This window comes from Miniopterus schreibersii (assembly GCF_964146895.1).
Source record: "Miniopterus schreibersii genome assembly, chromosome: 5".
In the NCBI taxonomy this organism is placed as follows: Eukaryota; Metazoa; Chordata; class Mammalia; order Chiroptera; family Miniopteridae; genus Miniopterus; species Miniopterus schreibersii.
In genome coordinates, this window is record NC_138106.1 from 71,012,344 (window position 1) to 71,156,522 (window position 144,179).

The 144,179-nt window shown below is 38.3% G+C and overlaps 1 protein-coding gene and 1 pseudogene across 4 annotated transcripts; both read left to right on the forward strand.

The window, feature by feature from the left end:
- Positions 1 to 18,886: 18,886 nt before the first annotated feature.
- On the forward strand, positions 18,887 to 68,615 carry VGLL3 (vestigial like family member 3). 3 transcript variants are annotated; one of them, XM_081138783.1, is made up of 4 exons: positions 18,887 to 19,546; positions 31,992 to 32,301; positions 40,802 to 41,329; positions 60,912 to 68,615. In XM_081138783.1, exons 1-4 carry the CDS (start codon positions 19,421 to 19,423, stop codon positions 60,953 to 60,955), a joined length of 1,008 nt encoding a protein of 335 aa, XP_080994909.1. In that variant the 5' UTR covers positions 18,887 to 19,420; the 3' UTR covers positions 60,956 to 68,615. The 3 variants fall into 3 exon arrangements, with proteins under 3 accessions (XP_080994909.1, XP_080994911.1, XP_080994910.1); XM_081138785.1 differs by having other exon boundaries at positions 18,917 to 19,546; positions 32,184 to 32,301; XM_081138784.1 differs by having other exon boundaries at positions 18,919 to 19,546; positions 31,995 to 32,301.
- Positions 68,616 to 92,888: 24,273 nt separating this feature from the next.
- On the forward strand, positions 92,889 to 103,705 carry LOC308557904 (large ribosomal subunit protein mL39-like; annotated as a pseudogene). Its single transcript has 4 exons — positions 92,889 to 93,061; positions 97,162 to 97,334; positions 100,010 to 100,069; positions 103,166 to 103,705. The product of its transcript is annotated as a large ribosomal subunit protein mL39-like (transcript).
- Positions 103,706 to 144,179: the final 40,474 nt, after the last annotated feature.

Genomic DNA, 144,179 nt, shown 5'->3' on the forward strand with positions numbered 1-144,179 from the left:
TAAGTGCCTCTGAAGTAATCCAAGGACAGTTCTGCTGGCAGAAAATTCAATGTCTTAAATGTGACTCTTGCACAAAACAAGGAAGCAGAGTGTCCAAAGGCTGCATGCACGAGACCAGGGAAAACATAAGCTGAAAAGATATATTCGTATAAAATATGAAGGAGAAATTGATCTGTCGAGATGTTCGTTGTGGGGTTATTTGCTTAAAAAAATAAAATATACTGACTACAGAAAAGTTGTTTAAATAATTAGCTATGCAGGTAAGAGAATTCAATTCAGACCTTAAAAATGATGGATATAAAAACCAAAGGCTAACAAGGGAAAATGTTTATAACATATTTAAAATGCAGTTTTCAAAATTTGACATATACTATCTAAAAAGCCATCTCTAGAATGCACAGCAGTAATATCTGACTGTCTCATTCTGTACACCCTTTATCCCCAGCATCTTAAGGTGTCTGGCATATAGTAGATACTCAATAAATATGTGTTTTGTGAGCTTACTGATGAATCATTTAAAGTAAAAATTGGAAGAAAATATACAAATTAATGTGATAATGGCTCTATGTTATTTTTTTTTCTGAAGTTTCTTTCCCTTCTTCCACCTTCATACATATTCTATTGATAATTCAGGAATGCATATTTCTTGGTCTCTTTCTACCCCAGTTCATGTTTGTGTGTGCCACCTGGACAAAAGAGTTAATTCTATGAGGAGGGAAATTAAAAACAAATACACAGATTGCATTTTTTGAAAAACAAAGACAGTGTGGTATGTACTTTGTGCAACTCCAGCCCTGTCTACATCTAGGGACAGCTACATAGCACAGAAATGACTTCTCTCCATTTCAGTCATGAGCTAATTTTTCCATTGTACATTTATTCCACAGCTAATAAAACAGAGCAATTCTGCTTGTTTTTAATGTCCTGCCAATGAACATACTGCTAAGAACAATAAGTATGAAATAAATTCTCATATTTTTTCCAGAGAGAATTCGTTTTTAACCATGAAGTTTGGCCAAGTCAAGCAAATTAAACGTAGGCAGTAAAGCTTCAATTAGACATGTTACAGCACAGACGTCTATATAGAGTCCCCGAGCACATTGCAGTTACTGAAATAAACAGATACTATAACAATCTGCATTAGCCTCTGATTTTTGTCTGGTTTTGGTGGTATGTGAGGTCTGGGACAGAACTGCCCTGTGTTCAAACTCAAAATTGCAACCTGGTCCATAGCTTGATGCATATCATTGCATTTGCTTATGTTCTGTTTCAAAGTTATTCATCCATCCACTCAGTCCACTTCTTCATGAAATGCATAGTTAAGTTCCACGACTTGTGTGTTGTGTGACCTTGGATGAGTTGCTAAAATCTTTTGGCTTTAATTTCCTCTTATGCAAAGGGCAGTTAATATTTGTCGCTATTTTATAGCACTTGCTGGAATTCAGCTGGTTAATGCATGCAGTGTTGGAAAAGCTCTGACATATGATGAGACCTCAGTAAAAGTGAGATCCATTGACTGCGTCCCAGGCACGTGCCGGGAATGGAAGGCGTGGTGATGACAGGATGGGCTCAGCTCTGGTTCGTGGTAGCTTGTGATCTAGGGTGTCGTTATTGCGAGGCAGCTCTCCATGGATCTCTAGGGTTTCAGGGCATCTTGCGAGAGAAGCGCTGACCGCCTTTGTTCTGGTATCTTCTCAAGGCACGTTTAATAGAGACAACGCTGGAAGGTAGAGACAGGGACAAGGTCTCCCTGCGAGCAGAGAGCAGGCTCCATCTGTGACGAGACGTGGGAGGCTTGCTCGCAGCCGCTCCCGGGAGGCTGAGGTCTCCCAAACTTGGGGTTCCCTTTCTGCGGTGCGACCCACTGCCTGCGCTCGGGTCACCTGGACCTCACCGTTCCTCCCTGTGGAAACCGGCCTTAAGCCATCAGTGCAAATGCCGATATTTTGGCTATAGCCCTTGCTGTGAAAAATAAACTGCGCTTTGTTTCTGATCCAGGAGTCTTTTGCCTTCTGCTAGCATCCAAGCTAACTTGTTCACTTCCAAGCTGAATAAAATCTCAGATTCTTCCCAATTTCTGGCAATCATTATGTGAATTATCAGAAATATAAGGAGTGTCTGTATGAATACAAAAATGCATATGTGCACATATTCTCATGCATATAAAAAGATGACTATGGCTAAACGTTACAGGAACGTTATCCAGTAGAATGTGGCAGTAGCGACCGTCTATTAATTTATTGACTTGACACTAGAAACCTTAGAATTGGGAGCAAACATGAGAATCACCTCATTGAAACTACTGCTTAGTGCTGAGAGGTCATGCTGATCTCACCTACCACTTTTTCTCCAACAAATGAGAAAAATTGGCCCATAGTATGTACTCAATGAACACATAGGTTAATGAACGTATAAATAATTTATGAATACATTTATTAATAAATGTATTGTCTTTGCTGCTTCACAAGTTCCGCAATAGGATAGTGTGGATGAAAAAATGGTTCTCTGGCAAGTAACCTCACAGGGTGATCTGATCGTAAATTCCTCACCGGGCGAGTCACGGTGGGCAGTCACGCCTCAGGCCTATAACCTTGCTGGTGAAAGATGTTAAGCCAGCCCTGTCCGTTGTTCTTGCGCCTCTAGGTTAAAACACCTTTGAAATACCAGAAGTAATATTCCTCCAAGGGGATATTAACACTCGAGAGAGCACATAATCCTGTTAATTATTCTCTAATTCGATCCCCGCCTTGCTCTCTCCAATCTTCGGCAGCCTCTCATTAATTTCAAATGAAGAAAAGAAGCTAAAAAACTATTATTTTTTTGGGGGGGAGAGGGCGTCTGAGATCTGCTCCCTGGCATGTGTCATCAGTTTGTTTCAAATAAACTCATAAAAATTCTCTACAGGTTTGGACTTTTCTAGGCACTTCTGCATGAAAATCTAGGCCGTGGCTGAGCTGCTCCCTTTGGAAGTTCTTCGCTGTATGTTGTGCTCGCAGGGAACATGCTGTGGTAACATACATGTCACAAAATGTTAGTGAATGACCTTACATGACAGAAACGTTCATTTTTCTCTCACATTAGCACTGAATAGGGGTTAGGAACCTCACCTTCCTGGTGGCTTTCCCTTTCAAGTGATGGCTTAGAAACTGAGGCCCTTCTATAATGTTGCTCTTTCCAGGAGTAAAACAGAAATGGCATTGTTGTCTCCGCCATATTTACTTTGAATTAACATTTGATTTCTTCAATTTAACTCATTGATTCTAATTCTTTCTTTGATCCAAACAACAACTAAAGTTTACTCTTTTTCACATGATATGACAGACATTCCTATATTTATTTCCCCTTAGCCTTGTCGGTGTAAGAATGTCCAAACTTGTAGAGAATTTTTAGAAAAATTTATTTGAGCCAAATAGAGGATATGACTAGAAGTAAGTCTCGGCAGACAAAGATAGATGCTTCCAAGGAATGGCAGGTTGCATTTGGAACTAGGGAAGATTGCATGAAGGTGGGAGAAAGCAAGGCCGGGATCAGATTATGGGACAGTTTAGATTATGTGCTGTCTTGAGAGTGGTTTCTTTGAAAAAGATGCATTTCAAAGCTGTGTTCACCTGGATGCACAGAGCAATGGACAGGGCTTGCTTAAGGTAAAGATATCCTTTCACGCAAAACTTTATATGCCTGGGGTATGACTACCCACCATGACCTCCCAAGTTAGGAATTTATGGTCAGATCACCATGTGAGATTTCTTTCCATTGAAATCCTTTTTCATTTACAGTTTTGACTTTGTCTAGGCTAAACCAAAACAATTCCTCTAGCTAGGCCTCACTGAAAATTATTCTCAGACACCTCACCATTTTGAATGTTTTCCTATGGCCATCCCTTAGGGTGCCAATAACATTTAAAGAGTACCCCTGAGACCTGAGGATAGCACTTCAGATATTGTCGGACAACAGATAAGAGTGAGCCTAAATTCCCGTGATTTGAACTCTAGAGAGTCCAATGTCTCGAGTTCAATGTCTCTGGTCTGTCCTATTATCTCACAAGAATTACAAGACATCGGGGACAATGTTTTTAGTATTGATTGATGTTTGCCATACCTCATTTCATTTTACCTTGTCACCCCTGCTCCACTTAGGCCACCAGACGCAGGCAGGCATTGCCTCAAGGGGGAGTGGCAACAAGGGAAACCGGAGAACAAAAATATCAAATTCATGACTTTTAAGCTTGAAAAAAAAAAGCCACATGAGAATACTTGAAGATCAAGTTTTTCCTGCCTTTGGAGAGATAAGACCTCTGTGGGCTAGAGGAAACAGGGACCAGTTACAGGAGCTAGAGAGTTAGACACGGGCGAAGGCCTATGGGAGCACGTATGTGTGTCCTGCCCACTCACCTCCCACCCTCGCCTTTGGAATAAGTTCCTGAAGAAGAGGGAGGAACAACAGAAGTGAGGCATGAGCAGAATTTTCAAAGGACAGAGTCCCTGCGCCGTTGCCCTCTGGCATGCTGAAGGCAGAAGTCTCCAGGAATGTCACCTGGAAATGGGTACAAATGGCTACGCAAGGTGTCAGGACTAAGAATCTGGGGCCACCACGGCAGAGGGACACACAGGCACTGCCCAGTGGCCTAATATTATCTCAGGCAGGAGAAAAAGGGAGAAATTTGAAATGTTCAGTTTAATATGAAGTCCCTGAGTGTACCCAGAAAAAGTTGAGAAAATCTTGAAGTCCCCAAGTTCACTTGTACTTGATTAAGTTGACCTTCTCTGCGTTCAGGAAGACCAAACGCTCTACTAGGGAATAAACTGTGTCTTAGAAAAACTCGTCAACTCTTTTGCGTTTCCAAGGACACAGCTTAAAAATATTCTCACAACTGCAGATGATTCGCTTGTGAATGGGAAAGGTGCTAGATTTGGATTGAGAAGATCAAGGTTTAAATTACCTCCTCTACGGATTTGGCCCCATGACAGTTTCTCTCTTAGCAACAGTTTTATCACAAAAAAACACTCACATATTCTGACTTTCTCATAGGCAGAATGAGGATATTAAATGAGGCAAATACCTGGGAAACAGTTTTGTAATATTTAAATGACCATAAATATATTACCATTAGTCTGTTTCTACCCGGTGTCTGTGGTCTTAGAATTAGGCTTGATTTAACGGAAGTCATTTGATATTGGGTATAGAGAGACACCCTAGTTTAGTGCTTCTCAAGTTTTAACGAGTATAGGAATCACCTGGAAAATCTTATCAAAATTCAGATTCTGAGTCAGCAGGTCTGGGCTGGGGCCTGAGATTCTCCACTTCTAATAAGGTCCTAGATGATAACCATCCTGCTGAACCATAGACCACACTTTGAGGAGCAATGCTCCAGCTGACGACTGATTTTTTGCACATTTTCTGAGCTTAAAATAACAATTAACATCCAATATTGCCTTTCACATTGCCAGAGAGTATCTCCCACATTTCTTTATCTTTCCCATCTGCTGATACAAAGTTCCTCATATTCTCAGCATATCTGAAGTAGGTGATGTCATGGACCTGATTATCAAATGCTCTCAAATTACTTTTTGTTTTTAAAAATGTTTGTTATTTCCCGTAAAGAACATAGTGTGCTTTCAGAGAAAGTATACACCGCTCAGTCCTTGAGAATTTATGAGATTTAGCCCCACAAAATTGGCAGCTACATGCCATTATTTCAGTTATAGAACAGCATTTATGTTTGGCTATTGTAAGTAAGAAACTGGGTAGGAATGAAAGCAGTAGAGGTGCTCTTTTATTTTAGTTGGTTTGTTTGATCTTTACTGTCTCTATCTCCTTGAGGTTCCAGGAGGGTGGTGTATGTAGGACAGGGTGTTACCTCTCACCTGTCCCTCAGGTGAAGACCACTGCCATCTAGAGTATAGAACATCACCGCAGACATGAGACATGGCCTTGTCTGTTAGCTACTAAGAAAATTTTGTAGACAAGAGACTGTGGCTTCCTCTGACAGAATGGGTAAAATTATCCAGAACTGCCAAAATTACCCATCCACCCCGTTTGAGACATACTATGCACACCAGTTAAAAGCTGGACTATGGAAACAGATGGCCTGGGTGGATAATGTTGAGAAGATCAGTTCACTCCCTGATGACTTGATTTCCGAATCTGTATAATGGAAGTAATTATTATACTTACCTCATGTGGCTTTTGTAAAGAATACATGAGTTAGTATATGTAAAGTGCTAAGACCTGCCAGGCACATAGCAAGCATGATACAAAGGCTAACTATGATTGTTATTATTGTTACTATTATTATTACTCTTACTGTATTTCCTTACTTTGATCAAGTTTCTGTTACAGTTAGATAATTTCAAGAAGCCTATCCCTCATGATATCATCATGGGTTTGGTTTTGCAATCCCTTTGGACACTAACATACGAAGGATGATCTGCTATAATTTGTAGTTACTGGAGATGATCTGTATCTTTTGAAATCTCAATGGGTTCTTTGTTTTTTAGCTGTACTACAGTTGTACTAAAGAGACTGCTCATGCTAAAATCTTTAGAAAATGGAAAAAAAATCATCAAATATTTTCAATATTACTCATCACATCCGACATTTTGACATTATTTTATAGATCATAATGAAAAGAGACATGTATTTGAAGACAAGAAGGGACTGAAACTTGGGCCAAAAAATTATGACGGGATAAATTCTGTGTAAAGTTCACATAAAAATTCCTTAGCATCTATGTTCTTCCTATTTGGTACTGAAAGAGACCAAAGCAAGAACATTAAGATTAATAATCTTACAACATTCATGGATCACAGAATTGTTCAATTCAAATTAACGTCTGCAGGTTTACACTGCGCCCCCTTTTCTGCCGAGCCGCTGAAGAAATATCCAACTCCACCTTTTCCCTCATGGAATTTGTGTGGCTTTTTTTCCCATAGGGAGGCAATTATGATAATTAAAATAATCAGAGCAACACTGTTCCTGATTTATGAAGTTTTGTTTTACCGTATTTCGATTTCATGATGGTGTGAAAACAGTGTGATTCAAATGTACATTGAATTTGGAATTTCGGTATTTTCCTGGGCGAGTGGTATCCTCCTGTACAATACTCTCTTGTGAGGCTGGACAGCAGCTGCCCAGTGATTTTGCCCAACTGTGGGCTATGTAAGTGTTCTAAGCACGTTTAAGGTAGGCTGGGCTGAACTATGATGTTTGGTAGGTTAGGTGTATTTTTTACATACAGTAGTTTTAGTTTATGATGGGTTAGTCTGGATGTAACCCCACTGTAAGTCGAGGAGCACCTGTAATCGCACACAAACTAGTCACCAAATATAAGGTGCGGGCAATACAAATGGTGACGGTATGAAGGAAGTGAATTTTCAAATGTGAAGGCATGCTTCCTAGAAGAGGTGCTACTTGGAATAGGCCTTGGAAGTAGGTGGCTTTTCCAATATATTCCAGGCATCCAAAGCCACACGGACAATAATGTTAAGACATCTTCTCTCCAGTGACCTATTTACACAATAAGAATGAAGTGGCAGCTGGGATGCAACTAAATTACTTTTAGGTAAAGTAAAAGATACATGCATACCTCATTTAAAAATACATGCATACCTCATTTAAAGATACATGCATACCTCATTTAAAGATACACGCATACCTCATTTAAAGATATATGCATACCTCATTTAAAGATACATGCATACCTCATTTAAAGATACATGCATACCTCATTTAAAGATACATGCATACCTCATTTTTTGATAAAACACAGCGCATGAAAATCTGGCAAAAACGAACCAAAAACAGTACTAATTTTTTTCTGTTTTATACAAGTTATTAGTCTTTAAAATGGTTCCAAAAGTTTTTCTTAAATACAAAGTTTCTTTTGTGCTTATTAATTATAAGTTACTTGTAAAAACTGCGGCTTACTCTCAGTCTTGCATGTTGACACCTTCTGTAGAGAGTGAGAGCACAGCCCTTTCCGTCAGTTGGGGAAGCTGTGTAGGGTAGCTTTCTTTCTCTGCTTTCTTTCTTCTGAATGACAGCAACATGAGTCTTTGGCTTCATTTATCCTAAAATATTTAAATCAAATTATAAAACTAATATATTAAAAATGAGAAATAAACTCAAACCAGATTGTTCTGGCTGCTGCGATTTATTAGTCCAGTTGGTCTTTGTCTGTGGCTAGTTAGCTGGTGGGTTAGAACACAGTGCTAATGATGCCAAGATCAAGGGCTTAATCCCCCCTGGCCTACTTCGCTTTGTTCCATTCCACGGACAGAGCTGTACCCATACTAAGGCCAGACTTTATGTGAATGTATTCCACTTGTCAGAGCTGACAGAGAGAATGTGGTTAAATTAGTCCAGATCTGCCATTACCACCAGGAAAACTAGCAAAGAAACAAACAGCGAACTCAAGGTACACATTGAACTAATGGTCTGTCATTATCTTCCGTGGGGACAAATGACCTTATTTCATGGGTAAGTACATTGCTGATTTTTTAATACAGGCTAAGAAGTGTCTTGACATCTCTTCATCTCACTTTTCCAACTTGGATTCTTCTATTATTAAATCTCTATAAAATATATTAGGTGAGGAGTACTATGAAATCCTATAATTCCAGCCAAAATTACTCAAGGGAAAAAAAAAAAAGACAAAATAAGCTCTGCAGAGAGCATGCTGACTGTTTCAGGAGTACGTGGTAATGGTAAGGAGAGGCACTAGGAGAGGTCGGCCGCAAACGGCCCGTGCCTGAGGAACTTAGGAAGCAGGGGCTGCCGGTGCCGTGTGTCTTTACTGGGCCCACTGGGGATATTCACAATCTCACTTTAGATTGAACAAGCCAAACTTTGAGAGTTAAAAAAACACACTCATCCTCAAAGTCTTTAAATAAGGTCTGAAGCCTTTAACTAGCACTGCATGCTCTCATCTAAATATGAGAGCCTGGCCAGGCGTGGCTCAGCGGTTGAGCATCGACCTGGGATCCAGGAGATCGGGGTTCGATTCCTGGTCAGGGCACATGCCCGGGTTGCGGGCTAGGCAGCCGGTCAATGACTTTGTCATCATTGATGTTTCTATCTCTTTCTCTCCCCCTCCTTTTCTCTCTCTGAAATCAATAAAGATATGTTTTTTGTTTTTTTTTAAAAAAAATCATTATGAAAGGGGTAAATTTATCAGGTGTTAAAAGTTATGAGGAAAAAAAATAATATCAGAGTACAAATCATATCTCTATAAGAAGCACTGCTCAAGAAATTCTTGCATAGATGTTTTTAAATCACTCTACAGAGAGAATATGCTGATGGCTCTGAGCTTACCCATTACACCTTCCCAGGCAGAAGATAATCAAATAATGGGAAATATAACAGGCACGTGCCATGCATATCTCTCCCGCGCCTCACACCCCGGATTGTCCTTGAACTCACAGGACTGGATGGTTGGCTTGTGCATTTAAAAAGATCCCCCAAGTTATGTTTTTTTAAAAGTTTTTAGTTGCTCAATGATAGGCCTTATTCCGGATTTTTGTCTATCCCACAATTTACCTAGGGAGGTTTGTGGCAGGCCAACACACTGACATTTTAAAGTTCAGCATGGGTCAGGTCCCCCCATGAGCTCACTATGCACGATTTAATCACCCTCCCAGAAGCCCTGGGGACATGACTATCTCCACGTGGATATGAAGATCAGAGTTTTGTCCGAAGCTACTGTTCATGCTCTTCTCAGTCTTCAAGTGAGAATCTGAGGGCCCAAGTGTGACCCTGATTTTACTAATCACCGCACAGCATGGGCAGCCTCTGCAGCCCTGGCAAGGGGGTCTGCCACCCGGTGACCTCCCCGGTCACCCCCACCGGCACAGCGTGCTGTCCTGCCCAGCAGCCTAAGCGGCCGCTCTTCTCTATTCCATTCGGAGCCTCTGTTTCCTGAAGCCAAGGCCCTGTTCCTGGTACTATAGAATGCTTTTTTATTTATTTATTTTTTTAAATTTATTTTTTATTTTTTTAATATATCTTTATTGATTTCAGAGAGAGGGCAGCAGAGGGAGAGAGAGAGATAGAAACACCAGTGATGAGAGTCATTGGGGCTCGAACCCGCAACCCGGGCATGTGCCCTGACCTGGAATCAAACCTTGATCTCCTGGATCCTAGGTCGATGCTCAACCACTGAGCCACACCTGGCCGGGCTGCTTTTTTAGTTTTAATAGGTCATGAAAGAAACCAAAAGGAAGAGAAAAATTTAAATAGAAAAGTGCTTTGGAGATAAAAGTTTTCAATTCTACCCAAAAAGAAAGTTTTGAATGTGCTTTTATAATCCCTTGTGATTAATTTTCCCACTGAACTTGGGAATTTTCAGGAGTCTCCTACTCACTCCATCCAAACCAGTTCTTAAAGCTAGAAACTTGGGCTCAACGGGAATTTTAATTAAATTGACCCATTAGACAAATCATTGACCTAGGAAGTTTCCTCTGAGCTTGCCAATCCTTTGATGAATCTATTTTCTTACCTCCTTTATACAAATATGTGAAGTTAAATATGTACATAGGCCATCTTATTAGAATTAGTGCCCACTTACTATTAGATAATATGGTATCATTATAATTTTTTTAATAAAACAAGTGTTTTGGAATCCAACCTATGGTCAAATCCAAAATTTAGTTTCTTTAACCTTCAGCTTTTTTATATCTAAAATGGCAATAATAACTACTTTATAGGATTATTGCAAGAATTAGCTGAATGAGAGAAAGCAATCTTAACATAAGTGCCTGGTCCATTGCAGAGCCTCATAAAATGTGAGTTCCCTTTGTCATCATTTTCCCCAGAAAAGCACAAAAAATCATAAACACCTGATCTTTATAAACCCCCTTTATTATTCTTCATTCTCTCATAAAAGCACATGCTTTAAATTATCTAACAAGTCTATAACCTACATTTGGGGTAGTAAAAGCCTACTTTTAAACAAAGCCTATCCCTACCACTGTGACTATGTTGAATCCCAAAGGAAATTATTCCTTAATAAAGCATAAAATCATTACCTCATTCAATAAGTATTTAATGGATACCCATTAGGTGCTATGATGCTGTAGTAAATAAAACGTACATGATTTATGCCTTTATGGGCATAATGGGGAGACCAAAAAAAAAAGTTGAGAAAAAGCTTGTATTTCTAAATATGGTAAACACTAGGGAGGGAAGTGAGCAGGCTATAAATGGAGAGAACGGTGGGCGTGGGACAGGGTGTACTTTAAATCTGGGAATGTCTTTGAGGAAGCGTGTTTAAGCTAAGACCTAGGTGGCCTTAGAGGATGGTGAGGGGGAGAATTATCCAAGTAAACAATGGGTGCAAAGACCAAGGGAGAGAGGTCATTGTACTTGTCGACATAAAAATCATCTAAACCTATAGCTAATTCTTATGACTTAATTTGAGCCAAACTGATGACGTATGCCAGGAAGCAAGATCTCAAATGCTCCAGATAATAATAGTTTTGAAGCTTCTTTTATGCATTTGAATTTATGGATGGGATATAAAGAAGACTGGAGAAAGCCTGGCAAGAATTAGATTTCAGGACAGTTAACGAGATTACGTGCTCTCTTGAGGACTTATACCCCCTTGGGGAGGAATATTTCTGATATTTTATAGGTGTGTTAACCTAGGTGCACAAGAACAATGGATAAGGTTAGCTTAAAAAGAAGTTATGGGCTGCCCTGGCTGGGTTGCTCAGTTGGTTGGAGAGTCATGCCTGATGCACCAAGGTTTCGAGTTTGATCCCCAGTTGGGATACATACAGGAATCAACCAATGGATGCATGGAAAAGTGGAACAATGAATCAATGTCTCTCTCTCTTTCTCTCTCTCTCTCCTTCATCTCTCTCTACAATCAATCAATCAACACAAATTAAAACAAAAAGAAGTTATGGGCCTGGGGCATGACTACCCACCATGAACTAGTTAGGAATTTATGACCAAATCACCCTGTGAGGTTATGAGGTTGCTTTCCACAGAACTTCCCCTCTCCCCTTTTTTTTTCATCCACACACTGAAGCAAAAGAAAGTATGACATATTCAAGAAGAAAGTTGTGGAGTGGACAGGGAAGAATTGGATAGGATGTGAAGGTAAGTTGGCAGAGGTAGACAGAGAGAGAGAGAATTTATGATAAAGAAGCACTAGAATCATCATTCAATGCCTTCAAGTCCATGGACATTGAGCTAGCCCAGGGTAAGTGTAAGATGGAAGACATGAATCTATTACTTCTTTATTTGGTTTAAATCCCACATGTGTCTCTTATATTATGTTCACAGCTTGCCAATGTATGATTTTAGCATTTAAAGATTGGCATTTTTAAAAAAGACATGGCTCATAAACATGAACTGATATTTCATTTGATGGTCAATCTAACAAAAGGTAGCCTTTTCAATGCTGGAGATCAAATTGTCTGTCAAACTTACTGTATATATATATATATATATATATATATATATATATATATATATATATAGAGAGAGAGAGAGAGAGAGAGAGAGAGAGAGAGAGAGAGAGAAAATGTTCAATACTAACCTGGGCTACATATGTTTTCATTTGCTTTATTTATTGACTTCAGAATTCCATATAAGATATATCTCCACCCTAGAAATCTTCGGCTAATTTTTGTAACTTATTTGCATATGGAGGTGATTTGGAAATGGATGAGATTTCTTTTTTTATCACTTTTTATTTTCAATTACAGTTGACATACCTTATTAAATTAGTTTCATGGGTACACCCCAGTGATGAGACATTGCATAACTTACTAAGTGAGCACCCTGATAAATCTCGCACCATCTGACACCATACATAGCTATTACACTATTATTGACTATAGTCCCTACTCTGTACTTTACATCCCATGACTGTTCCATAACAATCAATGTGTACTCCTTAATGCCTTCACCTTTTTCATGCATCCCCAACCCCCGGAAGAAGAAAAAAAGATAGAAAATGTAAACACTAAAATGACAATAAACACATATTTATCAACAACTGAATCAAAAAAACAAAATAAATGAACAAGCAGAACAGAAACAGACTCACAGATACAGAGACCATTTTATTTTTCCATCACTATTTATCCCTCTATGCCCTTCCACCTCCACCCCACCACCGTAATCTCTACTGTAGTCTTTTTCTATGAGGTCTCACCCTCTTTTTTTCCCTGTTTTGCCCAACCCTTCCATCCCCCCCAATACCAGCACCCTCCAGCCCGAGCTGTCTGCCTGATACAGAGAACATTTTGCCTGTTGCCAGATGCGAGGGGGGTTGGAGAGATGAAATTTCTTAGGGTGAGAGAATAGAGTCAGATGAGAAAAAGACCCAGGATTAAGCAACTAAGAAACTCAATATTTAAAGTTTAAGTAGAGAAGCACTTGGCAAAGAGAACTGAGAAAGAAGAGCCAAAGTGCAAAGAAACTGATCAAGATGGGGGATGTCAGGGAAGAATGTCATGAGAAGAGAGAATTTTAGGGAGAGGCTGATCCATAGTGTCAAAAGGTAAGAAGAAGCATCAATTGGTTCATTTTTTGAAGTTCAAAAAATGAACTTCAAACTCATTAACATGTCCATTACTGGCGACCCTAATAAATGTTGGTGGGGTAGTGGGCCGGAAGTCTGATTGTCAGTGGCCCCAATAGTAAACGGGAAGGAAGAAAGTAGGGAAAGTGAATTTGAGGGATTTGAGAATGGTAATGACAGGCGGCAACAGCAGCAGGACATGAGTAGCTATTCCAGAGAAACACAGTTTAAGGCAGGGGATTCTGAAGGACAAATGAATAAAGAGATTTTATTGCCTAATATGTCAGTTGACCTGTTTTCACATCTATTCCATTGGTTTATTGACACCACCCTTAGTTGCCAGCAACCAGAGTCCATCCCCGGCCTTGAGCTTTAGAATATTCCTCACTGGCCCTTGTCCTGTTGTGCCTCTCCTCATAGGAATCTGTAGCGAAAAGCGGACAAGCTCACCCCAGTCCCTCCTTTCCTTTCGAGTGCCCCTGCCCCCATTAAACGATTGTGTTAGTTTCCTTTTGCTGCTCCAACAAATTACCAAAACTTTAGTGACTTAAAACAGAGCAAATTTATGACCTTACAGCCCTGCAGTTCAGAAGTCCAAAATGGTGTTGGCAGTGCTGTGTTACTTCTGGAAGCTCTAGGGGAGCCCCCATTTTCTTGCCTTTTCCAGCTACTAGAGGCTGCTATGTTCCTCGGTTCATGGCTGCCTTCCACCCTCGGTCACCTATGGACTGTAGGGACTGTAGCGTCTTCTCATTTTAAGTCAGTATGACAGGCTCTTATGCCTCCTGCCTCCCTCTTAAAAAGATCCTTGTAATTACACTGGGCTCACCCAGAAAATCCAGGATAATTTTACCTTAAAATCCACTTATTAGTAGCCTTAATTCCATCTGCAATCTTAACTCCCATTTGGTATGTAAAAATAAACATATTCATAGGTTCCAGAGATTAGAACAGGACATCTTTTTTTTGGGAGGGGGGCCGGAGTGGCATTTTTCTGCCTAGAACAACCATCTATCTGTACGTAAGACCTGGGAATGCCCTGTGCAGATGACCCAAGCCCACTTCCTCAGAACCCTGATTTCTAGAGCAGGCTGCGTTATCAGTGGGTTCAGCCTGGCCAGAGGGCTGGCCAAGAATCAGGGGTTTGTTTGGTGGCCTGGGAGGAGGGTTTGTATACATAGGTTAATACATCCACACATGCCCACTACAGGCCTCATATGCTCTCCTGCACTGAGAGCCAAGTGAAAGACAAGCTTGATTGTCAAAAACAACAAAAACTGCCCTCAAACGAACAAAAAACTGCCCTCTTCCCCCCCCCCCCCATCTTCTTTTAAGAGATATTGGGAAAATCCACTTCAACTTACCCCTGTAAATAATCCTGGGTTGGGGGGCTCACTTCATTCAATTCCAGCTGAAAAACTTGGGAGCATTCTGGGAAATTTGGTGAGAGGGGCCAAAAATGTAGTGACTGTGAAGCCCTGACTCAGAGGGGTTGGAATCATTTAAGGACATTTGGGTGTTAGGTTCAAGTTGTGGTGGCTGGACCAGGAAAGGGGAGGTGGGTAACCGCAGATGGGTAGGCTCGGGCTCCACATCGGCACTGAACCAGGAGAGGCGGGATAGCGTGCGAGGAGGGAGAGAAAAGTTAAAAGAGTAAGTTTTGAGGAACTTAAGCTCAGAAGTGCAAATAATCAGGTTTCATCCCATTGCTATTTTATTCCGAGTAATTGTGACACCTCTCCATGAGCAACATGACCATGACTACACCAGTGGTCAGACCGCATTCCCTGATTTGGATGACTCACTATTGTTACATGCGATCTTAAATGAATGTGTATAACTAGGTACACATGTGCATACATACGCACGCTTAACTTATGCATGCGCATGAATATACGTGTGTGTTTATTTACATGCCCTTATCACGGGGCGATAGAAAAATAACTGAACCAAGAGTCGAGAGACCTGAGGCTTTGGTTTTAGTTCTGCTTCCTGTTCCCTAGAATTTAATCCGACTGCATGTTTGCTTATCTTTGAAAGAAGACTTTTAGACTAGATGACCATTATGATTCTTTTCTATTCTAAAATCCTTAAACATCCCCCTGGGGGAAGTCAGGTACATCTGCTCTTCTACCAGAAGTCCAGCTTAGTTCTTCTTAATGGGAATTATCCTGCATTTTATTAATGAGCAAACACTTGAGTCTTTGGCAGCTTCTTTTTCTCCCTCTGCTTTTTCTAGATTTTAATTTGGGGCTGAATTTATCATTATCGTCTCATTTTCTTCCATCCTTACAATATAGAAATGAGGGAAGTAACAAAGAGTGATATTGCATTATAGGAAGATTTTGCCAAATACCTCCAGACTTTTGAGTGCACAAGTTATTAGTACCCAAGAATTATATCTTTGTCATATAAAAATTTTGAAGCATACTGGAGGCCATGTGGGGTGCAAGCGAGATGCAGAAATGGGGTGTGTGTACATGTTGGATCTAGTTCTGGCTTATTTTCGAGGTCAACAAATACATACTGAATATCTTCTACATTAGCTATACAAGAGGTAAATGGTCTTGGCAATGGTCTAGCTGAGGAGAGAGATGCTGAACACAGAATTATACCAAAAAATAATCTACTACAGATATGTAAAGTTATTTAAGGATAAAGTGGAAATTGTTAAGTACATAAAATAGGAGGTCTGGGTTTTGAGGAAGGGCTGCCCTCACAAGCTAATTGTGTGGCCTAATCCACTCACTTGGCACGGTGGGTCCTAATTTCTCCTATTGCACGGTCCTTCTCATTCTAACATAGGGGAAAAGCCTGAAAGAGAGTCTGAAACCACGCCCCATGTTTCAACCTTCACTGCTTTCATGTATGTTTGGATCCTTCACAGGTTTGTAGGGTTTTTCTCCCCCTTTTATGCTCTCTTTATCCAGTGGATGTTCACTAAGGTGGCTATTACACGACTGAGGTTCAGAGATAAAGGTCACAGTCCCTGCTCTCAAGCAGGCACCTTCGGTCATGTGGAGGAAACAAACAAATGAGCAATTTCAAATCAGGTAGTTGGTTCTTACTACGGCGGGAGCAGTATTCATGGGGTGCTGGGGTTGCCACGAGCGAGGGGCCTTGAAGCTGGTCTTCGGCAGATGCGTTGGAAGATAACTCCTTGAAGAACAAACAGTTAGCAAGTGAAAAAATGATGGGGGCGGGTATGGGGGCAGATGTTCTGGTCACGTGTATAAAAGCCTGGTAGGAGCAGGTACCATGCTCGTCCTTGGAAAGGGAGGTCTCCGTTCAGGTGGCTGAGAGGACAGTTGAGGGAGACAGGGACATAAGCAGGGGCCAGAATTTGAAGGTTGGGACTGCAGACTGTGGGGAGCCACTGTGAAAAACTTTAAGAGTGATGAAACATTACTCTGTTGGATTTGCAGTGGCTAGGACAGAAAAGAGTGGGAAGATAAGTTGTGAAGCATGGATCAGAGGAGGGTTCAAGCTGGGGTCTGGAAATTGGGGAGAGGCCTAGGGGAGAGATGCTGAGTGAACTAAGGACTACAGCTGCAGAGATAAAGAGGTGAGGGGGGAGAATCAGTAGAAAGGCCAAGGCTGGGATCAAGCAGACTCTAAAATCTTAAGTAGGGACTGTGGGGTTGAGGAAGGAGTGTTGGAGGATTCTCAGAATTCTAGCTCAGCAACCGGTGGGTGAGAGTTTCAATACCTGAGATGTAGGTTAAAAGAAGAGGGTCACTTTGGGTTGTGGGGAAAATGCTAGTGCTGCTATGATTGAGGTTCCTGTGGAATATCTATGTGGAGCCATCCAGACAGAAGCTGAATGGATGAATCTGGAACTCAGGAAAGGGGTCTAAACAGGGAATGTCAATTTGGGAAAAGGCAGTAATAAACATTGTAAAGAAATTCTTATATATCTTATTGATAGGAAAACTGCTCTACTACAAAGGACACATTTAATGCCCAAACTGTTTAAGCCCTGAATAAATACATTTTTAATATTCAGTGGATGAAAGAATGGGTGAGTGAATCGGGGCTGTTAGGAGTAGCAAAGTGTTCCTATCCAATTATTATAGTTTGTGTGTTTAAGTGTATGAAGTTTGTGTATGTGTAAGTGTATATGTATTTGTGTATGTGTCTGTGTTGTTATACACACACTTTTACAAAAATTAATAATGCATATTGGTACTATATATCCGCATTAGTCTGATAGGCCTGACATAACAAATACCAAGACAGGGAGGCCTAAACAACAGAAAGTTATATTCTCATAGTTTTGGAGGCTAAAGGTCCAAGGTCAAGGTGCTCTGGGGATTACTTTGTGGCAGACCTCTCTTCCTGGCTGGTGATCTGTGCCTTCTCACTGGGTCCTCACAAGACGCATCCTCTGTGCCAGCACAGAGAGAGATCCCTGGTGTCTTTTTTTAATAAGGTCACCAGTCCTAGATTAGGACCCCACCCTATGATCTCATTTAACCTTCATTTTCTCCTTCCAGGCCCTGTTTCTAAATAGTCCCTCGGGGGTTAGGGCTTCAACATGCCCCCCTTGGGGGCGGGGCACAGTTCAGTCCACAACAACATCAGTTTATTTGACACCTAGACGGACTCTTCCTCTACAAAGGATAGTCTCCGTGAAAATAAAGAGCTTGTTATGTCATGGTAGGATACCTATGTGTAATGGGAAAAATATATTTGTTAAAGGTCAGAGCTAGAGTTTACTTATTTATAAAACAAACACAATTCTTTTCTGCTTTACCTGACTGTATAGCAATTCCTGCAACAGATTTTCTTTTTCTCCTTGGGGGAAGGTTGTAAGCCACTTGCAAATAGATAAACCTTTAAATAGCAGCTGAATGGGCTTCATGGATTGTTACTATATGTTACTCTATGGAAACCAGGCTGGAAAAGTCAGAAAAGATTGACGTCCCACAAGAATGTGATACCACGAAGGTTACTGAGAGCGGAGATTACTTGTTGAAAACTGTTGCATTCCTGGCGTGCGCGCACTTGCAATCAAGTTAACTTTCACTTATGTTACAGTGAGTGGAGGGGAGAGCCCCGCTGATTTCGAGCCTGCTCTGTTTTACCCCGGTACCCCGGGCGTCCCTTTGGCCCCGGCCTCTGTGCTGCTCCCCGTGGAGCTCCCCGGGTTGGGGCGCCCTCGCCCTGGCAGCCAGGTGACGGAGACTGGGTGGGAACCGGGCTCCGAGGGCGCGGAGCCTCTCGCATACCATTCCCCTCCCACCACCGTCCCACGGCCGGGAGGCGGAGAGGGCTGCAAACTTCGCTCCAATCCGCGGCCGGCCCTTCCCGGGTCCCCCTGCTGGGTGACCCGCGCGCCGCCGACGGACTCGGAGGGACTTCGCGGCGCTCGGCGTCCGAGCCCGGGGTGGCGAGCGCTCCCTCCTCCCCGGCCGACCCCTCCCTCTGCCCCAGCCTCCGGCCCTCGCCCAGCCGCGAGCGGCGGCGATAGGACGAGCCCGGGGCGCGCATTGTGTGCATGCAAACCGGAGCTGCGGGAGCCCGCGGGGCCGCGGCGGCGGCCGAGGCTGGAGCTGCCCTGGGCGCAGCTGCGCGCGCGGGACCGGCCCCTGTCATGCCCCCGCCGCGCGGCGGGCCGTCCCGTGCCCAAGCCGCTATATAAGCGCGGGCAAGGGGACCTCCGGAGGGGCTGAAGATGAAGGTGCCCGCGCACGGGCTCCCGCCGACTGCCAACCCCTCCCGAGCCCGCGCCCCGCACGGAGCCCGCGGCCGCCGAGGACCCGCCTTCGCCGCAGTAGCAGCTGGAGCAGCGACAGGAGCGGCAGCTGCGGCGGCGGCGGCGCCGGGGGCGCGAGCGCGCGGAAGGGCGGCGGCAGCTCCGGGGCCGCCGCTGCCCCGGCTGCCATGAGTTGTGCGGAGGTGATGTATCACCCCCCGCCGTATGGAGCGCCCCAGTATCTGCCCAACCCCGTGGCAGCTGCAACCTGCCCCACAGCCTACTACCACCCGTCGCCCCAACCTGGCCAGCAGGTGAGTCACCGGCCGGGCAGCCAGCCGGGGGCGGGGGCGGGGGCCGGGGGCGCCGGGAGTATCGGTCTGGGGCTTCGCGACGCCCCGCCGCGCGGGGACCTGCGGCGCCCAGGATGCTCCGGGACCCGCGGCAGCGCCCTTGAGCCCAGAGCCGTCGGAAGAGAGGAGAGGCTTCGGGGAGGGACCGCGGCCGGGTGGCCGGGCGGGGACCCGGAGCGAGGCGGCACCGGCGGGGGCTTCACCGAGAGCTGTCGCCCGAGCTCGGAGGCTGCCCCCGGGGCCAGCCTAGCTCTTAGGCTCAGTTCTCTGAAGCTCACCAAGGGCGCCTGTCTTAGGAGTATGTGAGTAAACTTCCCTTAAACCGGATATTTTGTTTCCTTTGGCAAGGTAGAGCGTTGCAGGATTTTCTTGATTAAGGGCATGAACTGTGTCCCAGGCATGGGAGCGGCTCCCTGGACCCTGAGCTCGGGGAATAAACGGCCTTTTGGTGATTTTTAGGGTGGGTTGCTCTCCATGGGTGCAGAGGAACGTCTAGCAAACGTTACCGGGACTTCTTTGCAGAGTGTGTCCTCTTGTGACTGCGACTTAGGGGACAGGGATTGATGCCCAAGTTCCCCATTCGCTTTTCAAAAATTACATTTATCGGGGTAACGCTGGTTAATAACGTTAAATGTTTCAGGTGTACAGTCCTCCGATACATCATCTGTCTAATGCAGTGTGCGCTTACCACCCAAAGTCTAGCCTCCTTCTGCCACCATATGTTTGGCCCTGTTTATCCCAACCCCACCCTCACTCACCTTGCATTTCCCCCAAGCACAGAGGTGTTATAGGGCAGCTTGTGGGATGTGGGGTGTGTGTGTGTGTGTGTGTGTGTGTGTGTGTGTGTGTGTGTGTGACTGCTGGCCAAGAGGTAACCTTGGATAACCAGTTCTGTACCACACCAAGAGTGACCGAGAATGCTGTTGATGAAAGGGGTTCGGGAACCAGGGAGATGACATAGTTCCTTCAGAGGAGGGGAATTTGGCACTAGGTACCCCTGGTGTCCTCTCCGGACACCAGCAGACTGCGTGTCCAGGCTTAGTTAGTGCTGCCTGAAACACATGTGAGTATGTGGCACTCGGCTATACTGAAATAGGGTCCTCAGACCCCTGGAATTAGAGTGGGTTGATTCGGTGAGACTTAAAAAATACACATGTGAGGGAACTAGGTAACGTTAGAAAATTACAATCCACACAATCTGGTAATTTATTTTTTAGTTTCTTAGGAACCATATGTTTTATGATGGTCTTAAGGGTTTGGCTCTTTAGTTAATTTTGCCTTTTAATTTCTATATTTTCTTTTCCTCTGTCTCTTTGCTGGATTTGTAGCGCTACTCTTTGGAAAGGAATCATAACTTCTGTTTAGAATTTAGGGACTGTGCAATTCATCTGATCTGGAAAGGGTACATGCCTCAGATTTCTCTGCCACACAGTACGAGGTTCACAAGGACCAACTAAGACAAAAGAGGAAGGAACCCCACTTTCTTGCTGTCATTTTTATTATTTAATACTCAGCAGGTTCAGCATTTCAGAGAAGATTACTTTTGGGGAGGAGAATGGGAGAACATTTTGTAATTTGTGGCCAAGGGTGACAGAGTAAAACACTTTGGTTATGCTGTTTGTCTTTCTTTGGCTTTAAATATAAAAGATATAAATAATGGAGAAAACCATTTAGTACAAGTTAGGCAAGTGAGGCAAAGAGGTGCTGGAAATCAGTTTATGTGTTTTATAAACACTCTGTCCCAGATGAACCACCCTTTCCTTGCTTCCATCTCAGAGACTGTAGAGGCCTTCAATTATCGACTGGAATGTGGATGTGTAACAGACTCAGGCTGGACTGAACATTCAGGGAAGCATTTTTTCCCTTAAGAAAATAACTTGAACTAGCAGATGTCATGAACAAGGTTTTATTTTCTAGAGCTGTGAAAATAATTCCATTAAAATATGACTCTCTGATGGGGGTTAGAATTGTAATACTTTTTTTGAGCTAGAAAATAAAATTCAATGTCAGAAAAATTATAAATTAGAAGTCAAGACATTTAGTTTTCAATAAGAAACAACTCCAGTCCTTTATCTAGCATTTGCAGTAGCCCTGAGAACTCAGTCCCCAAATTTCGTTATTTTGCTAAGACCGTCAATAAACTGAAGAATGAGCTTTCTCTGTCAACATTGACGAGTGGCACATATTAGTAAATAATGGTCATCTTCCACTGTACTTCGGAATTCCGTAGATCTTGTTTGAATAGATGTGTGCCTGAGTTGACCTAAATAACTTCGTTGAGAGATGTGCTTGGAAATTTTCATGTTGCTTTTACCAAAATGGCTTGTTCAAGATTACATTTTTTTAATCATATGGAGAAACTATTTGCCTACGACTGGCTAACAAATTAAAAAGAGACTTGATAGTATAAATACTGTTCTTTTACTGTCAGGAGTTTATTTTGATGACCTATATTTTCTATTGGAAAAAAGAGTAAATCAGGAAATTCTTATCAGGCTGACAGCATTTTTAGACTGTGTGGTGCGTGGGTGAAGTGGGACTAATATTGACTTGGCCCTAATGCAGTCATCTGAGAATACATATTTTGGTTGTTTTTGCATTCCATAAGGTTTTATCATTATTATCCATGAAGATTGTTTTCTCCGTACATGGGAAGTGACCCCTAATAGCATCGTGCCTGGGAGACAAAAATAAGGGCTACGACTTCTACTGCATTTAAACATTTGATTTGCTGAGGAGAAAAAGGGAAAAGAGAGAAAATGACAAAGTTACAAAGAAAGTTTAATGATCATTTATAAAATGTTAGAAAACGGCATTGAAGTTTTATATTACTTCTGTGTTCAGTTGTAGTAGTGTATCTTTGAACTGATCCCCCCCCCCCCCCAAATCTGTATAGCTCTGAAGTCCTTGTAAATTGGTAATGGTTCATTATGATAGATTTTAAACAAGTATATTTTTCCTCTTAATGTATGATCATATAGCTGAAAATTCTTTTTGAAACAGTAGAACTTCATACTCCAGGCATGTGTACTTTCAGCTTTTTCCAACAGCACAAATGTACGCTTGAAATTTTAAGCTCAGTTTTTTATTGAACATATGCATTATAGGTATGTAATAGGTCAGTATCTTAAAGCCATGCTAACTGCATATAAATCAGCTGCACTGCAAAGTGTTACTCAGACATACAGTAGGCTTAATGAATCAAAGTAATATGTAAATATGTCTGAAGGGTGAATTTTATAGGCCCTGATGTTAATTCCTAGAAATTGTGTGGCTGTGCATAAATCTTTCAGTGTGCTCTGCAGAGTCAGGATTTGCTGAGGGATGCTAAGCTCCCTGGTCCCTGTGCTCACCATCTTTTTACATTTTTTATTATTAATAATTTTTAGAGAGAGAGGAAGGGAGAGAGATAGAAACATCAATGAGAGAGAGACAACATCAATCGACTGCCTCCTGCACACCCCCAACTGGGGATCAAGGATGCAACCCAGGCATGTGCCCTGACCGGGAACGGAACCGGTGACCTCTTGGTTCATGGGTCAATGCTCAACCACTGAGCCACACCGGCAGGGCCCACCATCTTTTTAAAGTCTTAATACATCAGCCCCTAACACGTCGAGAGAACTCTGGACTCAGTGTCTCGGCACATCTCTGAAGGCACGATGACACTCGGAGCGTATGCAGAGAGGAATGCACTTGTCTCCTAACAGGGACAGTAGGAACCAAGAAAAAAATTCAAAGTATGTGTCAGGAAAAAGTGAGGGAAATGCTATGAAATCACAGATTCTCTTCATACCCAGTGGATTTCTCATCTTAAATGCAGACAGTCTGTTGTTCTCAGCCCCGCCCCACCCCCTCTAATCATAACGTTAACATCAGGAAGGTGCTTACAGCAAAGCTTTCAGAATTGTATAGTTCGTGGATGGGGCAGTGAAAGCTGAGAACAATCGCTGGTTTTCTTATTAGGCATAGGAATTTTGAACAAGTGTATTTTGGGCTTCAAATAAGTTAGAGCACATTTACTCTGTCGTCTTTAAGGGTGGCAGTTACTACATATGAGCTTTCACTTGAAAGAGTTAAACGCCCTTGGCAAGCAGAACTCCAGATATAAGGAGTTTTTTCAACTCTTTCTCTGGACTCTGCCACCTCGTTAGGTCATAAAACCTCTCTGAGATTCTGTTTGTCAGGGAAAAACTGGAAAAACATGCCTCAAGCCCTCCTTTTACAAACTGGGGCAAGGATAGTCATAGGACTGAGATGCCTAGCTACACACCTCAAAGCTAACTGGTGACAAAATTAGGACCATCAGAATCCTTCACGCCCCAATGTAGCATCTTCCCACCATGCCATGCAGTATCCCAAGCTTTTTTTTTTTTTTGCTATTGCACAATAAGCTTATTCTTGTCTTTCGCACTCCAAATCAACTTCTTGATAAAGAAGATTAATATGCAGTAGATTCTTTGGCCTTGGAGCTTGAAATTCTTTCCAAGTCCTTGGTAGTGTACTTTTTTAGTTTAGGCATTCCAAAGTCCTTTTGCAAGCATTTGTGTTATGCTAATGACTTATGCTATCCATGTTGTATCCTTTGTTGATGAGGTAGAATATCCATTTAACAAATGAACATTTATTTATGTAAAGTAGTATGCAGGAAGTGGTATTAACAATTAGCTTTAAGTGCCTCATATGTCATTACTATTCCAACATAAGTTTGAATTCACTAAGAAGAAAGAATACAATTGTATCTTAGGTAGTTTCAACACACAGTCAACTTATTTAAGGTGCGGGATCTAATTTTTTTGCAACCGTAAACAAGGACTTAAGTTGGTTTAGAAGAATTCATCCAGGACTTCTTTGAGGAAAAACAGTCCCTATAATTCCACTCTGCACAAATTCACTTGATTGTAGAGACTTAGAAGCTTAGTGTACCCCACAGGGTTTTTCTCCCATTAACTTTCCAGCCAGAAGATTCAAAGCTAGAGAAGAAAATTAAACTTTAAAATAACTTACCTGCCCTATTGCCTCTGGCAGTCAACCAGAATGAAGATTACAATAATGATAATAAAGGCAGGCTTGAGGTCTATGAAATCATGTGGAGTGAGGATATGCTCACCAGGAAACCAAATGCCAAGAGAAGGTAACACTCTTTTAACTTAAGTGCAGGGTGCTTTGGATAAATGCAAGGAAGCCCTACTTCACCTAACACTTATTAAGCATGCTTAGGGCAGATCCTAAAACAAATTTGTGAGTTAGATGACTATCATTCTAAAACCTGGGCACTTAACCTGGGTCCTACTCCCATAGTTCCTGTTTCAGTTAGCATAAAAAAAATTCAAAATTAATGCATCTAGTAATGGAGACTAACTTAAGGTGTTATTTCCAGAAAAATATTGTCTTATGACCCAGTGATTCCACTTCTAGGAATGTATTCAAAGAAACCCAAAACACTAATTTGAAAGAATATATGCACCTCTATGTTCACTGGAGTATTATTTACAATAGCCAAGATTTGGAAGCAGCCCAAGTGCCCATCAGTAGGTGAGTGGATAAAAAAGCTGGGGGACATTTACACCATGGAATATTATGCAGCTGTAAAAAGGAAGGATCTTGTACCCTTTGGGACAACATGCATGGAACTGGAGAATATTATGCTAAGTGAAATAAGCCAGTCAGAGAACGAGAAATACTATAATGAAGAAAATAAACAAAATAGAAACAGACTCAAAGGTACAGAGAACAGACTGACAGCTCTCAGAGAGGAAGGGGGTTAGGGGGCTGAAGAGATTAAACAGTACAAATTAGTAGTTGCAGAACAGCCACAGAAATGTGGATTGCAGCACAGAGAATATAGTCAATAATGTTGAAATAACTGGGTATGGGGCCAGGTGGGTGCTTGGGGCAGCAAAGGGCGACCACTCAGTAGAGTGCATGGTTTTTTGGCCACTTTGCTGCACATCTGAAACTGGTGCAGAATGGTATTGAATGTAAACTGGGGTTGAAAAATAATAAAAAATTAGTTTAAAGAGAAAAAAGAAAGAAAGAAAAGCTGTCTAGTACTTGAATACCAGTCTCTGGCAGAGACAAGTGAAGGAAATAATTTGGGGCAAAACGGTGCCCTGAATCTTTCAAAAAGCATGTCTGTAAGCAGCTGGTTTCTGCTTTAACTGTTCACTTAGGAAGACCCTAACAGTGCCTTGAACCATTAGAGCCAACATCTGCTGCTAGGAATAAATGCCATATTTATAGATATTTCAGTGGATACCAGATTTATGCCAGTAATTTACAAGTGTGGTCTGAACTGGGGTAGCTGAACTATTTTTCACTTATCTCGTACTTTAATATAGGAAAAAAAGAAATGAATGACCTAAAGTAAACAGGTGCCTTTTGCTCTGAAAAGTGTATTATTTTAGTATGCCAAAACACTTGTCCATGTGGGATTTAGTGGAGGGCCTCAAAGGATACATTCTTTCTTGTTACTGTGAAGACGGATAAAAGAAGTACCCAAACTAATTCCTAGGAATTGGGTTAGATGACCCATGTCTGGAAATGAATTAGTCTTCAATGGTCTGTGGGGTGTTTTTGGCTAGTGTCCTGCAAAATCAGATGAGGCAGCCAATGGAAGAAACAAAATTAAGTGTGAATTTTTCTAGAGCTCCAGCATGTTGCTTATTAGGATATAGAATTGGACCAGACCTCTAATATAATCAAGTCAAAATATCTCATTTTCAGAAGAGGAAGCTGAGGGCTATGCAGATTCATGGACTAGTTTTGGTTCAATCCTCCCTCCCATTTCAGTCCTTTCTATTGTGCCTCTTTCCCAAGTAGGTTTCCTTAGAAATAAGAAAACAATTAGTAACTTACCTAATGCTATCTTCTTACTTTTTTTTTATTTTTAAGTTTTGAGTGTTAGCTACTTGGAGAAATAATACAATTAGCCATATGGATAAACCCCGAGATTCCCTTTATTTTCTATTGCCCTTACAATGTTTCCCAACTATGAGTTTAGAGACAGGCTATGACTTTCATCTTGTGGCTCCCAACTCTTTGCACAATTAGTGACACAAGATAGGAATTAATTGACAATTCAGTGAATAACAGGTATATTTTTTAAAGATGAAATAATACCCTAAGTCTTGTAATAGACTTATACAAATGTACCAGAAAGATTGTTTCATTCATAGTAGTCGTTTTGAGAGAGAACACATACCCTTAGTTTGTGATCATTCCTTAAAACATTTTGGGAATGAAAATTTTGAAATTCTCTCTAAGCCTGTGGCATATTTTTTTCGAACATCATCAAAACTGGAAATTTTTCAGCCTTGGAGGAGATGGGTTCGACTTTTGATAATGACCAGAATCATTGCGAGGCAAGTATGCTAAAAAATAGCTGATCATGTTTAATATTATTTTTGGTTTGCTCCTTCCAACTGTTAAGAACAAAACAAATTTTTTTAAAAAGTAAACAAACTCTCAAGGTGTGACTGTGCCTCATACACTGGCTGTGCTCACTGTCCCAAAATAAGATTTCCAGAGAAATGGTAAGCAATTGCATTCCGTATCTCACTTGTCAAGGGGACAATTCATGTTTAGATACGGGAGTTCAGTTTGATCGAGAGATACATAGATTTGGAAGAGTACGGCCTTTCTTAATAGCCATACTTCTAATATATGCTTACTAATTGTTTTAATGTTATAGATAACTTTAGACTCTCCTTAGCATGTGGTGCCACCACACTGACACTGGGCGTTCGGTCTGGATATTCAATTAAAATAAATATCCTATAGAGACTCATTTCCTTCAGTCTATTTTTTTGGTACATGCTTTATAGTCAGACAGAAATAGGTTCTAATTCCATCTCTGCCATTTACCAGTTAGATGATCCTAGCCAAGTAATTCAGTTTTTGCATATGTAAATTGAGAGCAATTATTCAGACAAAATGTGACTTAATAAAAAAATAAAATAAAAATTTGTGGCATATCTTCCCTCTCCTGACCCACCCTCCCCTGACCTGATTCTTACTCTTTTAAGTAGACTGAGGATCCAAAGTTCATGTCTCTCTGACATATTTTAAAAAATCTGTTATTCAAGGGAATTCAGAAAAATATGATCAAAGAGCAATGTGCTCTTTTTATGAATGTTACGATTTTGAAACAGTTACTCCTGGCTAGTGTTATAGGCTACCCTTATAGACTCCAAACATGTTTTGGACATAACAACAACAACAAAAAATGTTGCATTTAGAGAAGACAGCCAGTAGAAAGTAAAAAAAAAATAAGCAAAAAGCTGTTTCCAAATATCCAATGATTCATTAAAATACTTTTGTTTCCTTAGGAAAAAAGTTTCCACATATGCACAGTAATCATTTGGCATTTCGTAGGCCTAAGCCTTGGGGAGTTAGTGGTATTTGGCTCCTGACATGGAAGTCTTTCTCTTGTCAGACAAACCCTTTCCCCTGCACATTCCTGTGCGAGTTCGTTTCTGCTGTGCCTGGTGGCAGGCGCGAGGTGGCCGGGTCCTGCCTGCACCGCCCCGGCCGCGCTCGGCCCCTTTGGCCTTTCCTGAGTTAGTTTTAACTCGGTGGCTACTAACTCATTCATTGTCTCTCTTAACTGGAGTGTCATTTTACCTGGACGACGGTTGTCATTGCTCTGAGATGGGGATGAGCCAGTTTAAGTGCATTAAATAAACCAGCTTGTAGTGTTTGAAGTCACTTAGGATGGTTTCTTTATTTTTGTTATCAAGTCTTCAGGGTCTCATAAGAAAAGCAGGGTCTCATATTTCTGAGAGCTGTGGATCTTTTTAGGAAGTGATTGTGCGCTTTGAGAAAAATATGGACTAGGTTGCCTTTCGATGTTGATTCAGGAAATCTAGGTTTTGAATATTTGAGATTTATCGTTCTCAAGAAAGACAATAACACTAGGGACGTTTCATTCCAGGGAGCCCGCACTAAGGCAGTACAGAAGAGCACACATGAGTAACATAGTTTAAAAAAAAGGCAAAGAATTGATTCATAGTCACCGAAGCGCACAGGGCACGGAAGGAGCTGGGGCTTGAGTCCATGGAGAAGAGTATTAGGATGTTGTGAGTGTCAGCATATCAACCAGTTGCTGTTTAAATTCTGTGTTCTGTTTTTTTCATGCTTACACTCAATGTTTGAAAAATTATGCAAATAAAATGTTCACATTGTAGGTAGCTCTCAGGCCATTTGGGTACTTTAGAATTCTCACTTTAAACATTTGTGGTGGTGAGGCTGCAGGTGTGTGTGTGTGTGTGTGTTGTGCTATGTGTTGTAAATGTAAATATTTAAATTGATTCACTGTAATCTGTGAAAATTGACCCAACTTTATCTGAAAAAAACTACAAGAGGGAATGAATGATAGGTATGCCCTTTTCCCTGCCTATTGGTAAATATATCATAGGCTTCCTTTTCATTTTATTTGTTTGATAGTCTCCAAGGAAATTTATTTTTAGTGTACCTGCCTTAAAGAGTTGGGAGAGCAATAAAAGGAAGTATATTTTATAATAATTCTAAACATTTGTACTTCACTCGAGAAATACTATATTACATATTACATATGTATGAAATATAAAGAATATAGGGAATCAATGCCTCCATCAACAAAAGAATGATTTTTAGAAAATAGATTAATGAAATGTATTATGATACAATAGCAGAGTTTGCTCAGTTTTCCCCATTTTATGTTGAAACGTATGAACCTTTTAGATTATTTTGCTTGTATCTGGCCATTCAACAATGGTTTAAAGAGAATAAAATAAAATAATTTGGCATTTAGCAAATTGTATAATCTTAAATAGATAAAAAAGCTATACATTAAATTCATCTGCCATCAATTAAAAATTAAAATATTTTATTATTGGCATAGGTCATAATACTCTGCTACATTTATATCAGGATTTGGAGTTTACGCATTTTTACATATATATAAAACTTTAATTTTATTTCATTTAATAATTGGTTGCTAATTGGGACAAAATAAAACACTGCCTTTCTTAGGATAAATAACACAACCAGGGCTTTTTTATTTAAAAAAAAAATAAATGTTAAAAGTAAACAAGAGAAACAATAGCCGTGAAATGCGATTCTGACAAACTGATGCTGAGCTGAACATTAACAAGAAAATGAAATCAGCTACATAGATGATAACGAATGAATGTGGACAGTGAAGCTACTCTGTAGATTGGTTTAAATTTCCTTCCCATATAAAACCAGGGCTTCTTTCTAATATGCCAGAGTACTCGGCGAAGAGTGTGTGGATATGCTTAACATTTATGACTTCAAGTAAATACACATGTGCCCAGAGAAACAGTACTGTGATCTGACTAATAAATCATAATATTTGTTTAGTTTTATAATGGAATTTAAAGCCAAGAGTAAACTTTAGAGGCTTTAGAGGTCACTTAGACCAATCCCCTCATTTAAAATTTGTTTTTAATTTATTCATTTTAGAGAAAGAGGAAGGGAGAGAAAGAAACCTCAATTTGTTGTTCCACCCATTTATACATTCATTGGTTGCTGCTTGTATGTGCCCTGACTGGGATCAATGCCTCACCGTTGGCATACTGGGACCATCAAACCCCCTGAGTTGATATGTAACTTATGTTATTGTGGGTTTTTTTTACTGTTGAAGTTAAATGCAAACATGTTCAAATTAGTGCAAAACAGACTGTAAGAAATATAACCACAGTCATTACAATCATCTATTCATCAGCAAGACATATGCACTCATGAGGAATGAATTATCTATTCATCTACAAGTGATAATTATATTGATATACATTTTAAAATAAAGAATCAATACACACATTTATAAATAGCAGCCCCTAAATAATAACCAGCAGCTCATAATATACCTGAACGTTTCAGAACTCACCTCACCCAAGAACAACATAATCGTTGCTAGGAGAAAGAGTTTAATTTACTGAATGATGCATTTATAATTTGGGCTATAGATTTCGAAGCTAGTAATTAGCTTAGAAACATAAGGGTCTGGATTATGTGTTTTGATAACATCTGCAAAATTATGTGCTTCCTGAGTATTCTAGAATGATTTATTTTTTCTACTCACGTTCGTTTTCAGCGTGCATTTTTTTCTGAAATTAAAAACATGGTATCACAAAGGGCCAGGTTTTGCAGGCATATAGATGATAAAAAGCTCATTTTGTTATTAGGCTAGTGGATGTTATTATCTTTAGCATTACCTCCTTATGCCTACTTCACATTGAAATTGTTGATAATAAGAGTAGTATGTGTTCAGTGAAATATGTTTGAAGTCCTAAAAAAGCAGGAATAAGAAAGTAACTAAAAACAGACCAGCCAGAAAAATGATACGAAATATAACATTTTGGCAATTTTTATTTCCGCACTTAGAAACCCCTCTCCTGCTGTCCTCCATCACATACATGCACACACGTATGTACACCTGCACACTTTTATTAGACACCCTGGCTCCACCACGTACATGCTTGTGAGCTCTGGCAGGTTACTTCACTTCTCTGTGCCTTAGTTTCTTCAAGTTTAAAATACTGATAGGAACAATATCCACGTGATAAAATCGTAAGGATTGCGTGGGGCAATTAATAAATATAAAGTTTTGTAAGTGCCTGGCATAATATATGAACTCTTATAATCACCATTATAATGTTTAAAAATGTGTTAAAATCATCAGATCTGCCTCCTTTGTACCTGAAAGGCACACTGGCCGCCGTCAGCACCTTGCGTTGCTCGTGGGCCGCAGCGACACCCTTTCCCCCCTGTGATAGTGGTGCAAGTGGAACATCTGAAAAATGTGTTCCGTGCAAAATGGATCTTCACACGGACTTACTCTGTCATTTCAGTTTGATTTTTGAGAAATGCGTTGGGCACATCTGCCAAATCCTTTCCTAAGACGCTGCATTCCTGCTTTATTTTAGTTTATTTCATTTACGAAAAGCTCTGTCCTCCTGCGCCCCACCCACCCTCAGACAGCCGGGCCTGCGGTCGCCCTTGGTCCCCGACCCCAGCGACAGCGTTGCTGCGGGTTCAATGCTCAAAATAAAAATAGAAGGAAACCGGGAAGGAATCGGGCCGCTGTTTTGCTTTTTTTTTTTTTTTTAAGTCATCTTTCCTTTGGTCCATCCCCATGAACAAAACCCGCGATGCACACTCTGGAAACACCCAGTCCGATAAGGGCCTGGGTGTCTCTCTAGCTTTGAGGTGGATTCCTCCCGAGGGTGGGAAGCCGGAGGCCGGCGCGGGGAGGGCAGAGAGGGAGCCGGGCAGGCGGCGGCCACCGGGAATCCTTTTGAGAACAGATGTGAATATTTATGTGTTTTAAATTGAAACGTTAAGTAGCCTGCGCGTTTTGACAGGCCGTCTTTGATACTGTGTTTTGTTTATTCCACCCCAGAAGAAGTTAGCGGTATACAGCGAGATGCAGGACTCTCTGGAAGTCACCCTGCCCAGCAAAGCAGAGGAGCAGGAGCAGGAGCAGGAGCAGGAGCAGGAGCAGGAGCAGGAGCAGGAGCGGGAGCAGGAGAAGGAGCGGCCTGCCGAGATGGAGTACCTTAACTCTCGCTGTGTCCTTCTTACTTATTTCCAGGGAGACATTGGGTCAGTAGTGGATGAGCACTTCTCAAGAGCTTTGGGCCAAGCCAGCACCCTCCATCCAGAATCGGCCATTGCAAAAAGCAAGGCGGGGCTAAGCCCCCTGTGGCGAGGTAAGGCTTTAGCAGCAGATGCTCTCCGGGGGGCTCCCCCCGTCTCTGTTTCGCAACAACGGCCTGTACCGGGCCTCCAGCTGGAGGCTTGCCCCCGAAGGACGGATATCCACTTGCTTTTTAATTTTTAAGGACAGCGAGGAATTCCTCTCAGACAAACAGCTGGATCGGTTTTGTCACATGGGGAATGCAGGGTTGGAAAAGATGCAGTCACACCCCTTAAATTCCTCGTGGAAGGTAGTGAGGCGACCGGCCCAAGCTGATAGGGGCAGGAGCTGGCCGCGAGACACCGTTCCTTAAGCCCCCGCGATGGCCCGGTTTGGATGTCTAAGGAACAGGCGGGCCTGGATCAGCTTTTAAAAGTTAGCTCTCGCTCATTCCACTAGGTGCTACGTGGTGACATAGCAGAGACCTGAGTCTGACCCCGAAACGCAGGCTGTGAAAGCCTCCTGTGTTCTCTTGATAGCTCTCTCCCTCTGTCCTGCGTTGTTGTGTATTAACTCTGTCATGTACAATCCAGACATTACTGACTGACTGTATCTACGTGGTTTAGACCTCGGTAAAGTAAAACAGTAGATTGGGCATGCCCTTCTTTATTTCCCTCTATATGGAGCTCACAGGTTTGTGTGTGAATCTGGTTACCCGCTCACTGAAAATTGTTGGGTGACATCTTCACTGGGATCATTACAAGGTTAGAGAAAAAATAAGTCATCATTCCAATGACAGTTTAGAGAAATGTGCTATGGATGGTATTTTCTGAACTCACCAGATTATTCGAAGCTTCTGGTAAAATAGTTTTCAAAATGCAGTTTCCAGGACTAAGAACATGGGAACTTATTAGAAATGCAGATTCTTGGGCCACACCCCAGACCTACTGAACCAGAAACCCAAGGGTAATGTGTGTTTAACCAGCCCTCCCAGTGACTCAGATGCAGGCTCCCATTTGATAATCACTGATCTCGTGCTGTTAAAAACACTGGTTGCAGGCCGCCTAACTCAGCCCTACTGAGTCAGTGTCTCTAAAGGAAGGCTCTGGGAGTCACCCTTTAACAACTGCCCCAGGTGATCTATGATGAGGAAAGGCTGGTCACCTGTGGCAGGCGACCTGTGGTTGGGGGCAGGTGAGAGGTGATGAGTGGTCGGTTCCCTCTCAGCCTCAGAGGAATGGTTCTGCTCCATTGTAGGAGAGGTCCTGGCCGTATGAAATTACCGGGCCTGATCTGTAGATAGGATGCTTGTCTGTCTTCCCTCCCTCCCTCCCTCCCTCCCTCCCTCCCTCCCTCCCTCCCTCCCTCCCTCCCTCCCTCCCTCCCTCCCTCCCTCCCTTCCTTCCTTTAATAAATATGAAAAACACTAAGATAGCAGTGACTAAAAAGGGAAGGTGAAATACAAACTCAAGTGACCGAGACCTTGACAGAGGTGAACTGGGAATCATAACTGCTTATTTGATTAGTACATATTACAGACTTCCCACAGAACTGAGAATTTATTCCTTGGAAACCTAAGATGTTACGTAATCACCCGATATCCTATTTGATAGGACATGGTGAATAGGTTTAATAACTCATAGAAGGTAAACATAAGAAAACTTCAGTGAATGAGCTGACTTTAATGGTTTGGTATATCAATAGTAAATCCTGTAGGATAATTCATGCCAGGAGAGTAATAAATACAATGCCTACTTCTTTTAGAATACCCACACAGGCAGCCCTAATAATCATTTAACCTGGAATGCAGGAACAAGAGCCCCAAATTATAGCTAGATGCAAGGGTGATTGTCTATAGTATCATAACCAGAATAGTGTTAAATGAGGTGTGTATATGAACAAAAACGCTACAGTTCAGTGTTTTTCCTATAATCTGCATGACTGAATAGAGAAGACCTTTGGACAGATGTCAAATTTCGGTATAGAAAGGGTAAATCAGGGTAAAGTTTTAGTAACTATTGTTGTAATTTTCTTGGTGTTATCTTAAATTTGGCCTTCAGATCTATCTCCTCTTTTATTCATTGACTTACATAGCACAAATTCATTAAGGTCTCACTATGTTCTAGGTAGTGGGAATATATCAGTGCGCAGTAGAGTCTAAGGCTCTATACTCAGGGATCCTTTTAGTGGAAGAGACAGGTAACTAACGCATAATGAACTGCAAGGGACCTATTTACTTCGGGTAATAGACGGTCTCTCCCAGGGACCATTACATGTGAGCATAGACCTGAAGGAAAAAAGAGTGCTCCTCACCACGTGAATATCCAGGAGGAGATTATTCGAGGCAGAGGGAACATCCAGAGCAAAGACTCTTGAGTAAAGACTGAGTTTAGGGTGTTCAATGCGAAGTAAAAATGCAGGTGCGTATGTAATGCAATGAAAAGTGATAGGTAGAAGCAATAATTTTTAGAGGTGTTTTTAATGTCACTTTAGTTTACCAGAGTAGCAGAGGCAAACACAATGTGCTCTTCAATTTTCTTTCCTTCACTTCCCACTAATTATTTTCCCTAATGCTTGGGATAATGCATTTCTATAAGGAAGGTCTGGAATAAATATGAATTGAATGATTAAGTGACTGACTTAGATAAACCAAGTTCATACCATGTACCCCAGATTAGAAAACAAAAGGGTCCTCAGTGGAGACTTTATTAGCAGTAACTTTATGAAATCATTGATTAGTGTTATTATTTGTAAAATAAGAGGGTTGAATTAGGTGCTTGTTGAGGTCCTTTTGCTGTGAAGTTCTGTGACTTCAAATGCATTATCTACTTCCCATTTGTGAGTAGAACTTTGCCATAGTTGTCTCTAGTCGTGAATCAGTCAGTTTTAGATAAACGTACATAACTTGAATACAATTCATAAATTCATAAAATAAAGGTTTAGAAAATAATATCTTAAAAAGAGGTAAAATAGATCAAGAGTCCCATGTCTAGTGAAGAGAGTTATCAGGAGTTTTACATTAATTGCCAAAGCCATACAAGTTTGGATAATGCAGTCTTTGGATTCTGTTTGTTTTGGGTTCAAATTTGGGCCTTATTACTGTCTGATTGCAATGTGATTTGGAATTAATTACTTAAAATCTCTCTGGGCTCAACTTCATGCACATAATATGTGTTTATTGATATCCACTTCCTAGGGTTATAATAAAGATCTTAAAATAATGTGTATGAAGAATTTGGCATAGGGTTTGATGCCAGGTGCTAAATGAAGGTCAGATACATTTTCTTGCTTCCACTTGTTTTGCACATAGAACGCCAACCTTGGGTCTTTATGTGGGAAAACATTGTGTTTTGGAAGTTTGTATTTCTAGCAAAAACACAGTGTCTTGGGCATAGTAGGTCCTCAAGGCTATTGATAGTGTTGACGGCCATGGTGATAATACTTTATGCGGGAGCTGCCCACCAGCTGCATTAAATTAAAGGGCCTGATTTACGGCATGAGATTTTTACAGTGCTACAGTGCTACAAAGGAATTTAAAACTGAATTATGTTTGATTGCAGAATATATTGACACAGTAAATCTTTAGACAAGAACAGAGTGTCAGCTAACAATGGAATAATGCTCATACTTCGTGTATCTTGATGGTGTGAGGAAAGTCCTTTTTAGGTGTTTCGCAGCTGTTAGGTAAACAGTGGACAAGAAGTATTTGTACTTTGTTTGGGACAAGATAACATCAATCCCCTCGTATTTCACAACACATTCTAGCAGGGATTGATTAGGGCTTCTCAGTTAAGAAAACCTAATGAATCTCATTGTCCCCTTACCCCACCCAAATAGAAACATCGGCTCCAAAAATGACTGTGCATTGAGGTCAGTGCCCAGCACTATCTCAGAAAGTGGTGTGTGTGCGAGTGAAAGGGGAGTCGTTAAGTTGAGCCACAGCAAAATATATCACTGGCTTAAAAACATGCCGAATAGTAAACTTATTCACATTTTTTTCTTATTGTAGTGGCAACGCAGTTGTTGCTTGATTGATCTAGTGGCGTGTGCTTGGAGCAACTCATCCTGGTCGGAAAGACCTCTCAAAATGAGTATTAACCGAAAACAGCCAAAGGGAGAGGGGGGAGGGCCCATGTTCTAAGCCGGTTGACGCTGGGAAGCAGATAGCTGGGCTCTATGTCCAGGAGGCGCTGCCGGGACAGTCGCTGCTGGGGCCCTTAGAGCAGGCACAGGGAAGGAAAGCGAGGCCCCATGCACCTAATTGTCCTGCCTCCCGGGTGTGGGCATCCACTGTCACCCCTTGAACCTCTCATTTTAGTCTCAAGTCTCATTTTGAGCAACTCTAGAACAAAGTAACTAGAGGGCAACCTCTGGACATAATGGTAACACCTAATTCCCGCGTGGCAGAAAATGTTGGGACACATATCCTTTCACCTCTGACCCAACAATTTATTTTCACCAGAAGCAGAACTAGAGGATGGAATTAAATTACAGTGTGGACCCTTTAGGTTAAAAATGCAGTAACATTTTTTCCCCACTGAGATTAATGAAAAGGTAAATGTTTTAACATTGATGCTTTAAGTCAATATTTATTCTAAAACTATATTTTCTGGATATTTTTATGATAACTTAAGATAGTGGCTCTATAATATTTTATTGTCCCATTTTCCATTTTAATATAATTTTTTCCCCATGTTATATTATTTGCCCTTAGATTATTTTCAGAGACATTTATAGTTAATATAACAAGTATCCCAGCTGTTAAGAATTGAAAGAACCACTTGATGGTCCATGGTCAGCTCTTCTATATCTCTAAGGTATATTTCTGCCATAAATCACACAGTAAGATTACTAGGTATGCTTTGGGTGGGTTGCAGTGGGCAATGCATCAGTTTTGTCATTCTGTTGTTGTTGTTTAGGAATATGTGTGTGTGTGTAACTTTTTTAATCCCAAATGCAAACTGAACCAGAGTATAGATCTTTTGTATGTGTCAGATTGTCAGTGTTAACATCATTCAACTGTCAAGTAACACTGATCCCGCAGTCGCCATGGAGTGTTAACGTTGTACAGTTCTGAATTGCCTCCACTAACCTGAAAAGTAATATTGCATGGAATTAGCCCTTGCACAGTTTCTCATATGCTGTTTCATCCAACAAATGTGGCTGTGATTAAGTTCTTTTGAGCAAAGAGTCATGTAATGAAAAAATTTACATACATATGAAATGAGTACTCTGATTCCCAGGCATGAAAAAAAAGCATATCATCTGTTTCTTTGTATCAAGACCTTCCCCCCCCCCCCCTTCTTAACAATCAAGATACCAAATAGTGGTTTTGAAGTTTAGACTTGTCCATAAATATATTTTCTATCCAATATCATTTCATTTACTTGTAAAAAGCTACATTATTTTTGAAAGAGCTGCACAGATCTCTGCAAAGTCTGTATTAATCTCAGGAGACATACCAACTGGGAAAATACTAAGTTGCTTCTAATTTTATTTTTCCCTGGGACATTTTAAAGCTTTGTTCAGACTTTACGAAGTGCATTATTTTTAAAAATAGAGTTCCACTCCAATGACAATGTGTTCACTAATCACAATACAATACTTCATAAATAGGACACAATTTGGGGTAAGGAATTTGTTCATTACTCACATTTGTACATGCATATCCAAAATGCTTAAGCATCTATAAAATAAAATTGAGTCCATGTACATATAAATGAAAAGAAATAAGAGGAAAGCAGCCAGAGAAATGACATAGACTCCTTGTACTTTTGCTATTTTAATGGTGGATTTTAATAAGGAACTCTATCTCTGGCACACACCTGTGGGTTGGGTTCAGCAGTTTTTATAATGGGATTCCGGCCTTCCTGGGAGATGAAAGTTATGAGTAGAATGGTTTGGTGCCAAAGATTGGATCTGTGAGAGCAAAGCGGTAGATTGGTGGTGGCAAAGCTGCGCTGTATGATGTAAGGAGCCTCTATAAACTCCTCGTATGGGTTTTAAATTTGACACATTGACAGCTTCCATTGTGGGTGTGACAGAAATATGCCATAATGGCCATCATTTAAGGCAAGTTGAATTTTCTTCTCACAGCTTATAGAATTTTCTTTCTTGTCATTAGCAGCTATTTTTCATATGTCAAAGGAAGACCATTCTTAAATAAAACATATTTGCTCCAGTGCCAGTAAGTTTGATTTTAAGTGCTATTTTCTGATGGATTGTGATAAAACAAATTCATTCAATGATACGTTTGCCAGGACTATTTGAAGACGTGAAGAACGAAGAACATTTCCATCCTGAGCCTTTGGAAGACTGTTATTTGCTAGATTTCCCCAAGGATTTTGAGGCCCACGGAGATTCTTAGGGGGAGAGACTTGAATGTGAGACATGAATAGCTGTCTGTCCACAGAATGAATGGGGTGAACGATGACAGCCCCGGGCAGACAGGGGAGAGAGTGGGAAAGTTTGCAGCGCTAGCGCCACAGCCGTCAGGGAAGCTAGAGAAAGGAAATGTTCGAATACCACAGCGATATCCTAATTATGTTAGTCGAATTACATATGTGGTGGTTGACTCGCGTTATACAAACTTTCCCTGAAGTTAAACAAACAAGCAAACACACTGCCTTGGAAACATATGAAGTGAGAACACGGATATGTCAGGCTTCTGGATGTTTTTATTTCAGAGTACCTCTTAGGATATCCTTTATTCAATGGAAACATCTAGCAAGGTTGTGTGTGTGTGTGTGTGTGAGAACCAGCATAAAAATACTATCTTACTACACATGCATGACTGATGTGCTGAGAAACCTTGTCTTAATCTGTGGATAGAAATAATTTATAGGCCACTTTACAGAGGGATAGAAATGTGAAGCCAGGAGATATTTGGAATTTTCATTCAAGTACCTCATATTTTAGTGGAAGAAACTGAGCCACAGGAGGTCAACAGATCCATTTGGGGGTCATAAAATGAGATAGTGTAAGCTAGTAAGCTCACTGGGTGCTAGTTCTCTGGCTGAGCTCTCTAGACTCCCAATCCAGTGCTCGCTCAGTTACACCACACCATGGCCGCAGGCTGTCCCTGGAGGTCCGGATCTTCCTAAACAGAGATCTGACTCTATCAGCATCTAGACTCAAAGCCTTCAAAGCTCACTGAGACCTTCTCAGGACAGCACCCACATTCAGTACGTGGTTGGCAAGGCCATACCCACCTGTGTCCTTCTTGGACCCTCGTCTAAATTTTTGCCCCCCTTTCCCATTGGTCTCTTTTTATTTCTTCAAATGCCACTTTGTGTGTATAGATGTGTGTGTGTGTGTGTGTGTGTGTGAGAGAGAGAGATTTTTGGCCTTTTATCACATACTTTTTCATTTTCCTAAAGTACCCTGCACTACTTCTCCCCAAGGCCGGCTTTCCTCTCCCTTTCAGTTCTGCTCTCACTTCCCCAGGCGGCCTCTGTGCCCTCGCTCTGTGCTTCCCTTGTGAGAGCACCTACCATGTCACGTTGCACATGTGATTTACTGATCTGTCCCCCATCAGACTGTGACATCTGCTGGATTGTCCGTGACCTTCTTATGTTTGGTACATAGTAGGCCAGCTCTATTTATATTTATAATATATTTATATTATGAGATTGAGTGGAGAAGTTGAATTGAAGCAGAGTTAGGGAGGGTCACCCCTCTTTCTAATTTTCTTCAAGTTGCTAGTCTTCGACACTCTTTCCCTGTCCCAAACACGTTCTCACGCCTGTCACTCCTACTTGAACCTCTTGATTTCCACAGAATCGTCACCAAAATCTAATGTTCAGGTTACAGTGGCAATTGTGCCCTCTTGTGGCACAGCTATGAAGACTGCCGGCCATCAGGCAGGCTACCTGTCTTCCCCGCTCAGTCTCCTACGTGCCAGCTGTGAAGTCTTGGGCTTCTCCCCTGCCTCGATATGCCCAGGGATGACATGGGGATAACACTAACAAAAAAATAACAACTACCTCACAGAGCTGAACAAGGACCCATTACAATCATCCACAAAAAGCCCCCGGTCTAGTGTTGGGCATTAGGTCACTCTCATTAAATGTTAATCACGATTCTCAGCCCAGAGACTCCCAGACTGCTATGAAACAACAACAAAAACAAGCTTAGAATACTCCTCCTGAAGGAAAATCAGTGTTGCTGAGCACAAACAAACCCAGGCTCACTTCCATTCATTTCTTTCAGCATTAAAACGTTTCGTTTGAATGAAAATTATATTTGCATTGAAAAGAAGTTAGTAAACATCACCCGCTCCAACCTACCTGAACCCCATCTGCGGCATAAGCTCTGTACGGTGAGGCAGGGACCCGTGGCCTTTGCTCAGACTGGACGGCGGCAAGGCCCTCAGGAGGCGACGAATCCCCACTTGCAGACCTCAGTGTGGATGGTGCCTGCGTAAGGCAGCCAACTGGGCGCGGGGGTGCACTGGGCACCATGAGCCCTGGGCTTGCGTGCGGATCAGCCTGCTGCAGAACACCGGACATGCGGAGGCAAGTCTATCCCAGAACTGAATCTTATGTAAATAATATATTTTCCTTTCTTCTCAGACAGCTCAGCTCTGGCAAGTCAGAGGAGTAGCTTCCCGACTTCCTTCTGGACCAGCTCTTACCAGCCCCCGCCCGCACCCTGTCTAGGGGGAGTGCATCCCGACTTCCAGGTCGCTGCACCCCCTGGCGCCTTTCCCGCGGCTGACCCCAGTCCCTGGCCAGGACACAGCCTACACCAGACTGGCCCGGCCCCGCCCCCCGCCGCGTCCGAGTCCTGGCACTACCCGTTGGCATCTCAGGTGAGCCCGTCCTACAGCCACATGCATGACATGTACCTGCGGCACCACCACCCGCACGCTCACGTGCATCACCGGCACCACCACCACCACCACCACCCCTCCTCTGGCTCGGCCCTCGACTCGTCCTACGGGCCCCTGCTGATGCCCTCGGTGCGCGCAGCCAGGATTCCTGCTCCCCAGTGTGACATCGCGAAGACAGACCCGACGACAGTCACCACTGCTACCTCAGCGTGGGCCGGAGCCTTCCACGGAACTGTGGACATCGTGCCGAGCGTGGGCTTTGATGCAGGTGAGCTGGGCGACTGCCTCCTCTCCACAAAGAGAAGAAAAGTTAAGAAATAAATATTTAAAAGTCAGGGATGTTCTTAGTACTTCGAAATAGCTTTTCACGTATCGGTAAAGCTTTGCCAATATGTTTATAGAGCCTAGCTATTTTGCAATAATTCCTGCATCCCTGCAGAAACTGGTGTGACTAGTCCGTGGAGTACAGTCTGAGAAGGGTCTCTGAAATTTTCTCCCATTTCTTAAGCTAGTAACGGGTTCCTTTGGACTGGAATCCCTGGTACCTTATGTTTGTAAAGTGCCGAGCATATTCTCTAGATCTCCTGTCTCTGTACTATATGTAATGCCTAATAGAAATCATAAATAGTGTGTTTCAGTAATTTTTCTCTCTCTCCTTTTTGTTAGGTGTTATGTGTGATTTATAAAACAAACTGCTTTCTGGAATGTAGTCCGTGGTCTACTCTTTGAAAAAGATTAGGGAATGTATTTAAGAAAAACTGGATTTTCCTTCCCTTCCCTTGCCCTCTATTTTTCCCTCCATTTCTCCTTTCCATCTCCCCCTCCTCTTTCCTCTCTTTCTCTCTCTGTTTTAAAAAACTCCAGACTTAATAAAACTATTATAAAGTTTATATTCAACAGATTTATAAAAGATGGTAAGGGAAATATTTATTCACAGAGCATTCAGCCCTTCTCTGGAATTCACTGGTTCTGAAGGTCATGGTGTTAAATGGTGTGAGCTTGGTATTTGGACCGGACTAGTCACATTAATAGTACTAATAGTTCTGAGTTCCCGAAACCACAGGCATCAGAAGCTAAAAAAGACCAATTAAGTCAGTGATTACATCCCCAGAGTCTATGTTAAAGTCACCCACCTTCACCTCCAGTCCCAGGTTCTTTCCCTGGAACACTCTGTGACATATTAGAATGCTCTTCTCCAGAAGTGTAAAAAAAGTCACTCTTTCCTCAGTTTCCCATAGTGTGCAGGATCTTTAATCTGAGTGCTGATTCATAGAAGAGGACCCCCAGAGGAGTGAATGCCAGCGTCAAGTGGCATTCGCTCTGACATGAGTAGACCAGCCTTGTCTTGGCTACCGGCTCTACACTGAACTTTCCAATGTTGGTCCTTGCCTGGCCTCACCCATTTCAGCTTCCCATTCAGTCTCTGGGTTCAAACTGCTTTTCTAAACAAACTGCCAGGGAACTTGGTTCCCTCTCTAGGAGAGAGGAATGTGGTGGGGCTAACCACCCCTGGCCTCCCTTCTTTCTTAGCCACATACTGGCAGATGAAGGCAACTCTTGAGTTGTTGGATGCCTGGGGCCAGATCTGAGTAGAGTTCCAGCTTGGTAGCTGCCATCATGGGTAGCTCATTTTTGAAGGCTCTGTCCTATCTCCCTTCCGTGGTACCCATGTGGCCAGAGTTAACAGTGACCTTAGTAGGCAAAGGGGATATTCTCTCCTTTCTTGGTCACTTTGGGCTGCTAGAACAGAATACCATACACTGGGTGGCTTAAACAACAAACATTCAGTTTTCACAGTTCTGGAAGCTGGGAAGTCCACGGTCAAGGTTCTGGCACTTTCGGTGTCTGGTGAGCGCCCACTTTCTGGTTCATAGACACTGTCTTCTCAATGTGTCCCCACATGACATAAGGGACAAGCGAGCTCTCTAGGATCTTCTTTATAAGGACACTAATTCCACTCATGAGGGTTCTGCCCTATGACCAAATCACCTACCAAAGTGCCCACCTCCTAATACTATCACACTGGGCCTTAGGATTTAACCTGTACATTTTAAGGGGACAAAAACATTCAGTCCAAAGCATCCCCTCTGTGCATTCGATAACATGAAGATGGAAAATGGATGTGATGGCTTGTTGCGCTCTGTTTCTAAATGTTACCTGTTACCGACTTTTGTAGTTGTCAACTTTGTTGTGAGCTGGATTCACTAATTTATTGTTCAGCATTTGAGCTTTAAATAGTTTCTTTGGCATAGAAAATCCCCCTCCTACGTTCTGGAAGTGGGAGGGAGAGCAGTTTTGTTCTCTCTGAGCCATGAATTAACATTTTTGAGTACCCATTATATAAGGTATTGCCAGAGGCACTTTATATATATTATTGCTCTTAATTCTTAAACTAATTCTGAATGGGTCATCTTTAAAATTCATTTACAAATAAGGAAACAGGCTCAGTTTTTCTACTTGAAAATTGCTTGCCTAAATTTCAAATACACAAGTTCGATTTGAACTAAGACCTGTCGCTATCTAAGGAATTGCTGGGGGGCAGCATCTCTCTGTATATGTATGTAAATTAGACTATTAATGTAGACTATTCATGGTTAATAATGAGGCGTGAAGATTTACCTATTGGACATACACGATGCTATTCTTTGTGAGTGTAGGTTTAGGATAAAGATCATAATCCATCCCTGTCCCATCATTTTGACACAAATGAGAAAACAAAGACAATGGAATTAATGAAATAAAGATCAAATTATTAGCATAGTCATTGATCAGGTTAAATTGCAGATCCTAGATTAAGTTTACTGCTACAGCTGGATGTTATAGTATCTTGGGCTACATTTAGATTCTGGGAGATCGAACTCTAGGGAGAACCTTAGAGCGCAGAGGCATTTCCCCATAGTCATCTTACGTGTCACACAATTTGGAGCACCATTACTGTGGAAAGAAATCTGAGAAGAGTAATCTGAAGGATGACCCTCATGTGCTTACCCTACAATGGGCAGTAGCAGGTGGAGGTGCACACCGCTGCGTGGGGGCTGGCCCAGAGAGAGAGAGGAGGGGCTGAGCCGTGTGAGCTCATTGTCATCCCCTAAACGCAGATATCGTATCAAATATCACATCTCTCTTCCTTTGGGAAGAGCTAGAGAGGAGTGTCTTAGGGCAGTTTTCTGAAGAAACAGGCTCTAAGATGCAGATTTGATTGTAGACAATTCATGGGGTGATGTTCTCAGGACAACAGCTTTGGTGTGTGAGAAGAATTGTGTAGGAGGAGCCTCACTATGGTTAAGTTTAACTGAGCTTTAGCTGATTCTACAGGGAGCTCTGGAGTGTAGATGGCTTTTTATAATGGTCCTGCCTTAAATGGAGGTGGATGGGCTTTTTCATTCCTGCATTGACTGGTTATTGGATGGGTTTGCCTATGGAAAGGGGACATGACATTAGGCAAGATGGTTTTATTCGGCTGGAGGCAATTACCGAAGAGAGAAACAGCTGAAAGTCATGGGCTGCCAACACCAGGGGAGTGAGTGTCTCAGCACAGAATGGGGAAGGATCAGTGGCTCAGTGGCGCACTACAATATCCACTATAAGTGGATAAAAAAAGGGTAGTAGCTCTTCTTCCACTTTTCTAACTACTTAGTAAAGAACAGAAGTGTCTGTGTAACAGGCCCAAGCTAGGGAGGTAAGGTGGTTGAGAAGAATGAGAGATGGGCTGTTCTGTCCAATCTGCAACCTTGACCCCACCGTGCAGCCCAAGAAGGTGGCTCAGCTCAGGACTCAGCATCAGGGTCGTGTAGCTACTGAGCAGCTGAGGGAAGAGCCTGCATTCAGGTGGGACAGATGATAAACTTCTCAACATCCAGGTACATTCCATTAGGCGATAAGTTGTTGCAACCATTTTGAAAGCAGTTTGGTAAAGGATGTGACATTTTCATCAGTAGGGGAAGAAGGGTTTAGCGATAGTAGGTGCATTTTTATTTTGCAGCCATCTGTAAGAAATCTAGAAGGTTGGACATAATATAAAACTTAATGACCGAAGAAAATTTTACTAGAGTATTATGTATGATAAAATCCAAGGGTCAGCAAAACTTTTCTGTAATGGGCCTGATAGAATTATTTGCTTTGCAGGGTCATGCTGTCTGTCACCACTACTCAGCTTTGCTTCAGTAGTGCCGAAGCAGCCGCAGGGAAGACTTAAATAAATGACGATGGCTGTGTCCCAATAAAAAGTTATTGGTGGACACTGAGATTTGAGTTTTATATACTTTTCATGTCATCAAATGCTACTATTTTTTATTTCCTTCTTTCTCAATCACATAATAATATAAAATCCATCTTTCCATACTTAGCTCATAGGCTGTGTATATGTACAGACAGTGGGCCTGATTTGGCTGATGAGCTGTAGTTTTCTGACCCCCACATGGTCCTGTGTGTGTAATTTTTATCTGTCTACTCAGGCACACACACACGTGTGCACCTGCACTTCCTCAATGAAAATTATCTGGAAGTACATAACTCCACTTCTAATGAATATTACTCAGTAATTTGTGGCCATCCTGAGTTTTGAAGACAGACTGTTTGATTTTATAAGCCCACCTCTATCACTTATTAGCTACGGGATTTTGGACAAATTACTTAACCCCGTGGATGCCTCAGTTTATCTTTAAAAGATGCCTCTGGGTTCTGAGGATTAAAAGAGCTAATGAAGTAAAACATTTACAAATGTGCCCTGCACATAATAGCTATAAAAGGGAATGGGACACACCCTCACTTTTTTAGATTTTAAATTATTATTGAAATATATTTCTTAAGTCATATACTGCACCATTTAAAAATATACAATTTACTGGTTTTTAGCATGTTCACGATGTTGTGCAATGATCCCCACTGTCTAATTCCAGACAATTTTTTATCACCTCAACAAGAAATCCCATATCTCTTAGGAGTCACTTCCAGTTTCCTTCTACCCACCCATATGCCCCGGCAACCACTAATCTACTTTTTTTCTTTGGATGGTTGATAGAGTCATACAATATGTGGCCTTCTGGGTCTTCCTTCTGTCACTTAGCCCGTGTTTTTAAGATTCATCCATGTAGCATGTATCAGAACTTTACTCCTTTTTAGGGGTGCATACTATGCCATTGTATGGATATATATACACCACATTTAATTTATCTATTTATGAATTGGTTTATTTCTATTTTTGGCTAATAAGAATAGTACTACAGTGAACCCGCATGTTCAAGTTTTGTTTTCAATTCTCTTGGGTATATACCTAAGAGTAGAACTGTGAGATTGAGAGAACTTCACTTTTTATTTTATATACTTCTATAGTTTTTGACATTTTTTCAAAGGACATTTATTATATATGAAATTAATTTTAAAAAGTTGTTATACAACATAGTAATAGAATTCTGAGGTTTTTTAGGCAAAATTCTTTCCCAAGAATTAAATGAAACGGCCCATCTTTTCTGAAGGTGCCAAACTGGGGTGAGGAGAGCAAGGTGCCTTAGGCATGAAACTTGACGAAATACTCATTCTGAGTCCTGCCTACACATGTCTCCTTAAATTTTGCACCCAGGGTACCTCGCTTGCTTTACCTGTGTCCTGGCTCTATTTCCTGTCATACCTGGTTTGTTTCCACTTATTGCTTCCCCTTTTTTGAATAGATATTATATATCTATTGATATGATCATAAGGCATCTGTATCCACCCTCCTCGTGAAAATACCCATGTTACCAAAATGCTGTTATCTCAAATCCCACATTAGGCTTTTCCCACTCCCTTTAACAGTCTCAAAACGGGGTTTCGTGGGAATGGTAGTTTCAGCATGTGATAATGAGAGCTTAATGGAAAAAAGAAAAGGCCCATGGTGAAATGAATTAGCATTGCCTGCTGCATACCTCTCTGTGCGATCACAATTCACTGTAGCATGTAAAAAGTTATTACACATTCTTTAGTAAAGAAACATGTTAAATTTTAATAGGAGATTTTTCCACTCGGACTTTCTTATGGGCACATTTTGTTTTTAGCATACTTATCTTTTCATGCAGTGCTCTTTGGGAAATGCTATTTAGCTTAGTTTCCCCCCCATAATAAAAACCATAGTTTTCTATTTTTATCGCTGACTTTCACCTTCCATTAAGCTAGTGTAGAGAGGCAGGTTAAGAAGGGTAGCTTGGGCCAAAGATAAATACCTAGAAGGGTAAGATGAAGGGGGGGTCCAGGGTATGGAAGACCAACTTCAGTGATCTGTGCATTGTACAGGCCCCTTTATGTCAGGAAAAAGCGTTAAATGTGGACGTATTTGTGACTGTGATACAATATAGCATTAGATATGCCTATATGAATGTAAGACTACGTCCCTTCCTGTCGTGCTCAGATTTTTGTGTGACGACATTAAGTAAATTCTGACCTACCTTTCATCTTTCAGCGCCCATAGCCATACAATGCATTTTACTGAAACACTGACATTCTTATTTCCTGTTACTGCCAAACATTTCCCTAAAATAAGACATACAGTGTTCCATATCCCAGCCAGTTTGAATTAATTTTTCAAGTCAAGATTTGTTAATGAGGTCTTTTTACTGAAATACAGAGTTGACTTTATTTATAGCTTCCACTTCATCCACTGTTTTCAAATTTAGCGAAAGGAAAAAGCAGTCAGGCTTTGTGGTAGGACTACTTCTTTACAAACACAAGCTGCTCATGCCTTGAGATTGTTTTCATCTCTAGATTCACAGATTTATTTTTCTTAGGATCCCTCATGTTGTTTTAGCTACAATTGTGTTATAAAGTTATAGATGTTTTTTACTTTGAGGAAAGTCACAAGTACTCAATATAAAATGTACAAAAGCAGCTTAGACTCGGAGCACACATATTCTTTTCGGTCAGGTGTATTTAGGTAGGCTAAAGTTACTCCCACCCCCCAAAATAATATTCTGTATTATAGTACAGGTCCAGGAAATCTGGAGGTAAAAAGAATTTAATATGTTGACGTACCTCCGCCTTCTCAAAAAATTGGTCATGTAAACATTAGCTATACACTTGCAGAAAGAGCAGATTCGGTGACTGAATGACTCTCCTTCAAATGATGACAAGAGCCGGATATTAAACACTATCTGGTTCATCTCTCACTAACAACCACATCCTCAGCTATGCAGTGAAATCAAGATTATGTATCATAGCATGGGGCATTTATTCTTGCTAAACAGAGAAAAACAAAACTGCAGTAGCTACTAGATCTACAAATGATTTACTCAATGGAGGTTGTGAACATTTCTTTAAGTACAGGAAGCTGTGTTTCTAGAATTCTCTCAGGTGTTGAGGCATAAACTGAATTATTTCTGAAGAGACTTCCATACCAATGAGCTTGATAAACCTGTGAATAGAATTATCCTGATAAGAAACCTGGAAAAAAAATTGAGAACTTAAAGTTTGACAATAGCTAGGGAGCACTGGCCACCAATGGGGACGTTTGGAGGACACAAATATCCTTCTGATCTGTGCTTCTCATAGACGCTTTGTGTCTGATAATATCATAAAAGTCAAGTGGCCTTAAAAGGTTTTCTGAATTCTTTATGGTATAAGGCCTGTAACCTACATTTAAAAATTCTGGTCTAATCTGGATCTTTTAATCTGAATGTTTTGTGATAGGGCCCCCCCATTTACAAATTATAAAAATTATATTTTAATGAGATTTAAGTTGTAATTATTATTGCTCCAAATTGTTATATAGTGTTCCCTTTAAGACAGGTGAATTAAACGATTTCAGTTGTTAAGGTACGGTGATCAGTCGTGCTTAATGCTGTACAGATGCTTTACATTGCTGTTCATTAGTAGAAACATATATATCTTTGTTTTATCAAATGCAGGAAATAGAAAAGCAGAGTGAAAATAGCTATGAGCTAGAACAGCAAATGGAGAGGAAGTTTCTCTCCAGGAAGGAGGGATGGATGTCAAGTTACAACTTGCTTTTCCATCCAACCTGTAAGTTTGCCGTCTCAAGGCCCATGCCTTCTTGCAGGTGGTCTGGTGCTGACAAGCGCAGGCAAAAAAGACAGTGAGTGTGTGAACATTCTCGGAATGACCATGCTAAACTATGTTAACATCCCCTTTTAAAATGTGACTAATTTTTTAGTGTTATTGAGAATAATAAGAGAATTAAAATCATAGAGCTTTATAGTCAATAACCTCTTGGAAATTATTTCCCTCTCTGAACATATACATTTGCAAAAAAAAGACTGAAAGAAACCAAGAGTCACTAACCTCAGGTATTTGAATATTTGCTTCATGTCCTAATGCTCTCCCATTCCAGACTTCAAAATGAGAGAGACACAAGGTAAGCTAGGAGAGAAATCATCAGAGAGTCACAGTAATAATGAACAGGATAGTATGATTTGTAGAAAAGATTAAAGCACTAAGGTATTTTTCACCCTAGAAAGTAACCTATATTGAAGGTGGCCAACTAAAAGACAGTTTCCCTCCCTCCGACTTTACCTCTTCTCGTTGAGTATATATGTTTGTTGTTGCAGTTCTGAAGGTTATGGGGTTAGTGATTCATTGAAGCCTATCCTGACATTATTAGTGGTTCATATAAATGGTGAGGAAATGAGAAATTTTCTTCAGTGTTATAAGATAGCATAAGCCTAGAAGTTTACTTCTAATCATTTGATTTCAGCAGGGAGACACATTAAATAGCATTTTATAGAAGCCAGCCCCAGGACTCTGATTTCTCAGTGGCAGTTGCACTGTTCAGTAAAGGGGGCGTTATCTGAGTTCGGATAGTTAAAATGTCACAAGGCAATAGTTGCTGATTTAAAAAAACAAAAAACGCTAGGCAGAATGTTTGTGAACTAATACTTTCTCTGGACTTTTAGAAAAGTTTATTATGATTTATTTGATAGCAACAAGGACTCTAGTAATTAACAACCAATTGCTTTGCACTTTCTGCCAAACTTTTTCATTGGTTTCTGTCATAAGTTTATTTTTCACTGAGAGAGAAAAAATCACCAAAGGTGTGCTAAGACATTTATGCACTCTTGAATGGCATTAGTTGTACAGGGCACATGTCCAGAATGACAATTTCGTGACCAGAAGGGTAATGGGAACCATCTTTGAGATGCATGCAGAACGCCAGGCGATCCCAGCCAGAGAGTGAGATCTGCATGAAAAGGACCTGGATGGTGAATCAGAGGGAGAAATGCATTCCAGAGCACTGCTGTCAGTGTTGGGTTCTGCAGGACCTTAATGAAATTCCACTGCTGTCCCAGAGCCGTGCGATCTTGTCCAGGCTCTCCCCTGGGCCTTACTCCATAGCATGGTGCCATATGTCACACTGCCCAAAGCATGGGAGTTGTTCTCACGGATCCTCCTAGCTACAGGCCGAGTGCAGAGGCTTTCTGAGAGGAATCTGCATGTTTTAGGATGCATTTGCTTAATAATACCAGTAACCACATGTGCATGTGAGTGGGAGTGCGTGTGTGTGTGTATGTGTATGTGTGTGTGTTTCAACTTGAATCCCTGTAAAATATATTTTGCTTTAGGGAAAATGCTATTTCTCATACATTGCTGATAGAAAATTAAAAAGTTATAAGCTTTTTGAAGAAGTTAACTAGAAAATGTATTACAATTTAAAATACTCATCAACTTTGGCCCCGCGAGTCTATGCCACATAAATATGAGCAGCAGCATATGAAGATATATGTACAAAGTTGTTTATTGTGACAACGTTCACAGTGGCAAAGTACTGGAGTCACGTGACTGCCACGGAGAAGGGGATCTATGAGTGAATTATGTTCTATGTGGTGTTGCTGACTAAAAAAACAAAAGCTACAGAAGAGCATATATGTGCACTTCTTGTCAAAAACGGTTGACAAGCAATCCCGTATGTACATGTGTCTGTGCGGTGTGTGCGTGTACCTATAACTCCATGAAAGCAGAGAGAACTAGCTGGCCAATGTGTGTTTCCTTAAAGGGCTGCAGATATTGGGGTCACTAATTTGAGTTTAAAGAGGAGAAGAGAAGCGTTTAGAACAAAAAATCATATGTATGTATGTATGTATGTATGTGTATGTGTATGTGTATGTGTGTGAAACAGAAACCGGTAAAGAAAAAGGAGGAAAGATATATTAATTTTATTAATTTTCCTCACCATCAAATCACTTAGGGACCCATAAAAATGATGCCAATATAGGGAACTTTGCAGAGTTGTAGAGATGGGTATGGGAAAAGCAGAGGACCGAAAACATAGATTCTGGGACCAATATCACCACTTAGCTTCGTTAGGTTGAATAAGTCTGTAACCTCTTCCTTAGATGCAAAATGAAAACAATGTGTTCTCCTTTGACATTCCTGGCAAGGAGGTTTCAATGAACTGAGGCCCATGCTTGTGTTTTCTAGATGGTAAATATGAGGCAGAACGAAAGCTCTCCTTATTCTTAATAAATGTGGTGCATTTCAAACAGAAAAAGAAATTCACGCTGGAGATCATGAATAATTGAGACGCTGGCTTTAAATGCCTCTGCCACTTCCGGGCTGTATCTGACTTAATTCATTTCTGTTCTTGAAGATTAGTTGTGATATTTTGGGAGTTAAATTTCCTAGTAGTGGTGTGTGCTGGTATTGGCCATACAATAAGAAATGGGTGTTTTTTCTTGGTTGGGCAGACAATGGGAGAGGTGGGATAAAGAATAAAGAAGGATTTGAGGAGTTATCAGGATGTACAACTTCAAGACGTGTTTAAACACAGTTTTCTCTTTGTAGAACAAATAGTGTGCCATGTGGAATGAGAGGGCACTAAAAGAAATACATCCTATGCCATTGTGCTTATGTATTGCTGAGGATGTTTGTTCTTGTCACTCACGAAGGTCCAAATGAAATTTTATGTACAGAGCAAGGACATTAGACTATGCATGTAATTAAACTCACCCAAACTCTATTAATGCTTGCTCATTTTAAAAACTGTGAACTAGAAACGGATTCATTTTCCATTCGAGTATTCATTTTGTAAACAAGTTTTTATGGATAGCTCTTTGAATTTTTTTTTTAATTGTAAGCAACATAAGGTAATTCAGTCACCTTTTGATTGTTTCTTAAAGGAGTTGTCGTCAACTAGCTGTGGTTGGGATTGGGGACTTTTTCAAACTGTCATGTCCTTCCAAGAGAAACTCATGTTGCTCACCTGAGAGGGGAGCTGTAGAGGTTGAAAAACACGCCTGGGTAATTCTAGCATGACTCCAAATGGCAAGTCACTCAAAGGGTAAAAAGGCCTGTTTCAGGGGCCAGCGTCTTACAAAGTATCTTTTCGATAATGCTTTGCTATTTCCCCTATAGCACATAAGGGTCCATCTAAAAGAAACAACTCCCAAGAAGAAATCTGTTTCAGAACTTGTCCCCAGACAACTTTACATTAGCCTTCAAACAGGCTGCAACGATTATATACAAAAATTCTATATGGCTTGTGGAATTTACAGATTCTCTTTATTCTCTGTCAGGCTGCCTAACTCTTCTCTTATTGTTCTATTTATCAACAATATAAGGTTTCACAAACAGTTGTCTGTGGCCAACATGTTCGGAATTCCTTGGCAAAAAGATGACCAAAAAAAGTCTTGCAAGAGACCGATGAGAGGCAGAATGTGCCGTTTTTCATTTGAATGCAGCCTGACGTACTGGAGATCTAACTTCACAATTTTTGTCAACCACAGCATGTGTTATAATAGTTATTTTCATGGCTGCTTTGTTTGAGCAGTATCAGATGATGCTTAGCCTCCTCATAATCATTGCGTTTCTATTTATGTGTTCTTGGATTAGACAGACTTTTCTGGAAAATGTCAGAGAGCGAGCTTGTGAAAAATTACTGATAATGTAGAATTGATATATACGCAACATATCTCCTTCTTACTGAATATTTTCCAATATGTTTTGATTTAATGGAGAGATTGATTACTTAAACCAAATAGGCATAAGAATAGATTTGTATTTCTGCAGTTCTAAAGCAATTTTTAAAAATCCCATGTCTAACCTACGTGTACTCCCAGGTAAAGTGTTTCCTGTGTCAGTGTTTTGTCCCTAATTATGTTTTTGTGCATAAGCAATGGATCCCGATTAGCTCTTCCTCTGGTTGGATGATCTATTTTCTGGATCATAAAGCTGTCACTGCATAACCTAGAAACCTCTTTAAAGATGCATGTTTGGCTGTATTTGTTATCCAACAGATGTCTGGATAGTTAGAATCTCTTGAGAGTACTATAACTTGTGGTTTCAGTTACAATAAGTGATCCAAGCATTTTTTGGAATTGCTCCTCTCCAGCCCTGGGAGAAAATCTGTAGAAGAAATTACAGAGGGTGTTCCATTTCACTCTTCCCCTCTCCCTTTTCCCTTTATTCCTTGCCTCTGTCTTCAAAGTTTTGTTATATCTGCTCTTGAAATTGAGGTCTCTGAATTGGCCAGCAGAGTCTGCATTCCGCATTGCACCTCCTGATCCCAGGCTTCTTCCACCCGAGAGGCTATCACACTGACATGCGGATTTTGAGCGTGGTGAATTGCCACTCTGATGAAAAAACTACCCAACTCTGTGATTTGTATTTTATATTGTCCGCAAGGCCGGTTTTAGAATGACTGATCATCAGATCTGGAGCTCCATATCCTGGTGCCTAAAGTACTTGCAGGCTCCCTTCCGCCAGGGCCTTTAACATGCACACATCTGAGGAAATGGGTGTCGCTAGGGGCAAAGGCTGAGGATTCTGTGCCTGGGAGGGTTTGGGGGTTTGGGGGGAGAAGGTTCTAGAGGGCAGACAGACGAAGGTGGCTCTCTGTCTGGGTCTGGAGGAGCGGGAGCAGCGGGAGACAGCTGGGCACTAAACCGCTTGTCACCTGCAGTGTGGCCTCGGGTGTGCAGGTGCTGTGCTGCTTATGAGAACTTAGTAAATCATGGTCTACCGGTAACATGAGATTCAGTGGGTTTTATGTTTCTACTCTTCTTGAATCTGAATTTAAAGATATTTTGACAAGTTCAGACAGTTTTCACCTCATTGTTTCTGACAGTACTACTGCGTGGAGATTTCAAGTCAACTCTAAATGTGCCTAGAGGAAACATCTTCATATCCAGAAAAACCTCCCTCTGCTAATAAATGATTACACGGTCACAGTTAGGGGTCTTTTACCATAGTTTCAGTGTGAAAAGTTGTAATGATAAGAAGGTAATTGTAATTCAAGGGTCATAATAAATTTAATCTTTTTTTCTGGTTCAAGAATACATCTTATTTGGAATGACTTTGAAACAAATTATTGTTCAACACTAAGTACTAAGTATGGAGGTACTTAGTACTCATCAACCTGGCAAAAATATTTGCAATATATGAGGAAAAAAGTTTATATGCTTAATATACAAAAACACTTAGAAATCAATGAGGAAAATAGTTTCTTAGAAGCATAGAAAATTGGCCAAAGATAAGCACACAGAAAGAAATGCCCTAATCACTGATGGTCAGCTTCACTAATGCTGGGAGAAGTGCAAATTGAAACAATTAGGTCCTCTTCATCCGTAATAATAATAATAATAATAATAATAATGATAATAAATAGTAAAAATACTTCCTGAAACATTTAGCCCCTTGCAATGAAATATGCAAATGTAAGTGCACCTAAAGGCTCGGGTTCGGCAAGCATATTTTCAGGAATTTATCTTATCTACTAAAATATTCACATAAGTAATATATAGTCACACATTCATGCATGTGTGTGTGTCTGTGTTCAAATGATGTAGAGCTATAGAAAATTGTGTAATTTACAGTATAAGGCACAACAGATATATTGGGTGTGAGTCTGTGTGTACATCCAAAGTATACTGAGCAAGGTGTTTGATGATGGGATATGTAGACTTTTTACTTCCTAAATACTCCATAACTTGATTTTCAAACAAGAAATTTATGTTGTTTTAAAGAAAAGAATAAAGGGGGTCTCTATGGTGGTTGAACATGATCTATCTTGATATGCACCTGAAATGAAATCATAGTTCCCAAACTGGGTTTCTCTCACTCTTACCTCCCTCCCCCCACATTAGTGTTAAGGTGCTACCCCCATGTAGATCTTATTTGGAAATTCTTAACTAGCATTTAAACCAATTGTCTCACGGCTCAGACAAATAAATGCAGTTGTATGATCATTACCAGTGATAATTCTATAAAGGAGGAGAAGATCGTATGACTGTCTCTAGCATCACTTTCTTTGTGATCATTTCTCAATGTGTCAGTGTTAGAGGTCAGGCTGTTGGTGAAGGCTGAATATTTTGATACAGCATCCAATACAATGATGTATATATATATATATATTTTATAATGAATATGAAGTTTTTATTAAAGCAGAGATTCATGTTTTTTTTTTTAATGTAAGAATAGGTTATCAGCTTACGATCTAATAGTAAGCATTCTGATTCAAAAGTGATTTTCGCCTCTTATTATCTATGAAATGAAAAGTTTATATTTATTTATTTAAGTATGTTCTTTTAGGTCATAAAATATTCTACCCACACTTTCATGTTTCTATTTTTCTTCTCTTCATATCAACAGCATGTTCCCCAGTGTATGTTTACCACGTTACCTTTTTATCTCCAGCAATAAAATTAATTGGAAACATATTTAACTTCCTTAAGAGCTATAGTCAGTGGTGTCAAGTGATTATGCTTCCACGTGCTTTTCTAGTGATGTGGCTAAAAATAGTCCCCACAACTCAGGTGTGCCAGTGTGTCACTTTTTCAGTAGCTCAATTTATTATTCATTTCTACTCAACAGCAGAAAACTTAACCGCATCAATTCTGAGTATTCTTAGCTCAACCCAATGATATCTCCACTGGGTTTAGTTTAAAACGATTTCCCAGCCCTGGCCAGTAACTCAGTTGGTTAGAGCATTGTCCCAGTATGACAAGGTTTAGAATTTGATCATGGTCGGGGCACATACAATACAAGAATCAACCAATGAATGCACAAATAAGTGGAACAACAAATGAATGTATCTCTCTCTCCTTCCCTCCATACCCTGGCTCTAAAATAAATAAATAAATAAATAAATAAATAAATAAATAAATAAATAAATAAATAATTTTCCATTTAAAGATAAAACCTCTTCTCAGACTTTTCCCTCACTTTCTCCCTGAGATTTTCTCTCTACTCCTAGAGTTAGTCACAACTGACAAATTGTCAATTAAGAGGTTGCTGTCTGATTCTTGGTCTTGTCATTTCAATCCTATCCTGGCCTTTGTCTCCAAGCATATTCCCATCCCCCACTCTGCCTCCCTGTGCATTCTCTGTACTGTGCCCCCCTGATAATGACCTATTTAACTTGAGTTCAGCTTTTTAGTGTTTGCAATCCTCCAAAATGCTCAGGTGGTGTGGCCCATGCCATTCCTTCTGCCATGGGGTACCCACATCATAGCTATGGGACATACTAGCAAGTTCACCAGAATTATTTCTGAGCTAATTAATATACCCTTTTTGGAGAGCCCACGGAAAATTCAGGATCTAGGGAGGGGGGAATTCTCCAGGCTTTTCTTTTATTCCTATCTTTGCTTTTATTCACAGAATCTTTTGCAAAAGTTAAATCTGTGAAGCTATTACCTCCCAAAAATATCAGCCAGAAAATGAGTTCAACAGACAGATTGTTCAAATTTTAAAGGGAGATCATATTATAATCTTCCTTGACCAAGACTATTCTCCTACTCCTAATTATCCTAAATTTTTTCTTGTAATGTTTTTTATTGATTTTAGAGAGAAGGGAAGGGAGAGAGAGAGAGAGAGAAATACTGATGAGAAAGAAACATCGACTGGCTGCCTCCAACCTGCCTCCTACTGGGGATTGACACCTCAACTCAGGCATGCGCCCTGCCCAGGAATTGAACCGGTGACCTCTTGGTGCATGGGATGACGCTTAACCATCTGAGCCGCACCAACCATGGTCTAAATTTCTTTTTTATGTACATACTGTTTTGCTCTCTTCCTGGGTCTGGATTTTTTTTTCCTTTTGGTGGTCAGGTGTAGTGGTGATAGAAATGAAGTGAGGAATGGGGTCTGTGGCTGACATTTCTTTTTAGGTTTTTCTTCTAACTGAATCCCAGACTCCCAAATTCCAAAGCCAACAATGTGATGTCTTTGTTTTCAGGTTCATTTCTCACAATGACCTCCTAGGCCAAATGGCTACCTCATGTCTCCAGTGTTCACACTGGGGAAGTTTGGGGGTGGTGGTGGTTATATACCAAAAAGCATTTCAGTTAATATGACATATCCTATTGCATGATTAAAGTATGTAGTCTTCATAGGAATTATAACAAACTACTGTGTAATCATTGACTACGTCCCAGGAAAAACATTGCAGATATATAGTTAAAAAAATTACTAAGACGGCTATTTTGTTAATCCTGATATCGGTTCTGTTACATCAAAGTGTTTCTAAACAGTGTAAAAAGAGTATAAAAATGCATTAACATTTCCTTGAATTGGTTTTATGGAGTTATGGAAGTACAGGATAGTGTCACAGCCTATAGAGCCCATATAGGAGGTGCCATATGCATTGTAGTTAAGACTATTGTCCCTGACATCAGACTACCTCATTTTCAATCAAACTACTTCAACTGTTTGATAGTTATACAACTTTTCTTAGTTTCAATTTTCTCATTTGTAAAATGGATATTATAGCATGGTGAGTGGCATTAAATATTTCAGGTAAAGTTCTTACCACAGCGTCTGGCATATTCAGCCTTAAGAAAATGCTCATTAACATAAGTTTTATGCTATTTATTTTCCTTTCTACTGACAATCTCGTTGATTAAAGGATAAAGCCAATCTGGGTCACAAATATCAAGAAGATAAATATGGGTGATTTCAGACAACCAGCCAGTGGGGATATTTCAGGGTATGTTATAATCTTATTTTATATAAGTTTAAGTTAGGGAAGCGAGAAGGCAAAAAAGTTCCGAATAGGAACAAAATCATAGCAGCGGATTCTGTGTTCTGGTAAGAAAATTTAGGGAAATCCCAAATATATATAGATCACATAAGGATTATGGGTTAATGATATATGCAGACCACATAAAGTTCATGGATTAATGGTTTTGTCCTTTAACCCTTACTGGGAAAACTAAGTGTACTGCGTGGCTTTTTAATATCCCGATCTAGCCTCATCGACTGTATAATAGGAAAAATTATAGCTCTGCTTCTCTGTTGCAACTTATTAGTAAGTAGGGCCTGTCGCTTGTGGTTGTTCACTTTCTTGTGCTTTATTTGTGCCTATTTTGAAATTTACAGGTATGAATATCTGGCTTTAATGCAAAGGTTTGATTTATGCGTCTTCACCACCTTAGATGTTTAATGCATTTCAGGTCATAGATGAATTGAATTGATTTTTTTTGAGGTAATGCAAAGACTTGAAAACAAAAAAAAATTGAAGAGATGAAGTTATAATGAGAGAATGCCTTCTGTTATTCTGGTTGGAAAATTTAGGGCTATGTTAAGTAATTCAATTCTTGTCCACAGCAAAAGGCTAACATGATTCTGCAGGAGTCGTATGTCTTTGCAAAGCAAACTAGGGATTGCCTTTATTTAAGGGGGGAAAAAAGACACTCAAACCACTTGATGATTCCAACACTATTCATGACTTGCGGTGCTGACATTCTATAGATTGATGGAGTCTTCAAGTGTGGAAATACTGAGTCATACAGAAGATGAGACGTTTTAATAATGAAAAAAATATTTATGCAGTCAGCAGATTGTCAGTTAAGGTGGTTTAGATTATAAGAGTCACCCAACAGAGACTAGGGTATGTTGTAAATTATTCTAACCACACAATCATTTGAAAATGAGTAAAGCAAACAGAGTGAATTGGTATACCCCAAATCCTTTTATCTCTTCTTTCTCCTCTCATTCCCCTCATGCTCCTCTTCTTCCTTTGAAATGGGGGGAAAAAAACTACTGACTTTGTATCTAAACATACTAGTACACATGAGAAAAACATTAGGATGGAACTAATCTTTCTTCACGAAGTGTTGCTTTTTCCCAGTACACAAATGCTGCAGAACTCAGATAGTGACTTGTGGTTCTGTGAGTTGCTTGTCTCCTGTTTGTTCTCTCTCCCTTTATGTAGTCTGTTTTGTAGATTGTCTTAATGTCTCCCATCAACAACTAACTGTGTCTGTTTTGTAATGATACTCATTGTTTTATAAAATTCTTTGGCAAGTTGAAGGGACAAGAAATGAAACCACTGCAGCTGTTTAACAATTGCAGTTGAAAACCATACTGGCTCATTTAATGGTTCTGTTGCTGACATCCAGCCCAAGCTTGGTTGTAGATCAAGGATCAAGGAGACAGCCTGTGTACGTGATCCTTCTTCTTTACAGCTGCATACTATTCCATGGTTTGGGACAGTATGGATGGACCTGGAGAATGTTATGCTAAGCGAAATAAGCCAGGCACAGAAAGACAAACATCACATGATCTCACTTATATGTGGAATCTAAAGAACATAATAAACTGATGAACAGAATAGATTCAGTGACACAGAAGCATGAATCAGACTGACAAATCTCAGAGGGGAGGTTGGAGAGTGGATGGGTCGGTGGGGGAGAGATTAACCGAAAAACTGGTATGCATATATGCATAGCCCATGGACACAGACAATAGTGTGGTGAAGGCCTGGGGTGGGGAGTGGGTGCAGGGTAGAAGAGGTCAATTGGGAAAAAAGGGAATATCTGTAATACTTTCAATAATAAAGATAATTTTTTTTAAAAAGCCTGTGATTCTCACACCCACACAACAGCGATCAGGCTGCATTCTACCCACTTCTGTAATAGCCTTACCTTCATGTTTTGGTGTTTGGTTTTAAACATATTAAGAGCAACCATTATTCTGAATTTTTACTCTTCCAAACAATTATGCCCCAGGACAAAAATAAAGGAAACTGAAGAGAGTGACCTCAAGTGGGTGTAAATTGAGCTATCTAATTTCACATATCAGAAATTAGTCTATTGACTATATGAGTACAAGCTCAGAGTCACATTTTTTTTGTTTTGTTCCCTCTTCAATAAGCTTCTTCCTAATCACTTTAGCTGTGAGTTGTAATTCACACATGTTCACATATTTTCTTTTTGTTACTATTCTTTTAAATTTGCCTGTAAATTTTATTTCCTTTCTATGAAATTTGAATTTTTGTAAGCCATCTTAAATATCTTCTGGAGGAAGATATGATACAAATAAATAACTTTATAAATAAAATATAGGTCTGTGCTATTAGCTGTGAACCAACTATATCTATTTTGCTGACAATACTAGATTCTGTTTTTAACATGTCCAACTGCTCACCGTAATTTATAGCAATGCCACATGGAATACATTTCAAAGTAACACTAGAATTTATTCACTACTTTTATCCAAAAAGTATCATTTTTGTTACTGAAAAGGATTAAAGTATTAACTGAAGTGCTGCCTAAATGCTCCGAAAGATGTGTTGCATTATTTTCCCCCAATATCAGCTCCCTTTGAAATTAGAAATATAATGGTTTATTTCATTTCCATCCATTTTTTATTCACTCATACTCCAAGGAAATAAAAACCACAGTAAAGGATTTGTACTGTACAAATAGCACTACTCTAGTTTAGAATTTTTGTCACCTGTTGGTTGACATTTTTAAAATTATGAGCTGAAGCACTGAGCTGATCGCCTTAGAGATCATGAGTTCCTTAGGCCATACCTCGCAGTTGCCTAGAGTGTCTTTCCAGTGTCTGTATCCCGTGAATTGTAGCTTATGCCCCATTTTTCCAGTGTTACATATATTTATGCTTTTCATTTTTCTCATTGTCACTTTTTCTAGGTCTACAGCACCAAGACAAGAGCAAGGAATCACCATGGTACTGAAACACACAGTATTAGTCAGTCAGATTGGAGCGTGAGTCCACGGGCCCACTGGGAACAGATGCTGCCAGGGTTTTCCATCCTGCAGTGAGACGCAATAGACACTGAAGGAGAAGTCGACGTGTCTGCCAGCTGACTTTGGTTTGGAGCCTTTTCTTGAGAAAGCAGAGTGGGTCCTAGACATTGAAGAAAAGCATTTTTGTTCGTCTTTCCCCTCATCTGAGCCTTTGCCAACTGTGCAACTCTTTTTTTTTTTATCTTGCTTTTATCTCAATACATGGTTTAATTTTAATTTTAATTTTTTTTTTTTTTTTGGGAACCAACCACCTTGTCAGGAAAAGATGAACCACAGAGGAATATGCTCATTGTTTCAGGAATACAATTTTATAGCTCTATGTGCATCTATTTTTGTAGAAATACAGAAAGTTTGATTTAGCATTGATGGGCTATTTTTGAGGGATGTATTTTTTTTAATATTGTAAAAATTGTTAAGTTCTGTTTAAAGAACTTGCTCTCAGAGAAGCACTGGCAAAAATGTTTAAAACGCTTGTCTTTAAGATGTCTGTGATATGCTCTGTGCTTTCTAGGTTACCTCAAGTGTTTGATAGTTTCTCCCGTTTTACAAAGTAGCACCATAGCCAAGCCACTATAGTGTTGTATTACATCAACTCTCAGTGAAGGTTGAGTTCCGTGCTCGCTTACTTAGCTTTGGGTTATATGTATGGCTTGAAAAGGAAATTTTTTAATGACCACACTAAAGAAAGAACATTTGATTACTTTGATTTCTCCCAACGAGTACTTGTAGGTTGATTAAAAATTTTGGCATAAACTTGCAATCAGATGAAGAATTTGTATAGAGTATGTAATTCTCTTTCTAGACAATCTGACTTTGATAAATAGAACTAGAGTTTATACAAGAGTTTATACCCAACTACTGGGGGAAAAAATGCATTTAACCATGCTACCTTTGAGTGCCAGTGACTTATTTTTCTTGTTCCTAATTATTCATGCATGGCAATTTTTAAGGTCATATTTTACCTGGACTTTTTTTCCTGGAGATAGTTTGAAGGGATAATATTTGGGAAGGTACTAGACACATTACAAAGCCTTTAATTCAGTGGGTGTTTCTGATAATGTTACCAGCATTACGAATTGAAAACTAATATAGTGTATATGAAATATTTTAAACATAGGTTTTTGCAAGTGGTTTTTGTTGTTGTTGTTGTTTGATGTTTGTTTTTTGGTTTAAATCTGGTTTTAGCTGATTTAATTCTTTATAAGAAAAACACTTAGGGCAAAATGAAATTTCAATTTGGATTTATACCACAATTTCTGAAATTGGGTTGATAAATTAACAGTTTGTTATTTGAAATTTATTATTGAAAACTCCAGATTCCAGTTGACATGGCCCTCAGAATCCAAATAAGGTGAAGTTGGAATTATCATTAAGACCCTGCTAGAAAGAGGTTATGAAAATAGCAGTTAATGATATATTAAGGACTTTTAAATCAATGTCCAATATTTTTCTCAGCTCTTTTCAGAGATGGATCATGTTAAAAAGTTAATGTTATAAAGAAGTTTTTGTTTGGTAAAAAAAAAAAAAATTCTCAAATTTTCCCTGTCCCTGTCCTCGCCTATGTGAAATACAATACTTAGTGAACAACCAGTTTTCACCTTAAATCGTGTATATTCTGTATGTGAACATTTTAGATAAAAGAACAACAAAACCTCTGCTTAGCAAGGCAGAGTTCTCACAGAAAATTTTCCAATCTTTCCCTTAGCTGCATTTGATGTACCAGTTTTCTTTCCTGGTGCATCTTGTGAGTTGTAAAGCTGCCCACTGTCTGGTTATAGTCCCCCCCCCCCCCCCCATTGCTGCTTCCTAATCAGACCTTCCCTAGCATGATATGCACACTTTTACCTAATGTGGGGTCCAAACCTAAGGCATCGTCTACTTCCTAAGGACCTGAACTTAGATTTCTGGGGCCTGGCTTGGATACATTATCCACGTTTTGATTCACAATTTGATATATTACAGTTGTTTGTAATTTGCCCAAATCTGTGGAACACAGAGTTGAATCAATCTATAAAATTGGTTTCATCTTGCGCCCTCCTGAGTTTTCCAAGACAAGTATTCAGTAGTTCCCGTGGGATGACTCACTGAGGATTATTTATTTTTCTCTTCTTCCCTGGGAACCTATTAACTTCCTTTCCAGTGTCTCTGAGACCGGTGTTGTACACCGACTCATTTAAATCATTCAATCATTTTTTTCCCAGTTAGGAGAAGAAATGTAGGAGCTCTCTGCTCCTCTCCTTATGCCCCTCTGAATTGAACTGAAGGAGCAGACAATTAGACAGCTTCACCCTGAATTGAGGCTGTGTTCTGGGTCACTCCTGGCAACCATAGGAAAAAATATTCCTTGGCTCGGGGGGGTCCAAGAAAAGTTGGGGACTTAAATTCTGCTGTACACAGGAAAGGTTTGTGAGGACAGGCCTAGGTGTTGAACAGGCACAGCAAAGATTAGATCCTTGTACGTACAAGGAGTGGGTCAAATCTAAGTGAAAAGGGAGCGAGTGCATGTCTGTAATTGCCTGGCACCCCTTGGTATCATCACATTACCGTTACCACCATAAGTTATCAAAGAGGAGGAGTTGTAATTTAGCCTAGTATTCTGAATTTATTTTAGGTTTAAAATGCCAGCACACTTTGGGTCTGGTTTTCTCACATCAAAATGATGCTGTTGAACTTAGAGTCTTCCAAACTGCTTTATTGAGAACTACCACCCCCTCTTCAATTTCCTGTGCAACCATTCTACCTTTGACTATTTTATAATTTATTCAAGCTTCCTAAAGAGCTGAGAGCTAGACCCTAGAAAATTACCCAATGTATTCGGCATCTAATTAATGCTTCAACCTAAACTATCATGAGCTAAGGAACAACATAATAGTGATAAGTTTGATCCTAACAGGTTATTGGTTCCTCATTTATTTGAAAAGAATTCTAAACTTTTAAAAATTCAATGTTTCTTCTTAAGAAGGTTAACCATTCACTCCTAACTTCCCTCTCTGTTTTTCCTTCTTTCTCTTTCCTTTTAAAATTACTTACAATATTATTTTAAGCAAAAATGGTCAGGACTGCTTTGAATTTTGCAAATGAGAACTAGTGGATGACAAATAATTGAGGAATTAATTTCTTTAACTTTGTAAAAAAACTTAAAAAGAAACACATTCTAGGAACTGGCATAAAACATGCCTTTGAGGAACTCGTTCAGTATGCAAGTAGTATTTGCCCATTCCTACTCTAAGACCTGTAGGATATATGACAGAATCTAACTTTTACATTTACTGTCTGGTTTAATGTTACATTTGTAATTAAAGGGGCAATCAGAAACTCTATTTCAAGAAACTGCATTTTATTTCTTACCAAGTGTCACTTTCTTGGTAATATTAGCTGAATTAAGTCAATGGGGCAATGGCATTAACTTGTGGAAAAGGAAAGTGTTTATGTTAGAGTTCTGACGGGGGTATGAATTAAGAAGTAGAATGAATTAATGGAAAAGAGCATTGGGTTAGGCATTAGGTTATTCTCTGAATTCTGGGTCAGCCACAATTAAATATGTGTGATTTGGGGTTTCATTTATCTCATGAGCAAAGTGGGATAACAGTACCTACTTGCAGGCTGTGAAGGTTGGAAATCATATATATTTATAATCAATCATTGGGTCATAGTAGATGTTCAATAAATAACAGCTACCACAAACGTCTATCAGTTGAGTAAGTAGATCATAAAACTAATCTCCCAAATGTCCTCTCTCTTTACTTCCCATACCCATTTCTGCAACAGAATTAATAACAAATTAAGGAGAATCTTTGCCTTCTACTAGGTGTTGAAGATAAAATGTAAAATTCTTAATTATCTTTAGTATGTAGGTTCAACTCTGAGTTTTCTTTCATATTCCAAAATTTTATTCATCTAGGATCTTATGGATTATTTTCTTCAAAATTAAGGCAACAAGCTTATTAAATCACCAAAATTTATACTTTCCTGCTATATTTTGGGCTTCTTTAGCACCTGGAATAAAAACATCTTTTTTGAAACTATTCAATTTTTTTTTCTACTTGCCTTGGAGGAAAAATTGCAAAATATGGTGGAAAAAAATTGTCCACATGTAAAGGGGAGAAAAAAGAAAAAACCAGAACCCTTTAAGATCTCAGTCAGCAGATTTACTCTGCTTGAGAAAAAAGAAACAACTTTATTGGAAGCAGATGTTGACACTGTGTCAGTTATTGAAGATGGAAGGAGTTCAGTTGAACCATTGCAGTTACAAAGGGGTATTGATGGCAGTTAGAATTCCTGTGATTGATCACCTTCACAGCAGAAAGAAGGATAGCAGAAAGCAGAAACTGAGACCAAGGCTGCGGTCCGCCTGCCAATTTTAATATGCAGGACCCTAAGGATGCAGTTTTGTTGTTTAATTCTTTCATCCAGGATAAAAGGCACATCTTTTAGAAAATGTAAGGCTTGTTTGAGAGAAAAATTAAAATGTATTCCCTAAAATCATGGCCCAAGAACCCTTTAAATCTAGTATTAAAGCATTAAAACTATGATCAAAGTTGTCTAAGAAAAATTAAGTTAAAGTTTTAGTTCAATAATGTATGTTGAAGACGAATATATAAACTCCACAAAAGTGCATGACTCTGGAGATTGGGGTATGAGTGGGACCTACAAGGAGACCTCAGTCTCAATAGCTTCAAAATGTTAATTACCTTAGTAATTTGGTTATGGATATTGGTCACAGAACAGACTTTCAGGATTTTTCTGTAGGTTTTTTTTCTCTTATCTTTTAGTGCTCTCTGGGAATATTACCCTATACACTTTCCCAAAGTATAGAAATAGCCATTATTATTAAAATGTCTTAATTTTCTTGTTTCTTTTAATGTCCATTGTGCTTTTTTTTGTTTGTGTGAAAAATATTTTTATAGTTTCAAATAATTGATCAAACTAGTTATCTTAAAGTTGCAAATTTAGTCCAATAAAGTTATCTGAACCCCCTTTTAAAATTCCAAGAAATAGTAAGTGTATTTTACCAATTCCATTGTTTAAGTAAACGATGACAGTTTCTAGAAAAGGGCAGGTCACCATCAATTAGCTTTCTTTCAAAGAGTTTCTGGACTACTAAATTTTGACTTAAGAATAATTCTTTTAGTATGCAAGATTCTTTATTTAGCTTTTTTGGTATATGCATAAGATGTGAACTTTTTAAATGGTATCTCTTTATACTAATAGAGATGTACATTTTTTCCTGTGCTGTGGCTAGGGCAAAAATTAATAATGATTATTTACATACTTGATTTAATTCCTTAGGATATTTACAATCTTGGATATTATATCTGATTTAAAAATACTATGCCATATGTTTTTCTGGATATACAATATAGGGAAGGGTGTTCATGTGAATTTTTTGTATCATTTTAAAGTGCATATATTGAAAGGAAAACATGGATTCAATTTGTTTTCATCATATAAATCTAAGTAAGATGATGTACTTTTATAAAAAAATACATAGTATGGTAAACATTTGTCACTTGATTAGGTAAGCTGAAAACTAATGATAGAAATATCGTACAACCTTGAAATACAGTGAAACTCCAGATTTGTTAGTTTTATGAGCAATTTTTTGCTATCTTAAATTTACATTTCCAGAAAGATAAATTAAATTTAGCTATGTTGTCATTCTTAATTTACAAAAATACATATAATTCATAAAATTTTGTGCTTTAAAGCTAATTATAAATTTCTTTTTTTCTGTTTTTCTTGGGTTGGGGAAAGACATTTTCATATTTCTATTCACTTTTCAAATGCAGGTCTCATAACTATGTGTTGATGATATAAGATAATGGAGGACTGTAATAAAAACGGATGTCATCTTCAATGTGTTCAATAAATAATTTAATGTGAACTCAATGTTTATATTTAATGTAGCATTTTGGTTTTGTTTACATATCTTGACAATTAACTGAAGCTCTCTGTTTTCTTTTTATTTGAGTAAGCAACTTATAAATATCTTTGGAAATTAAAATATCATAGTCTTTTTTTTAATGAGGTATTAATTTCTAGAGCCAAGGAATGTATATGTTTCAAGGAGGAATGGATTATAAAACAAGCGTTAGTAATGGATGAGCAAGTGAAATGGGCTACATCATATAACAGCAGGAAGCTTATGAATCTTTTAATACAATACTTCTAAAATTATTGATTGACTCTTTGGAAGAGGCGTATTTTGTTTTGTTTTATTTTTTACATTTGTTGATAGGGAACTTGCTATAAATAGTATGGAAAAAGAAACACAACTTTCCTAACCATTCATTGAAATCCACCTAGAAAGAAGTCCAAGACCTTATATTTTTAAAGGAAGCTAGAGTGTCCCTACACAGGTCGTCTCCTCTTTTATGAAATGAGTCTTTAACATGAAAGTGGAAAGTCTGAAAATCAGTATTGAAATCAGTAGACCTTCCAGCATTACAGGTGAAATAATTTGGTACAGGCTTTTGAACAGTCTGCCATATATTTAGACTACACTAGTGATACAAGTTTTCTATGGATGCTGTAAAAAATTACCACAAATTCAAAGACCTAAAACAACATAAATTCATTATCTTACTGCTCTGTAGGTCAGACATTCGGCCCTGGTCTCAGTGGCCTAAAATCCGTGTGTCAGCTGCATTCCTTCTGGATACTCCAAGGGAGAATCTGTTTCAGGGAAGTTTTCAAGGTGTAGAGTCCTTGGCTAATGGCCCCCTTCCTCCATCTCCAAAGCCAGCCATCTCGGATCAAATACTTCTCATATGGCTTCGCTCTGGCCCTCTTTGCCTCCCTCTTACACGTTTAAGGACTTTTATAATTACATTGGCTTTACCTGGATAATCCAGAATAATCTTCCCATCTCAAATTCCATCTGCAAAGTCCTTAAATGTTGGGCAACATATTCACAGGTTCTGGGGACTAGGATGTGAACATTTTGAGGGAGCCATTCCACCTACCACAATTACTATTAGATTTCAATCGTTTTTTCAAAAACCAGCTTTATTATCTGGGGGAATTTACTATACCACTGGAACTAGTAAGGCTTGTTCCATGTTTGCAAAGGTCATTCATGTAAGATTCATTTGCACTTAAATAATTGCGTATGAAGAAAATTCCTGTTGCTCTATTAAACATTTCACATGGTGATTATAATGCCTTGGGATCCAAAGGGTTACGTGGTATTTATTTCAGACAGACACTCAGGGGGGCGGAGAGCAGGACATCTGGTGCAGATTCTTCCTAGCTGAAGTGTGTTTTCTTTGGGGACAATCACTACCATTTAATTGTTTTCTTCCTTTTTGGGAACATATGCCCATTCTGTGATGTTCTAAGTCTCCAAGCATCTCATTTGACTTGCTTATACACATTTGACTAAATATCTATATATATGACCACATTGACGTGGTAAAGCTTTTAAACATTTCTGTCTAGATTGAATCATTGCATCTGTTATCAGTTAAGCAGTGGAAACACTGTTATGGAAAGCAAACATGTTTTGATACATTTAATGTGTAAAGTAGGTACGTACACTGTAAAATGCTGTTGATCAATAAATGAGCTAGACTCTCTTAAAAGCAACACTCAAGCGCAACTGTTTTACTTTCCATACCAAGTTTGGCTGTGGCTGAATGAAGAACACCAGCATTGATCTTTACTTTGCACTTGTACGAGAGACTATTTGCAGGGAGCCAAATATAGCAACAGAGGATTTAATATCTTGCCAAAAAATACAAAATCTGTTCCCCTTTAAGCACGACACTCTATCCCTTTCTTGTGGATCTTGCTAAAAGGAAAATATAGCTTTAAACAACCCCATTCCTTCTGCTGGAAGTTTCCTAATCTTTCACAAATGGGCTATGTGTGGTTTTGTGGTGTTTTATGTTTTCAAAAGAAAACGGCTATATGAGAAAGCTATCCAGTGATACCATTTTTCTTACAAAAAATAAGCCAAAAGACTTATAAATTAAAGATGAGAGTCAACAGCAACACTGGTGGCTTCAGGACTAACCGAAGATCATTGGGTGATTCTCTATGTTTCATTTTGTATTGAATCAAAACTAACAATTTAAAGATAGAAAGAAGGCGGACAGCTCTGGGGGGTGGGGTGGAAGTTGGGGGGATGGAAGGATTAAGCAAAAGAGGGAAAAAAAGAGAGAGAACTCATAGACGTGGATAACAGCGTGTGATTGCGGGGGTGGGGGGGAATGGGTGGAAGTGGAATTGGAAGAGGGCATAGAGGGGATAAATGATGATGGAAAAAATTAAATTAAAAAAATTGACTCCTACCAACCGGGTGCCTTCTTTTTTTAGAACATGGGTGTTTTTCTCTGAATGTTGTCTGATGGGTACATGGACTAACCCAGATGTCTCTATAATGTGGGTAATGACTGATTCTTCTGCTCCACTTATGATGTATATACAAAATTTTAAAACAGTTTTGCAAACATCACCAAGAAAATAAGCTTTCCACAGTAACAGCTTTACCAGACATCTCTGTGTGGGATTTTAAAACAAACACAAGGCTGTTTGGAAATACTTGGTATATGTAAATATGCAAAATATGCTGAACAGTGCTGACAGCTGTAGGGTGTACTCTCTCATCCTTGAGCAGAATATTTTGGTGGCAGTGGTGGTTATTTTTTCCATCCTGGCTTGTCATTTCCCCCCCTTTGTCTCCACCCACTCCCCCATCCACAATATCTTCCGAAAGCACATACTCCAGGCCCTTCCCCCTACGTCCACGCTGCCTCCAGGAGAATCATCTCAATGGATCCCACTGGGAAAGGTGGGTGGTGTCCTGAAGGAATGCTTGAGTTACACAATGTTGTAGAGGCTGAGCTTTGGGGAACTTGCTTGCACTTGCTCTGACACCAGCCCGCACACAGCCCAGACACTCTGCAGGCCGGATTCCATTAAGGCTTGTCATTGCAAGGGAGCGAATGTCTAGTTGAGAGTGGCTTTCTGCCTTGATGATCCCAACGATCACAGAGTAATCATTTTAAATGTGTGGTATCAGGTTTTGAAACATCAGGACACTCAGCTGTTTATGAAAATAAGCATATGCCTTTCTGCCTGAGGCCAAAAAGCAAGGGAGGACAGGAGAGAAAAAGGAAAGTCTCTTCTTGCGGGATTTTTGTAGAGGAGATAACAAATGCGAAGAGAGAAATCCTGGGTCCTCAGACCAGTTCCTCTGGTAATTTGTTGATAAAAATCAAATAAAATGGTAAATATAAACTGTTTTGAGAAAACTAAACATACTATATAGATACAAAGAGATAGGAGCTGACATTTATTCAACTCTCCTATATACCATGAACATTAAATGAACTTAAAGAATTCTTACAAATAGCAGTATGTAGTTAGCATTATTTAGGAAGTTATTAGCAACATAAAAAAAAAAAAAAGGATTTGAGTTTTAGTGATGCTACTTAGAAGTTGTACATCCACCCTTGGATGATTTCCTGAACCTTTTAAAATCTCAGTGTGTTCATCTGTAAAATAAAGATACTGAAAGTAACTACTTACTAGAGTTATTATGGGGATTAAAGTATATAAATTTTCTACCACTAAGTAAATACTATTTTTATATTAATCATTTCATTAGTAATTTAGGCAATTGAGGAAGTCATTAGTTAAACACTTGCCCAAGGGCATTAGTCTACAAGTGACTGAGTCAAGATTCAAACTTAGATTTAACAAAAAAAAGAATCTTAGAACACCATACTGCTCCCTTAAAGTTGCTATAGTTCATCTGAATGTATTTTCTGTCAATGTGTTTTAATACTCTCTTAGCCAACTGGAATAAAAGAGACAGTAGGAGGAACTGACAATGGCCAGAAAGGGGAAGGTAATTTAGAAGAGTGTGCAAGAGTAACGTGGTTGATATGAGCCAAATGGAGCTATGAAAGATTTTGCAATTGCAGACATTCTTTGCGACTTGTGGATACAGAGTCAACTAATTCAACATATTCTTCTGGTCTGAAGGATCATGGTTGTTTTTCTGGTCAACTTCAAATCTCATTTAAAACAATGAATGATGGGTTGGAAGAATTAAAACTTTTTGTTTTGACATCTTTTTTTATCTGAAAATGTCAACTCCCTAATATCTTTACTGATGAGTTCTTGTTTTGTCCGCTAAAAATTAGAATGTAATTTTGATGTATTTTTATAACCAAGGAATGTTTGTGAAGTAGCCTCATTTCACACCCTAAGAGTTTGTTGGGGCAAGACAAACACTTAGGGTGTGAAATGAGGCTACTTCACAAAAGTGATAGAATAAATCATTTAAAAACAGACTCTATCTGCCCTAGCCAGTTTGGTTCAGTGGTTAGAGCATTGGCCTGTGGACTGAAGGGTCCGGGGTTTGATTCCGGACAAGGGCATGTACGTCCGTTGTGAGCTCGATCCCTGGCCCCTAGCGTGCAAAAGGCAACCAAACAATGTGTCTCTCACATCGATGTTTCTCACTCTCCCTATTTGCCTTCTGCTCTCTCTCAAAAGCAATGGGAAAAATATCCTCAGGTGAGGATTTAAAAAAAAATAAAAATAAATAAATAAATAAATAAATAAATAAATAAATAAATAATGAAAACATACTGTATCCTAGACAGTTTATAGCCTAGACAGCTTCTCTGTCAGAAGGCTAAGATGTTGCAAAAAGATTTAGCTTTAGGTCTTTTTACCCCTACTTGTCAGTTGCTTAACATGGGTAAAATGACTCTTCCCCATTAATAAAAAATGCATGGCAATCACCCATATTTTAGAGTAGATATGTGGATTAAATGATATTATATACAAAAGCCTGTTGAATGCTCAACTTCCTAGGAACCTTAGGATTTTATGTATCAATTACTAACGACCCCAGTTTATTAGGTACCCATGAGAAGAAAGTTGGAAAAGTTGTCTCATTGAATCTTTAGCACAATTTTCCAAGGTGAATTTTCTTTTTCTTTTTTCCCCTTAACAATTTGATTTGAATTCACTCTTCCTAGCCGGTTAGGCTCAGTGGCTAGAGCATCTCACATTGATGGTTTTCTCTCTCTCTCTCTCTCTCTCTCTCTCTCCTTTGCACTCTCTCTGAAAAGCAATGGAAAGAATATCCTTGGGGGAGGATTAAAAATAAATTTATCATTTGAATTCACTCATTATATTATATTGATTAACATTTTGAAAAACAGAGAATAAAGTTCTTTTTTTTTCTTAATCCCTTCACCTTTTTCATCGAGCACCTCCCACTCCTTCCCCTTTCACAGCCATCAGTCTGTGCTCTGTATCTATGAGTCTGTTTCTATTTTATTTATTAGCTTATTTTGTTCATTATAGTCCACATATAAGTGAAATCATATGATACTTGTCTTTCTCCAACTGGCTTATCAAGGTAGATTTTCTTATTCCCACATTACAGATGAGAAAACTGAGTTGTAGAGATTTTAAATAACTTGCCCAAATCAGAATCAGGAATGAATGCTCAGTCTTTGAAACTTCAAAGCCCATGTTTTTTTCCACTGTGACAAGCTGCCTCTCAATCTACTAAACAATTAATATTGAGTAACCACTGTTTCCTCACATTCCCATATGAAATGTAAGTGAGTGAGAGTACTGGACACCTGGCATCTAAACTTCTTATACTATGGACAAGCCGTGCTCCCTGAACTAAATTACAGTTCAGCTAATTTCATGACTCAGATATCATGATGAATAATGGGAAAGTTTAGTCCAATTTCTGCATCAGAAATCAGATTATCATAAATTTGTGGAAGAGAGAAACCCCATTTCCTTCTTCCTTCAAATCCCATGAAAATAGAGCAGGAGAAATCTCTCTGCTCCCAGACCCCAGAACTCGTGTGTGTGTGTGTGTGTGTGTGTTACATATTTTTTCTTCTCCATTTAGTTTTCCTACAGGGTCAACTATATATCCTAATAGTACTAATATAAGTTAAATAAAGTAGTGATTTAATCCCTAGGGGCTGTGGCCTTGAAGTCCTGTGAATGTCAAATCCTTTCCCTTGATAATTGACAGTGGTTTTAGTGTCTGGACAGACTAGTTGAAATAAGCCAAATACCCTCCTAGTAGGCAGTGTGCATTCATAAAGCAAGTCTTGAAAATAGCTTTTCAAGAACTATGCAGCTTTTTCATAGAAATATTCTTAGGTGCAACAACTGCTCCTTGCTCTCTGCTGTGTGTTTGGGCCTGTGAGGCTTCTGAACTTGTCTTTTTTCTGTCCCCGTGATGATCCCTTTAGACATGTCAACAGAATTCAAGTTCTCTGATGTTGATCTTTTTATTGCACTGCCCAGAGGAGATTTTTACCTGTTTTGACTTCTTTGGTTGCTCATAACAGGTCTTTTCTGTCCCAGTCCTGCTGAGCTCTGGCTTCTGGAATGAACCAGGATCAGGCTGTCCTGAAGCCTGAAAGGATTAACTTTGGAAAGTTAATCCCCCAGGGGAGTTTGGGCCTAAACTTTATAAAAGTTGTGGGAGAGGGGAGCTTTTAAGAAAAAATAATATAAAAATGAATCCTAAATCATATATGAGACTAAATCTTTTTAGAATAAGAGATCAGAACTAACAATTTGGAAAAGCCGGTGGATACTATAAACATGAAATCCAAAAAGCCATGTAAATTTGTATTGACTTCTTGCTTTAGACTCGTGAATAATATAACACACTACTCTTCTAACAGGTAGCTTCTCTCTTCACATTTCGGATGTGTTTCTTTTTCACTGTCTTCTTACATTTGCTGGTAGAACATTCATAGGACCTATTCAGAGAGTAATATGAATCAGTGCAGTGATTGGTCAAAATATTTCCAGACACTAGTCACGCACTAGGACGTGATTATTTAATTATACGTGGAAGTGTTTGAGAATGCTATAAATCAAACTAGATGCAGCTACCAGCTCAGTTTTCCCTTAGCTTGACCCCCACTGCTGCACAAGGGGAAAGTGTGATGGAAAGGACATCTGAGGGAAAGAGAATGTTCTTACATGATTATAATTAAAATAGCGAATGCTAGGATTCATCCCCAGGCTTAGGAAGGGCCTATGCAAACAAGGGGCCCTGAAGCTTTAGTCTCATTAGCTCAGTGCGGCTCTGCCCATCAAACATGACCCCACAGTGAAAACGGAAGGCTTACCTACAAGAGCATTGGTGTGCAGCCTTGCATCTTTAATTTTCTGGTTCCTGTCTGTTGCAGTACATTAAACTAAAAATTCAAAGATAGTAAGAGAGCTCCATACCAAAAAGCCAAGATTTAAAAAGGTTTCAGGTTGAGAAAGGGAGGCAGAAGGGAAAGCTGAAGAAATTTGGAAGGAATTCAATATAGACAAACAAGGAAAAAACAGTTTGCAAGATGACTCTGAACTGAAGAATTTATGTGCAAATAACCTGAAGCTGGGAACAGTGAGGAATGAGTGTCAAAGCCGAGAAACAGAGCTGTCTTATTCCTTTTAAGAATAAAAAAAGACTATATGATGTTTACAACCATTTATGACCACAAACCAGAACTATATCACATGAATGGAGCCTTACTATATAACTGAAGCATTTCTTAAAGAATGTTTTCTTGGATTATCTGGAAAAAAAATGGATTCCTGACCTAGTTCTGTCATTAACAACCTATGAGCTTCTGGGAAAAAAATTGCTAAATTTCCTTGGTGTGTTTTCTCCTCTATAATCTTGGACAATAAAACTAGACAACCTCAGTGGCTTCTTCCAGTTGTAAATGTTCTGTGATTCTACATGTATTTTCTTTTAATGTAATAATACTATAACCAATTTTGACATCAGTTACTACTTTCATGGAGCTACAACACTTTGAAAAGATGAACATAATTGGAAAAGTTTATTTGACAACATCATATGTCAATGGAAGTCTGAGCTATAAAAATTCAATACCGACAATGTTGTAGAGAGTGGAACAAAGAAAAATTCCAAAGAATCTCTTTGCAACAAATGCCATGGCATGTATGTAATCTAAAGGGAGGAAAAGAGACACACGATTCCCTTAGGAAATTGAAACCCTGGAATTTGTATTTTTAACACAGTTTATCCCTGTGTTAAACTGGGAGCCAATATTCAAACCTGTGTATAATTTAAACTTTTGCTCATCCCATGTGTTCCTCGTGCTGGTTCAAATTACTCAGTGGTGGAAAATAGAAATGTAAAATTTAAAAAAAAAAAAGCATTCCTATTACTAATTATGTCCCACACTGGATACAAAGTAACAGACGTGTACCATTAAAGACATAACAGCCTTGCCCCCTACTCACTTTACATGGTTTTAAAAACGAAATCCTTGTGATTTGTCCTTCATAATTTTAACAATCCATGTTGGTGTCTATGACTTCTACTGGGAAACTAATAATTGAATACATTTCAATATCAGTGAACATTTGTTGGTACTTAATTTCTGTGTGTCTAAACTTCATGTCATTACCTACAGTCATTCGCACTTTCATCGGGAAGAACAATTTATGATGATAATCTGAAAGCGTTTGCCATCTCGTGATGCCATCTCACATGTTGAGTAAAACGAGCTAAATGGATACAGTCGCTGTGTTCTAAAAGCACCCTCAGTCTCCTTGGTCTGGCTGTACCATGTGTTCAGGTTTCTATCATGTTGTTTTCTGTTAATAGTTTTGCCAAATTCATTTGACTTCCTTCATTTCTAATAAATGTCTGTTTTGCCTCAATTGCTTCCTCCTACTAAATGTCCTGATGCATTCTTGCTCAGTTCTTACCCTCCTAATAGCTTTGTTTTAGGTCGACTGGCACATGGAGCCCGATGCCCTCTTCACCAGCGCAGCCTCCCCAAGGTGGAGGGAGCAATTGTTTCTCTTCCTGAGTAAACCTATCTGTCCTGGGAAGGGCAACCACATGTGTTTCTTTGCAACTCTGGGCACGGTTTGCTATCAGATCTCTCCCTGTACCTTCCAATGTTATAATCAGTATCATAGGAAGATTAACCCCTAGCACTGGCAGGGGATTAACATTTGAGACCAGGAGGTAGGGAGAGGCCAAGATATTTCTCCTAATGTCACTCTACTTTGGACAACATTTCTGGTAGCAGCTATGTCTCCAGCGGCGACTAGGCTCCTCCGTGGCCTCAGCTCCTGCAGTTCTCCCAGTTCCTGCCAGGTACGCTTGGCTTCTGTCTTCCTCAATATAGCTCCTCATTTTTGCTGTTCTGGTGGAGAGTGGCTCCCTGATGTTGCTAACCTGTGGTTTGCTTCACCATCTCCTTAGCTCTATTGTTACTGTGTCACCAATTTCCTGCTCTGAACTTGCCATTTTAGGCACTCAGAGCAGTTTCCATTCACCTGGTTGGAATGTAGCACATACACTTTTGCCTATAAGGAATGGTCCCAGGAAACCTTCAAGAATGGATTGTGGCATAGTTATTAACATGTTCGGGCCTGAGTATAGCAACGATCCCCTTGCAGGCAAAAAGGGGAATTTTAGTAATCCGTGGTATGCAGTCACATCACAACCACCGGAAGTGTCAGGGCTCTAAGACGCCAAGTAATCTGCTGAACTTGGCCACTGTGGCAGTGGCAATGGTTACAAGTATTGTAGAGGCTAGAAAGTATTTGAGACAGCACTGAATGGTTTGCGAAAAAATAAAAAATAAAAATCAAGGTTTTGAATTCTTTGCTTAAATACAGGTAGAAAAAGCGTGAACTTCAAGAAAACTTTCAATGAAAAAATTAATATATTATAGAGACAGGGTAGACATGGTTGAAGATCAGGACTAAACTCATGGTGCAGTTTGGAGAAGAATGAAGCAGATTGGTCTGACAATGTTGCCAGGTTCCATAGTGAAGAAGGAATGATTCCCTTAGACGTGGGCACAAATATTACAAACATTTGAGTGTCCTTAGATTAAGCTGGAAACCCTGGATTTCCATAATGAAACAAATTCCATACTAGAATCCCAAAATTTATTTGCCAGTTGAAACAACTCCCACTTTGTGAGAAAACTAACCTTTTATCATAATCTACCCTCTTCACAACTCATTGCCTCTGACACAAAACGAGTGTCAGATTCCCCTAAGACTCAGGGGAGAATTACTAGTTATTTTGGGCAAAGATAGCCCACATATCACAGGGATTGCAAGAACTTGCTCACATGTATCGCTTGGAACTTGAGAAGCATGTACATCTTAGTCTAAGGGGGTGGAATAGAAAGTTAAGTTGGTTATATGTTGGATACAAGATTTAATGTACTAATTTGATCAGCTAGAAATGGCTCTAACAGTGTGCTTGGTTGACTGACGAAAGCATGGATTCTATAAAGGGCCATGTTTAATAAGGCCAAGATGCCAGAACTTTCCTGTAATTGTTTAGAGGAAGGAATCAACAGACTTACAAATTTGGTAATGTTAGACTAAAATTATGCACAACTTGCTTTCTCTTACTATGACAATGTTGCCTGAAAATTACAGAAAACACTCCCATCCCTGGGGCATTGAGAAATGAGTTGTGAGAGAAATAGCAGAATTTTTGGAAACTTGGTGTTGGCTGAGATCGTAGAATGGGGATGATGGCGGAAGTTGCCACTCGTGACGGGGTATACACGATTTTAATGGAAATTGCAGGATTCCAGGGACAGAGGCCAGATGTCAGCACTTAACCATCCATGATAAGAAGGCTCAGTTACCATAACTGACTGTAGGGACGAACTGCCATTCAGAGTGTTTTAGCCTCTCTGGATCTGGGGCATGGCAAATTGGTTACAGGGTCCTAGGGACAAAATAAACAACCATAAAATATTACTTGATCTATATTTTAGGAAATGAATTTAGTCTGGGGAACAGGAATGTCATTTGAGTCATTGCCATATGCAAGAAGTCATGGCCTCTCACCCAATACTTTCACCCAAGCTAGTCCATAAACTTGAACCCCTTGAAGGACAGACAAGTCCCCCTTGAGGAAGATCCCACAACACTGTCATGTGTACAGATTGTAAATCTTTGTCCAAGCATCCCCTGAAGGGGTATGTGGCCATTTTGCCTGTGACTCTGCACTGGAGAAAGAGAAGATCCCAGACACTGAGCTGACTCTGATCCCTGTGGATCTGACGTACCATTCTGGCCCACTAAAGCTTATGGAAGTTCACTGGTGAATGGAGTTTTTGCCCAAGTCTATTTCACGGTGGGTCTATTGGATCCATGAATCCATCCTTTGGTTATTTTCTCAGTTCCTGATTACATGATTGGGTTAAGAAACTGACAGAATGACTGCATTGGCCGTTATGATAAGAAAGGCCCTATGCTAGCTCTTGGTTTAATTACATAGTAAACCAAAAGCAAAACCTCAACTCTGGAGGAACTAAATATTATATCAGCTTTTTGTGTGAAGGTTTAAAGATAAAGGATTATTACTTCCTAGGTCCTCCACAGTGAACTCACCTGCGAAAAGCAAGAGGGATCTTAAAGAATGACTACAGACCATTCTAAATTTAAGCAGGTAGTGACTCCAACTTACTGTTCCATATGTATCCCAAGTACAAGAAATCAAAGCAGCCTTTAGAACTTAGCACATCGTTAATGATATGGCTGTCAACGTGCTTTTTTATTTGCTTTTGCTTTTTTTCTTCTCCATAAAAATTTGAGAGAATGAAAAAGAATAGCTCATTTTTACTTGCCAGGAACATTGGTATATTGTATACATATTGTATACTTTACGAACACAGCCGTATCTTAGGCCTATTTAAGCTTCCCTGTTTTCTGTCATAATAGAGTCTATAGGACCTTGACCAGGATATTCCTAAGAACATTCCACTGGTCCATGACATTGATGGTGATTGAATTTGGTGAGGTGGGAGTAGCAAGAATATCCTAAATGCCTAGGAAGTCATTTGTGTGTAGGGAAAAGGAGATAAAACAAATAAAAATCCTGGCTTCTGACTTGTCAGCAGGTTTCTAAGGGTAGGTTGGAATATTCTCTCCAATATGAAAGCTAAGTTGCTGCAACTTGTCTCTCAGAAGGAGAAACAACTCTTGGGGAACACAATTTAGAGAAATAGGTACATATTTCAGGGGTGGGTTTGCCTTACCTGATCATCTTGTTTCTTTGTCTAGCACCGCCCCCCCATCGTCATGGAATCCCACACCACTTTGCTCCCAGCTGAGAAACCCATTTCACAGCCAGAGAAAAGGGCAATGAATCCACACCCATCGAATTTACTAACTCCTCACCAGCTGATCTGGGGGAGCAGTGGAATGGGTAAAAACTCAGTTTCGAGGCCACCTGGGAGAAAACATTCTTCAGAGCTCATTTTGCAGTCTTACAAATTTTGCTCAACTTGCTTTGAAACAGCGATCAATATGTGGTGCTCTTTTCCATAGAACACACTGTCTGGGAAAGAAGTCAGGGAAGCTGAGTGACCCTTCTCATTGGTACATCTACAAACCTTACAATGATAAGTCTAGATGGGCCTGGAGGCTCATTTTTTTCCTCCCCTTTTGGTGTTTTGGAAGAGAGATGATTCAGTTGTACTAAGGTCCTACAGAGAGACAAGAAGGCCTTTAGCCAGTGTCTGCATTCCTAGCATGAAGACTTTTCAAGGACATTCAGTATGCAGATGTGATTTTTTATGCAGCCTCTATAATGGTAACTAGGCCCAAAGATGCCTTGATATATTTCTAAATTTTTATTGAAAGTAGGTGTTTCCTCTCCCTTTTTAGGTTAAATAAGAAATCTGTAATGCAGCGTGGGCTTGGGTTTATTCAGTGTCATGGAGTGCCCTCAGCCACTCTTCCACAGTTCTAGTCCTGCCATGACCAAGGTTATTGGTCAAGGTTAGTGGCCAAGGTTATTCAGCCCATCTCCACCGTGCCTAAACTGTGAAATAGGAGAGTTTGGAGATCATGTGCCTTGTACTACTCTACCGTGAGTTATTCACCAATAAATGCTACATATGTATGCTTCTTTAATCAACCCGCTATATACATCATAAACACAGCTCATGGTGTGTGTTTGGCACTCCCTTGCAACAAACAACCCACTTGGCAAGCTTTTGCTTTACCTTCCTGCAAATTGATCACTGCTTATTTTAGAGATCTTAGTTCCTAATGGAGGAATGATTTAACAAGGGGATGCAATTGTTTTTAATAAATAGGGAGTAAAGACTGATTCCTGGTTATTTTGAGCTCCTCCTGCCCCTGAACCATCAGGAATGGAGAGAGGTTACAAAATCAAAAGGAAAATAGGTTGCTAATAATTTGTGGCAAAAAGAAATATGTATGGAATTTAAGAGATTCTTAGTGGGCATCTTATTACTTCCATATTTCATAGTAAAGATCAATGGAAAATAATATAAAACCTATAAAGTCAGGGCCTTGGAATTTAGACTCTTCAGAAATGTAGGTTTGATCACCCCAGTGGGTAATGAACCTGACCATCTGAGCTACAGGCTGAGGGCAAGAGTAACATTTTATACAGGATAATTATCATAGCTCTTGAGTGCATAAGACATGGTACCATTAATGCATGTTACATGTTGAGTGTGTGGAGTTACAGTTGCTCCTGCTGTTTGTTGGGCCTTGAGGTCAGTTCTCAGAAGAGGAAACTAATTCAGACATGGGTTTATCTTACAGGGGCTCTATACAATAGGAAAGTAAATCCAATTTTCTGCTGTAAGGGTCAATGTGGTCATATCAGTGCAGTCCCTAAAGAATCTGTTTTTACTCTGTACTACTCAAGAGTTTTCAAGACCTCAGTACATTTATTAAGACCATCCTAAATGAATTGATCCCTCATAGAAAACACACTTCTGCTCCTGATTTTCCAGACACCAAATAATTCTTTATGTAGACTTTTATTCTGACTTCATGTCATGATTTTGATTTAGCACACATAATTTTCCCCAATAATAAATTGATTGTTTTTTACACTAGGATTTGTACTCACTTAGGTAAAACATTCTTTTCTCTCTGGAACAGATTCCCCTATCAACCCTTGTCTCAAGGGCAACTTGAACATAAATGAAATTCTCATTGTATTCCCTCAAATAATTTCACATATCTTTTAACACAGTAACTACATAATTTAAAGTAGACATTCTTATTTTTGCACATTTATCTTAACATTTTATTGATAGCTTTTTAGAGGAGAGCATCTTATTTAATTAATTTCTAAAATTCTTTATGCATTGAACACTATGCCTTCATGATTTACTGATTGTGCATGCTTAATACATTTCTCCCAGTTAATAAGTAATTCATGTCCCACATTTTGGAGATTCTAAAATCCTATGCTCATGTAAACTGTTCTTACTTCTTCAGGTAGAATCTTTAAAATGTTACATAATTAATGAGCGCACCTAACCTAGAAATAACCACATCCATTGCCTACACAAATCATCCTGGCTTTTGATTTTTGTCCTAGAAATCTGACTCTTTGATAATTCTTTCCTAACTTATGGGACCTAACTTAGAGTCACAGATATTTTATTCATGAAATTTATTTACAGGCTTATTTGAGAAAATTTTGACATTGCTTGTCTCAAAGGATATTTTTTTCACATTCGTCTCTGTTATTTAACTTTGCAAACTTCATTACTTTATAGAGGGAGTTGGGATTGTATTCGTATGAAACATGTTATGAAAGGAACAGTTAATCATTCAATTTAACATTTGTTGATTATAAATGATGTTTTAGATTCTCATTCTCAGTATTATTATTAATATAGGTAATTTTTGTTGAAAGCAACTAGCTGTGACCAGCTAGATTATTGTAAACCAAAGTTAATACATCACTTTGTATATACTTTTTTACTAAAATCTACAATGACTAGTATTAGCAATATATATCAGCATTATAATTTCTGGAAAATATAAAAATTCATGTATTTTTCCCTTAGGTCTAATATATTGTCCCTTAAACTTTTAAAAAATTCACTCTTTGGAGTTTAAAAGTGATTCATACTTTTGGTGAGAAAATATGTGGTTTACATAGTTCAAGATACTAAACATTATAAAGCTTATTAACAAGGATCTAAAATTCTGTTATTTCCCAGTCATAGTTCTATACATCACCAGTGTTCGAGTTATGTAAAGTGTTCTGCTGGTACTAGAAAAACCCTGTTAAGAATCATCAGAGATAATTGAAATTATTTTTATTCACACTCAATTGTAGAGCCATTTCAATATCTAAACATTCTGATAATTAAAAGATACTGGTCTTCAGATTCTGACAGAGTCCCAACTCTGCAATGATATGTGAGTGATAGTAGATATGCTATTTTTCAGAACCTAATTTTATGAATTTTTACTATAAAGAGGTTTATATTGTAACTGAAAATATCAAGCCCATTTAATACATGGTAGTCTCATTAAAATTAATTAGACCTACTGTGAGGAGCTTTGGGATGAATTTTACCTGAAATAAAATGTATATAAATTTCCTGAACATCAAATGTTTAAGACTCGATGAATAAACAAACAAAGTGTTAAAAGGAAAACACACGTACTCCTTCTGGTTCAAATGGCTTCATTATTGTTTCTTCTGACCACAGAGTATGTAGATAATTCCATGTATTTTACTTAATACGATGGTTGCTCGAAGTCTCTAGTTACTTGGGAATGTCAGTTATTAAATATAAGCATGGTGAATCACTCTTAGATAAGATGGGAAAGTTAGGCTGAGCTTACAATCGTCTAACATCAGGGTTTTGAAACAAGAAACAGTTTCACGCTCATACTACAGAGGTTGGCAGGGGCCGCTACTCTACTTCGCCACTCTACTCCCAGAATTAGGAAGGCTTTGGGTCTTGAAGTTGCAACATCTAGAACAATTGGTCTTTTACTTTCTATTTCTTTTTTCCTTTTTTTTACACATTCAGTTTGGCAGTCAAATGTGTTTCTTCTGCTCATATTTAATTGGCTCAAACTGTTCACATGGTCCTGCCCAGCTGCAAGAACATAAAGAAAGGCGGGCAAGAAATGTTTGGTGAACATTTTCTCTGCCTCAGCAGCCAACAATAACAAATATTTATCTGGTACCTTCACATATGTAAATCACTGAGCAAAAGCTGAACAGGGAGTAAAATATTCATTATTCTTTGTCCCCTGGAAGTCTATAAGCAAACCCCAAAAGTATTTCTTCGATAAGAGAGTCTTCCAATTGAAATGATACAACGACTTCTCCAAAGGATTCCAAAAACCAAATATCTCTTCACATTTGAAAGAAAGAAATATACAGTAAAAAATAATTAAATTATTGTAGAGTGCTTTTCCTATGGGTAGAAACATATATATTAATATCATAATATGTATACATATCATTTATAATTTTAAAATTAATTACAATTTAAAAATGATGAGCCTGTGATTCAGAGAGCTTAGGTGCCTTACTCCAAACATATAGCCAATAAATATGGAGAAAAGGTGCAGTTTATCTCTGAATCTAGAGCACAGACTACCCTGCCTCTTATGGTAGTATTTAGTAGTTCTCTGCCTGCAAGAGAGTATTCCAGCCACTACAGTCCCAGGCAGTGATCAAATGCTCACAGTGATAATCCTCTATTGATTTCCATGTCACTCTCGTGCTTTCTGTCAAAGCATTGAGTAGCCCATGTTAATGGTACATTGTAAGATTTGTAGCTTGATGGTGTATTAATCAGTGTTCACCAGGGAAACAGAGACAGTAGGATGTGTGTATGTGTTTCATATTGTATGTATATATGTATGCATTCATTTGTTCATTCATTGAGCAAGTCCAAAAACAGTAGAGTAGGCTGGCAGGAAGGAGGTCCAGGGAAGAGCTGATATTGCAGCTCAAGTTCGAAGGCAGACTGCAGGTGAAACTTCCTCTTCCTTGAGGAATGTGAGCCTTTTTTCTCTTAAGGCCTGCTTAAGATGGAAGAGAAGAGTTAAACCGAGATGACAATCACTAAACCTCAGATGCGTAAAGGCAAAAAACATTTATTTCAACCGATTGCATGAGGCCCACCCGCGCTATGAAGGTAACTTGCTTTGCTTACTACAGTCTACTGATTTGGATGTAATCTCATCTAAAAAATACCTTCAGAGTAACATCTAGACTAGTGAGTGACCCCATTCAGGGTACTGTGATCTAGCTAAGTTGCCACCCGAAATTCACTATCACAGATCAGAAAGCTCTGGTAAAAATACTTCAAAAATTATTTAAAGATGTTTTTCCCCCCTCACATATTAATATATTCTGTACTTCTAATGTAAAGTTTATTAAAATAAATGCATTAATACCAAATGTTTTTCTAGAGTCATTTTACATTTAAATATGTTTTAAAAAATATCCACAATTAAGCCCAAGTCAACAGAACTCTTCCTGAAAATGAGCAGGTGACAGTGTTAATTTACCCCTTCTCTTCCCAGGGAGGAGCTGCTCACCTAGTGAATACAGCTTGATGCAACTCGTGAGTATCCCCAGACACCTGCAGAAAAACAATGGAAAGCTCTATATTACTGTATCTACCATGTCACTCAGTTTCCATTATATATACCACCTTAATGATATTTTCACGTGCATCAGCCCTGATTCCCCAAAGTCATTTCCCTAGAGAATGATATACTTCATGACATAATGGACTGTGTCTTACTAGTAGGCTCTACAACACTGTGCACAAAGCAAGTGCTCTAAAATATTGCTTTGATATGTTAAAAATGAAATTCCTTCTATCTCAGAGACTTTTATTTAGAGAGGAATAAAATCATTATAAAGAATTGACTTGAATGACTTATGTGTGATCTAGGTGTCAAAGTGACATCTTAGGGAAAGTTTGGTGGAAGGAGTGCTGAATTCAAAATCAGGAAGACTGGCATCTCCTTCTGGCTCAGAGGCGAAGAGAAGGAGTGACTTTGGACATGACAACCTTCCTGGCACCTGAACTCACCACCTAGCAAGGGAGAGACTTTAAGGCTCTAAAGATGCTAAGATTCTGTAATTCTGCTAAGACTCTATTCACATTTTTATTTCTCTTAAATTATCTTGGTCATGTTATTCATACTGTGATAGTCTTCTTAAAGTATAATGAGTATTGGATTTCATTTAATGCTCTATTAGTTAAACTGCACCCAGATTTCTGATGTTCAGAAACTGTGATGTAATAAATGATGCTCTTTAAGCCATTAAAAATAACATAATAAATATTAAAATAATATCTTTAAATTGTTTTGCAATTCTCAGGAGAAAAGTCTTGTAGAAAAAAGAATTATATAATTAATAAAGGAAATCCAGATGGCACATAATAAACAAACATTCTGGTTGTAGTTGAAAGATATTTTGAAAAATAAAAATAAAAGCAGTGCTAATAGTTTTGAAAGAACCAACTTCCTTCAGCATTATGGCTGACATTTCTGACTATTTTCTATGTCATTATGATTGACAGCTTGAATAAATCTAAATGAAATATTAGCAATCCAGCCCAAAATAATGTCAAAACCTCCATGTCCAGAAGGAGTGCCAAACTCCCAACATAACCCACAATTACAAGACTCCTGAAAATCACAATTCTGTCATTATTTTTATGGGAAATCTACAAGCATAGTAATTGCTTCTTGGGAGGATACTTTGTTGTTGTTGTTGAGGAGTCAAATTTAAACCATCTGCAGACAGATGGAAGAGAAAGTGGAATTAGGGCTGTTACCAAAATCTTCTGCAGCTGTCAGGGTATGTTTGAGGAGGTCCTAACGGTTCATTAGCAGTAGGCAATACTACATCCTGGGACAAAGAAACAGGACCTGGGGGGAGAGGAGTGTCCTTCTCCTGGCTGGTTGTTTTGGCAAACATGAGTAAGTGATGATTGGTGTTGCAGAATACTGTCCCATGGGCTTGGACTGCAAATTCTGTTCAAAGGCTCTGGTATCCTTTTTGGTCATCAGGCCACATTGTGACTTCCAGTCGTTCAAAGGAGAACCAACTGGGGCCACAGGCACCCACGCCATCCACATCCTCTCCCTCCTAACAATCCCCCAATTGCTCCTGCTTGTTCAACCATTCACAAGGAAGAGAAAATGAACAAGGTGCCCAGGGCGCCACAGGGCATGGGCATTGCACGAAATACAGTAAAGCTAGCTGTACAGGAGAAGCAGCCATCTGGAGACACTGGCACCCATTTCATATTGAGTACACCACCCAGGCTCTTTTCAGTTTGGGGGCTCTTCAGGTGCCATTCTAGATTTTTGTTTGTTTTTTATTTTCCTTGTTTTTGTTTCATGTAAGCTAATTAAAGACATTCTTGATTGGTGTCTCACATAGCCTGCCAAAGTCAAATGGATTCTTAGAACATTAGGTCCCCATTAGAAAGGAGAAAAGAGGAAAGACATACAGAAAACATGTTTATAGCAAGAAGACTGTTTGTCTAATAGCTATCATGCAGGTTGTGTTTTTGTTTATTTTTTTTACTGTTATGGACTTTGTAGCTTTTATAAACTAGAAAAAATAATTCCATATTAAAATTGCTCATAGTGGCCAAACCACCCTATTATTTCTCAGACATGTCCCATGCCTTCCAGGCTCCACAATGTCAGCTCACTACAAACTTGTTGAGGATGCTCTGTTATATTCATTTCCCTTGTATCCATCTTCCTCGGCTTTTAAGACCCTTTAAAACCATTTTCTACCCTGTATGGAACATTTATTACCTGCTGCAATTATAAACCACATGGTTAATCTTGCCTGGGAACATCATCTTTCCGTCCTAGTACAATATCCCCAAATAGACTCTTAACCTTTATGGACAAGATCCTGTGATACACTTCTCAGTACTTACAATACCTCTGAAGCACTTTTCACAGAGTAGGAGTTTCCACGATGATGATGGTGGTAATAACTCGAGGTCCCATTTGGAATGGTACATTTGGAATGGAAAAACAGTTTTAAAAAAGTACTTGTGGAGATAATTGCATCATATAATATTTTCAAGATGTTAGGGTGAAAATATGTTCAAAGATAAAATCCTGTGGGCTTAAGTTTCAACATTTATCATGACTCAGTAGTATTCAAGTTCACCTCTTATTTAAGGGCACAGCCCCTTTCCAACAAGAAGACAGGATGCCTGGCAAAAATGAGAAAGTAGTTTAACTCTTACAACTCTGAACGTAAAAATAAACATCATTACTGGAAATGTAGACAGAAAGAAGATGGGAACCTAAACATAAAAGAAAGAGCTTGTGAGTAGAAAACACATGGTTGGTTGGCTTCATAGAAGCTTTTGGGGCATGAGATCTAGATCTATTTCTATATTAAAGAAGCTATAGCAGAAAGACCTAAAGAGGCTCTGACTTTCTTCATTGGGTCATTTGATTTGGGAATGAGTTGGCAATGTTGTTGGCTCTCCAAGAACATCACAGAAGTACTTCAAGGGTCAATCATTTTCATGACCTTTAAAACAAAAAGCAAAGTAATCACTAATGTGATAGCTATTTATATCAACAAATTGATACACTATTTGTTAGCTCTTCATTTGTTCCTGGAAGGAAGGGAGACAAGAAACTGCAGGTAACAACACTTACATTTTTTTAGTGCTTATGTTGCCAGACTTCTGAGTGCTGAATGTATATTAACCCTCTTAATTCTCACAACAACCTTAAGAGATATGTACTGCTATTATCCTGGTTGCTCAGAAGGAGAACAGAGGCACAGAGAGGTTAAGTAACATATTCAAGCTCTCACATGGCTTGTGAATGGAGGAAATAGAATTCAAGTACAGACAGTCTGGCTCCATAACCACCATATTAAGCCACCTCACCTCATCAGATATTCCAAATAGTTGTGTGGCAAGAATTGGGCAAGGATGAGACAGGTTCTAAGTTGGTAACCTGAATAGGATGACTGGACTTTGAGAGCAGTTGACAAAGACAGGCAATCAGTACATTTGTTACCCAATGGTTACCGTCTGTACCTAAATGAAGACATCTATCTGTAGATAAATTTTTATATATCCCTAGAGTCCTCACTTGGTTATATATTATGTTCTTGGCCATCAGTGTGCTGGGTGCTGGCAGTCACACTTAACAAAAGCAATCCAGGAAGTCACAGTTTCTTCCACATCCCTGGATTTTAGCACAGTGGTGATTCTGATGCTGAATGTGGTCCTGTTGTGTGGTGATTCCCTCTTCAAGCTGGAGTTGCTACGTGTTGTCAATAAAGATGCCCTGGAGTTTATCTGCAGTGATTGACTCTTACAGAGTGGAATAGAGCACTGACTGAAGGTCAAGTCACACCCCCAGTCTAACAAATTCCATATCTGCAATGTAGAAAGACCCCACTACTTACACTTATTAGATAACAAAAATACCCATTATATTCATGCATCACATCTTGGTACTTTGTTGAATGCTTAACACAGAACGTGAGCTATTTTATAACTCAGATTTATTTGGACTAAAATTTATATCCTTAAATATTTTTCAACACTTCAAAGTATTAAAAGCTAAAATATTGACCATCACAGTTTCCATATATGCTCATGTTCTAAATTTGTTTTCTCACTTGGCAGTTAGTTTAGGAGGATCTTTATTCCTTAATATTCTGCCTTGTATTTATTTCTCTTTTTACGACCCTTATATAAAGCATAATCTTTTTTTCAAACATTCCAGATTTCTGTTCGCTCTCATCTAGGATGACCACCTCACAGTTTTGTTTTGTTTTAATTGCCCATTACTGCTACTCATATGCTTTTTTAATTGCCCCCATTTCTCTTCCTAGAGATGCTTTTCTTATCATTTCCTCCACCCAACACAGAAGATTGTTTACTATTTGTAAAGCAATGTTAGACTAAAATTCAGACTTATAGAACTTCCCGTTCAAGTTATAATACAGAGCACATATATTTACTTCACCTCCTTCCTGAAAATTCAATGAAGTATCAATACAGAAGTTCAAATGGCAAAAAAAAAAAAAAAAAAAAAAGTACTGAGTGAAGTGAGGCTATCATTAGGACAAATATTTAATTTTTGAATAATAACATTCAGGTGAAATTATTCCAAAGATAAGTCAGATCAATAACACCCAAGTTGAGAGCCAATATAGAAGAAAAATTCATAAAATAAAAAATAAGCTACTAGTATTGAAAAACCCCAATGAGCAATATAAAAATGTTGAAAGTAGGCTTGAAGAAAAAGCCTAGAAAATTACTAGAGCATACGTAAAAAGAGAAAGAGATAAAAGTGTAAGAAAGCAGTATTAGAGATACGAATGATCATTCTGGGAAGGTCAACATCTGTGAAATAAGAATTCAGAGAGGCAGAATGAAAAAAATGAAGGGTGTGGTAGACAGAACAGTGACTCCCGAAGATGTCTACGCCTCAATTCCTAGAACTTGTGAATATGTAACTTTATACGGTTAAAGAGAATTTGCAGATGTGATTAAAATAAGGATTTTAAAGACAGGGAGATTACCCTGAACTATCCAGGGGCCAAAGTAATCACAAGGGTCTTTATAAAAGGAAGGTGGGATGATCAGAGTCTGAGAATGTGATGACAGAAGCAGGAGTCTGACTGATTCGAAGAAGGAGCTATGAGCCACGGAAGGCAGGCTGCCTCTAGAAGCTGGAAAGACAAGAATGTGGAGTCTTCTTTATAGCATCCAGGACAGATAGAGTGTGGTGGACACCTTGATTTTAGGACTTCAAATTTCCAGAAATGTAAGATAACTTTGTGTTGGTTTAAGCCACTAATACAAAGTGTGCATTAATTTGTTATAGTAGCTGTGGAAAATTCATAAAAAAAGAATGAAATAATCAAGGGGAAAATATAGAAAAATTTCCTACAGGCAAAAAGAATAGTGCTTTTAAGATGAAATGAATCCCTTAAGTACAAAACAGCATTTAGTGAAACACACACACACACACACACACACACACACACACACACCCCAGAACTAGAAACATCACAAAATTTAGAAGAAGAGAAAAAGGTCTTAAAAGTTGCTAGGAGGAGGATTCAAAACCAAAGTTAAAGCTAAACTAAACACCTACCTACAAAGGATCAATTTTAAGATGTACATCATATTTCTCATAAGCATCATTGGATGTTAGAAAGTGATGGAATGTGCCTGTCTAGGTAAATTGGTTTTAAAAATTGATATCTATTCTCAGGCAAACTATTAAGAAGGTGAGGATTAAAGGCATTTTAGAAATGTAAAAACTCAGATAGTGTACTCCCTGTAAACCCTTCCCTAAAGGAATTCATAAAACTGTACTCTGGCAAACGAAGCACGAATCTGAGAAAATAGGGAATCCATGTACCAGATTCAGGAAACTAAAGAATAGAAATTTCTGGATAACAGATCAGTAGTACTATAGAAAGCAAATAAGTCAAATTAAAAGGAGTAAGTTTTGAGAAAAACTTGTTCAAGAAGAAAATGAACACCCTGAGTGTTATAGTAAGAAAGCTGAATGGTGTTGGCTATGAAATAAATGCATATTGAAAGATAAAACCTTGTAAAAATACACTACACCCTCACACTTATACTGGTCTTTAATATTTTTTTGTTATTTGACCTTTTCTCCTCTTGTATATTTGAAGAATTTATTTAAAAAATAGAGGTTTGGTCACATCAAGAAGCCTAGATGAGTTGGAAAGTGGAGTTTTATTTTTATTTTCTTCTGCAAGGCAGGAGTGGATTTGAATCCAGGCTCTGATTTTTAGTGAATATTGAATCTGATATGGTCCTCACTGAGCTTTCTTTTTATGATCTCAAAGCTGGGCAATAAATTCCAATTCATATACATAGGTCAAAGAATTACCTTAAATGAGGTATCATAGAAAAGCCCTTATCATAATGTTCAAATTTATTATATGCTTTTTGCCTTCCTGTCCTACCCTTGGAAGCATAAATGTGAGTCTTTTTATAATTCACTATCCTCAATAAGATCGTGGGTTCTCATGGTTTATAAGATCATAACACCTCAGTTCAGGGTTAAGATTCTCTGTAGAGTCTCTAGAAGTAGCTCATTTCCTAGGTGTCTACTTACAGCCAAAGTCTAAATTTTAAAAGCCTGCATTGATGAGAAGATTCCTCACATTTTCAAGTAAGAATTATTATTATTATTATTGCCCTAAGTCTGTCTGTCTGTTTGTCTGTCTCTCTCTGTCTCTCTGTGTCTCAAATCAATAAACATAACCTTGGGTGAGGGTAACAAAAAAAAGAATTTTTTTTTTCTTTTCATTTTGGCAGTTAACTGAATGCTTGCTTAGGAAACAGGAAGGAAAATCTTAAATTCCTTCACAGCTTGTTCCTTTTTACACCTACTCCTACTACTTATTGCCCAGGGAGTTTGAAAGAACATCCCAGGACGCCTGACAGCATAGTTGCAAAATCTGTAGCAGTTGAAATGGTCCAACCATTATTATAAACTTTTGGCTTTCAGTTGAGACTTTTGGAAGTTTCAACATTATTTGCAGTTTCTGGAAATATTTTTTTCAGAACAAAAGGAAGGAATCTGAATTTCCACTAACAACAGCCTACTCTTATTTAGCTAGCTGTAGCCTCCAATTACCTGACCCCCTAAGAAATAAACATTCTTTTGGAGCGTTTTCCGTCTTAAGAGCCCAATATAGATTTTTGCAAGATGGTTCCTCCATAGTAGGTATATCTAACATGGTGTTTCAAGACATAACCATATCAGAAAAATTTTGGGTTCATATTTATATCAGATTTTATGAGTATATGTACTTCATGTAGATATTTCTCTACAGACAAATCCAGGGCATTTTTTTTCTCTAGTGTCAGCACTTCCAACTAGCACGGATCTGTGAGACCTTAGGAATACATGGTGAGGGCGGCATCAATGCTCCTGCTATTCTGTGGGGGTAAAGCCCTGGGATCCTTCCATGTCACACCCACAGGGGACAGAGATCCGCTGCAGCAGGGGATGGGTGTCCTCTCCTGCTTCCCCCTGTCAATTCCCAGCAAGAGGGCCCTCTGAAATGAGATAATCTTTTCAAATTACTTTCTAATATTTAAGAGCCTGAATAATGCTTTGCTGCTGTGACTTTCCCCCCTCTTATCCACAAGCATGCACACACAAATACAGGGTTTCCTCTCAGAGTCTTGATTGAAACCTGAAAAAAAGCATGGGTGAATTTCCAGTTTATGGTCTGCATGTCTGGAAATCGGAAATTGCCACTCTGTTTTTTTCCAGTTCTGCATGTAAGGAGGCTGGAAATTGTCACTTCCTCCTAACAACAAGTAAAAAGCTGAACGGACTAAGAAATCAATCACTCTTCTTGCATCTGTAAATGAGGGAAGTACACAGGCAAGCAATCACCCTAAGACCGGAGAAACAGGCCTATACAGGGAGTCTTGGTTTACAGGAGCAGAAACTCACAAGTGGAAACTGCTGATAGAACCTGCTGGTGTAGGAAAACCTGAACTGTAATTGAAAGGTTTCTGGAGGCTCAGTGTGGACAAACCTAAGAGCTAAAACTCCAGGGGGACTCTGTCATGGGAGCAGGGTGTGTGTGTACAAATATTGTGAGATTTACCTCCAGGAGCTTGACCAGATTCCCACAGGAAATATCTGAGAAACATTCCCTCAGTATTTCCACAGGGCAATGAGAAATGGAACTATTTTGTAATACCCCAGAGCACTCCGTCTTAACCAGAACCTAACCTGTTGGGATTTTAGCAGGGCCTAAGTGACAGGAGGAAAGAAATGCCCACCTCCAGCTCATCTAGCCATTCTCTCCCACCTAAGGGGAGAGAAAAATACTGAGAAACACTTGTGAAGTTCACAGTCCCAAGTCACAGGCTCACTCAAACACTGAGATCTAATCATAGGACTACAAATGATTTCTCCTCCTATCACCACCACAAAACTAAAGGCTTATTTACAAGAGTTCATTGCGCTCAGTACGCCATGTCCAGCTCTCAAGAGAAATTACAAGGTATTCCAAAAGCAGAAAACCACAATTTGAAGGGACAGCAAGCAAAAGTACCAGAGATAGCAGGGATATTGAAATCATCAGACCAAAAATTTGAAACAACCATCCTTAATAAGCTAAGAGTTCTAATGGATAAAGTAGTTATCATGTAAAAACAGATAGACAATGTAAGCGGAGATAAAAATCCTACAAAAAAACAAACAGTAACAAAAAAGCCAGAGAGCAAAACCACTGTAACAGGAATGAAAACATTCCTTGATGTGCTTATTAGTGGACCTGATACTGCTGAGGAAAGAATCTCTGACCTAAAGGATATATCAATAGAATCCCTGAAAACTAAAAAGGAAAGATAATAAAGACTGAGAAAGACAGAATGAAATATCCAACGACTATGAAAAACTAAGAGGTGTAATATACATATACTGAGAATATTAGAAGGAAAAAAAGAGAGAAAGGAACAGAAGAAATATTTGAAGCAATGAGAATTTCCTCAAATTAATGTCAAACTCCAAACCATAGAATTAGAAAGCTCAGAAAACACCAAGCAGGATAAATGCCAAAATAAACCCCACTAGTAACCTCAGGGGATCATCGTTGCTTTCTCTATTAGAAAACACCTAGCTTAGCCCTTCATATATTAAATAAAAACTAAAGAAATCAAATCAATCTTTATTTTTCTCTACTATGTTGGAAATTAAGATTTGTCTTGTAAAATATTACTAATATGTTAATTATTTTCATATTATTTCTCTTTGCATTTCTTCTGAAACACACTTTATCTTCTCATCTCTGTGATTCCTATGGCCCTGCCCCTCAGGTGATGGTTATATATGCAGAAAAGAAAAAGACCAAAGTGCATCAATACTTTCAAATTATTACCAGCATTGCTATGCTTTTTTTTTTTTTTTTTAATGTTTTTATTGATTCCAAAGAGAAGGGAGAGGGAGAGAGATAGAAACATCAATGATGAGAGAGAGTCATTGATCGGCTGCCTCCTGCACGCCCCATACTGGGGATCGAGCCCACAACCCGGGCATGTGCCCTGACCAGGAATCATCAAACCGTGACCTCCTGGTTCATAGGTCAACACTCAACCACTGAGCCACACCAATGGGCTGCATTGTCATTCTTATCTAACTTCTCTTCTGAAGTCAGATGCATATGTCAACTGCGCATCTAAAACTTCTACTAGGAAGTCCAATAATCAATGCAGACTTTATGCAAAACTGGGATTCCTTATGTTCTCCTTTAACCCTAAAACTCAGCTGTAAAACTCATTTATTGTTATCATTTCTTACTCAGAGACCTAGTCCAGAAACTGTAGTCACTCTTCACTTCATTGTTTCCTTTCTCTTAACCTCTATTCCAAGTAAGATATGTCTCAAGTGCACCAACTATAGAATAATCTTCCCAAAGTCTTTAGGAAAAATGATTGACCTCTTAAACTTCCTTTTCTATACTAAAAATATACTATTATGTAGGTCACAGGTTGTTGGGAGAATTAAGTGAGACAATGGATGGATATAAATTTCTTGCCAGTGGGAGCAATTACTCTTGTTTCTCCCTCATAAACTTTCACAGGCTTCTCCTTTCCTATTGGGTCCTTCTGTATTACTTTCATGCTTTTAGCAAAATAGCCAAGATTCTTCATCATCTGCCCTCATCTTTAACACTCTGAGCATTCAGTGCTCAAGCCTCTTTTAATTTTCCTCACTCAGCATCATACCTTGCTTTTCACAATTAGATGTGCTCTCCACAGTTTGTCTCACTGCTTAAAATGCACTGTGATCACTTTGCAGCTTTGCCATGTACTCTTCTCATAACCTTGGGAAAATGCCATAACCTCTCATGGCCCCAGTTTCCTAAGTTCAAGGATAGAGGTGAAAATAAAACTGAACTCCTGAAAGCTTTCTGATGACTAACAAAATAACACCTATTTATATTACAAATTGTTTGGCCTATTGTAAGGGTCCAGTATATACTAGCCACTAACTAAAGATTGTATTATTATTATTATTTTTTTAATATATCTTTATTGACTTCAGAGAGAGGAAAGGAGAAGGAGAGAGAGAGAGAAACATCAATGATGAGAGTCATTGATCGAGCCCGCAACCCGGGCATGTGCCCTGACTGGGAATTGAACCCTGATCGCCTGGATCCTAGGTCAAAGCTCAACCACTGAGCCACGCCCAGCTGGGCAAAGATTGTATTATTAATTACTATTTATTATTATCATTCTCAGCAGCAGCATCAGTGGCAAGAACTTTTCAGAGAGCTCTTACTTAAGCTTCAAGGGATAGTTAAAATATCATCTCATCCGCAAAGACTGCTCCATGGCCATCTGCTCATTCACGCTGCTGTGGGGTCTTGTGCAATCTTGTGTTCATTTCCTCCTACTTTCTCAGCATCTTGAAGGCAGAGACCATGACAGTCATCTTTACATTTTCAGTATCTCGTCAATGACTATTTATAGTAGGTGTTCAATAAACAGTTGCTGAAGGAAGGAGAGCATAAAATAATAAAACTTACTGTGTTCTTAGTGTGTGACAAATTGTTCTAAGATCTCCTATGTATTAAGGTGCTCACTTCTCCAATAGCCCTGTAATTAAACACTGCTGTTATCATTCCCATTGCACAGCTGAGAAACTGAGAGGTAAAGAACTTAGGGAACTCGATCATAGCCAAGAACCAAGGTTATGTGGCTGCACAATCTGTGTCTAGCCTTAATGTTATATAACTTTCCCTAGGCAAGAAGGAAAGGCAAAGGATGAAATTGGGTGCTATTTAAGGTCCTTCCTATTTAACATTCTGTGATCCCAGGATTTCTCTTAGTGTCTTTGAATCTAATATATGCAGAAATAATATATAAAGAAATTATGTCTTTAAAAGTTCTATAAAAGATTCTAACTATTCATATTTATTCACTAGGCATATCTAGTTTGATAAAATGACTTTCATATTAATTAATCATAGCATGCCTACTCATACTCTCACCTACTTATAATTTTATTCAGGTTCTTTTTCCTGCTATAAGTGGTTATGTCTTAAATGGAATCTATTAGGAGTCACCTTAAATCTGGAATTTTATAATTTTCAAAGTTTAAGCTCTAACTGCCTTCATCTCACACAAAAGTTTTACTTCATGTCTGACTATGCTAGATTTATACATTTAAAAACACACTGTACTCACGTACGTGCTCCTGGAAAGAAAGTATTGTATAGCAAGGGGCAGGCATTTCTCTTAGGGTTTTAACCAGCTTCCTGTCTCCCTGAAAAGAGGGGACCTAGGAACACTTAATGTTTGTTAATACAACTATTGTAGAAGTAATGAGAGTTGGCAGACTGTATGATAGAGTAGATTAAGTGAGATGACATTCCATGGAAGGAAGAGATGCCAATGGATGCCAGTGGATTACCACCTTGGGCAACAGGGGCTCAGTCCTGCAGGGAACCTCAGAATTGTTCCGTTGAAGCTGGGGCCTTTACTGTAATTCCTGTCCATTGTTGTTGAGGGTTGTACCCCAAAGGCATTACAGTAATTATCCCACACTTCCAAGCTGCCCTCCTTGTGTGCATAGTGAGTGAGCTTCCCAAAACTTCCACAAAAGCTATAAAGCAGAAAAACAAAGAAGCAGTCACTGGAGGCAGGATGCTGCTAGGGTGCATGGGACTCTCCACAAATGCAGCTGAAATTGTAGGTCGAGTTAGGGACCTTAACAGAACACCCACATTGTCTACTGCAGTATCCTTTTTCAGGCTCAGAAATGTTACTTCCCACATTAAGTTCAACTTTTTCGTAACTCTTCAAAGTTGAGGTTGGCCACACCTTCTTAAAATAAACATGAATGTAAATAGGTTTGGTATAGCAAGCCACCAGTCCTGCTACAGTAGTGGGCCCTAGGCTGTAAATGATATTCCTCTCCCTTCTCTACCACCCATTCTAGACCTCACACTTGGCTGGCTCTCTAGCTGGAATATAAGCTGTTTTCCTGAAAGTGAAACATAGACCTTTGTCCCTTAGGTGTGTGAGTCTTTAATTGCCTTGGCCCTCATCAGGCAAATGTTGCTGCAAATGACTTTTTCTCTTATTACTGAGCATAGAAACATCAGAAGGTACCCCAGTGATCCCCTGCAGTGGCCAACACACTTCTCCAAGTGTCCATTACATGCCAGAGACCATAGAAACTCAAGACAATCATGGTCAATAATTCTGTTAACTTACTAATTCCTTTACTTGCTTATCCACAGGCATGAGCAGACTAAAAAGACTAGGCAAAAGCTGAAGTTTAGGTTTGGAGAAGCCCTTAGTATGTCCCCTAGAAGAAATATTTTCCAGCTGAGGTTCAAGGCCTTGAATCCTACAGAGTCTAAAGTTGCAAGAGTGAGCAGCACAAGCTCCCCAATGTGTCATTGGAGGGATAGTGAGAGTGGTCAATCTTTCAACATTTGATTCCCCAAACCTTATTCTAGTACTGGGCACAAAGAATAATATAACAGCTGTTGATTAAAATGAATACTGCATTATAGGAGGTAATATCCCAACCACATAAAGTATCTTTCCCACGCTGACACCTTGGCTGAGCCTTAAAGAGGCCATTTTTGCATGTTCTGATTATCTATGATCTTGTGCTTGTACACGCCCACCTTGGAGGTAGCATTACTTCTGATTTACTACCATGAATGGGTATGGGTTTGTTCTTGATATTTCACCTTCATATATCTTATTCTGCAGATCAGAATTCTAATGTGATGGTTCTATCAGATTCTTGATATTTATGATCTGATTAAAACTAAGGGTCTTGGGAAATGACCCGAGTGAGTCCATGGAATGATTAGATCCATTTCAAGGTAGCTTGAGGTCAGAAATCTGTTTCCCACCTTGTAATAATACACCAGGGATAAGGGTTAATTTCATTTTATTATCAAGTAAGACTCAGTTTCAACATATCTTGAGAGATCTTGGATATTCCTATTTCTCAATATGCAGTTATTCTGGTTCAGAGTCCTTCCAAAGAGAGATTGGTGTAACATTTACAATATATGCTTTGGTGGCTTGATATCTTTACTCAAGAGAACTAGCTCCCTTTTAGTCACTAGGCCCTATGTCTGAAGCTAACCCAGATCTGGAAACTGTGGGAGGGATAGTAATTTTCATTGCAGAGGCTGATGGAAGCCTTAGCCTACTAGCTCTTTCATTTTTTCTGGTTATACATATCAAGCAACATTCTTGTTGACTACTCATTTGTTTTACTTCTAGACATCCCATAGTCTCCCAGTCATTATCACTGAACCCTGTAGGTGAAGGGCCTCTTTTGTGCCACACTAGTATTGCTGCACTTTATAGTAATTGTGTTTACTTTGCTTCTGATGGATAGGTGCCACCACCTGCTTTTTGCTATTCTGGAACTATGTCATCTTCACTAACACTAGGAGCCTCTCTCATGCCATCATCTCCTCCTGTTAATTCTTTCCTACTGAAGAAAGTCACACCGAGCTTCTCAAAAATGCTAATTTTTTCTGGCCAACATGTCTTCTTGGTGCACCAAGTATTGTCATCCCAGATCTCAGGCTTCTACTTATTCTGTATTTTTGCCATAATTTTAGCACAGAAGACCCACTAAAGCTGAACATTCCATCCCCTTTGCCATTTTGCTACCTTTCCTTTTAAATTCTGGGCTTGAATTTCAGCAAAGTTTACCCACAGCTGTAGAAAATAAAGGTCTTTGAAAAATTCCCATGGAGGCCTCTGACTTTCCCAGTATTCCCTGTTTGCTAGCGGGCTGACTTCAGGCTGTCATTCTCTTTCTCTAAGCTTTCCAATGCTAACAAAATAGGTAATTTCACAATCTCTAGGATCACCATCATTCCCACCGAGTTCAAATATTAGAGCTACTCCATAAGTTATTGTTTTCCCTCTTGCCAGCTCTTTATTCCATTCTAAAACAGGTGAGACTATAAGTGGTTGTGATGTCAGAAATGGAGCTTCAGACAAGGGCATATGAAAAGGTCATTTATTTGGAAGGTTATCCCTGGAAATAGATATGAAGAGAAGGGTAAAGTGACAAAAGGAAAGGGGGAAAATGCTTATTCCTACTGAGAAAAGGTACAAAAAATAATTGACAGGACTTCATGGTTGGTATAAATGGAATGAAGGACATGATGGCAATGCATGATAAATGGAAGAATTTGAGGAATAGTAAAATGCTCCTTACAGTACCTCTGGTTGAAGAAGAACAAAACAATGGCCCCAAATCACAGAACTGGAATGCTTGAATAGAGGCACCAGATTAGCCAAAAATATATAACACCATTAAAAAAAATTTATTGATTTTTAGAGAGAGAAGAAGGAAGAGGGAGAGATAAACATTGATGTGAGGGCAAGACACCGATCAGCTGTCTCCTACACGCCCCCTACGAGGGATCAAGCCTGCAACCCGGACATGTGCCCTGACAGAGAATCAACCATCAACCTTTCGATGCTCAGGAGGACACCCAACTAACTGAGCCACATCGGCCAGGTCAAAACACCATTTTTGGAATTGATTGATGTTGAGAGAGAGAGATATCAATTTGTTTTTCCACTTATTCATGCTTTCATTGGTTGATTCTTGTATGTGCTCTGACCAGGGATAGAGCCTGCAACCTTGGCCTACCGGGATGACACTCTAACCAAGTGAGCTGACATACTCAGAGAGAGCAGGCTGACACTTGTGTGTGTGTGTGTGTGTGTGTGTGTGTGTGTGTGTGGTGGGAGGGGGTTATGGGCTGGTGGAGGAATTGGAAAAAGAGGAAAAACTCACGGACACGGACAAACAGTGTGGTGATTGCCAGTGGGGAGGGGAGAAGGGGACGTGGAGGAGCATATAGGGGCATAAATGGTGATGGATGGGACTTGACTTGGGGTGGGGAACACAGTACAGTGCACAGATGATGTGCTATAGAACTGTGCACCTGAAACCTGTAGAATTTTGTTAACTAGTGTCACTGCTATCAATTCAATAAAACATAAAAGAACTAAAAGAAACAAATATTTTTAAAAACACACATGCCAATTTTTGCATTCTCACTTCAGTATTCTTTTCCCTTGCTGTTGCAGGTTGTCAAGATGGACATCACCTGTCACAGTGCATGTTCCATCAGCTGGACATAACCACTAGTAAATCTCAAAATAACCCACCTATTCAAGTTTCATAACAATTAAGATCTATTTGCAGGAACAAAATGTCATCTTAGAATGCGCCTTTTCAACAAAAATATCAGCAGAGATTATAGTAAAGTATGGGCCCAAATTGTTAAAAACATGACTTAAGAACAGTTTTAAACCAATTAGAGTACAAGCTGTAATTAAGTCAGTCTTACCACTAAAGAAAGATTATTTTTTTTACACATACTCAAATGTTGTCTCCTCTACTTCATGAACCAGAAACATTATGAAAAAATAATGGAATAGATAGAGTATGACGCATAGGATGGGCATTTGTTTGAACACCACTGCAAAGGAGATTATTTAAAAAACAAAAAAGAAACTCAATAAAACCCTTAGGAAATTATTCATTCAAACCCATACCTTGCTGTAGGTTTTATTGCTTCAGTTCTTCTAGTTAAAAGTAGTTTTTATTTTTAGATTAATTTAATAGACATAAACACAACAAAGTTGGAGATCATACAACTGTCTCTATTGTTTTTGGTTTGGCTTCACACACAAAAATGCATTGTGTCAAACACTTTTTATCCCTAATTTTTAAAGCCTTGTGCGTTTTTAAAGGAATTGTAATCCACTTGTGTCTTATGCATTTACACTTAACTCCTGAAATTTCTCTTGTGTAAGAGTGGCTTAGAGACCAAAAGACTTGGGAAATTGCCTTCAATTTGCCTTTCAAGCCCTTTTTATTAGGAAATAAATAGCATATTTATTGGTATAGTTAATATTACATTACCCAGGTGTTTAGTTGTTCAAGTATATAAATAATACTATCTAGAACATCTATGTTTGTTCTTATATCTTGCTTCCCCTGGCCTATTAATATAATGGTCATCTTCAATCTTCATCATTATCATCAATTGTAGTATGTTACTATTATGTTATTATTTATATTATGAATGTTATAAATTTTATAGTGACATTACTGGCATTATAAAAATGCCTATATTTTTATAACATCTTTATTTACAAAATAAGTTGACCTCACTCATCTTTACTTAGGTGCTTGTGTGGTCAAAGACTTTCAGGCTTTGTAGCACATTCAACTACTTCCTTTTCTGATACACTGTCAGGCAGAGAGACTTTTCCAATTGCTTTACATCCTTCAAAGAGCTCTTTTTCAGTTCATCTGCCCTATTTTTACTTTCATGACTTTGAGTGTGCTATTAACCTTCCTTAGTTATTTTAGCCTTCTCTGTTCAAATCTTTGTACAGTTGTCTCTGTCTTTATAATATGAAGGAAAACTCATATCTCCCTAAAATATTTAATCGTTAGATTCAAAAGTTTTGTCCTACTGACTCCATTTATTGCCTCCTTATACCTCTGAACACTACATCATTTTAATTTGTTTATTTTCTGAATCACAACCTGTTACAGATCTTTAGGTATTCTTAAATAATCTTGTGGATGTGTGCTGAGACCCTAGAGAGCCCCAACCATCTTTTAAAGCCCTGTCTATGTATTTTTTTCCTTTCATGTTTTCTCATTGTGCTTAGTTCTGATGGCTACAACTTATGGTCTCACTAAATATGGCTGGTTGGTTGTAAGTTTTTGCTTTATTATGTGGCATGGACTACTTGTTTTCTACATAAAAATAAGGTAAATACCAGATAAAAGTGGATTTTGACTCAGTCTCTTTTAAAAAGTAGTTTGCATCTTTGTAATTTGTTGCACTGTGAGGTTGGGCCTTTCACGTATTTTTTTACTTAATTAGAATCTTGAAAACAGTGCACTCAAGAAGAACAAGTGGTGAAAAATACCTTAACCAAAACTGCCAGTTATAAAATACTGTTCATCTACAAAACAGGCAATGCCAGTCCGTGGCTAGTGGGAGGACATTGCTGAGGTTTTGTGCTAGAAGCTGATGATGAGGAAAGGAAAGACAACCTATCCTCTCAGACATTGTCTATTTTTGGAGTCTCAAATTCAGGCAGTTCAACACTGAAAAGTGATAGGACAAAGATAAAGGAGTAGAGGCAAGCATCTCAATCTAGTTCAGAAGAAACACTTTTGCAGAGATCTCAAAGTCAGGCAGGTTGTGCAAGTTAAGCAATATAAAAGGCAAAATGAAAAGCCTTTATTTAATAAACATTTCCACAGCACCCATGCCAGTTACTGCTCCAAGCACCTTCCAAGTATTCTTTTTCAATCCTTATAACTATACCATGAGTAAGCATTGTGATTAGTCTGAGTTTAGAAGGAATACACAAAACAAGATAGGAGAATTGCCCAAGGTCAACAGCTGACACAGGCAGAACTTAAATCCAGGCAGTGGGCCTCCAGAGCTCCTGTTCATACTCCTACAGGATGCTTCTAATAAGAAATTTACAGACTCATGAAAGAGCAACAAGGTCAGAGTAGACAAGGGGTTTGGCATTGCCTAAGGGCAAGTTAAAGCTAAAGAAGTAAATGAGACTGACGTTACATTTTGCATTAAAAAACCAAGATATTATCTTAAATGAGTTATTGTAATCACTGGAATGACAGTGTTTCATTTATATATTAGAAAGAATATTTTCCAGCATCATGGAGTATGGGATAGAAGATGGTTGGAATGGATATAGAAAGAACTGGAAGGAGGTACTTGCAATAACACTAGTGGGAAAAATGATGGTAATATGGTTGGAGGGGAGCTGAAGCTCATGAGAGTTATTCTGATGGTGGGCATTTGAAGGCTTGGTAAGCTGTTGGTGTTGGGCAACTGAGAGAAAGTCATGTCTGGAGTGAATCATCTGAGTTTCTGATTAAGGCAATAGGGTAAATGGTGGTGACTATTGAGACAGGGAAAGTTTGGGGAGTTGGGTGGAGGGAGAGAGCATGGAGGCCCTGTGAGCACTAGTTTCTATGGCCCTGATGGAGGCATCTATCAGGGTGTGGGGACTGAGGCTCTGGAAGGCCACCTCTGGTGGAGGGGCTTCCTGAGATTTATAGCAACATTACCAGCTTCTCCACTGCTATTGACCAAACTGATAGAAATACAGAATGATCTCTTTAATAAAGAGAAAAACAGGCAGCTAGCACTAACTCCGTGATAATGGGCTGAGTGACAGAGGAGGCATTCAAACATGAATATGTGGTCAGTGGTCAGCGCTCCGAAAGTTCCTGTAATCACTGGAGCCTTCTGCTATGACGTAGTTTCCAGTAAGGACTTGATGAGCGGATACGAACAAAAGAGAACCTCCATTCTTTCACAAAAGGTGCTCCTGCTTTAAAAGATTTTCCATTTGAAACTCTGGAAGTTGATGCAAAAGTGGCATCAGGAGTATTTCAACACAAGTATAAAATAGATTTCATAAAGGAGAAGTAACCTCACAATCCCGAGAGAATAGTCAAGCTACACAGATTTGGTGACTTCAGGGATGTGAGTGAGGGCATGTTTGTTCTAGGAACAAGTGTTTCCAGTGTGAAGAGTCAGCTGTTTACAGTGTTCGAGCCAGCCAGCCAAGTCTTATTGGAAGATCTAAAGGTTTACTGTACCTGTTCACTTAGGAGCATATTTTACACTATGGGATAAGCCATTGGAAAGGTCTCAGAAAATGGTAACTGAAGGTCAAACTAAACCCACAGAGGAAAGTGCATCTACTTATTAACTTCCTAAAATTTAAACGTGTATAGTAAATTAAAATAAAAGTTTTCTGTGTAAAAAATAAAAGAGATAGGGAAGAAAAAAAGAAAATCAAACATTAGCGAATGTTCATGACAATGTGAAGAGAAAAAACATGTAGATTTCAAAACTGTATATTTTGAACTATTCTGTAAAAAACATGTGTAAATATGCATGCAAAAGCTCTGGTAAAAAAGAAAGAAAAAGGAACAGCCATTCATTGTGAATGGTAAAATTTTTCAGTAGAACTTTTTAAATTTTCTCTTGTATCTTCTAAATTTTCCACAATGAACATAAATTAGTTATGTTAACTAAAAGTAAATGTTACTAGAAATATATTAATATTGGATATCTTACTTAATGTTAGATAGTATAAACTTCCTTGAAAGCAAAATAAAGTACTTACCAAAAATAGATGTTTCCTTAATTTTGGATCAGGAATTCCCCTCTTAGGATGCAATTTTCAAGTAATACAAAATTCTCACACGTTTGTTTATAAATATATTTATTGTCATGCTATTTACAATACTAAAAACCTGGCATCCACAACAGGAGTTGTTGAAATGAATTATAGTACAAATGTGTGGATGCATATTACACACTCGTTTGAGCAGTTACTTACAAAAATATTTTATCACCAGGGAAAATACTTCTGATATATGAAAATGGCAGGGCCTGAGTTCTTTGTTGCTGTTCACATAGAATATCTCTGAGTGGAAGGTGATACTGATTTTCTTCTTTGACTTATTTTTCCAAATCTGCACAATGTGCCTACACAATTACTTATAAATTATGAAAATATGAGTATTTGGTTAGTTGTCTGCACAGTATTACTGCTCTTTAGTAATTTCAAATGAGCTTACATTCGGATCGTAAGTACACAGCCAACAAGGAGTGGACGAATCACCTGGATTATGGGACTGGCTATGTCAGAAGAGGCAGTTGGTCAAAATCATCATTGTATGTGAGAACAGGTATGGAGGGCCAATAATTCCATTGAAAAGCATGTTTTTCAGGAATCCTTGAGTATGATATAGGAGATCATAGTAACACTGAAATTTGGGATTTCAAGTACTGAGAAGATAGAAGGATATTTGTTGGGACATTATCATCTTTTGGGGATTTCTGAAAAATAATGTTCAGGGCCCACACATAGATGGCCAGCTTTTATTTGTGTTTTAGGCAGGTGCTGCTGGTGCAGCTTACCTGCTTGGATAAACTGACCAACATTCAGAAGTGGCAGTGAATCCTGAGGTGGCCATGTTTCTCCTTTGCCCCATGAAAAGTTACAGAATCTGTAGAAAATCAATTATTTTTATTTAATTTTTAATCTGTTTTTGAACAAAACATAAATATGTTAGATAAATTTGACAGAGCTAAGAAGCTTAGTGTGTTAAAATAATAAAAATGATGTTATCTGCTTGTAAATGTCTTAACTGTATTTAATCTGAGCACTTTTATGTTAATCCTATAAAATTAGCAAAGTTAATATTGACTGAATGACTACTACTGTACAAGTACTTTAAATAAGTTGTCTCACTTAATCCTCAGAAGAGACAATACTTAGAGATAGCTCAAAAATTGAGCTGGGAATAAATTGATTTTGTTACGCAGTTGCCCAGTTAGTAAGAACTCATTAGAGAAATAGGCAGCATTTTCTGCATTTGATAGATGAAGATATTTAGGCTGAGAGAGTATAAGTAAATATCCTGGTCCAAAGTCATGTAACTGGAGTATAAGTGTTGGAATCAAGAATCAAATAGGGGTTAGTTTGAGCTTCTAGGCCCACAATTTTCTAGTATTCCTAGAAAAAAATTATAACATTTTCATCCTTTAAGGACATTCTTGAGAATTTGACATTTTAATAATTATTCTTTTCTTTATGCAAACACCTGTTAAATATTTCTTGCACTGCTTATGTTTGTTCTTTTGGTGGTCATACTTTTTACATATGTCTGCTGACAGTTTAATTTTTAAAGTAATGTTCAATATGTTCTCTATGTTCATATACTGCTAAGATTTGATTTAATCTTTTTGGATTAAAGAGAAAGAGTTCTCCAGTAGAATTAAGACATCTCCTTCCTTCCCTAAATCCCTTTCTCCTTTTTTTGTCTTCTCATATCTTCCTTCTCTCCTGTCTTTGAAAAAAAATTTAGTTCTGGGTTTTAACCTTGTAGGGTTGGGAGAAGGGAGGTTTGATTTGGGGGTGGGCGTGAATTTTCATTCTAAGTGATTCTTTCTTACCAAGGGCAGAAAAATAATGGCGAACGGTTTTTTGCTTCAATGGCTTTAAGAAAATATTTACTACAGAACCCATTGTTCTTCAGTTTCACTCGTTCTTATGATGTAAGAATTATTGTCTCTATTTTGCAAATGAGTCAGCTGGAACTCAGAGAGATTCACTGGTGCATTCAGAACCATTCGGAAGGGAGTGCACTGGATGTGGGTTTCCACCCAGATCTGCCTGGCGTCAATGTTCATGATTTTTTTCTACTCACATACTCTCTTCCTTTATTCCAAAACATAGAATTATGAAACTTCAGAAATGAAAGAGTGTTTGAAATGACCGATTCCCACTATGTCAATTTATGTTTTAGGAACCTGAGGCCCAGAGGAATTAGACCACTTACTTAAGGTCACATAACCAACTACGATAGCACAAGCACTATGACTGTGATTGCTTTCCCCCCATATTTTGGGAAATAACAAATTCTTTGGCATAATAGGTTGGATTGAAAAGATAAATTCTGAAGTAGGAATATGAATTAGTAAAGGATGCACTACCTGGAGAAATTATTTTGTTCCAATAAAACTGTAACCCCACCTCAATGTCAGGTATCAGGGTACAAGGATTGGAGGTGAACCTTCACTCCCCCGGCCACTTCAGCTGGCCACCCTTGGGCTCTTTAAAAATTCATGACCATTTGCTGTAGCTCTTCAAATAGAGGCACTTCAAAGACCCTTCTTTGGTCTCTTCTTACATGATACTCCTTTAGCATATGTCACATGGTGTTGCTTTGTTGCTCTCGTTTCAGTTTGGGTTGTGTTGTTGATGTGTTACGACAACTAGGTCACTGATTGTTGCTTTAATTATTGCTCTTAGAAGAGGCTTGTTCTTATGCCAATATCAACAGTGCTTTCATCCTTAGGGCTCTGAGCAGCCACTCCATTATATAGACATATGAACTGCAGACTCTATTTTGATACATCCTTTCTCAGCAGTCCCTTCAGGCCTCTGTTCATTACCCTTTCACTCAAAAGATTTTAGCTTTGTACACCAAAACTGGGCATCTTGTTTTACTAATTATAAACTTTTTTACATTCTCTAATTAATTGTAACTCAGAAATAAAATTAGCAACTTGTATGTCCCTAAACTAGAGGCTCTCAAGGTGTTCCATGGATCAGAAGCATTAGCATAACCTGGTCACTTGTTAGAAATGAGAATTCTTGGGCACACTGCTGAGTGATTTATGATGTGTGCTGAAGTTTAAAAACAGATCTCCTCAAATGTTCTGTACTACAACTATACATGGTGAGCCACTCATTTCCAATCATGCCTTACACTTTCATAACTTTGTTCCTTTGCCTAAATTGTTTCTTCCATCTCAATTGTCCATTCCTTCATTTCAATGTGTTCACTTATTCTTTCAAGTTTTATCAAAGGCCAGTTACTCCCAACTTTCTCCAATCAGCATTATGTGCTCCTTACTCTGAGCTTTCAAAGCATTTTGCTTGTCTAGGGGGCTTATAGAGCTAGCTTACGGTATGCCTTGTGTTAAGCTATTTGTATTCATGGCTGTCTCTCATCACAGATTTCTAGGTTTACTGAGTGCAAACACTATGCCTTTTGTAGTATACTTTGCCTGGTCTTTATTTCTAATGGAGATAGTATCTAACTTATGAAATTCTTTCCAAAATTAAAATGTATAACAATTGTGAAACAGATAATGAATAATAGGTAATAATATTATTAGTAGGAACTACATAAGTGTTTGTTCAACCAAATGAAATTTTAGGACATTTAGATATGCATATAAAGTGTTACTTGTTATTACTAATTTTAATAATGGAAAAAGAGAAAAATAAATTCTAAGGAATCTGTGGAGAAAATGTTTCTCTTATGAAAGAAAACATGAGTCTTTGTTATTATATTTATAATATCCCCTAATTTCTTTTTTTAAAATTTATCTTTATTGTTGAGAGTATTACAGGTGTCCGATTTTTTCCCCCCAATTGACCCCCTCCACTTCACTCCCACACTCTCCCCAGGCCTTCACCCCATTAGTAACTGTGTCCATGGGTTATGCATATATGCATATAACTTCTCTGGTTAATCTCTTCCCACCCTCTACCCCTCTTCCCTCTTTCCTCTGAAATATAATCGTCTGTTGCCTGTGTCAATGTCTCTGGATCGATTTAGTTTGTCAGATTCTTTTGTTCATTAGCTTCTTCTTAAAGAAGACCCTTCAACTTTTCCTGTAGTGCTGGTCTGGTGGTGATGAGCTCCTTTAGCTTTTTCTTATCTGTGAGGCTCTTTATCTGACCTTCAATTCTAAATGATAGCTTTGCTGGGTAGAGCAATCTTGGTTGTAGTTCCATGTTTTTCATGACTTTGAATATTTCTTGCCACTCCCTTCTGGCCTGCAAGGTTTCTGTTGAGAAATCAGCTGACAGTCGGATGGGTGCTCCCTTGTAGGTAACTAATTGCTTTTCTTTTGCTGCTTTTAAGATTCTCTCTTTGTCTTTAACCTTTGGCATTTTAATTATGATGTGTCTTGCTGTGGGCCTCTTTGGGTTCCTCTTGTTTGGGACCCTCTATGCTTCCTGGACTTGTAAGTCGATTTCTTTCCCCAGGTAGGGGAAGTTTTCTGTAATTATTTTTTCAAATAGGTTTTCAATTTCTTGATCTTTTTCTTCCCCTTCTGGAACCCAAATAATAAGAATGTTGGGCCTCTTGAAGTTGTCCCAGAGGCTCCTTATACTATCTTCATATTTCTGGATTCTTTTTTCTTTTTGCTCTTCTGGTTGGGTGTTTTTTGTTTGCTCATGTTCCAAATTGCTGATTTGATTCTCAGCGGCCTGTACCCTACTGTTGATTCCATGTAAATTAGTCTTCATTTCAGTTCCTGTAGCCTTCATTTCAAATTGGTCCTTCATTATGTCATCGATGGTCTCAGTTATTTCCCTAATAGTCTGCTTAAACATCCTTATAAACAAAATTCTGAACACTGTATCTGTTAGCTTGCTTGGATCTATTTCATTTAGTTCCTCTTCTAGAGATTTCTTCTGTTCTTTCCTTTGTGACATGTTTCTTTGCCTCCACATTTTGGCTGCTTCCAGGTGTTTGTTTCTATGTATCAGGTAGAGCTGATATGTCTCCTGGAATTTGTAGAGTGGCTTTGTGTAGTAGGTGTCCTGTCCAGGGTCCAGTGGCTCCAGCCTCCCCAGTCACCTGAGCTGGGTCTTCTAGGTGCTCCCCTGTGTGCGCTGTGTGCACTGTCCTGTTGCAGTTGAGCCCTGGTTGCTGTTGGCATCACTGGGAGGAATTCACCCCCCAGCCAATCGGCTGCGAGGACCAGCTGCAGCTACAGCCAAAGAGCTGCTGTGCTGGAGACACCCCTATGGAGAAGGATTTACTTCAGTGGTGTTTGGTGTTCACCAGGTGTGCCCCTTAAGTGTCACTCGTGGATGTGGTAGGGTTGTAATCCAGTGTGGTTGAGTTTGACCACCAGATGCACTGTCTCTGGGGCCTTCCGGGAGGTGCAAAGTCAGCCTGTGCCAGTGCCTTGCCCAGGACCACCCAGCATGAGCTACACAGCAAACCGTAGTTGGCTGCTACTTGTGCTGGGCTTGGAGGTACCCAGGAGAGGCCAAGGTATGAGCCAGTGCAGGCTGCCACTAGTGCCAGGCCTGGGGCCGCTTATCAAGCCATATGGGGCCCGCTGCTGCTTGTTTGAGAGATTTTAGGAAAGTCCTAAGCATGAGGCTCGAGAGGCCACTTGCACAGAAAAGCCCCTGGGAATGGCCTGGATGAGCTGCAGGTGGGGGGGCGGGGCCTCCGGGAATCACGGGGCGGGGCCAAAGGTGTGAGTCAGGTGCTGGCGATTCAAACATGGCGCCTGCCTGCCGGCTGTGTGCAGGGTGGACTCGCCACAGGAGCCATGGCCTCTGCCAGCCCTTCTGCCTGGGAGGAAGCCGCCCTCCGCCTCTCGCCCGGATCTCAGGCAGGTTAGTTCCCCCCCCCCCGAGTGTCCCGGGTCCTTTCAGGCTGCTCCCGGCGCTGGGCTCAAAGGGAGCGTCCGGGTGAGTCCGTGCCGGGCCCTTTAGAGGAGCTGCTGGGGCTCCCGCAGCCTCTGCGACCCTCAGCCACAGTCCCCGCTGGTTTCACAGCCCGGAGCTGTGGGGACGTCTCTTCCCGGCCCTGGAGCCCTGGGCTGGGGGCCTGCTGTGGGGCTGGGACCCTTCACTCCTCCGGGATTCCCTCCACTGCCGAGATTCCCTCCCGGGTTTAACCCGCGGCACTGGGTGTGGGCCCGCGGCCGCGTCTCTGAGATCCAGCCCCGACCCGCCCGCGTCTCCGCCCCTGCTCCCCTCTCGGTGCTTCTTCAGCTCCCTGGTTGTGGGGCTTCTGTGCAGCCGGATCTCAGGAGGTTCTGAGTGACGGTGGTTCTGTGTTTAGTTGTGATTTTGATGTGGTTGAGGGAGGCGGCAGGTGTAGCTGTTACCTGTGCCGCCATCTTGTTTCTCCCCCTTAATTTCTTTAAAATAGGATCACCAGACACGGTGAATTTATTTTTTTAAATATAAAACATTATATTTTTTAGAGATGTTCAAGATTGTGGAGACCATCTATATCAAGAGTTGGGGATCTCTGAAAATTGCCCTTCACTCCTCACAGATGGCTCCAAGACAAGGTGTTTCTTGTGCTGGATGACAATTTTCTTTAAACATATTTAAACACAGTTAATTACTGAAGTTATCAGGTCCCTCACTGTAGAAAAAAGATGGCTCCAAAGGCTCAAGTCAAGATGTGGGGCTAAAACACAAAAGTTTATGAGATATTAAATTGAAGCCAAATAGATACCATTATAAATACAGTTTTGAGCTCAGTGAAGGAATACTGGGTGGTGGGTTACAGTGAAAATGGGTGTATTAATTTAAAAGAAGCATGCAGGAAATTACTTACTTACTAGTGATTTCTAAGCTACTTCTGCAAGTACCATAAAATCCTACTGTTTAGAAGCCAGGTCAAAAGCATATTTTTTCAACTTAATGTATAGGGCTAATATTCTCTAAAACAGTGACAATATTGATAGAATAAAGTTGATATTCTTTAAAATGTTGCAGGATAGCATGAATGTTTATTCATTGTTCAATATATATTTAGGAACTGTTTATTAAAAATTATTAACTTGTCTAGAAAAAGTACATATCATGCCAAAGGAAGATGACAATGATGATAGCAATAATATTAATAATAATGCCATTTATTATTACTTTTTTATTTTGCAAACAGTAGGATTGATCTTTGCTTGATTTTATGTACAATTGTAAAAGGAAATTATTACTCCTTATTGTTTAGAGAGGAGGAAATGGAGGGTCAATCAGAAACTGTAAGTGATTAATCCCAAATTACACATTTGGTAAGTGATGTGTTGGTCAGGATTCAAACTCAAGGGCAAGTCTGTCAAGTTTTTGAACCACTTTGAAACTGAGGATCAATCAGAAATTGCCAAAAGCTTTGGCTTGCAGGCAGATTTAGGGATACAACAAGACCTTTTTCCTCTTTATAGACGTTTGGGGCTTTAATGAGCAATGAAAGCCAGTTTGGTGTAGAGGTTCAGCATGTAGGTCCTAAGGCCTTCCTGCTTTCCATTTGGAATCCTGCCTCCACCTCCACAACTTGCTTGCTGTTTGATCTTAGAAAAGCTAATTAGATTCTTGGTGCCAGCATCTTGTTTGTGAACTTGAATAGTATTTACCTCACACTGAATCGAATTGTAGTAGCGACACCCTCACTTTCAGTCTCTGCGTCTCTCTCTCTCTGTGTTTCTGTCTCTCTGTGTTGCCCCTGCCTTCTTTCTGGTTTCCACGCTGAGGACTCTAACCGAACTAGTCTCTGCCAGCACCAAAACCTCATGGTTAATGCCTAGCTGTGTCCCGTAAGCTTACACAATGTGATCATAAAGATTCCTGTCAATAAGCAGCCAGAATAACATAGTGACAAATATCAAACTAGGTGTTGGAGTGAAGCCTAAGCAATTATCCATCATGAAACCACCAGGAGGTATGGTTCCTGGCTTTGTCTTGTTAATCATTAGTAGTTCAGCTATACTACAAAACATACATTGCAACCACTGTCCAGGAGGGAGAATAAATGCACAGACTGCTGGGTCATCTTTTCTGCTCTGACACAATCTTCCCATAAATAAATTACCCTATAATAAATTCTGCTTTGTTTTCCCTCTTAAGACACCTTTATGGTTTGGTGCTCACTGTATCTCTGCTCCACCTTAAGACAACATGTGCCTTATATCTACGTGCATAGATATTAATATGTATATATATTTGTATATATTTACATGTGTCATATATATTATCTATCTATCTATTATCTATCATCTATCTGTCTATCCGTCTATCTATCCATTCATCCATGTGTCTTAGAATAATTCTTGGCACATGGTAAGTACTGTGTACATGCTAGACATATCATCATCATCGTCGTCGTCATCATAGCTGAGTTTTCCTGCATCTGTTGCTTATACTAATGAAGTCCTTGTGTATTTTAGCTCAACATTATATAAACTACAATAGTGGGACAGAAATAAACTTTTTTTAGACTTATAGGGGGAGACAATCAATTAATACTTCTAAATATTTTAGTACTGGGTAATGTTTTCTTTTTTTCTCCCAAGGCCCTCTGAAACTTTAAATTTCCAAGGGAATGAAGTCATTAACAGCCTATGGCCTAATGCAAAGTAGTCACTGAAAAATAACTATATATATTTACCTTTGTGACCCACCAAAAACCTTCTTCCTCTATTTCTAACCTAAAGGCAGCTGCTTCCAAACCCCCACCCCCATCCATGCCATCCTGATATGAACTAGTCCAAAGGCAAAAGCAAGCTCCCTTTTAAATAATATTGGCCATGCATTACTAAGACTGTTTTTCTTTTCCAAATAGCATGTGTAAATTAAAGAAACTTGAAGGCATAATAAAAAAATAATAATGATATGATGGATCATACCAAATGCTCTTTTTGGTTTGATAGCAAATATAATTATTTGCCTAGTTTATTAAATAAAATGCTGCTACATAACTTTTGGTATATTTCTTATATGTAAGTTTTATTTTATTCTTCCTAGCATCAGAAAATAATATATATTAGAGGTTTGAGAATATAGATTCTGTGCTCAGTTATCACATTTATTTATTTCATGTGTCTTATTTTAAAACAAAACATTATAATGTTTTATGTTAAATGTGCTAATTGAAGAAAGGATCATTAACTTATTTTTAGTCAAAACTCATTAACAGGAAAGTAAGTAGGTGTATTCAATACTAACCAATGGATTAATACTAAAATCAGTTTACAAAAAATTTTTTTTCTAGAAAATTTTTAATTAAGTTGCTTTCATTTTCAAAGCTCTAATGTGCTAATTTGGGGTATATTGACTGTGAGCTTTTAAAAAAGCCAAAAATGTTGACACCATTCCACCATAACTAGATAGTTGATTATAGTAACAGTAACGCATTACACCCACTGAAGCCCACTATACTTAAACTTTGCCATTCCTCAGTTTCTTAATAGAAAAAAAGAATGCCTATTTATGTGATAATTATAATTAGTTTCTCATCATCTATATGGCTAAATTTGTTTATTTATTTATTTATTTATTTAGTTAGTTAGTTAGTTTAAAGACTGACTCAACTTTTGCAACAAAAGAAATAGTATATATTCTTTTATTAAACTATTGGAAAACAAAGTTATTTCTTTAAAGCACATTTTTTTTCTTAAGTGTCACAACATTTGGTTAATGAGATTTAGATTTTTTTTTTTTTAATACTCTAGTATGAAAACAGATTTACAGTGTCTCTGCAGCTGAAATACCAACTAGGGGCAAAGTCAAAATGTGTAAAATTCCCCTACTCTTTCTTGTGTAATCCTCAGATTTCTTGCAGTACCTCACTGGTAATAACAGATGGATGCTGTCCATTAAGAGCTGCTGTCCCGTTTGTTCTAATTGGTCCCAATATTGTAGCTATCAGACACATAGCTTCTTATTGCCTTTTGATCCCATTTACAAGGGGTGTCATCATTTCCACGTGATAACATTATGTGTGTCTTTTTAAGACCTGTCCTTTTGGACAAGCTGGTTATTTCTTCTTTATAGTATCTTCCTGCTCTGCTGTTTTGTGGGGAACAAATGTATTTTCTAAGACATGAGTATTGACTTAGATTAGTTTCTACATGCAATGGATTATCTAGTTGAAAATTTGCATATTTTGTTAAAGGGATAATTGTTTCTTATAAAGACACAAGTACAGACAGGTATACACACAAACACATACAAGCATATGGAAACACATACGTACATGCATACATATATAAACCTATTGATGTTGATTTGGTTACATGAGACCATAAGGCAATCTGGAATGATAGCTTTCATTCATTATCTGATCTAATGACAGGTGCATGCTTTTCTTGTTTTTAATCAATGAACTATAAACTCAACAAGAAAATATTCCATTTGCTATTCTTGGGGTAGACATGGAAGGTTTAAAACGAAACAAGCTGCTGGGGGCTGGGATTCCATATATATAAGACAAACTCCAGACAATTTTTAATTTTCTATTAATAAGAATCATCTATTAGTAAGGCTCTTTACAGTTCACAATGCTTTTTTGCATATCATCTTGTATCTTTTGATAGTCATCACGAAGCTGTAAGTCAAGGAACTATGTTATAATCTCCATGAGGAAATTATGAGCTCCTGTGGTGAAATAAATGGCAACAGGTCACACAACATTACATGGCACAACCAATAAGTATCCAGGCCTCTGACTCTCAAACCAGCAATCTTCAAATTGTACCATTAACAAGCACCAATAATTAAAATAAGGGAAGGATTATCTCCCTCTTTGTACCCATGGGAATGTTCAAGTGGCCATCGATGGTCTCCCACTATAGCCTCACTGGTTTGGCTTTCCTCACAAGCAGCTAAGGGGCTTAGTTCACTTACTAATTCTCTAATTTACTCCACAAGTGTGTAAATGGACTGAGTTAAAGACTGGTTGTCTCTATACACAATTAGGGGAACCCTTTCATCTAAATTTATGGATGTTATTGACTTATACATATAAATTAGTTACATATTGATTAAAGTGATCAGTTTATTTGTCATCTACACAATCTAAAGCAAAAATGTGCATACCAAGAGTACAATAATAGAATTAGGGTTTTATATTGACCCCCTAAATCAGTTGTTAATTTCCATAAGTATAAAAATAACTTTTGAGTTATATAGTTACTTCTTTTTCTTTGATTATAATAATCACCCTGATGTTCAATTTTTAAAATAGAAGCAATTCATAAAAATGATAAAAATGCAAAAAAATATATGAACATGGCAGTCCTTTGCCTCCCTTTTTATGGAAAACTATTCTTGCTTTCAGCAAGAAACAATCTGCTTTGTGGCCATGATGTGGCTCAGTGCTACACAAGCAGCTAAGAGCATCCAAATGGCATAATAAGAATACAATTACGGCTCTCAGAGAGCCTGTTCCATCACTAGTCATATCTGAATTGTACCAATTGAAGAAGTAATAGGAGCATTTTGTGTGTGTGTGTGTAATTTAAATACATGTGTTTTCACTCATTTCTGAAATAATGGTTTCAGATTTGTTCTGTAATTCAGTCTTTCATATAGAATTATTAGTGGTATAATCACTTACATTAACAAAAAAATAGTATAAAAAATAATTTTCTTTGCCTGAAAAACACTAAAATAGCATAAACAACTAGGCCTGTATCTAAGCATGACTATGTAAGCATTTGGGAAGCAGAAAAACAAAATAAATCATTTATCTTATGAAAAACAAACCTGGTGCTTAAAAATAAACTAGGTTGTCTTTATTCTTCAGGCTTTTATGTCTCTGGGCAGATGTTCTTAAGAATGTTGAAAAAAGTAAAAGACAACACTATATGTTTAAAAACATTAAAAATAAATTATATTGTTAGTATAAAATACTTTGAAAAATATTGACATTCTTAGCCAGGTACTTTTGCTTCTATACTTAAAGGAATTAATTTGCTAAAGCAAGAACTCTAAATTGGTTATATATAACTTAGGCATCAATTATTAATATATACATATTAAAGCAATGAATGTGGTACACATACTACAATGCAAACAAAAAATAACTGTGCCAAAGACTATAGTATAGTGGCAATGTTTAGGTCTGTATTTAGTTAAATAAACTGGGGCAGATTCTTTAACATCTCTAGGCCTGATTTAATAAGAACAATAGTTATAATGCCTACATCTTAAGGTTGTTGTGAGGTTTATGGATAGTAATTGTTAAATGGTATTTAATAGGGAGAATTGTTTTAAAAAACACTGGTTATAACTATAAAGCATCAAACATTAAAGCCATCAATGATACTTAAAAAATGGAAAGTTCAACATTTAAATGAACACTTCCACAAAAAGAACAACTGGAAGTATAAACTTAAATTCTTTAAAATTTAATCAGAGACTTCCATGCCGCTTGCATTAAAAACAGTGACTAAAGCTTTTGGCACACTGGGGAACTAGCATACCTATCAAAAACCCTTGGCAATTTGTGAAAGGAAAATATTTCTGCAGTTTTCAATGAGTATATTTGTCACTTTAACAGTTTTAAAAATAACCTCTAAATATTAAGCAGGAACAGTTAAGCACGTTCAGCTATTCATTCATTTTTCCATTCAACAAATATTTTTTAGCTGCCTACTATGTGTCAGAAATTGTGCTAGACTCAAGATGAAAAACATATGGTCCCAGCCTCAGGAAACTTTTAATGTTTTCACAAAGCAAGCTCTGCCAAGATTATGTTTCTAAAATTCTTGCTCTTTTACATCCACACCTAATATCCAATCTTTTAAGATTCCTAGTTATAACATTTTTCAAATTGAATCTTCCTGAGTAGGTAGAGCAGAAAAAACACACTGTGTAATAGCAGTTTAAGTAAAATGTGCTAGTCATTTAGCACACACTAGCAGTTAACAAGAGCATATTGCTGGTATTAAGTTTTTAATCCACAAGAAAGGCTCTGCTTAGAAACTTATAAGAAATAGTCATTTAAAATTTTTTATCTTGATATTTTTGTCTCACTGTATTTAAAAAATATTTTTTGGTCAATTACTGCTAATGTAAATTTTTCTTACACCTGTAAGTACTTTTAAAAATCATCTTGGAAATTTCCCAAAGTGAATTAAACTGCATATCTAAGATTATATGTTTGCTATATCTGTAAGGTCAAAATTCACTTAAATACTATGACTAGTTTTAATTATAAGAAAATCAATTATTGTTTTGACATCAAAATTTTACTTTGTTACTAATATTTCAGTCACTTAACCCATGTTGTTGAACATCAAAATATATGAGATGCTTCTACCTTTTAAGGATATACCTCCTCACTTTCTGAAAATTTTCCATGAGGTAACTAAGGGCAGAACATTCATTTAGAAAAAATTTCAAAATTTAACTTTACTCATTTTTTTCTTCTAGAAACTCCTCAGAACAAGTTAAACTTAAAAGGAAAGCTGGATTTTAAAGTTTAATAATAGTAACAAAATTTCCCCTAATATATATGTATTATGTGTACATGTATACATATATAAATTCTATATACATTTCTGTCCAAATTCTAATCAGAAATTGCACATGGGAAATGATGAATGAAGAGGAATGTGCATCCCCAGAAAGGTTATCACTAGATATTCTTACATGGTCTAAGGTATTGAGTTCAGCATAAATAAAATTCATAGACTTGAAAACTACGTAATGACTCACATCAAGCAATTTTAAATGTGTTGATTTTGTTGTGGCTGATGTTAGGCCATTAAATCTTTACAAACAGTTTCTTTCTAAATCTAATTCAGGAAGAGTAACAGCAGGTAAGGACCAGGCAAGCTAAACAGCCTAATTTCAAATCCTGGTTCTCCCATTTACTGCCTCTGTGAACTTCTCTGGATCAAAATCCCTGTTTATAACTGAGGATGTCTTCTCCTCCTCCAAAAAAGTATCTTCTTTATGGGGGTATCATAAAGATTAAATGAGTTAATACACAAAGAAGTACTTAGAATACTCTCAGTGAAACTTAGCTCTGTTTTTCAGCACTCATAGATCCACAGCTACAAAAACTACCTTTGGCTTCTAGAAAATAAAATTGGTAAATCTAAAGGAACATTCAGTGCTGTGAGTGTTTCCTATAAATTGCTCGGTGTTATGAGTTCTTCCGGTAAAAATTATTTGTTATCAAATCATCTCTAGTTAGACTTAGCTAATGCTAAAAGCCCAGGAAAAAAGAGAAACACTTTGAAAGAAAACAAAAAATTTAGTCAAGCTTCAAATACTCCCAGCTATCTAGACCTAGATATTCCTATAACAGTGAAATCAAGCCAGGCAGATATTCTCCTCTCCAGGTAATTATATGGCTAGACATTTAAATGTTGGGATATCATTTTTCATCATGCTTTTCACAAAAGGAATTTAAATGATTATTAATTAATGGCATAACTACTTTGAGACTGTGAGTGCCAAAAGCGGAGTTGGCCAGCAGACGCACTCAATTCAAAAAGAACAGATTGTGATTATGTTCCTTAATTCTCGGCCAAGGTCAAACTTTAGAGACATATTTTAAAGAATGAATGAGACTATCCATGAGACTAGCACAAGGAGAATGGGAAGTAGTTTCTTTTTTAATTTACTTCAAATGGCAGTGTCTTGGGCCAGTTTCTGAGTATTTTTAAGTAGCAAAAATGCAAGGGGAATTTTTCTTTTCCAATTCATGCAGATATATCTATCTTCCAGGTTCTTTACCTTAAAAATAAATTATGAGAAGTTAGGTCTTGAAAGGTCTATCTAATTAAGCTCTAATCATACCTAGTGTCAGAGAGACTTCAAGTGGATAAACTAAAAGGAATCTCTGAAGCAAGTATGTTACATCCAGGTCAACAGTGCACATATCCCCGGACTTGTCTGAATATATCAAAATAAGAAGCCTGTTAACCCTCAAATGAATTCAGGAGAAGTATAAATCTTGCTGTCCACACAAACCAGAATTAGGATAATTCAGAGAACTGCTATAATGGAGCCAATACTGTTCTAGATATTTACATGTTCTTATTTAAGATCTCTCTCAGGAGTTTCATTAAGCTACTTTTTGATATTGGTGCCTCTACATTCATTTTGTTTGTGCAAGCAGCTCATGGGGGCCTTAAACTTACACTAGGCCTTCATGCAAATGGAAAGAGTCCACAATGTCATAAGCAAATGTGAGTTTCTGATGTGACTTTCGCAACAGCCATTGCAATCAACTGTCTCCCCTGCTTCCCAGTTCCTTCCGTTCATGCTCCCCTTAAATAAGCCCCCCTGGAGGTTACCAAAACCCCAATCTTTTGGTTTGAATTGACCATTCTGGCCTTAGGCCAGGCCCCAAAACACCCTAATAAAGGGTACCCTAGGTCCTGCTTTCCTCCCTGCCTATACCCTGCCTTCATCTCCCCATGTGACCCTTTGAGGCATGCCATGTACTTCCTCTAGGACCTGTGAGTAGTAAATATCTCCATTTCATTTTCTTTTGTGGTCTGTAGTTGAACTATAGCTTACTATCCAGCATCCTGTGCTCTACTTAACAAACGCTATTTTAACAAAGTTATAACACAGTTTGGCAATTTAAATATTATAGACAAAGCACTTTTACATAAAAAATAAAACTAATTTATAATACTAACTCATAGCTACCATTAGATTCTAATTATTATAAGTTCTTAATATTTCTCCAAATTAAGGATTTCAATGGCTATAGCAGGTATTCTAGATGATCTTTTCTGTCGTATTAAAATAGATCTAGTGAACTGGAGTGAATAAAAAATCTACCACAGTTAGGGAGAATACTAGGATGATTTTACTGCTACTGTAGTTGAAACTGGTTGAATGAGTAATATGTTTAGAACTTAGAGTTATCTGTCAAGGGGACATCAGGAACAGAGACCATACTGATTGGATTGACAGCTCAGAGCTACAAAAAGAATGACTTGCAAATTTATTCTCAAGCAGATGTAATACAATCTTTAAGTCAAGAGGGAACATAATAATTTTGATATTGTATAGACATCTCTATAATTTTTTTTCAGTGGTGATTTAAAAACAAAGGAGATAGTTATGTCACAATGAGTGGTCATTATATCTTTTATGTAAGGATTAAAAGATGCTAAAATCAATATTGAAATAAAAATAAACCATTTATGAAACCCTTTCTATAAGAGAAATATCAATAGTGCATTAACTTTTGCTGCATTTCAGATTCATGTCATCACCCTAAATATATAATTAAAATAATGTTACTCTGACTGGATTTTAATTTATGAGTTTTAGAATGCACAACTCATATTGAAAATATGTAGGGGAAGGGAGTAGAGGCAGGTGGAGTGAGAGGATAGGGGGGGATAAATGGTGATAGAAGGAGACTTAACTTGGGGTGGTGAACACACAATACAATGTACAGATGATGCGTTGTGGAATTGCGCACCTGAAACCTGTATAATTTTGTTAACCAGTGTCACCCTAATAAATTCAATAAAAAAGGAAAAATTGTGAAAAAGAAAATATGTGAAAATGACATATTCTCATGGTTCTCATACTAGTTTATGTTTGGTTCAAATACTACACACACAAACAAACACACACTAACACAACAGATCCCATAGAGCCACCCAAACACTTTAGGTCGATTTACTTATGGTAATGCTATTTGAGTAAATTCTGTAGTTTTTTTCATGGGTAGTGTGTCAGATTAAAGATAGTCTCGAACTCTTTGATGTTTCTACTGCGAAGAAGTGGAGCCTGACACCCCCTTGAATCTGAGTGAGTGCTGTGACTGCTTTAATCAGTAACATACAGCCACAATGATGCTGTAGGCAGGTGCTGGATTTGGACCTTAAGAGGCTAGGAGTGTCTACTTACTGTTTCTTGAAACTCTCTCGGGAAGTCCTGAACCACAACATGAAAATTCTGACTGCCCTAAGACTGTATGAGCTTGACTGGCACATACAGGTACCTTTTTGGAAGGCCCTGGCCAACCTCAACCTTCAGCCATTCCCACCAAAGCTCCAGATGTGTGAGTAAAGCTACCTTGGACCTTCCAGACCAGCTCATCTGCCTCTGCATACCAAGGTGGCCTTAGTCAAGACCACATGGAACAGGATAGCCTAGCTGAGCTGATCTCTGCTCAAATTCTGGACCCATAAGATCATGTGATATAATAAATTAAAGATGGGTTCCAAATATCTCCCATTGCTTCATTTAAATCATTTTCTATATAAGTAAAGCCAATGAAAGCATTTCTGTCAATCTCAGCTATTTATATGGCAGATGGATCTGATTTGATTTCCTGTGATAAATAGAACAGTGTCTTCATTTATATCTTATGATTATCCAGCAGCTTTGGCTCCTCCTCAATTTCAAAATAACAAAAATATTACAGAATTCTCAAAAAAACACAAAAAACACAACAGATAAAAGATGAGACCCTGCTTAAATGTCACCTCCTCAGAGAGGCCTTCTCTGACTAACCTACTTGTACATCCTTCATTGATCTCCTTATGTGGTAGGCAGTTAGACAGACATGATCGGAGCAAGGACAATGGACCAGGTGCAGAAGGTCACTATGGCACAAAGCCCCGGGTGCCTAGCAATGGGCACAACTGGGAAAACAAGGACCTCATCCACAGGGTAACCCTTCCTCCCCTAACATATCCCTGGCCATTTACTTTAGACCCCTTGACCTTTCATATTGCTGGTCATGGGGTTAGAACCCTCCCCTGACCTTTCTTCCCATGCAGTGTTGCCAGTCACGTGGTTTGGACGCACCCCAAGAGGGGGAACAAACAAGGGGGCCAGAGAATAGCCCTTAAGCATTAAGTCCCCAGGACAATGAGATTCTGACCTGCATCAAATACATCTAGGCCTCAGTTGTGTTTTTCTCCAGGCCCAGAAAAGCAGCAAAACCAGACAAGGGACATGAGAATTAGCTGCATTGACTAATGACCCCCTGCCCTGGCGCTGACCCATCTGTAGAGACCATAACCCTAAAAGGACACACCTGGAAAGCTGATGAATATTCTATTGGGATCCTCCCTTGAGACCTCCAGATAAATACCCTCAAGAGAGAGGACCCAGGGCAGCTGGCTCTGTAGAGCATGCCTGCCCCTTTCCCCACACCCTTCCACCAAGTGTGGTTTCCTTGCCTCTCTTTTTCTCCTAAGCCCCAAAGGCCCTTCTTTTGCCTCTGTAACTTGTTTCCTGAGCCCACTATTTCTAGAGCTCACTTCTTCTACCTCTGTGACTTTCTAAATAAGCTTTCTATTACAGGTTGAGTCTTGGATCTGAATTCTTTCTTAGCCAGAACTCAAGTACTGTAGTTGCTAAACCAAGGTCCTGTCTGATCCCACTGGGATAACACCTGGTGCGGCTTCTTTGCCAACACTTACTCTGCTTAACTTTTCATCACACTTATCACTACTGACATTACATTAAATATGTAATGTCCACCCCAACTTTTACATATCACTTCCCTAGGTGCACCCTATTTTGTTTCTTGCATAGAACAGTGGCTGGCACGTAAAAGCCTCAAAAAATATTTGCTGAAGAAGTAAATCTTCATCTTCATGTATTTTACCAGAAAATTACAAATTTTATTTTTGCCAATAAAAATACATCACCTTAGTATTTTTAGTGTTTAAAAAATAAGTCATATAGCATTTGTTAATATTTTTATTTTAGGAATGATTACTACAAATATTTACTTGTTATTCATTTGTATAACCAAAGCCATTTAGAAATTAACTTATTTTTGAATATTGTGTGAAATCTTACAGTTCTTTCTGGAGTGAATAATCAACTAAAATATTTGTCCTCATCTTCCCTTGATTTGTGTTTAATTTACATGACAGTATTGCATATGAAATACTAGACTCTATATTTCATGTGATTATCTGTATAATTTATGATTGTGAGTGTGTCAAGACATTTATTTCAGCACTTGTGACTGTACAATGCATTGCCAGGTTATACTGATAAAATTAATTGTCCTATTTGACAAAGGGTGGAAAAAATCTAGAAGGCTTTTATGAAAAAATGAAATTGCCTTTGAAATGGCAAAACATACAGTGGCTCCCCATTTGGTTTAAATGAACAGGCTATTATCAATCTATTCATAAAATCTCAGTGTGGTACCATTTCCCCGTTAATGCTTTAAGCAGAGAGAGTGGAGCTATTTTGTACGCTTATCCTTTGTTCTTCTACCTCTTTCTCTTTCCTGTGTTTACATTACAAGAGGGAAGGTAGGGAAATAAAAGAAGAAGCCAACTGAGAAAGGCCACATAGATATTTGAAGCTTCAGGAGTAGGAGTAGGAACAGGGAGCACAAATCCTCCAGGCATGTTGTTTGCATGTCTAACAATACATTTCACTTTAAAATTCAGTTAAGCTGCATGAGAAGCTACATTATTATTTTCCTGAATTAATTTTTCTTCCCCATGCAGCAATGACTGTTATTCTTATCAACCACTCTCATAATGGAGAGTAAACAGCCAACCACCTCAGCAACATATATTATTAAGATTCTTCCTTTTTTTCAGGACAACTGTCCCTGCAATTATATTTTACAAACACAACTCTACACAGCTCCTCTCAGTTGAACACAATAATGTAATTTTACTGAATGACTCTGCAGAAGGCCTAATTATTTCTTGAAATAGGACTCCTGATGTTATTTTACATTTAATTCACAACCACATGCTGAAGGTTATTTATCTGTGCTGCAACCAATTGAAATGTTTTCTAAAAGTATTTCACGTACTTTTTAACCTGTGACTTTAAAAAAAAATGTACTTTGCTTCTCAAATACACATGAAGTTCTCAAATATAATAATCAAATGATAACCCTTCTGTATGTTGAATTAAATCCATTTTAATTTAAAAATATGTACTAATACCAATAATATTGAAAGTACACCTGTGTCATCCAATCAATTATTTATATAGATCATTTTAATTTAAAAAAATCTTGTAAATCTCTGTCAGTGACTGGGAAAGGTGTTATTCATTCATTCATTTATAAATTGACATCTTATAAAAATGTCAATTAAAAAGATCTCTTCTTGAAACACCTAGATTCTGTTTAGATTTTCTTGTGACATCCATAATATACTGCCTTAAACTGTGATTATTTTTTAAAGACACATATACACATATGCATATATTTATCTTCTATTTAAAATTCTATTGATATAAAAAAATGCCACAATAAAAGTAGTGAACATATAACAAGTATTTACTAGGTACCAGGAAAACATCACCTCTTAGATACATTAGCTCCCTAAATCTTCACAATGGTCGCGAGTAAAAATTTCATTTCACAGATATGAAGTTAAAAACTTGGAAAGATTTAGTAGCTTGCAAAAGAATAAATAGGTAGCAATGAAGAACGCAGTATTCTAGTCAAGAGATCTACTCTCGCAGATCTAGCTTGTAATACATCACACCAACATTTAGATTAGGTTTTCAATCACTGATAACTCTGTGTGTGTGTGTGTGTGTGATTGGTACAGTAGGTAGGTAGGTAGTTATTAACAAAGGAAGGGAGCAAATGGAGCCAGACATCTAATTAAACTGGATTAGCTAGAAGGGGCAGCTTCACCAGTCTCCCCAGGGAACAACTGGCCCATTCCCTCAGATTAATGGGGGGAGGGGTAAACAGTGAGGGGGAAATTCCTTTACTGGGCACATGCGAAATACGAGCCAGATGACAAGACAAAACTATGAGGCATGCACAGTGGGAGCCAAAATGGCAACCATAAAAAGGACCAGTCTAGCCTGGGAAAATCTGGGGAAAGGATGGGATAGAATAAGGGCATGAAACCACAGAAGAGCCAGGAAACGGATTGGATGGGGGAGGGCCCAGCAAAACTCTGGGAAAATCCAGAAAAGAGAAGAGCATAGTTTGAGAGAAAGCCCGCTCTCCCTCAAACCCTAGGAAATATAATCAAAGCTTAACAAAGGCCTGAGTCTTGCTCTTTCCTTTTAGCAGCTACAGGGGCCAAATTTCAGTGCCCATTTCAGGCCAGATGGGAACAGAGATAGTGCTGGACTCCTGGAGCCTTGGATGCTGGGCCGATGACAGGCAGTCCTGGGGCCTGGCCTTCCTTACTGGGCTTGGTAGGGACAAGTGCTGGCCTTCCCCCACCAGAAGCCAGACTTCTTCCACAGCGAGTCGGAGCTGAGCCTTCTGGTCATGGATGAGAGATCTTCTAAGCCCTTCCTTTGTTTTTGCTCTAGTAATTCTTGCTACTATACCTCAAATCCTGCTATGTGTGTATCCCTGAAATGCATTTCCTGGAATACCGTGGAAGAATCCTATTTCCTCTGGCAACATAATCTGCAATTTGTGTAGATTTTTGGAAAGGATTATAAGGGTAACATTAAAATATTCCATATGGATGTTGGGTCTTTAAAAACAGGCAAAAACAACAGCAATGATATTAACACAGTGCAATTCTAGAGTAGAAGCTTGTTACAATTTATCTTTCCTATATGATTTCTTTTTCTTTTTTTTTTTTTTAAATATCTTTATTGATTTCAGAGAGAAAGGGAGAGGGAGAGAGAGAGATAGAAACATCAATGAGAGAGTCATTGATCAGCTGCAGCCTACAACCCAGGCATGTGCCCTGACCGGGAATTGAACCCTAATCTCCTGGATCCTAGGTTAATGCTCAACTGCTGAGCCACGCCTGGCTGGGCTCCTATATGATTCCTTTACCTGGAGAAATTAAATGTAGTGCATCATTTTCCTGAAGATGGCAATGCAAATGATTCACTCTCTGATATAGTACTTAGTTATATTTGAGGGATAAACTGCCCCTTTCAAGATTGAAGATGAAAATGATGTTTAGTGCTAGAACAAAAAAAATGAAGTTGCAGATGTTACAGAAAGAGTAACATCTTTCTGTGGAGGAAGAGAGTTCCTCCACTGGACATTAGCAGAGCCCAAATGCTGGACAACGAAAACTGCAGTGAAGTATTGGCTATTTTATTATGAATGGTGCCACCCAGGAGAAAGGGAAGCTAATGCTCAAAAGCCTAAACTCCCTGATGGCATGTAGTTTACAGATTATATAGGGCAAAAGTCACAAAACACCCTGGGTTAGGAGTTCAAGGTTATGCTAGGAGCTAACTGGGCAGAGGTGAGGTAAGGGTAATGAATCATCTCTTCAGGTTTTGAGAACAGCTCTCATGTCTGTTCCCATCCCTCTGTCCTGTCTCCTGGGTGAGTAGCCAGGGGTCATTACGTTATGGCTCAGGAACTGAAACATAACTTAGGTCAAGATGTTATGTTTAGCCTGCCAGAGGCCCAGACGGTGTGACCATTAGTCAGGCCGGGGCTGCTATCTTCTGCTGCCTTGGGGGTTGCTGATTATCTGAGGGAAAAGTGATTATCTCCCTAGGTCTCTGAGGAAGAGAGAGAGAGAGAGAGAGAGAGAGATAGGATTTCTACAGTTAAATTTCATCAAAGAATTAAATTTAAGCAAAGTCATTACCCTCCATACGATATAGTATAGTATAATGGTAAAGTTAAAATATGAACATGTTTCAGAGAAGAAATCGAAGCATCTTTCAAATTTCAAATAGTTCTAAAATGTCAGCAAACCACCTCCCCAATCTAGGCATATTCTCTTGTTACAGAAATATGCTTGTTGAAATGGCATTAAAATATATCTATAAACCTGGCAAATCCCATAGTAGAGGTTTGTGTGCAAGAATAATAAGCTATTAGTCAACCCTGCCTGCAAGAATATGTTTATTTATATTACCTAGGAAGCATTTAATTCACATTGAATTTACTTTTGTTGTGGCAAGTGTAATTCCATATCAAGAAGACAGAAAAATATCTATGTTAATGAAGTTCACAGAGAAAATATTTTTCTGTTGTATAAAAATACTGTGAGTCATTTTCTTAGTATGCAAGTAAAATAGTTGTGACATTTGTAATATTACATACAGGTATGCCATTTAAATCTCTTAATTTATCAATAAGAAATTTAAAAAATATAATTAATTAGTAACTAAATTAAATAATGCTTTTCAATGGACATTACGATAGCAGTGTAAAAAGAAATCTTGAGGTCTATTGTGCAAAATGAGAGTCAAAGGAGACGATATATGATTTCAGTAAACACCCTCGGACTGCAATGCTATTAATTATGTGATTAATATAGTTCTCTCTATGCTTTATATCCAGGTGGATAAAATGATTAGTACAATTTATGAAGTCATAAAAACATGAATATTTAAAATTTACTTTATCACAAGAGACTTATTACATCATTAAAAACACAGGACACTTCATGTGTAGGAAGAGGCATCCTGTGAACAAAATGTAACTGTCTTTTTAGGTCTTAATCCATCCTAAAAGTATTTTTAACTATTAGTGAGAAATAAATCAAATTCAGCTATATAACTTTTAACACAGAGAAAAAATATGTAATTTAGCATTAGAACACATAGTCATTCTAGGGGTAAGAAGCTAATGTCTTGTCTATGCCATAATAAAATTGAGATCATAGAGTAGTCTTTCAACTCATTTATATTGCTTTACAGTGAATGAATCATTCAGATTACATTTTTGCAAATGCAATTAATTGTATAGTAACAGACCATTAATTCGAATGAAAATATTGCATTTCTGCAAAAGAGATGATGCTATACATCAGTTCTCAGCAACGAATCTGGAGCAATAATTTTGTTGCACACTAAAAACTTTATCTCATCAAGTAATTGGTCTTAGAATAAAATCAAATATTTGAGTAACTAATCCCTAGATTAAATTAGAGAAGAAAATTAAACTTAGCACCCAAGCACTGAGAATGCAACTATATTTTAAGAGTTTTGAAAAATTCCTAAAATTAAGTGATCTTAGGTCATGTCACAAAGAAAATCTCAGTGTATTTCTCAAAAAAAGAGAAATTTTAGAGCCCACTCATTAACTATATCAACAAAATTATAAATTAAAAAACCAACGTCTCAACATGTTGAAAACAAACACAGAAAGTTACAAAGCAAAGAAAATCTCTGTGTAAAAGTGTTGTTTCAAATAAAAGTAAGTTACTGTGGCTGATTATTTAGCAGACAACATCATTGTAAAACATGAGATATGCCCAAAACTATGTTCAGAGGCATAAGCATAGTTTTGAATACTTTAATAATAATAGAGAATTAAAATAAGTAAATATTTACATTAACAGGCCATACAAAGAACAAAGTATACCTAAAGGACATAGGAAGTGATTCCAATAAAACTGAGACAAAAATTAATTATCCAATTTAAGTAGAATTAATTAGTTTTTTAAAATATTTTTTGGAAAACAGTGGAATATATAAAAACTCATTCAATCTAGTCTATATTCATATCCATCATGAAATACTGGTTTTCAGATATTCTCAGCCGAGTGATAACACTTTAGATATAATTTTTCCCTTCAAGTTGTATTAGCTGTCGTATTTTGAAGGAGAAACAAAATATTGCCACTAAGTCCTACCTAAATTTCAGAAGTGGGAGCAAATAAATAGCTGTTGTTTTGAAACCACTGAATTTTGGGAATGGTTTGTTATATAGCAAGAGATCTTCATTATAACAGTTTATTCGTTTGAAATCCCTTTGCAATTTCTTTTGCTCTTTTGGATATTTTTCATTCAATTGGTTCTCAGTTTTGATTCTTAAATGCAATAATTATTAAAATGTTATATATAATGAGTAAAAACAAACAATTTTAGCAATAGGAAAATACTTCAATATATTATTGCATACACATATTTGCAAGCATTGAAATCATATTTAAAGAATAATAACACAGGAGAGTGGCTCATAGGCTACTATTAAATAAGAAAAATTTGATTAAAAACTTTATTTTGCTTTCTTGGGCACTCCACAGCCTAGCCAATACCACCTAAATCCAAAATTTCTCCTACTCCTTTCCTGCACCTAATCAATTGAACATGAGTGGAGAAAACAAAGACACTAATTGTTCTCATCTTAAATGGATGAACATCAGCCTTGATCTTCCTGACCTGTAGGACCCTATCCCTAGTCCATTCACTCAGTCATGGAAAGGGATCATTGCAAATTGATATTAATCATGACTAACCACCTCTCCACACCTACCCTCACATCCTCTGTTCCTACCTATTCTTAGAGTTAAATTCTCATATATCTGACTAAAACATGTCCCATCCCCTTTCTTTCTCAGGGATATCACAGTTCTCCCCTCTTTCTTACACCAGCAAATTTTTGTTCCCCTTTAGATCATTTCAATGAGCATTGAAACCAGATGATATTTTTCCCACTAAAAGTAAAACAAAAAACTAAATACTTACTTTGGCCCCATTTTTCACATCTTCCTGACACAGAAAGGGTCTGGGCCACCTGTCACTACTTGAACCAAATTAAGCAGAGAGAAGGTTAAATCATATATGAGCATTTATTCCAATAATGCTGGCGGTATGGAGAGAGCGGCAGGTCATCCTGTAAATTCTGCTCTCGCCTCCCTTACTAGCCAGCTGATTCTATGGGGATCAGGAAGAAAGGCTACATGCAAGGGGGAAGGGGAGTAGTATAAGAACTGCAGGGTCCGTGGTCTGGGTGTCTCCTTCCAGGACCTTGAAGTCCGATAATAAGGCAGTTCACTTCCTATGATGTTAAAATCAGCTCCAACCATTCCTGGGACCAGAGAGTGGTCAGCTTTTTTGAGGCAAACTCCTGGATGGGGTCAGGGTCCAGGCATAAGTTAATGAAAATACTGCTTTAGCAGAATTAAATAATTAAAATTTATAATTATGTTTATAGGATCATCGAGTAAAGTTACCTTCTACTCCATCAAAAACAAAAGGTATTTCAATGAAAAGTAATGACATTAAATAAATTTTTGTATGCATTTTTTTATATTTATGAAAAATACAGAGAAATATTTTTATCTTATTCATTGAGATATCTGAGGTCTAGGAAAGTGAATAGCACCTGGTAATCAGTATTTTTCATAACTAAAAATGCTACTTTGATCCTATTAGATACATTTATTTATAATAATTAATGCTCAACATTTGTATCATTTTTCATATCCCTTAGGGCTTCTCCATATCAATACTTGGCTAAAAATAATTAAAATGATCAAACCAAGCTTCTGTTAAGATAATATATAACTCAGATATTTGACCTATTGAAATCCTTCTGCCACATTACTTTAGCAAAATGAAGCAATTTTTCTCTGAGCCTTTTTACCATGGGTTCAAGGTAGTCAGCTTTTATTACCTCTTGAGTTATATCTTCTTTGTGCTCATGGAATTACCCAATGAATACTTGGAACTGACGGGGCTGAGGGACTCTAAAATTATAGTCTAGGCTACACTAAAAACAACTCTTAGTGTTCTAAAAACTGCATGTGTCATCTACAATCCTAGTGAAAATGGGCATTGAAAAGTTCATGTAAAAATAGATCTAATAACATGTACTCAATATGCCCAAATTAGGTTTGAAGTGTATATGACTTTTCCTTCTTTCATAACAAAGACTGTGGGGCTTCATGCTTTTCAATGAATAATATGTACAATTTGTACTACATGCCCGTAAACTGAATGTTCGTTTATTTTTCATTTAGCAGTTTCCTTTACAGCATAGTGATTATGAGCTTGGGCTCTGGTTTTGGGCTAGTTGTGTGACCTTAGTTTATTGAAACCTTTTGTGACTCAGTTTCCTCTTTGTAAAATTGACATTAAAATATCACTTAATTCAATATTGCTATTTTGAGGATTAAATGAAATAATACATGTGAAGTTTTGGGAACATTTCCTGAGGCATGTTTCTAATTAGTAACTATGACATACAGCAATGGTCCTATGCCTACATTGGGATAATTTTCTATTTCTGCATATGCATATTGTATTAGTTTGCAAGGGCTGTTGCAACAAAATACCAGACAACAGAAATTTATATTTTCACAGTTCTGCAGGCTGAAAGTTCAACACTGAAGTGTCAGCAGGTTTTGGTTCTCTTGAGCCCTTCTCCTTGGCTTGCGGATGGTTGTCCTCTTGCTATGTCCTCACCTGGTCTTTTCTCTGGGTACAAGCATCCCTGGTGTCTGTTCTGAGGTTTCCTCTTCAAGTAAGGACACAAGTTAGATTGGATTAGGGCCAACCCCAAAGGCCTCACTTTAACTTACCTCTTTAAGAGCCCTATCTCCAAATGGGCTCACAATCTATGGTACTGGGAGTCAGAGCTTCAAGGTATAATTGTTGAATTTGGGGGCAAACACTGTTCAGACCTAACACATAAGCACGAATTTGACAAAATTCTCCAAACATCGTTCCCCATTATGTCAAACGTTTTATAACCCCTATGTTGCTTAATTATTGTAATAGTCCTATGCAAGATTTACCATTTATTTATTTACAAGGATTCCAAGGCTGACATAAAGGTTACCTTACTTAAAGGAACTAAAAAGATGACAAGGCTAGAATCCAGGGTGTGAATCATATCTCCTGTCTGGCTCAGAGGTTAGGTTTTTCTCACCACATTGTGGCTTATCCTAAAGTGATCAAATGTCTGTTATTGGGCAATTCATTTGCTAGATAAGCCCTTCACACAACCATATTTTATGTAGATACTGTTTTTAATTTTTGTTCGCTTTTTAATTCTCTCAGCTGGCCAGGATATTTTATTACTTTGTGTATACATAAAACCTTGTGGAATTTCATCTTCCTTTTATTGGAGTAATTGAGTTTTTAATTTTGAACTTATCAATGATTATCAAAATAAAAATCAATCTTTCTCATAACACCATTTCTTCACTAGATTAATTGGAGTGATAATTGTGCCATTTTTGCCTGAGTGGCCATTTTGGATAATGGGGAAATAAGATTAAGATTGTCAGAAATTCCTGGAAAATGAGAATTAAGTTATACGAGTTTATTGAAAATAAGGCTGAATAAGGCATAGAGCTTTGGATTCCGTTGCCCTTTCTTTATCATTGTCACTTTCTCCTATTTGTCCACACTTCTACAGTAGGCTAATTTGTACAGATAATCAATACTTTGATTTCTTTTTTTAAAATAAAGGGTTTGGTTTGGGGGTGAAAACAGGACTTATAAATTAGCCCATTCTTCTTCTTTTTTTTTTTTTTTTTTAAATGGATTGTAAAGGTAGCACTGATTTTCAGACCATCATTGATTTCAACAAATACATGCTGTCATCTCAGCTGACTCATTTGGTGGGAACTGGTTTATAGGCCAATCTGTGGTCTAATCTAGGTGGGTGCTCTCCTAAAAATACAAATTTTGAAATTTTCTTTTCATGGTTTCAAGCCTTTTTTTCTTCCCATGTGATAATACCACTGAGCACAGTGAAAACACAGTTTATTATAATAACAGCATTTTTCTAAAGAGAAGGTATAAAACTCCTTTTACTTACACATTGTTTATTTTCTTCTCTTTTTTGTGCATGTTCCCTCTTCAGAGACCCTTTTTTTTTTTTTTTTTTACAATGAAAATAAAATAGTCTCTCCACTGGATCTCTTTACCAGCAAGTTGCTCCAAATTGTCAAAACCTATGACAGTTTGCAATTTTGATAATACATGACTTTATATTATGCAACCATGTACAAATTATTTAAAATAGTAAGAAATAGCCCAGCTGACCACTCAGGATAAATATCTCAGCAAAATATTATTTTCATTTAAATTTTATCATTTATGACTTGCTAAAGTGGTAGTGTTTGGGAATTTGGGTAATTACAAAAATTTTCAATATCTGTGTTATACTATATTCCAGGGAGAAGTATGTCCAAACCATTGTATTATTCTCATGTAGGACTTTTGGCGAGAATTAATTAATGTGCATATACACATACAGAGAAGACCTAGAAAGAATAAACACAAATAGTATTTAAAGAAATGGATACCATTTTATTTAGTTTTAAATAGTTTCATAATTTTGTATATAATTTTAATCATGAGAAATTTACCTATAAAATGAGAAAATATATTAATCATTAATATAATTTAGAAATATAGGTAACTTTAAAAAGGATGTTGAATTTTATTTGTGAGTCTCAATACTGAATTTGAGGTGGGTTGAAATTCAGACATCTCAAAACTAAATTTTCTGTAAGGGAAAGAGTAAGTTATTTTTGGAGAAATACAAATGAGTTTTAATATTGGCATGCATTAACATATTTTTTGTAAAATATATGTTTCAATGTTAATAACATTAATGATTTTTGAAATTAAAGTATCAAAATATTTTTTTAATATTCTGTCCTTTCCATCAACCATCATTTGAAAGCAGTCTTCCATTCATTCACTAGATCTCTCTTCTTTTTAAATTTGATTTTTAGAGAGAGGAAGGGAGAGGGAGAGAGAGAAACATTGATGTGAGAGAGAAACATCAATTCGTTGCCTCCAGTACGAGGATCGAACCCACAACCTCTTGGTGCACAGGAGGACACTCCAACCACTGAGCCACACCAGCCAGAGCTAGGTTTTTATTCTTAAGGAAACAAAAACCAACCAACTTTTGAACATGTATCAGAAATGTATATGTAGTGAATCTAGTTTTGCATTTTATGTTTTGTTACATCATGTAGTTCGTAATTAAGTATATTTTATAAAATAATAATGCTATCTTTTTTGATGTTGAAATATGATTGATTATACAAGCCAATGCAATAGCATTTTGAATTTTATCAATTTGAGTTCCTAAAAGCCAGTAAAAGGGCTCCCAAGTAGAAGACTATCTAAAATACATACAGTGCCTCAATTCTCAGAAGTTTATCTCAACTGGATATAAAGTGTAATTAATTGAACTGCTGATTATAAAAGGATTTGCAGGGTTCACATGTAGGCTTATTTATTTAAGTCTACAACTACTTTTCCAATGTACAGTACATGGGTATAAACTGTTGCCTCAAACCAAGGCAATCATTTCCACTTTGAAAGACTTATGTGTTTGAAGTGGGGGGAAATTACTAGTACTGCATGATTTCTATTTCCCAGAAATTTACATTAAAATGATTACTAGCACACAATTTCACCACACCCACCTCTCCATCATCAACAGATTCACTATCACCATCATTATAATCACCTTCTATTGACACTTATGAACAATATGTATGGAATATTATATACTAAACTTCTGTTATCTATGGCATTAAAATTTCTCAGATTGAAGCCAGTTTCATAGATCTGAATTAATACTAGAGCTTAGTATGCTTATTATATAACGTTTCTCTAGATCAAAAAACATAGAGCACCCATGTAGATATCAAAAATGTTCTGTATTCAATCAAAAATAGACTTTCTAACAGAGTGTATAAAAATGCTTTCCATTTTCATTGTGTTCAGTTTTCTATTTGAACTAACATCCTATTAATGATAATAATTAAAATTAAATTGGGCAAAGTATTCTAATTTATGTGGGTTACATCTCTGGACATATCTATATAGTAATAATAGAAGTTTGTGTTAAATTTCTAGAAATTTATAAAATATTAAATGCATTTTTGAGGCAAAAATCAAACTTTTATCAAACAAGTATATTGTACTTCTGTATGTATTTGATAAGTCTATATAAACTTTCAAATCTCATCAAATCAAGTTAACTAGTGAACTAGATGTTAAGCAAAAACAACCTGGTTGTAGCATGGTTTCCCTTCTTGAAAAAAAGAGAGAGAGTAAGGAATGCACCCCTCACTCTTATTAAGAGGTATATGGACTGTAAGGCAGGACTATTACGAGCAGCTGTTAGCCACCATGCATAAATTGGCTGTGAATATCTGAAATAGTTGTCCATAGTAATAGGAAATTCACGGCTATTTTACACCTTTTGAGAGGCTTTAGTTCCAGCCTATCAAAGCTCATTCTTTCCTGGAGGAAGCTCACAATTACATGCTTCCACATCTGCAGAGCATGTTGTGCTTCTCAATCATCTAACCGCACTAAGGCGGGCACAATAAGATCCCTGTTTTCAGGCATTTTCTCAAGCCGTGTTTGTTTTCAGCAGGACAGGGGCGAAGAGGGCAGGAGAAACAAAAGCGTGCTGCCCAGTCACAGGATTAGAGCCCAGTTTCCAGCCTACGTAAATCTGTTAGTGGAACCATAAACAAGAAACTTTCTTTGTTTTTACTTTCTTAACTAGCTTGACCTATTAGAAAAAAAAGTTCTCTGCATTTTCCTATCATAAAGACCTTCTTGCTATTTTTTTATAGTTATAGCTTCCTTTAGATCTTTACGGAGGGGAGTCTATTCAGAGAGTAGCATGAAATACTGTTTTTGTTATAAAATACTAACATCAACCAAGCTTTACGAAGAAGGACCTTTTTTAGAGAAAATTTTTATTAGCCTACTTATAGATTTTTTCTCAGTTGAATGTTTTTCATCTCAAAATGTCAGAAAACAATGATTCTTGAGAGATTTTGCAGTATTCCTGAGAATATCTATCAGAATATAAAAATACTATAAGAAAAATCATTAAAAGCCATGTTAAAAGCATATAAAAATAATAGTTTATTCTGAGCCTTGGGATTTTCTTTGTTGCAATTTTTACAATGAGTTCTCATCTATTTATGATGAAAAAAAACCAACTAAGGAAAAAGACATTACAAAATCTATCACAAGGTATAAATAAACAGTGATTATTCTTCCAACCAAGCTTTTCAGGAGTTACTGAAGACCAAATTCTTCCTTGGTTAATTGGACTTCATCTAGTGGAATGGGCAGGAGAAAACCAAAGGTATATTTGCTCTTTTGACATACCTATCACCAGCTCCGCATGCTACTGAATCAGGCTATCCTGGGAATTGGATGGACATGACTAACTCACATTTTATAAGACTTATTGAATTTAGGTTGAATAAAAATGACCTTTGAAAATCAACTGCAAGGTTGACCAAAAGGTTTCCTATCCTTCAAAAATTGTCCTCCAAACACGTTTTATGATCTATGCCTAGCATTGACTCATTTGTCTTTGATGCAAATGTTTGAACATATGGGATAAATCAAACTCATCAAACTCAGGAATATTACAGAGAGGGATATATAAAGAAATTTACAGTGAAGTAAAAAGATAACGATGACCAAAATTTATGTTTTAAAGCAAGAGTGCACAATTCTTATATACTAAATAAATCACTGGGAAACTGTCACTTACTGAATAAGAGTAGTTCATCATTTTTCGGAGTGCGTCTGTGTGATAGCTCCACCAAAAGGAGAGGGAGCAGAAACGCCTTTTGATGATGATTTGGTGATCATTAAAAAAACCTCAAAACAATTTTATCAAGATCAGAACCTGCCCACACTAAGATAGCCAGTTCACTGTTTACTATTTCTCTGAAAACTTCAGGGGAAATGAGTTGGCCGATGGCAAAAGATTAACTTGCAAAACAGGGTGTAAAGAGCAGTTCTTCTGCATGGGCAGGGTCCTTCCTGTGCCAGTCCTATGCACTTGCAGTTACAGTTAAGGGTCTGGATCCTCTTGACTCTCGACATTGCTCTTCAGCCCCCACACATTGTGTCCCTTCTTTGATTGAGCTCATCTTCTCACTGCTTTTAGTATTTCACTGATTAGTGCTTGCTTGTCCCTTAATAGTTTTATATGGCTGAATTTTAAGCCCCTTACCCTCACCTCCAAACTAAACAATATCTTTTCTGAAGGTTGGAGAAATATTTTTTTCTCTAAAATTCTTCATCTTATACTAGGTCAGAATAGGGCTCAAAATGGGAGGGCTCATAATTCTTGCCTGATTGACTAAACTTTGACTTTAGCGTGGCCCATTGGCTTTGATTTCTTGTGCTCCTCACAATTTCTCCCTTCACACTGCCATCCCTGCTCCCCTCCCCCCCCTGATTTGGATCCCCATATTTCCACTCTAGATTTATAAACTCAGCTCAGCTTCTGGGCACTCTGCTGGGCTGTTTGACTCTAACAGAGTGGGCTCCGCAGCCCTTGGTTTCTGTGCCTTTATGTCTTAGGAGAATAATTTCTAGTCTTCTGCCCAATTTTCTGTCCTACACAGGCTTTTGTCTTTTCTCTCATCTTATTAAGAAAGTATTTTTTAAGGTAATCAATGGAAGTAAACATTACAAGTTAATAACCTATATATTAGCTTTACAAAACCACCATTTGTTCTTCACAGCCTACTTGAACTTGGGGGAAATAAAGTGTTTTGATTTGAAAAGGCTCCTTACAAATACCTTTTCTTATTTTTGGAACGTGTTTAGTTGCTGTAGTAAAGATGAAAAGACCTCAAAATTTTGAAGAAAGCTTTCAGCGTTTGCAGCTCAACTTATCAAAATCATTCATCTGTTAAATGTTCTGTTCTAAACACATACTACTTGAGATCACACAATTTCAACAAAATCTGTATTAAATCTGCCATTCAATTAAAAAAACTTTAATACATCCCCTGAGAGAGCTGGGCAGATTGCCATGGTGCCTGCCTGTATCAACCATTTAAAGGAAGAAGAGATCCTATTTTACAAATCTAAATTCCCCACCCAACAATAAGACTTTAATGATACAACCTGTCACATAGATCTGCCACATATTTCAACAAGCTGCATGTGTAAGTCACTTAGTGCAATCTGCCACACAGACCTGTTGTCAACATAACCTGCCACATAGAAGAGCCTGTAGCATAGACTCCCAAGAAAGCAATTGTTAACTTCTACAGAGATTATAATCTTTTTCAGTGGGAAAGGGCTTCTTTTTCTTGCAACACCACCATTTTAATAACTGTTTATCTTAGCCTATATGAGTTGCTATAGCAAAGTACCATGACCAGGTAGTATATAAACAGCAGCAATCTATTTCTCATAGTTCTAGAGGCAGGCAGGGACGTACAGGATGAAGACACTGGCAGGTTCAGTGTCTGAGGTGTAGACAGCAGTCTTTTGGATGTAAGCTCACATGGAGGAAGGGGTTGGGAACTCTCTGGGGTCTCTTTTATAAGGGCATTATCCCATTAATAAGGGCTCTCCACAAATGAGCTAATCACTTCCCCAAGGCTCCATCTTCAAACACCATTACATTGGGGATTAAGTTTCAAATATGAATTTTGGGGAGACACAAACATTCAGTCCATAGCACTGTTCAATTTCTTTCATCAACTATTAAATGTTTGCCTAGTACATATACCAGGCACTGCACTAAATGCTGCGGATATAAAAGAGAATAAGTCACCATTCTGATCTCCAAACATCACAGATTGGTAGGCATGACACATAAAAAATATATTTTCAGGGTAACAGGTATTTCTCTTATAGAGTTTCTGCATAGAGATATTCAGTAATCATATAATTATTTTTAGTAATAGAAGTAAATCCATAGTTGGCTCATAATTTGCCCATACCTAAAAAGCGATCTTTTCAATGTTCCAGAAATGATCCTCTAGGGTTTCCAATTTATTCTAACAATGTTCACAAAAGACTGATGGGTAAAACCAATGTATATAAATTCCTTAATTTATAGTAAGAAATATTTTTTTTCCCCCTCACCTAAGGACATTTTTTCCATTGCTTTTCAGAGAGAGTGGAAGGGAGGTAGAGAGAGAGAGAAACATCGATGTGAGAGAGACACATCGATTGGTTGCCTCCCGCACTTGCCTTGACCAGGGCCAGGGATGGAGCCTGCAACTGAGGTGCCTGCCCTTGGCCAGAATGGAACCCGGGACCCTCAGCGCCAACACTCTAACCACCGAGCCAAACTGGCTAGGGCAGAAATAAAATTTTATGAAGATTAGACCTTTATATTCCTTTTCCAAGCATATTTTTTCTCCGTGTATGCAAGCTGTATTAAAAGCCACATGATTAGAATACTGCCTTGTGAGCAGAGTATCAGGGCAAGAGGCTGTTGCTGTTTGTTTCTTGTCTGTATATGTCTATTTTGTTCATTTCAGCAAAACCTGATAGACATGATGCTGATGTGGGTCCAGCAGGATAAGTCTTCATAGAATTCTTATTTCTTGGCAAAGGCCATTCCAAACAGGTTGAAACGTGTCCTCTACCCATTGGCTCAGTATTCACTCACGTGCAAGCTTCTATTGGAATTAAATGTAACCAAGAGTCACAAATTATATGCCATCTAGTTTTCCTACATTGCTCATAGTTGAAGCCTAGGTCTTTCTTGAGGATACAACTTTCTCTGAATCTTTCAGGTTCGAACCCATTTTCCTGATGGTGAGGAAGTAGGATTGTGTCTTTTTCCCTCTCTGTTTCAGCGCCACGATGATTAGTACACACCTGATTAATAAAATGTTCTCCTCCATGAAGATTCATGCCATTATGCTCAGTTATCTCATGCCTCTTCTTTTTCTTCGCTTCTCCTGATCTCTAGGTCAGTCCTCCTCACCCACCAAAGAATTTGGCAAGAGAGTGAATTGCATTCCTTTCCATTCAAATTCCTTTTTCACTCTTCCCACTCTGAACGAATATCAACAATTCCATTGGTACAGAATTTTCATAGTCCAGAAGTTATTCTGACTCCTTATTGTGACTGTGATGCAATTCATTAAACATTAATGTTGTAGTTTAAATCTTTTAGGGAAATCTTATTTTCATTATATCCAGATTGTTTGAGTCATTCTTCAGCCTCTTCTATGTACAGCCCATAGGTATTCACTGAAGTGGTGTCGGGAAGTGAGTGTCAGGTTTTCTCAGGCAAGGAACAATGAGTTAGCAAAAGCTTTATCAGAGTTTAGTTTTTAAAGATCAGTAGGAGTTCACCATGCTGGCCAGATGACAAAAGCTTTCCAAGAGGAAACCACATCAATAAAAGCATAAAGTCATAAAATAGTACGCTAGATCATGAAGTGCATATGAATAGATGGTTAGAAGTAAGAGCCACAGACTCCTCACTGCTGACCTCCAGTTTGGCTTCACCCACCCACCTGCATATGTAGAATAAGCCTTTGATATGGTCCTTATTAGCAATCAATTAGTAGCCTTCTTGGTCATTTGCATTCTTGAACTTTGCTCCATTCTGTCCCTCTAGGATATCCATCTTTCTTTCCAGACACTCAGTCAACACAACTGCCACCTCAGGCAAGTGTTGGGCCAGAATAAGGCAGTTGCCAGATAATGGAAGGCCTAGTATATTTAGGTTTTGCTTTATTGTTGAAGAGATTGAAAATCTGATACATATTATTAAGGGGAACTGGGCAGCTCGAGTGACTGAGTAGATGGTACTGACAATTTCATAATACTTCATTGACAATAGTAAACATAGTTCATTTTACCCTCTGTGATTCTTATTGTAAGTTAAATAATTCTTATAATAAAGCTATTCTGAAAGAGTAGAGGATGTTGAGGATAAGAGAAAACTTCTTTAATAAACTCTTGCCATTCAGACTTCTGGTAAATGACAATGCACCTTTTTCACTTAAAGGAACTTTTGTGCAAGATGGTTTAGGCTTCTTCAGCCAATGTCATGACTCATCACATGTCTATCTTGAATGTGCTTGAATACTGTATCCCATCAAGCACTCTGCACCAAAAACCTGACCCTTTTTTCTCAACTCATGACCACCTGCTTAGTGATTAGATCTTATCTTTGGTATCTGACCTATTTGGTTTTCCTATAAAACTACAGGGATTGACTCCTTCATAGTTTGACAAATATCCTCCCATCCCCTTTCCTTCTGATAACCTTTAGTTTGTTCTCCGTATCTATGAGTTTGTTTTCTGTTCTGTTTTGTGAAAGGGAATGGGTGAAAAAGGCAAAGGGGATTAAGAAATATAAACTATCAGTTCTAAAATGGTCACGGGGAAGTAATGTACAGCATAATGAATATAGTCAATAATAATAATAATGTGTGATAATAATAATAGTAATAACAATATATAGTGACAGATGGTTCCTAGACTTTTCATGGTGATTACTTCTTAAGGTATATATATATATATGTCTAATCATTATGTACACCTGAAACTAATATTATATTGTATGTCAACATAATTTAAAATGTTTTAAAAATCGAAAAATTTTAAAAATATAAAACTTTAAAAAGTAGGTGTTATTAAGAATAACTATGAAAATAGTCAATTATGATAAAATAAATAAAGTCCTATCATGACTCAAAAAAATACTAATAGTTATCCATTACTTTAGCAAGATGGATTTATGGTTTTTGCTACTAAGATTCTTTGTAGAGGAAGTTTTGCTTAATTAAATGGTCAGTTGGTTAGCCAGGCCTCTCCAAGTAATACCTGTTTTGAAACTGATAAACATTTCTTCTGGGCTCTGCCCAGCCTTCCAGGAACCAGAGACACTGATCTACTGTTGAGCAGATCAATTGCCTTGCAGACACACAATTTTGTTTTGTTTTTTTCTGGTATCAGTTTTATAGTTTCTGTAATATGAGGGCCGCTACTCTAGTTGGTCCCTGGCCATCTGCTAAACTGAGTATGTGATATAATACAATCAGCCGAAGCCCAGAAATTGGAACAATGAAATAATAATGATTACATTTCATTTAAAAAATTAAAAAGACCTAAGTATTCTTAAAGACTTCAATATATTTGAAATATGGAAAACATTTAATGAATTAGACATATTATCATAGCTTTATCTAGCTCTTAAATTCTATGACATGAATTGTGCTTTAATAAACTTTACCAAGAAGACTCATCAATGTGAAATATACAACTCATCTAAAAAGAATTAATTTAAATACTCATAAGATCTAGCTGCCCAGAAGCTGTGGACCTCTAGGTGCTGGGGGAATTTGGAAATATTGCAGTGAGCCTGAGAACTCTTTTTATACCTGTTCCTCAGGCATTATCTATAGAGGAACTAATATATCTCTACTACTGTTTTACAAGTCTATGAAAATATTTTTATTACTAATGAATTCATTTTAAACCTTTCAGAAATAATTTTAATAGCTTTCATATCTATAAACAAAATATTATTAAAAGAGTAAAGAAAAACATAGCAATATCTTAAGACAAAGCATGCTAGAACAATATAAAAACATATTTAAAAAACTCTGAAATCTATCATTGAACAGGAGATTACTAAAGATATATTTATGAAAAGATATATTTTGTTCCAGAAGAGGAAAATACTGATATCTATCAATTATTCATAAATTAATCATTTAGTGCTATGTAATCAATCCCAATCAAATTTTTAAAGGTTTTCTTTTTTAACATAAAAATATGACTCAGGTGGACATCTGTAAAAATAAACATAAGGAACAAGATAGGAAAATAATAGAAAAAATAAAAATATGGGGCCTTGTTTTACCAAAAGTAAATGTACTATAAAGTTTCATAAATTGCAAACAGTGTAGACACAAGAATAGATGAATAGACTAGATTAGACTCAAGCATAATGGAAATTTAGTGCCTCATCAATGTCATATTTAAAATTAGTAAAGATAAATTGAGTCATTCAATAAATGATGTTAAAGATAAGCATGGTCATTTTTTCACTACACAAAATAACAAATAGATTTAAATGTTTCACAATATTAAGGTTAAAAGAGTAGTATCAAACATATTAAAAACTATTATACATCAATGTGAAAAATATGTTGAAAATTTCAGTAGTAAGGAAAGAGTAGAATCATCCCTGTTTACTGTTGCTTGAACTCTCCTCACGTTGCCAGGGCCATGTGACGTTTGGCTGGGAACACTCTGGGATTACAGCCGCCTTTTACATTCTGTTGAAGTGAGCATGGAGTGTAGCTTTTTTACATTTTTTCCCTGCCACAGTTAAAAAATAATGAAGTTCTTCAAATGAGCGGTATATTCTCATGATCTTTTTTCCTATTTCTGCATGTTGAGACACCCCTAAATGCTCTGCTGGGTAGGGAATCAGACCCCGAGTCTGGCATAAACATGAGAGGATACTTGTGTAGAAATGCTGAGCTACCTCACTATCAGGTTTTTACTCTTCTGGGTCATTGTGACCCAATCTCTTGCAGTACAAGAGCTGGAGAGCGAGTCAGCAATTAGAGATAAGCATAGACATCTACTGCTGATCAAGCAGAGGTTGAATGCAAGTACAGCACAGAAGGCACATAAATCTCCTTGTTTAGTCAACTTGTGCCTGCCCACCTAAGCCCAGGGTGATTGATGTGTGCTCTCTTGTCTTTTGACCTAGCAGAGTAGATATGATTTATCTGTAGGGGCTGCTTTAGAGAATACATTTGATATTAGAAATCCAGAAAAAAAATTTAAAAGTTTTTGAAATATCTCAAAGGTTTTGGGGCAGACTAAACACAATGATAAGTATTAATATTTGACCATGGCCTGATTTGTTACCTGCTCTGGTGCATAAAAATGGCATGTATGCTGGTTAGTAAATTTGAGATTGGATATTATAATTCAATACTCTATCAAAGTCAGCAAAAGAAGACATTACCCAGTCTTTTGTCACCCTAGGAATGTATTCCATGGGTATGGGCTTACGTATCATGGCATCCACTGGTTGAAAACTGAAACATCAAAACAGGTTAATAATTTTTTTTCCTGTACACAATGCTGAACATCCCACCAGCCCCACTGCACTGAACTTGCTGACTCTTTCCTTATCAAAGATATGAAACTGCCTGCTCATCTTAGAGACACAGACCACTTTGTTTCTCTGCTAGAGTGAGCTAGCGTTACCTTGCTCACACAAACAGATCTACCCATGAAAGAAGATATCTCATGCGAACACTTTCAAGCTCATTGTTTTGATGGACATAAAATGTTTATTAGGTGAATTTGAAGAATTTGATCAGCTAAAATTGTCCTGCTATTTTTGCACTTTTCCAAAGTCAATTTACAGCAGGTAAAAAGACCCTTGCCTAATGCAGGTCAATTATTTTAGTTATTTCTTTTTTTTATCAAAGAACACATTTAGCACTTAATAATACCCAAATATTCTTCTAAGGACATTACAAATATTAACTCATTTAATTTTCCTAACAGCTTGTCTTAGTTAGCTTGGGCTATTATTATAGCAAAACATGGTAGACAAGGTGGCTTAAAGAACAGATATTTAGCCCGGCTGGGCATGGCTCAGCAGTTGAGTGTCGACCTGGGATCCAGGAGATCAGGGTCCAATTCCCGGTCAGGGCACGTGCCTGGG

Coding starts and splice junctions, on each gene's coding strand:
- VGLL3 (XM_081138783.1), top strand. CDS start 19,421: ATGAGTTGTGCGGAGGTGATGTATCACCCCCCGCCGTATGGAGCGCCC. Junction 19,547..31,991: donor CGCCCCAACCTGGCCAGCAG/GTGAGTCACCGG, acceptor ATTCCACCCCAG/AAGAAGTTAGCGGTATACAG. Junction 32,302..40,801: donor GCTAAGCCCCCTGTGGCGAG/GTAAGGCTTTAG, acceptor CTTTCTTCTCAG/ACAGCTCAGCTCTGGCAAGT.